Genomic DNA, 144,179 nt, shown 5'->3' with positions numbered 1-144,179 from the left:
GTCTGCAGTCCTTTTGTTTAACATTAGTATGTGGGCAAACAGCATTCAGAGCTCTGTGCAGCTTATCAGCCTGTGTTCAGTCAACCAGAACCCCCATTTTGTGTATCTAAGAAGGGCCACGTTTAATGTTTCACAGTAGGAGCTTCGGCGGTTTCCAAAAATGACTAGTTTATCTGATAAATTCTGTCCTTGCACTGACACACAGTGGCTCTTCAGCATCAAGCTTGTCTATATGTACCAGAACTGGAAAACAAGGTGTGCATGCAATGCATAAAAAGGAAAATCCATGTATACAGGGAGGTGACATTAGCACTTCATAAAACAACAGAGTCCTCCACCAAGGACATATACTCAGTAAAACCAGGGAAAGTGGAAGTAGAGGTAAGGGAACAACTAGAGCTTTTTCATTTTCACAAGGAGTTTATTTTTTCATTCTACAAGGGATTTCTAAACAATGTTTTTTAAAAACAGCCACTGCAGTACAACCACTGTATCTGCAGGACCAGTATCTACAGTTTAATTTATGCTCATTGAACAAAATATGTCTTTTCTAGGCATTTTCTAGTTTCTCTAGTGCAACTCTACAGTATTCATGGGACAGAAGCCCTTCATTACAATAGAGTTTGCTATTATTTGTGGTTTTGTGTGTCCACACAAAGTCTGGGAATGTATTCTCCATGCATTCAAGGAATGTACTGTATTTCAAAAAGCATATAGAAATATTAAAATCAGTCAGGAGAAAGTGCAGAAGAGCTACACACTCTAAATATGTTCAGAATAGGTCGTGTAAATGAAACTATGGAAGGAAATCTGCATGAATTGAGATACTAGATTTTAAGATTACAGCTCACCAACCTTTTCATATGTACAAGATCTTTGATAGATGTGCGCGAGAAACTGCTTTCATGGTCAAAGCACTGCTAGAGCATATCTTCCCTAAATGAACTGAATTGTTCTAACACTGAAGTCACTCTTCAGTTTGGCTGCTAGGGCTGAAAATAATATTTGCATTTTTCTGTCCTCAACTCATTGCTGCTAAGAGAGTTGACAGTGAAAGGATTTTTTTTTTTGATTCAGGACTTTTTATTATATATATATATATATATATATATATATATATATATATATATCAACATTATAAGATTCTGCACAAAAATCAATTTTCTTTGCAAAACATGGTGAGGATTTGTTTTGGCACAAAGAGGTTGGTTTGAACAAAACTTTCTGAAACCATTCACAAAATGTGTGTGGGGATCATCAAAAATGTAGAAAAATTGACACTAGAGTGAGAACTTTTTTTAATTGCATGTTTCTCTGTGCAAGAATGAATTGAGCAAAAATTCATCACAGTTATCCCTACCCTACTTTTGGAGAGGAGCCATTCAGTGAAATATAACATTCTATTTTGTGAAAAAGTACTCTCCCAACCTCTCTTGCTCCTGTAATTCCTTGCCTTTCTCAATTTTTGAGATTTCTTTAAGGCTGGATCTACACTGACATAAAATAGTTTTAGAATGCAGATTATCTACCTTGAACTGGATTGTATGACAGTGTAGACTCATATAATCCAGTTTATGACATTTGTTGTCCCAAAACATGACATAAGTTGTTATGGATACCAAACTTGCTTATTGGTTACAGTTGAAAATAGGGCTGTCAGACACAAATGGGCCCTGGATTGCCAATTTTTTCTGTCTGAGTGCTGAACTGAAAACATCATGGAGGAGCTTATGAATGGACTTTGGAGGGCCTGCCCAAGCCACAGATGCCCAAACCAGTAAGGGCGAAAGGCACATTCCTGTTTAATGCCACTCTGGGCTACCTGCACCAGTAAATCCTCTTTCACACTGTAGGAAGCACCCTACTGAGGGGAAATGAGACAAAAGCAGGTCCACGTAGTCCATCAAACCACCTCCAAAAGTTGTGACAGAGCATGGGAAACCGGAAAACACCAGAAGGCAACAGAGCAGCAGGGCTGCTGAGCTGGGCTTAAATAGCCAAAGGGTAGCCAAACAGATTGAACCCACCAGGAGGTTCCAACCAGGAGGTTCAACCTGATTGGCTAACTGCTTACATGCAAATCTGCAAGGGGTCCCTGGAAAAAAGACAAAAAGGAAATGGCAGGTGGAGGAATGTCTGCAGCCACAAGCTCTCTGCCTGGTAAGTCAGGCAGGGTTTGAATCTGCAATCTAAAACTGCACTATATGGCAGTGTAGATCCAGCCTAACATTTCAGAGCAGACTTTGTGTGTATATAGCAGGCACGGTCAAACCTTTTCATTGCAGGCCTAGATGGGAAGGCTGGGCTGGGAGGGTGGACAGACCTGTGAGGGGGCGGGCCCAGGTGGGGTGGGCCCCGGGGGCGGAGCATCCTCAGGCTCCTCGCCCCATCCTTGTGCCAGGAGGAGGGCAAGTTAGGTTTTAATTGGACATAATCAGATTTGTTTTAATTGGATCAGGATTCCACCTCCTCTTCCGTCTATAATTATTTTTAATGTTAAATTATAGTATTTTTTTACATTTATTTTATCTTTTTCAATTTTCAAAACATCTTGAGTCCTGGTTTGGAAGGAAACTGTGAGAAATAAATGTAACAGCAACAGCAATGACAAAAATAATTATTATTTGCTAAATGTAGCCAAATGATACTTTCAAATAATTTTAAAAGATTTGCTTTTTATTCTCCCCCAAGAAATTTTAAACTAAGTTTTTAAAAAAAAAAAAAATGGTAAAGAGTGTTAGCCTTATGCTTTGCCAAATTAAACATCTCTACTAATATGGATGGTTCATTTTTAGATATAGACTTTTATTTTTCATTCTTTAAAATAAGAATGTGTGTGTGTGTGTGTGTATTACCTTGTGTTCCAGCAATATGTCATGGGGGAAATGAATATTACATTTAGAAGTAGCATTATAATTAGAAGGCCTACGAGGCTTGACTATGTTTAATATTAACTTGCTGCCCAACTTGTGTAAATTCTTCTAAATGCTGTGATGTGGATCATTATGGCCAGAATCCTGCTGGAAATTTACAAATAGAAATATGATATCAATATTTGGAAGGTGCATTATACAATGAGGTATTCAATATCAGCATGTGCAGTGTCTTCCTCCAGCTGTCTATCAACATCTGTATGGCTACCAGGAACAGCTCCACCCGATTATTGAAAAGTGTCTGTGCATATCTATCTGCTGCTGTACAGCAAGGTAAGAAGAAACAACCTTTGCCCATGTTTAGTGAACTAAGATTCTTTTTTTTCTTTTCACAAACTCTATGGAAGGAACTGGGCACACCCCTGTGGGTGATCAGTGGTTGGGAATAGATGTGACTCTCTCTACATATCTGTCTTCCTGTCTGAGGAAAAAGGAACAACCCTTGCCTATGCAGCATGACTATGCTTTCAAAATTTCTATGGTCATTCACCTGGTGCATAGGATCTTGGCCAGTTAATGTGGTGCATTCTAAGCTTCTTGTTCCCTCGCCTCCAAATCAAAACCCTCCAGTCCCTCCTCCTACAGCAGGTGATCAGAGCTTACAGCTACAAAACCTTTAAGAATTTCTTGGGAGTAAGTCACTTCAGAATGAGTATGAGTAATTATGATTGAATTGTTAAGAGGGAGTTTATAGTTTTGGAACATATCTATTCATCATTTTAATTACTGCTAATGAATACTAGGGTTGTCCAAAAATTCGTTATGATTCTTATTTCGGAATTGTTTTGGAATGTTCTCGCTTTTTGAACCGAGTATTGAAACGTTGTCCCTGGGTGCAACTGGAAATGTAATTTGAACCATCGTTGGCCCATTCTCTAATTGTGTCTTAATGTTTCGTTAAATTTTTTCCTCCAAAATTTTTATATATATATATTTTTTAAAAATATTTTTTTAATTTTTTTTTGTTTCTGCAACCTAACTTGAATGGGAGCCTAGCGCAGCCTAAAATGGCCGCCGCTCCCTGGCCAATCAGAGACTTCCACGATGGCTGGAAAAGGTGGGGGCTAGCGTCCTTCACGTCCACGTGTAAGATCTCTATTAAAAAAACCCTCCCCAACCCAGGTAAGCCATTCGGGGCTGGGTTACCGAGCAGAGAGGGTTGTTCACGCTGCGCTGGGAATCAAGCCGCCTGCATTGAGGGGAGAGAGGGATAAGTGTTCTGGGGGTTGAGTCTGTTAAGGGCTGGCTGTTGTTGCTGACTGGATATTGTGTGTGTTTTTTTTGGGGGGGGGGGGAATTGGCTTGGGGCTTGTGGGATCTGGCAGTCCTTGCTGTGGCTTTAGGCAATTTTTATTTTTAAAAGGACGTGGGTGCCAAGGCATTGCTTTCCTGATGCTCCATTTCTAAAGACCTCTGCCTTTTAAAAATTTTTTTAGCAATCACTAGATCAGCCCTTCTTAGCAATCCTAAAAGGGGGGGGACATTGGAAGTTAGAGTTTCCAAAGGACGTGTTCATTCCTGCAAGGGCATTGCTTCCCTCACGCTCAGTTTGTAATCCCAAGCCCCCGGGCTGAGTGTTATTGCATCAATCACAAAGACACACATTGTTTTCAAACCTAAAAGGGTACATTGGAAGAAATAGTTTCCAAAGGACATTGCCAATCCTGTCAAGGCATTGCTTGGAGTGTGCTGTGTTTCTAATCCAAAGTCCTCGGCCAGAGTTTCATTTTGGCAATCACAAGGTCAGCCAGTGGCACCATTGATCAAAAAGTTCAAAGGCAATTTATAGTTTTCAAAGGACAGTGGCACTCCTGCCAAGGCATTGCTTGGCATGTGCTGCGTTTCTAATCCAAAGTCTACACAAGTAGAAGAGGGACTTTCACAGTAATAAGAACCCAATTGAACAGGAAATAAGACTTTCAAACCAGGAACAGGTTTCTTCAAATATTGAAAAATAGTGTAATATAAAAAGTTATGAAAATTCACCAAAAATCATAGGAGACAGGAAACTTTCTGCAATTTGTTGAGCAAAGAGTGTTGAATGGGATCTTCCACTGTACCAAATTTGATGAGGATAGCTCAAGAAATGAGGGCGGGAGAGCCCTGTAAAAGTCCCCCCGGTTTCCTTTTTTTTTTTTTGGCGATTGCGCATGCGCGTCCACCATTTTAGAAACATTAAGAATCATTACGAATTTTCGGAAATATCTGAAATTTTTGGGTGAAAAATTCGGAAATACTTTCTATATCGAAGTGCCGGCATCCCCTACTTTAGAAACGAGAATTGAAACATTTTTTCCATTGATCGGACAAGCCTAATGAATACCCAGTGCTATAGGCAGAGGTGGTCCAACAATGAGGCGAATTAGGCAGTCGCCTGTGGCGCAAAACATACGGGGGCGCAGTCGAGACTGCTTTTTCTGTTGATTTTTTGTAAAACACGATGTTTTGGTGCTTAGTTTGTAAAATCTTAATGTAATTTGATGTTTAATAGGCTTTCCCTTAATCCCTCCTTATTATCCAACATTTTCGCTTATCCAATGCTTTTATTTTTCAGTGATTGGTTTGGGAGGGGGCACCAAAATTCTGTTCGCCTACACTTGAAAAATACCTAGGGCCGGCTCTGGCTATAGGCTACATTTCAAAGGAAGGAATTTTCTAAACCATCTCTGAGTATTCCTTGACTCAGGGCCCATCGGCACGAGCCATATACCCCAAAGTGAGTGAGAATCTACTCCACAGCATTTGAATGATGCAAGAGGTCATCTCATTCCCAAAGTGGGGCACATCCACTTAAGACAACATCACCACATTTTATGTAAAATCAGGAAATGCTCTGAAACATCTACCTGTCACGCTACTTGAGGAGGGGCAGGATATCATTTACCTACTTTCCCCCTTCTCATCTCTGAGGAGTATAGCCATCTTTGATAACATCAGTTAAGGGACTGAGTGACAGCCATGAATTCTTTAGAGTTCTATGGCCACCATTATGGTGACAGAAAAACATCAGAGGTAAGGATAGCCATCTAGTTGGGCCAGATGAGGTTTGGCCCCATTGGATGATCTGGAGTCTGGTCTGCCACTCAATGTAAATGTCCCTCTGGCCATTTTGAAGCACTGACAATCTGAATGGCCTGCAGTAAATAGTCCATGTAGATGTACCTTAAGACAATTACAGAAAATAACAATGGATGGCTTTTGGTTTTTTGTCATATTTTTGTCATAGCTCTACTCCTCCTCTCTTTTAGAAGCAAACAACTGCAGGGCTCTACTTCATTGTAGTTGATGGGAGCCTGGATTTTTTTTTCCGGTCCCAGTAGTATTCCATAATTTAAGCCTTGATTTTTTTTTTCAGATGGGAAAAATGGAAACATCTTTCAATGTGTGATGTATGCTGAGCAGACCATAAGGCAACCCTGCACTATCACAATTTGTTGGTCCATTTGATTTAGTAGTAGTAGTAGTAGTAATTTCATTTCTTACACGCCTCTCCTCTCAGCTCGAAGCTCTGGTATTGTCTGCCAGAACTAGAGGATCCGGTTGTTACGGGTTTGTTGAAAAACAAACTGCATGCAGTCCTGTCCAGACTTATCCAGTCCTTTGTTGTATCCACAATGAGCAAAAAATAAAACAAGCCAGGAAAATGGAAGAAAATCAAAAAATTTACTCCTAAGTAGCAGAGTAATAAAAGACAATAAAACTTCCAGCAACAAAACTCACATAACGTTCCTTGCATTAAACTCATGCATCTTCATAGTAGGCTCTCAGCAAGTATTCAGTAAGTCCCCCAGTAAGTCCCCAAAAGACATTACAAACCTTTCCCAAATATACCCCATTCAGGGAGTGGTTCAAGCTTGTTAGCCTTGATTGCTCTAATTAATCAATGATGAGTTGTAATTGACCAGGTGTTTTTCCCTTAACACACACATATACAAGTAGTGATCCCACAGAAACTTAGTCAAATGCATACATATACAGTAATACCGGTGACTACCACATGTTGTTCAGCTGCAACTGCCATTAGTGTAGTAGCCTGGCTAATTTTAGGGAGAGCAGGACTAATCATTTAAATTCTGGAGGACTGGGTGGATCACCATCCATGATCTATAAAGATAGCAAAAAAAGTGTGTAGGGTTTCAGACAGGCATATTTCCCAAGTCTGAATTTTTGCATAACGCATGGGATCTGGCTCTCAGTTGTGGACCTGATCCTAAACTTCAAGCAGGATAAATCCTGACCAATTTCTGTTTAATCCAATGAAAGCACAAGAGAGCTTTTTAAAAGGAAGGAAGGAAGGAAGGAAGGAAGGAGAAAAAGGCAAATGAAGATACAGACCCAGTAGGAAGAAGCAGAAAAGCAGCAGCACCTGGAAGCAGAGAAATTCAAAAGGAAGGAAGATGCTGCTAGGAAAAAATTGTTCCTGCCCTGATAAAAAAATACAGATTGCTACAAAACCATCACTGTTCCCCATACAAAGCTCATCTTGTTCTTGAAAAATTTTCACTTGATTGAAACCTTCAGGCATCTTAGCTGATGGGAAAACCTATTTTGTGTGTGTGAAGAAATAATCCTATTTATTTTGTTTTGTTTTTTAACTCATCCTGCAATCTAAAGGGGAAAGGGGTTAGCTGTGATCTAAGACTGAGTGCTTTTTAATTTCAAAGACATTCACATTTTAATTTTCCCCTCCCCCCTTTTGTCCCCATTTTAAGATGGTGCTTTTCTTCTACTAACTTGGTATGATAGAATCCAAAGGTGCCTCCCAGAGGGAGTATATTATAATTAATCTATTCCAATCAATACATTTTTTTCAAAAAAAGGATGTATCACAGACAAGGAGGATCTAAATACCCTAAAATCACTGAATCTTTCCAATATTAGAAGCTTAACAGGGTCAGTACTGGGACTGGTGGAGCTGCTATGAATTCCTGGTGCTGTGGGCTGCATTTCAGATAAAGGAACTGGCAAATATTCCTTGCCTAAGAAAACCCTATGAAATGTATGAGGTTGCCATAAGTCAACAATCTGAAGCATGCACATTCACACACACGCAATCCCACCAGTGCTCTCCCACCCACTTGCTTTTCACAGAATGGCAAAAACAGCACATGACTGAGAAGACAATAGAGAAGATTAGCAGATGTTTGCTCCCCCCAATCTTATTTTCACCTATTCAGGGAGTATTTGTAGCCATGAATACTGAATGAAGGGTGGTCCACCAAATTCCCCACAAGATCAAGATATTTGATTTATTTCTTAAACTTTTCTGCACTCCCTTCATGACCCCTTTATTTGATTGTGTTTCCCAAACCAAATTGCCACCCCACCTTGAAAAACAAGGTGGTGGTATTGTGCCTGGGGGATGTTAGTGAAGAAATGGCCAGTGGCTATTTCTCATATTCGCATGAACATCTGCATACAAAACATTGCTCACTTATTTTCCCTGCACTAAATGCTCAGTGTCATATGGGCTGGATGTTTTGGTCTTTTCACTCCCTGCCCTGGTTGCCACTAGATGCAAAGAGAAGGACTCTAGGAGAAAAGGAGAGGAAGAAAGGGAAGGGAAGCTGGGAATCCTGTTGGGTGGGGGAGGGAAGGGGGAGGGAGAGAGAAGGCAAGTGTTTTTAGTGTTTTCATCTAGACATGTGTCCCCTCACTCTGTGACATGGCTGCTCCAATGTTGCCATGGTGAGGATTTCTAATCATCCCTACACATGACAGGCTCCTATTTGTCTGCACTCCCTTGGGTGTAAATTTCTAGGCTTTAAAAAAAAATCCATGTGAGCGTATCATCCTCCGTGCAGATGTTTCACTGCTTTAGAATACCAGGCAGCTGCTTGTGCCACCGTCGACAGCTAATTGGAGACTGCATCGCAGGAACAGAGGCGTAATTATGGCATAAATACACATCCTCTGGTGCATCATTGTATCTCTATTAACAGAAAATTTTAAACAGTGTTCAGAGTGTAATTAGTGTAGTTGATAAAGTTGTAAAACATGTAAATAAGGGAAATAGCAGGTACGTGGCCAATCCACTACCCAGCGCTAGGGGATGCAGATTATTGCCTATTTAGAAATAATTAGCAAAGCTGCATTAGCAAAGCCTGTGTCCAACAGAAGCAAATGCAAACATTTATTCTGGTAACAGCTCTTTCTGTGCTAGCCATGAAAATCTACTAATATTGGTAATTTAGCCCTCATTACCAGAGGATAAAGCATGAAAAGAGCTCAGACATGAAATATGACAAGTAATATTAATTTTTATTCCAGAGGAAAGGATGCTTTCTTGGGTTGCATGCTGATTTCTCGGCAGGGTCTCGGCAGTGAGCGTGGAAGAGGCAGCAGGCTGCCGGGTAGCTGGGAATGAAGGGAAGAGAGTTGGCTCCCTGCTGGAGATTTATACCCTGGGGTGGCTATGACGGTGGCTGATGAGGCAAGCATGCTGCGGTTAGTGCCCAGTCAAAGCGCAGGTCACAGTTCGGAGCAAGAGCTCAAGCGTGAAACTTTTGTCCTCCTGGACTTGTGTTTTAATTTTGCATTCTCACGTCACTTTCTCAATCCGCCTCTTCCCTCTCTCCTTGAAATGTTCTTCATAGGGGGTGGGGTGGTGGGGGTTTTTATTTTCTTTCTAAAGCTTTCCTCAGCGTGTCTATTCTTTTGCTAGGCGTATTTCAAAAGTGTGTGCCTGGGTGTATCTCTCCTGCTCTTTGCTTGAATTAGAAGTGGCAGGTTAAATATTTTGGCTCAGGCTATGCGGGATTCTCAAAATTATGAACCACTCTGCAGATGTCATTTTCATAAATAGACAGATATTAAAACAAAACAACGAGATGCCCACTAAATGTTTTTAGAACACACCAACATGGTTTTTCAGTTGATCAGTCACTATCCACCAATAATGTATAACTTTTCTTTCTCTGCATGGTAAAAAATACAATAAAAGAAACCTTCAGTTTATAGTGCCAGCTTAATACACACAAACTACTTTGAGAACTATACCTTAAAGTCACATATGTGTTTTAAGAGCTTTTTAAAAACAAATTCAAAAATCCATATCTTAAAAAGTTCAACTATTTCTTGCAGAAAACTTTTTAAAAGCATTTCCTATCCAAGCAAAAAAAAATCTGCACTTAACTATGATTTTCTTCCGAATTCAGTGCTAAACCTCTTACCAAATAAGGGGTGATTTTTCAGGAAATATAATATAGATTTGTGTGCATGTGCACAAAAGGAAAAGCCAATAGAAAAAAGTAACAAGCAAGTGTGCAAATTCTTAACATGTAAAAGATAAGCTTTCCTGCTACAATAAGGGAAAGCATTTTATAGCATCAAAGCAAACACTGTATTTTTATTGCCAGTGATGAAGTTGGAATGAGAAAATTGTTGATTTAACTAGTTTTTTTCCCTCTGTTTTGTACAGCTCTGTTCTCTAATCTACCTACCCTACATTTCAGACTGAAAAGAGACCATCCCTGAAGAACTCATGTAATTCAGGCCTTTGCAATTATAATCAACTGCACCCTGTACTTCTGGATATTAAAAAGAGATTCACTTGAATATCTCCTGTCACTATTATGTTATCTAAAGAGAGTATAAAGAAAAGATGTTCTACAGATCTCTATTAATGTAAAGCTTCCTTCTTCTCTTGCTCTCTCTGAATTAATGTTTTTGTACTATAAATGTAGTTAAATTGTCAATAATTGCTTAAAATGTGACTATATTTACACTTCACTTTCCACCCACAGTTCTAAAGAACTATAATGGGAGGCGAGATAGTGTAATTTTTCATTATTTCACCTTGGTATATTTTAAAAGTACATTGTAAGAAAATATTTTGCAATTATATGTAAAGAAATCATCTTCCCATCTGTTAGGTTACACTGTGAATTTTCATATGCCATGGAGGGAGTATCAATGAATTTAGAATGTAACTGTGTATTATTTTAGCAATGGAAGAAAGATATCATCAGTCTTGGTCTGAGAAGGATTAGAGACAGAAACTATCTTTGTTTGGATTAGGCTGACCAGGGACCTTTCACACTTTGAGTCACATTTTACTACCATGGCCAAATCCTATGGAATCCTAGAATCTTCAGGAAAAGAGATTCCACCTAAACAGACCTTCCTGAAGGTAGGAAATGTTTATCAGTGTGTTTATCAGGAATGTGTTGCCTTAGAGTGTGGTGAAGTCTCCTTCTCTGGAGGCTTTTAAACACAGGCTAGATCAATGTAAGGAGTGCTTCGATTCCTGCATGGTACGGGGTTGGGCTGGATAGGACAGATAGTTGTTTCCAACTCTTTGTTTGTCACGCAAGTCAGATGTTCCCACCTCAACATCTTTAAACTTACTTGCCCAACGATGCACAGTACTCACATCAACACAATCACCATAAACAGCTTGCATTCTCTGATGAATCTCCTTTGGGGTGACACCTTCTGCTGTCAAGAATTCAGTGACTGCACGTTGCTTAAGTCGCATTGACCGACTGTCTGCACAGGGTTCCATGCTTCACATTTTAACAACACAACCGTTTAATGCTAAGGCTTCCCGCCAAATGGAACTGTAGAGGAGAGTTTACTGAACAAGCCAATACCTGCCGCATACCAGTACTGCCATCTGTTGAGGAGTTACGAAGGTGGAGGCATTACTTTTATTCAATCCTCGTACTACTAGAGCTCCTCAAAAGCTTAATATCACTTCACAGATAGGACCCCCAGTGGTGCTATGGGTTAAACTCTTGTGCCAGCAGGACTGCTGACTTGAAGGTTGGGTTGCTGACCTGAAGGTTGCCAGTTCGAATCTGGGAAGAGTGCGGATGAGCTCCCTCTGTCAGCTCCAGCTTCCCATGTGGGGACATGAGAGAAGCCTCCCACAAGGGCAACGTCCTTGCAGACTCTCACACCAGAAGCGATTTGCAGTTTCTCAAATTGCTCCCGACATGAAAAAAATCTCACAGATATACTTTCTTCCCCAATTCCAGAAGTGCTTATGCATTCAGATGAACCCTTGATGCCCTCCATTTCTTGCTTTGCTTCATACTGAGCATTTTGAAACTAGAGCAAGCAAATGTTAAGGTGGATAGGGTCCCTGTCCCATTCACCGGTGTAACACAGAAGATAGACTGATCACCACAAATGAAGCAGGTGCCGTATCCTCAATTCCTCTATGGCACAAATAATGAAGTCCTTCTAGTGGTTTTATCCTCCTTTGCATCTTGCCACTCTTTGTATTTTAGAGTTAAACAGATGTTTATGTCCCTTTCTACTGAAATTAACAGGGTAGAGGTGCTTCCTTTTGAATAATGTCCTCAGTTATTCAATACGGTTCATATTTTGGCTTTTAAAGATAATTTTCTTCCCTGCCTCCACAAAAAGGAGCCCTCATAATGACCTGAACAAAGTCAATGGACATTAACTGTGATGTTAGCATCTCTATAATGATTATATATAGATGCTTGTGATGGATAGAATCCTCATCCCACAGACCACATCTGGTTTCTAATTGATCTTTTAAATGGATTAATTAAGAGGGTGTCTGCTGGATATCTTAAATGAATCAATATTTAAGAGGAATCAATTACAATTCACAAAGACTTGTAGGTCCCAGCACATTGTGATCATGATGCATGTAGAAGTCTCCCTGGCTCTAAGATTTCTACCATATTTTTTTCAAGAGTCTTTCCATCACAAACCATTATACACCCTAAATGCCATTCCAGTCTTGATAGAGAAAGGCACATGTAGCCTGGGGAGACCTTAGTTTTCAATGTGACTGAGCTACAACTCCTTGAAGCATGAATATTTTGTTATGTGTTTGTTGAAACTTTCCTGGTACTTGGAGTTTTCTGGCCTGGATGTGACTTCCTAAAATAAATAAACAGCCTATAGGGCAGGCATAAGCAAACTTTGGCTTTCCAGATGTTTTGAACTTCAACTCCCCAAAATCCCAGCCAGTTTACCGGCTGTTAGGAATTGTGGGAGTTGAAGTCCAAAACACCTGGAGAGCAAACGTTTGCCTATGGCTGCTATAGGGGTTACAAGATAAGAATGCCTAGCATTTTCCGGCAGCCTCTTGACCTCACTGTGAATCTTATTCCATCAGGAGTGGATTCTTTGAATCCCTTACTGGGGGAAAATCAAGATATAAATACAAATATAGACAAAGGAACTTTGAAAACTGTACCTTTCAGATCAGTTTGCGGCTGGCCTTGGAATAGCCAGTAAGAAAAACTGAGTCCTTAGCACCCCTTTACATGTATTCTAAGCAGTGCTTTTTAAAAAGTATGTTCCAGTTGGAATTCATCTGACCTAGTAAACAGTAAATAATGCAGGTCATATAAGGCAGTTCAGTGCAATTAAGCTTATATAAGGGAGGTCAATGCAGCCTTGTTCTGTTCACCAAAGAAAAATGGTTACATGAAGCAGAAGTCAATTCTATTCCAAACCTTTTTAGATAGCATTGTCTAAAAAACCACATTTCTGTTTTGGGGAGTACAATATGAGAGAATAATGTATCACATCTGCTTTCGATTTCTTTCACCTACTGATTAGATTCCCTCTTTAGATTATGTAGGGAAGTGTGAGAAATCAAACCAACAGCATATAGTAAGGTAGACAAATATTTTGCTAGTAACTGAAGTGGATGAAAAAAGTATGTAATATGGTTAGGACAGATTCAGGGTTTGTCTACACAAGTCCCCAAATGCATGGCATCTGGTGCCTTTGAGACACCACACCATCAAGGTTTCTTTGTGCCCAGTCACATTTGAGTATTAGGCTGCCACAGGCATCTCTTCTGGTGTCACAATGGGGCGTCTGCACAACTAGCAATGAGGTGAATAGCCCTTTCCTTCTTGTCATCAGCAGAAGCACTCATGATGGCCAGGAGCTTGGATGGAGCTTTGTGACTAGCTAGAAGTGGCAGCAGTGACACAGAGGAGCTGAGATGCGGGCTGCCTCAGCATAGTAGATGCACTCCTGGACTGTCTTGATAATGGCCCAAGAATCAGCACAAACCTGCTAAATTCAGTTGTCTTTTCCTGAAAAGAAAGACTATAAAGAAGTCTATAGTTTTATAAGAAAGTAATAAAGTTTTCTGCCAGTTTTAACTTCCCCTTCCACTCTGATGTTAAGGTTTTACTGAATATTATGTTCATATAAAACTTGGCTTTAAAGAACTAGTTATTTCCCAATATAACAGGACCTCCTCTTTCATAAAAGGGGAAGAATCTCTCTAAGGTAATTCATGTATGAGTCAAGTGACATTCTCCATTGGTAGCTGTAGGAAAATTAAAATGTTATCATTGCACCAGCAAGGGGAATGGTGATTGACAGTGAAGCTCTTAATATGACATGATGTGAAAGAGTTTTGGCAGAGATGGAAACTTTACAGGATGTTAGAAGTAATGACAGTGTCTGTTACCATAGGCTTTTTCATATCTTTATGTGCTTGCTTATGATATTTATTAAAGGTTTATAAACAACTCTCAACATTTTACCATACCAATTGTAAAGGGTAGGTTTAAATCTCATTTCCTTCTATACTGTATCCTTTTGTACCACCAAACAAACACATTTCTGGATGGTTTCTCAGACCCCATCTACACTACCATATAAAATAGACTTGTCTGCTTTGAACTGGATTATTTTAGTTTACACCACCATATTATTCAGTTCAAACCAGATAATCTGGATTTTATATGGCAGTGTAGATGGGGTCTCACCCCCCACCCTGCGGAGTCAGGCAGCATAGCTGGAAATGCTTTTAGAGATGGAAATAAAAAATAAATAAATCACACAATGGTTTGGAGACTTGTGTCTTGTATGTTGGGAAACCCTCATAAGAATTCTGAATTGTCACAGTATAGAACTTATTTGTGTAAAATCTGCACTTTTTTGCACAGGAAACAGCATTTTCTGCAACAAAGGTTGTTATTTCTGCATATGCAAAAATTAATCTTTCTTGCTAAGAAATTTTTGTAACTCAGGACTTAGTCTTTGCAAAATTCACAAATAGTGGTGTGTAAAACATCATTTTCTGCACAGATGCCTATATCGGACCCTTGACTTAGTGTGAATATGTGAAACTGCAAATCCTATCATTTTCAATGGAATGAATGATAGAGATGCCAAAAAGGGATTATGCCTTGTATAAGATCCCCTGAATAAGTGAAACCATGGATAAATGAAACTGTGTATATTGATTGAGGGGACTGTATTTTATTCAATAGTTGTTGTAGTGAACTACCACAGAAGGTTGCTGGCCACTAGGGCTGCCTCTGCTGTAAGGCTGAGTGAAGCAAATCACCTTAGGTGGTGGATTTGCAGCTTTTCTGTTTCTTCAGTCTTTCTGTTACCTGAGTTCACCTGTGATCACTCCACATCCTTCCTCCTCTTTCTATGTATGCATGTGTTTGTGTGTTTGTGGCGGGGAGAATGTGGGTGCTGCTTTTTTTTTCTCTGCGTGTGTTTTTGATACCCTCATACTCTGGAAATGTTGAGGAACATGCATTTCTGCTGCCACTTATTTTTCCTCTGTATGGCATTGCTGGAAGTGGTATGTAATGGGTGATGGGGGTGGAGGGGGCAGCACTTAGGTGGTAAGAGAACTTGATGCAATGCTTCAGACTGCAGAATCATCCTTCTCTTGCTGAGTTAGGAACAGGATCATCCACATAAAAGGTAGACATTTACCAAACCACCGAGACCCCCCAGACATGGGAGGACGTGACTCTTTCGCTAATAAGGAGTCTGCTGATTTAAAAAATGAGTGCTTACATTTTCATGTCTGATCTCAAAGGGGATTGATCTGTTGGAGCAATCTAACCTGAGAAAGTTTTGGTACAGATTTTAAAAAATTGTATTAGTGATATTAAAAAATGATTTCATTACTATGTATGAGGAGGAGTGGAAGCTCTGTTATATATTTTTTTCTGATGTGAAATCCAAACACATGTTTCTAGAATCTGGATGGTTTAAACTGAATGCACAAATTAAAATAATCCTGTCAGCTATCCATCATGTACAATTATTTTATAAAGCCACTATATCTACATGTGAGCAAATTATATATGTGTGTGTATCAGTTTGCTTTTGTCCTACTCTATATTACATCAATTTTCACCAGTACATAATGTATGCTTTCAGTTTATGTCATTATTTCTGATTGAAAAAAGCCCTTTCTGCCTTTCCAGTTCTATCCAAATAAAGTTGTTGGTTTATTGGCATGAACAAAATTTTCTTGTTCATATTGTTGGTAAATACATCTTGTGTAGCCCCTATATACTACTGGGCATGCCCACCACACACACACTTTGGTAGAATGTTTTCCACCAACTCAGCTAGTTCAGTAGTCTTTGAGACAATCAGGCCAAAGCTTTCCTGTTGTTTAGTTATTGTATTCTAATTTTATTTATCAAGACATGGTGAGTGCTACATTGAAAGCTTGCCCGATCCGTTGTCTGGATGTGCCACTAGCACCAGCACCCTTTCTTGTGCTAAGTGACTCATGGCCATATCACCACCACTCCTAGCTGGCCATGGAGCTCCATGAGAGCTTCTGGTCATTGCAGGAGCCTCTGCTGACATCAGTTTGTTAAGTTCATTTACATTCTGACTGTTCCCCCCCCCCCCCCCCCATATTTGCTACTTCACATGTTTTTCCTCAGCCAGTCACTGGCTGGTTTTCCTCTCCATTGTCATGGACTTCAAGTCCCAGAATTCCGTTTTTGTCTTGCAAGTTGTCCCGTTGTCCCCTCCTCTCAGTAGGAGAGAGATATTTTTTTAAAAAAAATTCCTAAAAATCAGTGCATGACTGGATCTTTCTGAAACGTTGCAGGAATGATGCCCTATTCATGTTCTGTCACTATGGGCAAATTAAAAAAAATACTTCTTTTGGTTTTATTAATTTTATTAAACCATTAATTTTTTTTAAAAAAATCCAGGAATTGTGGGAGTTGAAGTTCAAAACACCTGGAGGGCTGAAGTATGTGCATGCCTGCTCTAGAGAATCAGTGCTCTAACTGTTTTACTCTATTGTCGGATCTTACATGATTGAGACTTTAAAGGGAATTTCCACCATCTGCATTGCTTTTCTTGCCATTATGATTTATTTCATTTTTGAATTATTACTGAAAATTATATTGTTGTAGAGGACAGGGATGTTAAAAATGACCTACGCTGAATGTCAAATACACTAGATTTAATATAAACACATGAAGCGCATTGCATTGAAAGTATTCTGCTCATGTCAGAGTTTGAACCACTGGATTTCATGGCTAATAATAACAGAATATCTACTGGTACATTTTGAAATGGAATCATTTTCAGTTCAGTGTTGTCTTGTCAAAACTTCAATGCACTTGGCTGAATAGCTACTTTTTATAACATTTTAGCAATAAAATAAAACAGAAATAACGGCAATACTGCTATAATTCTTGCAGAATATAAATTCACAAACTTTATTCTGAAACCTAGGAATCTGTCTTCTTCTGACCTTTGTTTACTGCTCTTGAATTAAAAAAAATGCTCTGAAGCATTCCTTTAAGGAAGTGACTTATGATTCCTTTCCATGACCTCAGCTCAAGGTATATATATCATGTCATGCTAGAAGTCCATATTGTGTTATAAAATAGGTGGGAACAATACAAACAAATAATGAATGGATAATAACAGGAAGGAAGGAAGGAAGGAAGGAAGGCTCCAACTTTCATCTCTATGATATGTTATTTTATTTTATTTAAAACCGATGGCTTCTGTACTGCCAATTAATCAATGTCAACATGAAACTTGCAATTGTCCCAGATCTGCTAATCTTATACTAGCTATTACTTCTATATATCATTTCTTTTAAAAATAAATCACTATTATTAAAAAGACATATATTAAAAACTTTTTTCTATGCTGTTTCCTAAATGAACTGGAAATAGTAACCCTGTCAAACATAATACCCAAAATAGTGTTATCAGACCACAGCACCAATTTATTACAGGGAACAAAAGCTTTCATCCATTTCCTGTAGAGAGTGACATTTTTTAATTCGCTGCCCATTTCATTTCAACTGCAAAAGGATGGCATAAGTTGACAAATATCCCACTGAAATGGCTTCTGATGCTTGATAGGATAATGTGCAGCCCCTTAGGACAAGGGTAAAGGCAGCAAACTTATCATCCTTTCGTTTAGCTTAACATGGGTCAGTAACAGCGCCAGGGGTGACAGGGAATGTTAAAGTGTGGGAAGCAAAACTAAGAGCTGTAGGAGGGTAGTTTTTATAGTTTATCCTTTCTTTCACCATGAAGCTGGAGAGACAGCTTGAATCACATGGTTGATCTGGTTCATTGCTCTCCACACGAACGGCTCCTGTCGGAGAAAAAACAGAGAACACTTACAGGTCATTTTTACGGATGGTGTATGACTTTCCACCACTTCTTCTGAGGAGGAAAGACATGCATGTTTAATATTTTAGCTCAAGTTTATATTTTTGAAGGTCAGCTGTGAGAGATCTGTAGGTTGCATCTTTTCTATCAATGCACAATGTTTTAGGAGATGGTTTTCACAAGGGATAAGGTTTCCTCTGCTGGATTCTAAAAGAGAAAAATGATTATGGGCTTCAGCACATACAAAAGCAAACAAATAAATTAATGAAGTCCAGTGTAAAGCCAAGATAATGACATTTCAATGGCAGTTATCAGAGCATTTTTAAACTGGCCTAACATGTTTTTCTTCTTCTTACATGGCAATGTATTGTGTAGCAGCTTGTGATGTTTATTTTCTTTATTCTGTGGATAGATGTATGCATGGGATTTTCTTTTGATTCAGCTTTGGGGCATGGTAGGGGTGGAGTGGGGAAGGATTGCAAAAAAATAAAAAGTGGAAGAAAATGAAAAAAATGAAAGAGCTAGTCCTTAATTTCTCTCAGAAAAATCTGGGATAGTTTTCCACAGTCTAACTATTCCTGTGGTTCATTATATTGCAAATTGCATTCAGATTGATGCTTTTCCTTCTCTCAAATGCCCCTTGAGAAGTCCTAGATAGAAAATGCTTTCATCATTGTGTATCCAACTATCATAACTACTGGAATCCAGCTATCGGAATTAGACAACAGGAAGTCAGTTTCTTAAGGAGTTGTTCCATTAGTAAATTCTTCCCTCTGCAGTGAGCATAAACAGACATGTAAAGTGGGACTTACTCTTCCATCTATCACTAACAGCATACCAGCTAGGGTTTTTAACTTTTAATGTAAACATAACAACATTCCCCTCCCCCAATTACCTTTTATATATCTGATTACCTAAGTAGCCATAGGTAAAGGTAAAAGTTTTCCCTTGACATTAAGTCTAGTCATGTCCAACTCTCGGGGGTTGGTGCTCATCTCCATTTCTAAGCTGATGACCTGGCATTGTCAGTAGACACCTCCAAGGTCGTGTGGCCAGCATGACTACATGGAGTACCATTACCTTCCCACTGGAGTGGTAATTGGCTCCACTCCAGTGGAGTTATTGATCTGGCTATTGATCTATTCACATTTGCATGTTTTTGAATTGCTACGTTGGCAGAAGCTGGGGATAACAGTGGGAACTCCCCCTACTCCCAATTCGAACTGCTGACCTTTTGGTCAGCAAGTTCAGCAGCTCAGTGGTTTAACCCACTGCGCCACCATAGCTGTCATCATTTCTAACTTTCATATCAATAAATCAGCACTAAATAATTCCAATTCAATATTAGGAAGAACCTCCTAATGGTAAGAGCCAGGCCCGTAGCCAGGATTTTGGTTCGGGAGGCAGGGGCTGAGTCTGAGTGAGAGAGGATCTGCCCTAGCAAACCTTTTGTATCATTATCCCAATACCTCCATGCATATGGGATATATTGCACATGGTGATCAAATCATGATATGAATAAAAATAACAGTTTAAATAATAAATGTAAGGCCTTATCATGGATCACCCTGAGAATTTCGGGGGGGGGGCCTCAAGCCCCTCAAGCCCCCCCTGGCTACATGCCTGGTAAGAGCTGTTTGACAGTGGAATAAGCAGCCTTGGTTTGTGTCCAGAGTCTTCTCTCAAGGTTTTTGAACAGAGGATGGATAGCCATCTATTGGAAGTACTTTTATTGTATACTAGCTTGGGGACCCGGCGGTGCCCGGGTCATTAGAGAAATGCATTGTTTGCCTGTGTTCCAAGTTTAGTCAAGGTCCAGGGTCAACGGAGTTCAGTAGGTACAGGTGAACTACAACTCCCATATGGAAGTCCCATCATCCATAGTCCATCCCCCTCCAAAAAGCGCCAGGATGTAAAGTAGGTCATAGGAACTATATGTGTCAAGTTTGGTATTGATCAGACATTGGTGGGGTTTGCAGTGCTCTCAGGAAGTGAGTATAGCTACTACAAGTCCCATCATCCATGGTCCAAACTCTTCCAAACCACATCAGAATGTAGAGTGTGTAATGGGGCCTCTGTGTCCCAAGTTTGGTACTGATTCGTTGTTAGTAAGAGTCGCAGTGCTCTCAGGAAGCCAGTGAAAGTATTTCAAGTCCCATTGTCCATGGTCCATCCCCCTCCAAACAGCACCCAGATGTAGAGTAGGACATGGAGGCTCTATGTGTCACGTTTGGTCTTGATCACGCATCGGTGGGGGTCGCAATGTTCTAAGGAAGTGAGTGAAGGTGTTGCAATTCCCATCATCCATGGACCATCGTCTTCCAAACTTCACCAGGGTATAGAGTGGGTCATGGGTGCTCTGCGTGCCAAGTTTGTGGGTCACAGCAGTCTCAGGAAGTTAGTGAAGGTATTGCAAGTCCCATCATCCATGGTACATCCATCCCCACACCACACCAGAGTGTAAAGTGGGCCACATTGCATCTTTGTTCCAAGTTTGGTCCAGTTGTGTCATTTGTGGGGGGTCACAATGGTCTGTGGGAGGGGAATCGTGTGAAGGTACTGCAAATCCCATAATCCTTGGTCTGTCCTACCCCAAACTGCAGCAGCGTGTATACTGTGTCATATGGGCTATGTGTGCCAAGTTTGGTTCAATTCTGTTATTCCTGGCAGTTGTAGTGGTGTTGGGAAGTGAGTGAAGGTACTGCAAGTCCCATCATCCTTGGTGTGTCCTCCACCAAACTGCAGCAGGACGTAAAGGGGGTCATGGGAGCTCTGTCTGCCAAGTTTGGTTCAGTTCTGTCACTTGAGGGCATGGCAGTGATCTGTGGGAGCTAAAGCAATTGAAAGTACTACAAATCCCATCACCCATTGTCCATCCTCCCCCAAACGGCACCAGGCCATAACGTGTATCATGGGGAATAAGTGTGTCGGGTTTGGTCCACATCTGTCATTCGAGGCGGTCGTAGTTGTCCATGTAAGTGGCGGCCAATCAGAAAGCTGCCACGTACACAGATACATACATCCCCACAAACAAACATACATACAAACATTCACTTTTATTATATACTAGCTTGGGGACCCGGCGGTGCCCGGGTATTTTGAGAAACTTGTGTGCCAAGTTTGGTCCAGATCCGAAGTTGGCTGGGTTCAGTGCTGTCTGTAGAAGGGTGAACTACAACTCCCAGAGCCAAAGGACAATCACCCCGAAACCCTGCCTGTATGCTCAGTTGAGCATGATGAGGCAGTGTGCCAAGTTTGGTCCAGATCCAAAGTCGGGTGGGTTCAATGGTGTCTGTTTAAGGGTGAACTACAACTCCCAGAGACAAAGGACAATCACCCCGAAACCCTGCCTGTATGCTCAGTTGGGCATGATGAGGCAGTGTGCCAAGTTTGGTGCAGATCCGAAGTCGGGTGAGTTCAGTGCTGTCTGTATAAGGGTGAACTACAACTCCCAGAGCAAGAAGTGAGTGAAGCTACTTGGTTCATTCTCCCCCAATCTGCCCCAGGATGGAAAGGGGTTCATGGTGGTTCTGTGTACCAAGTTTGGTCAAGTTCTGTCACTGGCGGGCTTCGGAGTGGCTTGTGGGAATTGTAGAGATTGAAAGTGCTACAAATCCCATCACCCATGAACCATCGTCCCGCAAACAGCACCAGGACATAAAGTGTGTCATGAGGGTTAAGCGTGTCAAGTCTGAGCCAGGTCCGTTGTTCCTGGTGGTCACAGTGACCTGTGATAGTGTCGGCCAATCAGAAAGCTGTCACATATTCGCATACATACACACATACATACCCGCATACAAACATTGACTTTTATTATTTATATAGACGATATAGATATAGATTATTGACGTTTGGGAAACAAAACTGACAGAGTCAACACATTTACATTAAAGGTGCAGCCTGAGCTTGACTTCCTCTTCAGATGTTGTAAGACATCTTTCAATAATCTGGTTTCACCAGGATTTTGATATATTTCAATAGAATCTCAGTACAGTTAAATAGCATTTAGTGAATGTAAATAATCTTGTAGAAAACAATGTTACTAAGGTATGATTTAACCCTCAGCTTCATAAGGGTATGATCCAGACAACACTGCATATATTAAAATCCCATTGATGTTAATAGGGAAAGTGAATCATATATGTGTACTGTTGAACTGCATGTCTTTGAAGGGGCTTAGGCTGAAATGAATTGTTGTTGATATGTTTTTCCTTTGCAGTTAATTCTATTGTAGGACCACATTGATACAGAGGAATAAGAGTGATGACCATAAGGCAATAAAGTAGTCATAGAACTAAGATGGAGAGTAGTAGCAGTATAGAAGCTTGAGGAATTTGATCTTTGTGATTTATTTTATATACCCGTCACTGTGTGAATCTATTTCCTTTTACTGAACTTTCCCAGTGCAGTGAATTTCCAAAAAATTCAGTCTAATCCTATGCACGGTTGATTATTGAGAAATTCATCAAAATTTGTGCTAAAGTACAAATGAATGGTGGGAAAGACTAAATGGGTGGTTTGTTTTTGTTATTTCTTTTAAAGCTGCCATTCTATTGTTGATATTTTGAACAATTTCAGAATTTGCTCTTGTGCAGCATTGTGACAGGCAGTAAAAACAGCTTACCAGAATATACTTCCACAAAAATATACCCGCTGTATGTTAATTACATGTACTTGACTTCACTGCACCAGTATGTGGGATAAAATTATAACCATTTTGTAACAATATCCCTTTCTCTCTCCCCTCTCTTTCTCTCATTCTGAGTATGTGTAAGATATGATATGAATTGATGTATTTTTAACGATCAAATTATACTGATAGGAGATTCCCTAAAGGGAATGATACAGTACAGTCGGACTGAAAGTTTTGACATGGTTTAATGAGCTGTATGCTAACTCTACCTGAGTAATTAACAGCCCTGACAGTCCTTGTGAACAATGATATCTTCTGCAAGGACATTTAATGCTCTGAGGATCTGCAGTGATGGCAATAAAGGGAAGTCCATACAGGGCTGGGGCCTTTTTTTTTCCTTTTCCAAAAGGCAACAGCTGATAGATTCAAGCTCCTTGCTAGCATGAGCCTCACTCATTTAAATAAACTTCCTAATGTTTCACTTGTCTTGACACTGTGCTAATTTTCTCCACCTTTCTTTAAGTTGGCCTTTGGGATCTTTATTTCAGTAGGAAGATAAAACATAATGAAAATGAACAGAGGATATGACTTGTAGCTAGTGACATCTAGCCCCTTACTTACTTTACTTAGGCGATCCCTCGTAGGTCGAGGATGATGGTCCTCCAGTTATAGGGTCTTGGGGGTGTGTCCGCAGGTGACTGAAGAGACCTATTCTTGATCTGCATGTTCTCCCGCAATGAGGACATCGGTTTCCAGGTGGAAGGCAGTCTCGCTCCTTCCTCTTGGCATGTTTCTCCTTTAAGCCCTCCATTCGTGCCTCTTCGAACTCCGCAGCACTGCTGGTCACAGCTGACCTCCAATTAGAGCGCTCAAGGACCAGGGCTTCCCAGTTCTCAGTGTCTATGCCACAGTTTTTAAGGTTGGCTTTAAGCCCATCTTTAAATCTCTTTTCCTGCCCACCAACATTACGTTTCCCATTCTTGAGTTCGGAGTAGAGGAGCTGCTTTGGGAGACGGTGATCGGGCATTCGGACAACGTGGCCAGTCCAGCAGAGTTGATGGTGTAGGAGCATTGCTTCAATGCTGGTGGTCTTAGCTTCTTCCAACACGCTGACATTTGTCCGCCTGTCTTCCCAAGAAATTTGCAGGATTTTCCTGAGGCAACGCTGATGGAAATGCTCCAGGAGTTTGGTGTGACGTCTGTAGACAGTCCACGTTTCGCAGGCGTAGAGCAGGGTTGGAAGGACAATGGCTTTATAACCAAGCACCTTGGTATCTCTACGGATGTCCCGGTCATCGAACACTCTCTGCTTCATTCGGAAAAATGCTGCACTCGCATCTAGCCCCACACTATGGCTGGCACTACACTGAAGAATTAATACAGTTTGACACCACTTTGACTGCTGTGGCTCAATGCTATGGAATCATGGGAGTTGCAGTTTAGTGAAGCATTGCACTCTTCTGCAGAGAAGGCTGAAGACCATAAAAACTATTTTCACCTATCTGGGATTCTTTATGTTAGGTTTTTTCAACACCCAAGAGACATGTGATGATGACTACAAGCAACACTGGAACAATTCACACAGCCTTTGCTTGTTGAATCATGTAGAAACTGTGGTAACCACTGGGGAGTTTTGAAAAATCTGGAAAATGTCTGAGGCATGCAAGATGGGTGTTTAGGAAATAGGTAATAATTATTGTGAAAAGTTGGTAGTTTTCATATTTTTCTGTCAGTACTGCAGCATTGGAGACATTGTCAGACTTTTGCTGACATTTGAACAAAAACATGTTTTGGTATGAAAGTAGTGTTTTATGAGCAACTATATTTTTGCTTTTAAAAGCACCCCTTCTCCCTTCTTTCAGGTCTTTGCTGGCTTTTGCTTTTGTTTTGGCAGCCATTTTCTGGGACGACAGAGAAACCTCAGATTCTGGAAAATAGTCTTGAAAAATGGAAATAGTGATATGAATCAAACAAGGATCATATCATAATCATGTAACTAACCACAACAGTCAATTCAGTTTGAAAGTAAGTGTTTCTTGCTCTCTCTCTGGCTTCATCTACGCTGTCATATAATGCAATTTCAAATTGCATTACATGGTCAGTTTAGAAGACTCATATAATACAGTTTAACTGCATGAAGCTGCATTATATGACTCTACACTGATTGTATAATGCAGTTTCAAACTGCATTATATGACTGTGTAGATGGGGCCTCAGAATGAAACAAAAACTCTTCTTTTACTCACTTCTTCCCTATCATAAGAAAAGGTACTATTTGTGATCCATCTAAGGTTTTGTTAGGTGAGATATTTTCACACAATAGCAATCCCTTCAGGGAAGACTTCTGAACTCTCCACATCAAATGAACATCATTTGCATAATTGTGGCAGAAAGGGAAGGAAAGCATGTGCCTGCTTCAGAAAGCCCTAATTCTTAGAAGGAGATTATGAATAACAGGAAGGGCACAACACTGCAAGCTAGAAATCAGGCCTCCATGACAGTGAAGACGTTTTAATGTTGCCGGCAGATTCATCAGAGCAAATGTTAAGGCTGAGGAAAGGGTGGTTGAATAGTAATAGCAGCAGACAGCATCCTTTTGGATGCGTGAGGAATAATCATTTGTTGTTCAAGAGAAGTCCAGTCTTAGCTTTTCTCTGCCTATTTCTATATGGAGCTTTCCATTTACATATTATATAGAAAAGCACATGTATAGTTCAAGCAAAAACAATTACCTCTGCAGTCTAAAATGTCAGAGAAAAGGGTGGAAGGAATCTAAATAAGCCGATAATACAGATTTTTCTTTAAAAAACCACACAGTTGTAAAAATGGGGGGAGGGAGGGAATAAAATAAAGGGCCTTTCAGACATCCGAAAAATGCGCACCAAAGAAAATGTGCACATTTCTGTCCCCACTCCCATCTAAAAACCCTAGGCTTTCCTAGGTAGGTGGCAGAGGCTACATGCCCATTCCGATACCAGATTATGGAAAGGAATGGGAGGGAAGGAAATTCCTATTGCATGAATGCACATGTAACATTGGATTTAGTCATACTACAAATTTAATTAAACAAGAATGAAAGAAGAGATGAAAGCAGTGCTGGAAAACATGGGATGGTCAACAATTGAAGTCAACATAGATTGCATTCCTACATAAAATGCCCTGAATGAGGCCTTGTGACAGTACAAAAAATGCCTTGCATGGACGTACTCTCTCTGCCTACAGTTTTATCAGTCCAGAGGATATATCCCCCCTTTGCTTATTACGTTCAATATACCCATGGTGAGAAAACACCATGGGATATAAACATGACTAATACTAATCCTTTTTTTTTTTTTTGCATTTTAATGACATCTGCTTTGTTGGATCATCAAGGTATTTTTCCTAGCAAGTTTTTCGAGGCATATCATTAGATGAGCTTGAAAATCCTTGCTCTGTCACTGTTTTAATTCAGTGAAGTCCTTACAAATTGAAGGTTTGACCCTATACATGGCAGTAAAATGCTTTATAATTAAACATCCAGTTTAATGCATGTGCTCCCCCTTTCAAAAAGTGTAGTAAAATAGATTTTCTTTGGAGTCATTTGAGAGAGAGAGAACTTCACTTGTGCCTTTTTGTAGGATTCATAATTTTTATTATTTTTATTTTTAAATTTAAAATTTTATTAGTTAAAAAAGGGAAAAACAGAGATATATATTTACAAACAGACTACACAACATACAGAGACAGTAACAAACACAGTAGACAACACAGTCAATACAGTACAGTCCCTCCACTTATGAACCTACCACTGTGAACTTCCATCCCTGCTCACTGTGATACCTATACCTTATAATACCTACCCAAATAGATTCCTTAAATTGTTCTCCTTGCAGCATTCTTAAAGTCGACTTTTTTCTTCTTTTCAAGATATGTGAAGGCCAGCTGCCATTTATTTATAAAATCTTCATTATTTTTACCTTGAAGTCTGTTAGACAGCTTGGCCATTTGTATGTAATCTATTCATTCTTCTCTCCAATCTCTCTTGAGTAGTTCTCTTTCTCCCTTCCATTGATTTTGCTATAACCATTCTAGCTGCTTCAAAGCTGTGTTGGCAAATTTCTTTATTCTATGTCTGGTGGTGGTCATATCCGATAGTATCACATTTTTGGAAAGGGGTAGTTATCGAAATAAATAACATGCTAACCAACATAGTTAAGGAAAGCCCAGTAATGTGCCTTCTAGGTGTATTCAGAGAGGGTATTAATCAGAAATTCATTTGTGTCTTTATAAGTATTTTCGTTAAAAAGACAACTTGATTATTAGGTCTTCTCCCCCTCCCGCAAATGCAGAGTGCTCCCTTGTTTTGCTATTTGATTTAAGTAGATCCTTTTGTGAATAGCTGGTTCCCTTTTGACAAAGCAGGCTTACAGAAAATGAGCACTGGGGAGGTTTCCTTATGTTTGTTTGATTTCCCTTTTGTTAGCTCTGTGGCTCTCCATTTCTGCAGAGCACACTGAAGTGTAATACGGATTCCCTTGATAAGTCCCATTCCCCGGCACCAAATATTTCAATGCAACACAGCCCTCAAGAGCATCATATTATCAGGCCTGCCAGCCATAGCAATTTAGTTTGGATAGCCTAGAATTACTTACTCATTTTGGTGTTGCATTTTGTTTGCACTGTAATTTTTGTTCAAGCCTATGGCAGCTGCTGTTTCTGCTCTGAATATTGCCTGACATGCTAAATAAATGGAAAGCACACCCTCCCTGTATTCCAGATGCAGCCATCCTCCTCCAATATCACTTTACATCTAACTTTTTGAAGAACCTCCATAATATTTTTAATTGTTCTTCATTACTAATGTTAGCATTAAATCCAAACATGCGAGGATCACTCACTCTAGCCAGAAATGCAGGATCATGAACGCCTTGGGAGATATTGTAGTACATGGGATCGTAAAATGCTTAACTTTGCTGGATTACATCAGTTGCACTCTCTTGGGATAGAATATGTGTATTTGTAGTTGTTTTCCTGCTCATGATTTTTACTTTTCCTTGATTGTTTGGTGCCTATTCAGGTGAATGTTAAAAGAACCCTTCAACCACATTGATTCTGCTTGATTTCCCATCTGTGTTTCCTTCCACACCTTTTCCCACTCCAGATTAAGGATATATAAACTAAAGGAAGAAGTATCTCCCTATGAAGCTATTTATTACCAATGAAATCAATTATCAAACATTGTAAACACACAGTGTTGGAACATTGCAGAAGGAGAACATAGAGTATATCTCTACATTGTAACAACAACAACAACAACAACAACAACAACACGTTTTATTGATTAGCCCATTGGCTGTATCAAAACATTTAACACATGGACATACAACATACAACCATAAGTTAAAATAAACAGTTATTCAGAAATAACTTGAATAACAACAACATTTAAACCAAGTTTCTGCAACTAAGTTAAGCCTGGAGGGTTGGAAGCATTCCACTATGTGATATCTACATTGTAGAATTAATGCAGTTTGACACCACTTTAACTGTCATAGCTTAATGGCATGGCATCCTAGGCTTTTCAGTTTGGTGAGGCATGAACATTCTTCGGTGGAGAAGGCAAAAGGACTTGTAAAACTGTAAGTGCCATGATTCTATATTATTGAGCCATGGTAGTTAAACTGGTGTCAACTTGCATTAATTCTACAGTGTAGACACATCCCAATGGCTTGAATCCAACTTCTACATTGAAATAAAGGATTGGATGAACAGAAACTTGGTAAGTCAATTCTTATATCTGAGAAGTGATCATTATTTAGGCCACAGCGTCCAGATTCTTTACAAGAAGGTAATGAAGGTCTGTAAACAGCACTTCTTTACATTCAAGGCAATATGCTGCTGGTGATTTTTTTGTTTCTTTACTGATAAAACTGAGTGGTTGGCAGGTAATGTTTATTTTCTAAAGTTATGAAATATTTGCTTTCAAAACTAATAATTGGGTGGTTAGTTTATGCCACTGGTATTATTCATAGATATTCATCAACATTATTACAACCAATAGTTTGATAGTACTCATAAGAACACTTTTTGTCATCCTCTGCTTTTTAGAATATTAATGGAGGCAATTCAAAGATGACAGAGCAACAGATGATGGTATATCAGTAAATAGTAAGACAGGGTACTACTTTCCCCCTCTATGTAATGCCTAATTAGAGGGGGAAATAAGGTATTACTTGGAGGATAAATAGTTCCTGTCTTAATATTAACTATTGTATGTAAAGCACTTTGATCTAGGCTTCATCTACACCAGGGGTCCCCAAACTTTTTAAACAGCGGGCCAGTTCACAGTCCCTCAGACAACTGGAGGGCCGGATTCGTTTTTTAAAATAAAAACTATGAACAAATTCCTATGCACACTGCATATATCTTATTTTGAAGTAAAAAAACAAACAAAAAAGGAACAAATACAGCCTCAATGTTCATCATCATCATAATCATAATCATCAAAATAATAAAGAACGTTGGAAGAAATCCCTTGGGCCATCTACTCCAACCCCCTTCTATTTTTGTGCACCACACCATAATCAAAGCACCCCTGACAGATAGCCATCCAATAATAATAATAATAATAATAATAATAATAACAATAATAACAATAACAACAACAACAACACTGTAATAAACATGGTTGGAAGAGACTCCTTCGGCCATCTAGTCCAACTCCCCTTCTGCCTTTGGGCACCAAAACATAAAGCACCCCTGACTAACAACAACAACAACAACAACAATACTGTAATAATCACGGTTGGAAGAGATTGCTAGCCTTCAAGAAAAATGAATCCACAACAGGGCTGCAGAGTATTCTTTCAGTCATTCACATTGAAATGACTGAGGAGGGAGAGAGGCACATGCGGACTCCCTGCTTGTCTTGCTTTGTCTCCCTACCTGTCTCCCTGCTTGTCTCCTCAGCAGCGGGAAAGGCACGTGTGGGGCGAGGAAAAGGCGTGCACCTTTCCTCTCTTGCCCAGCACTCATCTTTCCTGCTGCCTTCCTCGGTGGCAGCAGTGGGAAAGCTGCCCATGGGGAAAGGGAGGAAAGGTGCACGCCTTTTCCTTGCCCCATGCGCACCTTCCTCAGCAGCAGCAGCGGGAAAGGTGCATGCAGGGCGAGGGAGGAGAGAAATGTCCATGTAGGGGCCGAATAAATGGCTCAGATGGGCCGCATGTGGTCCGTGGGCTGTAGTTTGGGGACCCCTGATCTACACCATCCCCTTAATCTGGTGCTAGTGCCTGTGAATATACACTGAGCAGTAATGCCATCTATTTTTTAGTAGTAAGTACAGTTGGTCCTTGGTATCTACTGGAATTTAATTCCAGGGTCCTACATTGATACCAACATCCATGGATGCTCAGACCTCATTATATACAATGGTGTGTGTGTACAGAGGTGTCCTTTATATAAATTGACAAAATCAAGGTTTGCTATCTGAATAAAAAAAATACTTACAAACCATGGACGGTTCAATTCATGGATATAGAATCCATTGAAATGATAGCTGACTATAATTGGGTTCTAGAACAAATTAAGTCAAAACTCTCCTGAAACTATTGCACTTTGGCCATATCGTGAGAAGACATGACTCACTAAAAAAATCCATAATAATCCATAAGGTAGAAGGCAGTAGAAAAGGTGGAAGACTGCATTCCAGATACAACAACAACAACAATTTATTGATTAGCCAGTTGGCCTTATCAAGCACAGACAATACAAACATAAAATACAACATACATCTGGCTCACTTAAAATAAAATACAAATATACAGGTATTATCCAGCTTGATGCCAATGTAGCTTAGCCATAGATGTATGAATCAAATATCCTCATCTCCCCTACACTGCATCCCAATCTGATCTATGTACTCCAATCTCCTTTTAGCAGCTTTAAGCAAATACAGGGCCACTTTTGTTGTCACAATGGGGTTATAACCTGCCAATAAAAATGTAGTTTTGGCCTCTATGTCCCAGCTTGTTTTATTATAAATAAAAGGCCGTAAGTATTGTTTCCTTTCTTTTTCGAATAAGTTACAAAGTGTGGTTCAAATTTTCGACTTCAGGGGCGCCACAAATACATAATCATTTTTCATATGGGATATGGTTGAATCTGCCATATCTCTCCATGGACTCCCTTTGTTCGAATCTTGCCCTGGTAAACGCGATTCTTAGGTGTCTTGGCATATCTGCTTTTAGGTATAACGCCTGCTGGAAATTACGTTTAAAACGTCCTGACCACTTCAGAGATCCTGTGTTTGACAGGGTGGCTCTGTCTTTCTGGGCTTCAATAGATCCTTTGGGTTACTGTCCTTCTTTAAGCCTCCCTATTCTGGCCTAAGGAAGTAATTTGTAATCCACAGATGTGAAGATACCTAGTTAGTTGTTCTGCCCAGGAATCTTGGTTTAGGCCATTAGGTATTCCAGATACCAAGGAAGCCACAGCCCTTAGTCTGTCAGATCTGAGCAGGACTGTTAACAATAGGATGATTTGGGGGCCTCTCCTTCATAGGGCTGTCATTAGTTGAAGATAGCTTGTTGGCAGTTAACAACACCAATACCTAAATATGTGTGGGGATAAGAGACATTAACAACCTTAGATATGCAGATGATACCACTTTGATGGCTGAAAGTGAGGAGGAGCTGATGAACTTTATAACCAAGGTGAAAGAAGAAAGTGCAAAAGCTGGGTTGCAGTTAAACATAAAAAAACCCCAAGATTATGGCAACCAGATTGATTGATAACTGGCAACTAGAAGAAGAAAACGTGGAAGCAGTGACAGACTTTACATTTCTAGGTGCAAAGATTACTGCAGACACAGACTGCAGCCAGGAAATTAGAAGACGTTTACTTCTTGGGAGGAGAGCACTGAGCAATCTCAATAAAATAGTGAAGAGTAGAGATCTCATACTGGTAACTAAGGTTCGCATAGTTAAAGCTCTGGTATTCCCTGTACTAACCTAGGGATGTGAAAGCTGGACCATAAGGAAACCTGAGCAAAGGAAAATAGACACTTTTGAACTATGGTGTTGGAGGCAAATTCTGAGAGTGCCTTGGACCATGAGAAGATCCAACCAGTCCATACTCCAGGAAATAATGCCCGACTGCTCACTGCAGGGAAGGATATTGGAGGCAAAGATGAAGTACTTTGGCTACATCATGAGAAGACAGGAAAGCTTGGAGAAGAGAATGATGCTGGGGAAAATGGAAGGAAAAAGGAAAAGGGATCGGCCAAGGGCAAGATGGATGGATGTTATCCTTGAAGTGACTGGCTTGACCTTGAAGGAGTTGAGGGTGGCGCTGGCCAACAGGGAGCTCTGGCTTGGGCTGGTCCATGAGGACATGAAGAGTTGGAAGCCACTGAAAGAATAAACAACAACAAAGAGAATAATGTAATAAAGAAAAATGTGGGATCATAGGATTTTAAAAAACAACAACTTCTGTTTAAGAGTTTAAAGATATATTTTGATATGAATATGATGATTTGAAATGGCACAGTTTACCATCTGAATTGTGAACAGCAATTACACCAAAAACATGTTTGCCATGTGTCATACTTCTCCTTTGATGGTAAGTGGATTTCATCCTGTCATAGTCGTAGGTCTGTTCTCTTGAAAAGGCAACTGGTGTTTGAACCTGCTATCTTTTTGACAAATGAATTCAGGTTTCTGCTTTTAAACTGATAATGGGATTTTATTATACCAACATGAGGACATTTTCACCAGATCTATCAAGAGTCAAATATGTAAGTACAGTGCAAACTGTTTTATTGGCACATTTCCCAGGAATCTGATTTATCCCTTACGATAATGAATAGCAACACTCCCGCTTAATCGGACAACATTTGTAAAATGTTCTCTTAATGGGAATGCATTCAGGCAGTGCCAAGTGGTTAAGTGGCTTTAAGTGTGAAATTCTGAACTGGGACAGATGAGAGAGTGTTAAGGAGGTGAGACTTTTGACTGGACATGGAACATTTTGGCCTCTGGCAAAATACAGGGTTTTTGGCTTCACTAGACTGGGTCGGGACAAATCTCAAGGGAAGAGACTTTATGGCTACCATGAAGAAGTGGAATTTTATGACGTTCTTTTACATTTGTTGTCTCTGTTATTTCATGACCTCTGTGTGGGGAGGAGGGCAGGTTTCTGCCTTCATGAAAACACTCTTGCTGTAACTTGCAAAACTAAAAACCAGCAATGAAGAATGCACGTGGCCAATGCACACTGCAATGTGCCTCAACTCCCAAGAATGTCCAAGTTGCCAAAAGTGGACTACAGTTGATCCTTGTGTATCCCAGATCCAGGTGAAATCAGCTTCGCAAAATGTGGAGCACATTGTAGACACCTGCCCCTGTTGAAGCTCAGTGAAGTATCGGGGGGGGGGAGTGTTGAAAAACACCCCAATGTCATAGCTGGGCAGTAGGGGGCTAATTGACCCCCTGGGAAGGACAATTGAGTACCTCCACTCTTGACTATCACTTTACCTCTGCAAAATGGTTTGAGGTCAGGTTCTGTGTTCAATGTAATCGCCTTCCTGGACTCAAACCAGATCTATGCCTGTCAATCTAATTACCTTGTAACAAATCCAATTTGGTTTAATCCACTTCCAAACTGGATTATAGTCTCAGTGTAGAAGCACCCTATCAGAACAGGGTTGAATCCAATCTTGGTCTTGGAAACTCACTGGGCGATTTTGAACAAGTTGCATATTTATTTATTTATTTGCTACATTTATATGCCGCCCTTCTCACTCCAAAGGGGACTCAGAGCGGCTTACAAATTACATTCACATACAATACATTATATTATTAGCATAGTACAATATTAGCATTAAATTACTATATTGTACTATTATTAGTAATATTACATTTAATATATAATATAATTAATATTAAATTGTATTATCAGTATTATATTGTAATACATTATAATATTATCAATATTATATGTATATACAATATATTATATTATTATATAATATTATAAATTAAGTTTTATATTATATACTATATATACACACACACACACACACACATACATATAAGCATAGTAACATGCTATGCCAATTATACATACACACACACATAAATATCTATATATATACACACATATATAACTAGCATAGCATGTTACTAGAGGGAGGGGCCTCCAGCTGATGCCAAAGGAGACAAGATGGAACTGTCTTCCCAACTCCCTCTGCTCTGGCCCCAAAGCATCAGTTGGTGATGGGAGAGGGGCCTCCAGCTGATGCTAAAGGAGACAAGAAGGAACTGTCTTCCCAACTCTCTCTGATCTGGCCCCAGAGCATCAGTTGGTGATGGGAGAGGGGCCTCCAGCTGATGCCATAGGAGACAAAATGGAAATGTCTTCCCGACTCTCTCTGCTCGGGCCCCAGAGCATCAGTTGGTGATGGGAGAGGGGCCTCAAGCCGATGCCAAAGGAGACAAGATGGAACTGTCTTCCCGACTCCCTCTGCTCTGGCCCCAGAGCATCAGTTGGTGATGGGAGAGGGGCCTCCAGCTGATGCCAAAGGAGACAAGATGGGAGTCTTCCTGACTCCCTCTGCTCTGGCCCCAGATCATCAGTTGGTGATGGGAGAGGGGCCTCCAGCTGATGCCAAAGTAGACAAGATGGAACTGTCTTCCCGACTCCCTCTGCTCTGGCCCCAGATCTTCAGTTGGTGATGGGAGAGGGGCCTCCAGCTGATGCCAAAGGAGACAAGCTGGAACTGTCTTCCCGACTCTCTCTGCTCTGGCCCCAGAGCATCAGTTGGTGATGGGAGAGGGGCCTCCAGCTGATGCCAAAGGAGACAAGATGGAACTGTCTTCCCGACTCTCTCTGCTCTGGCCCCAGAGCATCACTTGATGATGGGAGCTGGGCCTCCAGCTGATGCCAAAGGAGACAAGATGGAACTGTCTTCCCGACTCTGCTCTGGCCCCAGAGCATCAGTTGGTGATGGGAGAGGGGCCTCCAGCTGATGCCAAAGAAGACAAGATGGAACTGTCTTCCCGACTCCCTCTGCATACTATCAGTCTCAGAGGAAGGCAATGCCAACTCCATCTCTAAACAAATTTTGCCAAAAAGATCACATATAATAGTGTTGAAAATGCGTTGAAAGCACATAACAACTAAAATATATAGATTCAATTCCTACTGAAGACTACCAATAGTTTCACATGCCGTGACCACATGTTTAGGATTACTGTCTTGTTTTTATGAGGAATGAAAGGGGATACTTTTGTGTATGTACTGATTTCTCAAAACCTCTGAACCTAGAATCATATTAGCACATATGGGATTTTATCTATGTTCCATTTTTATGATTATCATTTAACAAACTGCCGCATGTTACTATAAAATGTGTTGTTGCACAGCAGTACCATTTTAAACTCTGTTGGACCAGACTATTTCTACCTTGTTGCACAAGAAACACATTTGTTTAAATGTATATTTACCATTGTGCATGTCTCTTCCTTGTCTTAGTCTTCCACTTACCATATGGCCTTATGCACATTATTCAACCTTTCACAAAGAGTGGTTCCAGCAAAGGGATATAACAAAAGACAGGCCCCAATGACAGCAGACAAGCAGTGCTCTCAAAGTTCTTTGACAAGCAACTAAAGAGGAGGCCTCGGGGAAGAGACAGGTCTCCTCTGACATCTGTCATTTGTAGTGGCAGGATAGGGGAGCAGCTCCCCACAAACTTGACCCTTTTCCCCATGGTGTCTTCTCAGCTTCCCACAACATTACCTGAAAAATTAATTTTGAATATGAACAAGAGCAGTACATGTAGTTATTGTCACTTTGATATAGGAAGGATGCCCTTGCCACTTCCATGAAGATTATGGCTTTGGGACTGTGGAAGCGTTGGCTTCCTTTTTGGACTATTGCTTAAACTGGGATGGTATTTATCCTTTTCTTTGGAGATGACTGTGTCCTTAGTTCCCAGTTTGTTTGTGACTGGCATTTTATTGAGAATACATTTTCCATAATTGTTGTATCAGTCAAATCAGCAAAGATGTGACTGGATTTAATTCCATACTTTCGTTCCAGATTATGAGGGAAAATACAGATATCTTCACTAATAGTCACTTATTAAAAAACAGAGCAACATCTAATATTGGGAAACTCAACCAGGCCCTCAATTATCTGGTTCCTTGAACAGAGCCTGTTAGCACCGAGACCTCCTGGGGATTGCTCCTAAATAGCAGCACACAACAGTTGCTTCCATCAAAAACAGTAGGACATACTTCTGAGAAAAATATCTTAAATACTATATTTCACATTCTGAAAAGGATCCAATGTACTTTGCCCATCATTTTTTCTTCTTTTGTGGAGCCACTGTGTGGGTGATGGTTTGGGCTGACCACACAGACTGCACAACCATATGCCTTCTTTCCGCAGTTTATAACTAAAGGCCAAAGTTAAGGCTACTTCTTTATAAATGTGTATTTATTCTGCAGATATGTCATTCAATGCCGTATGGTCATCAGAACAACTCCCTGAACAGTCTACATTCATTTCCAGTAGATTTTGCATGTTAGCAAAGCTTAACGAGTAGCACCAAGATGCATCTTTGTTCATGTTCTATCTTTATTCAGTGTTTTTATTCTCATAAGCATTATCATTCTATAATCATTGTGTTTTTCCATCAAGAATCTCTTTCATACAGTATCTTTCTTACACACTCTCTTATTATAGGAGGTGCATTTTTCTGTCTATACAAAAAGTTGATTGCTTTTGTGAAAAATTTCACCAATTTGTTTATTTCAAAAGTGGATATTAAGGGCAGGAAATTGATACAGCTTTGTGCTGTGCACAGCAAATAGCTATAAGTAATCTTTTTAAAAGTATACTGCACACAATTAAAATTTTCTACCTTTTTGTGATTCCTTTTAAAGGAGAAATTCTCCATAAAAATGTCATCAGGAAATGAAGAAATAGCATTAAATGATTTTGTAAAATAGCATAAAAAGAGTATATTATTTCACTACAACTATTTCTATTTGTATTTCTTTGGTCTTCATTGCTGTTAAAATTTGTAGGGCTATTTTAAAGTGTTTAAATGAATCCCAATTGTCACATCTTGTTTAGTAGAACTTTAATGTACAATTAATTTATAAAGAAATTAAGACTGCAATTTGTTGCAGTCTGATTACAATAAGCCAGTGCTATGATTGTACCTCCACAGTTATGGATTGAGCATTCATTATACAGTAGAGTCTCACTTATCCAACACTCACTTATCCAACATTCTGGATTATCCAACACATTTTTGTAGTCAATATTTTCAATACATCATGATATTTTGGTGCTAAATTTGTAAATACAGTAATTACTACATAGCATTACTGCGCATTGAACTACTTTTTCTGTCAAATTTGTTGTATAACATGATGTTTTGGTGCTTAATTTGTAAAATAATAACCTCATTTAATGTTTAATAGGCTTTTCCTTAATCCCTCCTTATTATCCAACATATTCGCTTATCCAACATTCTGCTGGCCCGTTTATGTTGGATAAGTGAGACTCTACTGTACTTGGAATCAGAAGTGTTTTGGATTCCAGACTTTAGCAGTGTGGCGTTGGGGGGGGGGGGGGCTTTTATTTGCATAGCGTTCATAATGCCATATCTAGAAGATGAAACCCAAGTCTAAACACAATATCATATATACCTTATGTACATAGCCTGAAAGTAATTTTATACAATAAAACAAAGTTTATGTATATTAGACCATCAGAAAACAAAAGTGTTTCTTGTTTTCTGCTGCCCTGGAGACTAGGACATGAAACAACAGCTTCAAACTACAGGAAAGGAGATTCCACTTGAACATTAGGAAGAACTTCCTCACTGTGAGGGCTGTTCGGCAGTGGAACTCTCTCCCCCGGAGTGTGGTGGAGGCTCCTTCTTTGGAGGCTTTTAAGCAGAGGCTGGCTGGCCATCTATCAGGGGTGCTTTGAATGTAGTTTTCCTGTTTCTTGGCCGGGGGGGAGGGGGTGTAGACTGGATGGCCCATGAGGTCTCTTCCAACTCTATGATTCTCTTAGCTATACAAGCAGACAATTTTGGGGTATTTCAGATTTTGGAATTCCAGAAAAAGTATGCTCAACCTGTACTAACGTGAACTTATGCTTTATTGCCATTATCCAAGGTACCGTTTGCAATGTTTGCCTAAAATTAAAAGTAGTTTAAAATGCCTTTAAAAGTATATATATTTTTGTCTTTCTATTCAAGGATTAAGCCCATCCAGTGTTATTCCAGAAATTTAAAAAATGCCTACTACCTTAATTTTTTTAATCAATGTGTGCTTTTTCTAACGTAAGCCAAATACTTGACCATAGATGTAGCTATCAGCAGCATATGCAGATGCTTTACCTCATCATAACAAATTCCAATTTATTCCCTGAGACCAGCACTATCAACTGGTCCCAACGTACCAGCCTGACACAAGTAAACCTCCAGGACAAATATTATTCAGTTTGACTCTTTCCTTTTGGGGGAATTTAAATTGTCTTAAGTCAAGACTTTAACTGTGTCCTCTATGTGTATGTTTGTCATTAAAAAGGTGGGGTCTGAAATAGTGTTTCTATGATTTGGTTATTCTTTTGGCCATAGCACGAGAAGAAAGAACTCACTAAAATAAAATAAAAGAAAGATGAATCGTTGAATCTACAAATCTTATGGTCTTTCATTCATAGAGTTATCATAAGTTGTAGTTGAATTGACAGCAATTCACAAAATTAAGTTATTCCTTATGGTGATCCAGGGGATTAATTTAGCTAGCACCATCAAATAACAATGGTATTTCATGTCCATTTGTCAATGAACATTCATGATATTTATATAAATGAAAAATTGTATGTATGTATGTACTTTTAATGCTTCTACACAGCTTGATAGAGCTGGACCAAACTTGGTACATATACCCTTCATTGTCCAAGTTTAAATGCTGGCAGGGTTTAAACTAAAAAAAAAATCCACCACTTTTGTTATGTACCCTTCATTTTTTAAATGACTTGAATTAGTGGCCCATGAGCTTCATGCGGCCGGCTAAGATGCAATCACTAGAGGGCAGTATATAGAAAGAAAGGCTACTTCAGAGGGAGAGATGATAAATGGAAGAGGGTTACAGCATCAGCAGGGAGATACTCTAGGAGTCAAAGGGCCTACCCACCAATAAGGAGCCTTTCAAAGGGACAAAGCATTCTAAGGGAAGCCTTCTCAGAGGACCAGGCAAAGATGGACATGAGCTGGAAAAGGGAGAAAGGGGGTGAGCAGCAGCCCCTCCAACTTCCATGTTTTGTGGGGGGAAAGTGGGAGAGGAGAGGTGGTGGTGGCCTCTAAGGCTGGTTTTTGATCAAGATTAGTTTTCACGTTAATCAGATTGTGGTATACTGCTCATCACCTGCCCCTAAGATAGGTATATAAGTTCTCATCTACCCTTAAAATGGATTAAGGCCAGCCTTGCCCTGACTAATGTTTCCCACCCCTTGATCGAAGGCTGTCACTGCAATTGTTTTTTTAACTGAAATTGCTGTATTTTATCTATGATGTATTTTTGTTATATTTTATTGTATGTTGTTTTGTATTTGTATTTGTACTCTTTGGAAACTGCCCTGAGTCCCTTCGGGGAGATAGAGTGGTATATAAATATATTTTATTATGACACAGCAAAAAAGATAGATATGCTGGATTTCATATCACAAAATCACGAGTCGAACACTTCCCAAGTATCTAGGACTGTGTGATGTATTTTCGGATGATGCACGCAGATCCCAGCAGGGTGGCCTTTTGCAGTTGGCAGATCGTAATTTTGTCAATGTCTATTGTTTCCAAATGCCGGCTGAAATCTTTTGGCACGGCCTTCTGGTGGAGCTTCATGGCGGCAGGACGGACTTGCTGAGAGCTCTCAGCAAGCCTCCGTTATCAGACGATCGGGTAGAGCTCTGGCTCCCCTCTTCTCATGGATTGATATGAGAAGGGACTCAAGGCCTGGAAAGCACCGTCGATCCGAACCCTGAAATTTAATTGGGGTGAACGGGTCCGGTAGCCGAGGGAGCGTGGATCAAGATAACAGCAGCAGGCATTGTGCCGGCAATAACTGCAAGCCAAGCTCACTTTTTAATCGCGTCAAGGAACAAAATGTATACAGTCGAGAAGGAAACTGTGAGTAATGAATATCTTTATTTAAGATTAATGAAAGAATATTGAGAGCTCGAAGGAGGAAAAAGGGAGGGATCCCAAGACACGCTGTTGATTCGACCTTCAGGAGAAGTTTCCGAGGGGAACGGGTCCGGCTGACGGGGGCTCCCAGACGGTGTGAATGTCATGAATTAATTTGATGACCAACGAAAGAAATAAAACAAAAGAAAAGAAAAGAAAGGACATGATTTAACTAAACTTGGATTCACTTGGAGGAAAAAGAGGCTAAGAAAAGCAAAGAATTGGTGGGGTACTATTTAAAGTTTTACGAAGTTTAACAGAAGAATAGCCCTCCAGATTACCTTGATTACAACAAATAATGTGTAAATCCTGACATTAATTAGAAAGTGGATTTGAAATGGGAAAAGAAATGGACTGACTCACTAACCTTGGATGGAGGTTTGTTGTGACTAAGGTCTCACAGTGTAGATAACCCTTTGTCTGAGAAACTACGGAACGGAATGCTAAAGGGCTCAAGAAGATCGGGGAAGGCGAAAGGAAGGGCGGAAGTAGCTCTTTGAAGTTCAATCTTGAGGTCCTGATAGCGGTTGAGTTTTTCCTGTTGTTTTTCATCAATGCAACTGTCACCTGGGATGGCGACATCAATGATCCAAACCTTTTTCTTTTCCACAACTGTGATGTCTGGTGTGTTGTGTTCCAGAACTTTGTCAGTCTGGATTCGGAAGTCCCACAGTATGTTTGCGTGCTCATTTTCCAATACTTTTGCAGGTTTGTGATCCCACCAGTTCTTTGCTGCTGGGAGGTGGTACTTGAGGCATAAGTTCCAATGAATCATTTGGGCCACATAGTTGTGCCTCTGTTTGTAGTCTGTCTGTGCAATTTTCTTACAGCAGCTGAGGAGATGATCAATGGTTTCGTCAGTTTCCTTGCACAGTCTGCATTTTGGGTCATCAGCTGATTTTTCGATCTTGGCCTTAATTGCATTTGTTCTGATGGCTTGCTCCTGGGCTGCAAGGATCAGGCCTTCTGTCTCTTTCTTCAGGGTCCCATTCGTGAGCCATAGTAAATATATTAAATAGTAAATATATTATGATGATGATGATGATGATGATGATGATGATGATGATGATGATGATGATGATGATGATGATGAAGGTGAGATGGGCTGCCAAGAACCCAAGGCCATTGTTCTGTGAGTAGGGCACCTGGAGGAGAAAAAGGAAGGCAAAGAGGACAGTCCTTCTCTGACAAAAGCTCCTTCCCCTCAATGGGATTGAGAAGGGAGCTCCAGTTTGAGCCTGTGTTTAGACTTGGGTTCATTGGACCCATTCAAAAAATCGTAAAGCTAACAATTATTATTTCTAATAAATTGCATTAGAAAATGCATACTCTGGCAATGCATAGTATATACACTAGTCACTAGTATAAAATGATATGGCCTCATCACACTTGAGCATTTTTCCACTTTAATCCACTACCTCCTGCAGAATTCTGGGGTTTGTAGTTTAGGGAGGGGCCTTTAAACTGCTCATCCAGAGAAGCCCTGGGACTCCTTAAACTACAAGCCTCAGAATTCTGCAGGAGGCAGACACAACATTTAAAGTGGATTAAAGTGGAAAAATGCTCAAGTTTGATAAGTCTCTTGTGTGTTTGTGTTAGTCAAGTTCAGGGACAAATATATGTTTGAGGTCTTTTGCCTGTTCTTGGCTCTGTATGCAATATGCCAAAAACTTCCCTCTCCCTCTTAACTGAGCCAAATTAGAGTCTGTCTTCAAAAATATTTTTAAAAAATAAACATATTTTTAAAAATTTAAGAAAGTGTCACCATCCATACACACACATCCTGAAACTGCAAGAAGCTGAGTGAGGCTTTGATGAAAAACGCAATTTGAACCCCATTGGCAGTTTTGAATGCAATAGGCCAATAACAACCAGCAAAAGCCCATTTCTTGCTTTTACTAATTACTTTCAATATCCAGATTAAGAATCTTGATATTTAATGCATTTTATATTTTAAGCAAAGCTTGGCAGAGTTTCTTTTTTGTACTAAAACAGCTACCAGAATACCCACCAGTCAGCTATTAATCACAGATCTTAAGTGCTGAAAGTATTTCACATATATTATCTGAATATAGCTCTATATGGAAAGGAAAAGGCATTGTACCAAACCATAGTCTGTTATATGGGTATATTTTGGGGGGAGAATCTAGAAATACTTGATTTTTGTGAATTCCAGTTCATATAGACCAGCATGAACATTATTGCTGTTGTGAATGAGCCTTCTGGGGTCAACGATACTACTGATAGTAGCAGGAAGAGAAGAAAGACTCCTCGGGAGCAAGACTCATTCGAGGAGTTACAGAGAAAGAGGATTAGAGAGATATTTGAGGAATCAACAGATGAGGATTCATTTGAGGGTTTTGAAGGAGAGGATGGGCTTGAAATGGACGTTGGGGATGTGGTACGGGCAGAAGAGGATGGCATGGAATGGACACACGCTCCAGAGGGTTATGATGGGGAGACTGGGCTCACTGGTAATGGGGACGCTGAGGAAACATGGGGTCCTTCAGGATCAGACCCAAGGTGGTCTAATTGGAGGAGTGGGGATAGTTCCACAGCTGCGGGTAGGTCTGGGCGTCGGCAGGACGGTTCCAGCTCGGATGAGGAATGGGAGCAACCTGTGGGACGGGCGGTGCCCGGCTCGAGTTCTGAAGACGAGTTGTAAATAAATTGAAGGCATTTGGCCATTGGGCCCTTGCGTGTGGCAAGGTGGTTGTTGGGCGCCATTGGGTTTCGTGTTCATGTTCCTGAAGACTGGATTGGGACTGTGCAACCAACGTAAGTTTATTCTGGGTTACTTCTACGACGGGGGCTGGAACTGTGTGGGTTTTCCTTAGACTGCATTGTGATTACTGTCTGCATTAGTTCGCCTCTGTCGTTTTGGCTACTTGTGTCAACCCACTGATGAGGACTTTGCTGTGACGACTTCTCATCTTGGACCTTGGACTGGACATCATTTTGGCATTACTCTTCACTCCCTATTCCCACTTGGCTTCGTTCTCAACCCTGTAACTACTCTCCGTTACCGACCGTTGGCTTCGTTCCTGACCCTGAAGTAACACTCCACTCCCAATTCCAGTTTGACTCCTGGTTCTGCAGTTACTCTCCATTACCGACCGTTGGCTTTGTTCCTGACCCTGAAGTAACGCTCTGCTCCCAATTTCAGTTTGACTCCTGGTTCTGCAGTTACGCTCCGTTACTAGCCACTGGCTTGGCTTCTGACCCTGAAGTAACTCTTTGCCCTTCGTTACTTTGTTTCTGGCACCAGTTTGTTTGCGCTGTTTCCGGTTTGGCCCGGTTTGGCCCGGTTTGGGACATTGTTTGTTTTGAACCTTAAGACTCTATTTTGTAACCCAGTTGGGATTCTGTTTATTTTGGACCCTTGGGAATTTGGTCCGCAGTTTGTTTTGCCTTTTTCAAGTCATTCTGCAATTTTGAGCTGAATCTAAGCAGTTTTGTTTTAATCCGGATTATATCTCTGGATAATCCAGGTTATACTCCAGTTTGGTTTTTTGGAGTTTTTCAGTTTAAATGTCTTTTTCACACTGAAGTTTAAGTGTTGCAAGCTCCTGTGTTTGTTTTATGAGCTTTTTTGTTTATGCAATAAACTGTATTTCCATCCATTGGCTGGCATCTGACCTTGACAATTGCTTTTTCACTCCCTAAACATTCTGTTGCATTCCTTGACTCAAATGCAATACCAAAAATCATTTGCAAAAGCAGCATCAATTTATTTAAAATGTGTAATTCTAAAATGTACTTAGAAAATGATATTTTAAGAAAAATGCATGGATTTAAAAATAAACTACAATTTAATGTAGAATTGACAGAAAGGAATTGATTAGCAAACACATATAAAACAGATACAAAGACTGATTCATGCATTGCTAGCTGCTGAGACCATGTTCTGACCAAGGCCATCCAATGAGCTAATACTCGAGGTAAGATTTATTCTCACTTTGATTCAAATGTTTTCTCTTAAAACATTCCAAAATGGTGCTAGTTTTTAATGCTTTTTATTTTTAACAATGAACATAAGTTTTCTCTTTTGCTCTCCACTGCTTATATGATTCTATTACTTATAGACTGAAATTGCTTTATTACCAATGACTGAGTGCTTGGGGAATTCCTAGCATTTTTTGTGTGCCTAGCAGGTAAGTTAAGGACTAAAGCGGGCAACCTTTCCTAGAAACTCTAACAAAATAGTTTAGGGATCTTGAGGCTAAAGAAGGATTTCTAAATGAATTTATGTGTATATATGAAATTCAGAATTTAACCCTTATGTGTTATTATTCAGCACCGGCCAGATGTGATTTCTAAAGTCATGTTTAATAAACCTGAATTACTTCATGTTCAAAGACATAGCCATGTAAGTCTGGAATATCAGTATGCAAAGTGATCTTATAGCACTTTAGGGATGTAGAGAAGAAAGCTGGTATATTTCATGTTGTAATTCTATAGGTTTGCCAAGTTGGATACAAGGTGGTGCTCCTGAACTGATTGTAGAGCAAAACAAGTTACCATAAAACTCTATCAAGCTGGATGAAGCTACTTGTACTTTCTTACCTTCCAAATTCCAACATTCAGCTATAGCAGTCACTCCAAACATGACTATTGGCTTGTTGGTGGAGAGTGGAGAAAAGACATGGAGGCACCAAATACAACAGAAGTGGGAATTCATCAATGCCCCCTCCCTCCCATTCTCCACCAGAAAGGAAAGAGCCATGCTGAGAGTGGATAACCGTGGCTGAAATGTGGAGTTCGGAAGGTAAAAGAGAATGGGTACCTTTATTCCCCTTGACAGAGTTTTATGGTACCTTGTCTGGTTCTGTTCATGATTAATGTTAAAGCTGCCACATCCCATAACAAAACAAGTAATTATATCATTGTATCATACTTGGAAATAGCTTAAATTAGTCTGTGTTTGGATAGGGAATTTCACAAGGTCAAACTTAGCTTATTATGTGCTGGGTACCCAGTTACAGTGATTCTATTCCAAAAAGTGGGACATCTATTTCTTTAGGTGTAAATGAACTACTACTCCTGTTATCACTGATCATTGATTAAGCTTGCTGGAGCTGATGGAGATTGGTATTCAGTCACTGGAGGATACAGATGTGAAGGGCCTGCCTTTTAAAGAAATAGCAAACAAAACAAACAAAAATCTTTATTACAGTCATAGACCAACATAAAGAGAGTGGGATACAGTCTCATAAAAGCATTGTACATTAAAATCTAAAAGGCTAGAAACAGAGATATGTTGAAGGCTAGTGAACAAAAACTATTCAGAGAAGGGGACTAGAAAGGGATATAGAGGGAGGGAGATTGATGGATAGGTAGGAGCACTCAGTGCACAAGTCTAGGGGATTGTGGGAGGGGGAACAGTGATTTACATTTCAGTTAGCTGATAGTTCAATCGCTAACTTTTGGATCCAGTCATCACCCAGTGGATTTTAAGTGCTGCTGCACAAAACTTGGCAATATTATAGGGTATAACTGAGTTGGTATCTGAGAGCAGCAGGGTGGTGTAAAATTGTCTTAAATGGCTCGGGTAATTATATAGGAAAGGCAAAATGAGTCTTGTCCGAATGTCCTTGTAGAACAACCACTGGAGGAGCACATGCTCAGTTGTTTCTATTTGACCTGAGTCGCAGGGGCAGAGTCTCTCTGGGAAAGGGTCTTCCGGTTCCAGTCCTTGAGTACACCTGATGGAAAGGCATGACATCGAGGCATTGTGAAGGCTCTCCGATGATTGGGAACCTATAAATTTGTTAAGTATGCCATCACAGAGGAGATATCTGCTGGCTTCGTTGACAGTAAAGGTTGGGGAGCAGGTTAAATCCAACTGGTGTGCTGTGTCTGAGATACATTGTTAGATTAGTGCTTTGGCTTGATCGTATTCCATACTGAGTAGCAACCCTGGAGAGAAGCCCAAAGATGAGGTTTTTATTGCTACTGCCTGTTTCCATGTGGACTGGAATTCATCCTTCATAGTTAGTGGGTCAAGACCAGGAGGAGCATGGAATATTCTGAGCCACTAGTTGAGTATGACCACCCACACCCTGACCTCCACTTTCATAAACCTGCCTCCAGTCGCAGAATGACATTGGGGACACATTTTGGTACTTGCAGGGCTGATCTCAAAAATTTTGATTGTACAAGCTCTGGGGGACAACATTGGAAAAGGGGCCTAGCTGGGCTCCATACAGGAGTTGTGTCACTGGTTTAGCTTCAAAAAGTTTGAGTGATGCAGGTATGAAGTGTCCCCCTCTTGACGAGGTATTTTAGAATAGCAAATGAGCTCCTTTGCACAGACGCGGCCACATGGTCTCCATGGACTCTTCTGCTACTGTTGGATGGGAGGACTACTCCAAGATATTTGAAACATGAGACCTGCTCAATTTTATGTCCATCTATGCTCCAGGTGTGACTCTTGGGTCTTTTGGCAAATGCCATGATTTTGGTTTTTTAATAATTAAGTTGGAGCTTATCTGCTTTACAGTACTGTGTTAGCGCTGTCAGTGCTCTTTTAAGGCCAACAGATGTTCTTGAGCATACAGCTGCATCATCTGCATAAAGTAAGGTGGAAATATGTCTTCCTGCAAATTTTTTTTTGGGGGGGGGGGAGTGGAAAGCCATGTTGTGAAGATGGTCCACCATGGAGTTGATGTAGAAGTTAAATAGTAGAGGGGCCATGATGCAGTCTTGCTTGATACCTTTAGAAATAGTAGTGTTTGTGTTTCTGTTCTGATAAACTTGGCAATGGATTGGAACTGATTAGTTTTTGAAAGCTTACCATAGAAGAGCACTATTATCTTCCTATTGTTGCTTTCCCAAACCCAACAGAAACAGCAACAAAATTATGGTCAATGCTGTTCCATAACATGTAGAAGCTTCTGTACACACATAGCATGTAGGACCATTTTTCATGAATTCTGCTGAATCCATGAACATCAGGGTTCTGAGTGCACTGATGCTAGAGACATATCTATTTAATGAAGCTTTGGTTCCAAGTTCACTGATCACTGCTTTGGAAATTTAGCTAAAGGAATGTACATCATGGGGTTTTAGAAGATAACATGAGAGAAAAATGTGAACTTACTATAGACATTTTAAGCTGGAAATAATACAATACTAATATCATGAAAGCCAGCATGAGTGGTTCGAGTGTTGGAGGCCATGGAGACCTGTTGGGTGACTTTACCCAAGTCTCAGTTTTTTCAGCATCAGAAGAGGACAATGACAACTCCCCCTCTGAATAAATCTTGTCAATAAAACCCTGTGATAAGTTTGCCTTAGGATTTCTACAAGTCAGAAATGACTTGAAGGCACACAGCCAAATAATGACATAGAGCTTTGTTTTGTTCTGGGCATGTGTATATCTTTATAGTTAGTAACATAAATAGTTACTTACTGGTTAGTATTACGTATGTGTATCTCTCTATATGACACATTTCAATCATGTACTGCTGACATCTAATACAAATTTATGTAGTCTTTCTTTAGAAGAGTTCTGTATGGAATTGTTTTCTTCACATAAACAGAGAAAGGGTAAAATGGATAGTCAAAATTTGTACTTTTAAAAATTGTGTTATTATTTTCTCCCCTTTTTTCTGTAGAAGGTAGCAAAGCATTTTACTATTTTTCCAGAACGCTGAGGAGTCCCAACGTTTGCTGCTAGGCATGAGGAGACAGTGAAACAGCTCATTTCCTCTGCTGAGCAGTGGTTGCTGCCTTGTACAACACTTATTTCAAAGCACGCCACAGTTTAGAACTATAGTGATCCCCATTAATATAAAATCATTGACCTCTGCACCTACTGGTGCAGCTAAATTACATTCTGCTACTCAACAGCTGCCACATATGGGCCCAGCTCTTTCAGTCATGGCCAAGTGGCCTTGATGTCAGTGCAGCCCCTCCCACGCACAAGGTTTGGTTTAAATGAGAATAATGCACTTTCAAAGAGCCAGGATGAACACGTTTCCTGGACAGGAGTCTTTTGAGTGGCATATGGCCTTCTTGCAGGCAGTTATTCAGTGCGCTTGGAGACACTAAGGCTTTTCCACCCCTGAGCTCATTGGTACTTAATTGTTGTTTTTTTTTAAAAAATGCATAGTTTATTTATTTTTTTATTTTTTTCCAACATTTATATCCCGCCCTTCTCACCCAAAGGGACTCAGGGCGGCGTACAAAATTGGCAACAATTCGATGCCTATACATAATTAAAACAGCTATAAAAATCCAATAAAACAATTAAAACAATATTAAAAATATAAAAACATATGATTAAAATCCATTCCTCCAAAATCCTCGTGCTGTAGCCGTAAATCAGTCCGGGTCGTCATTATCGTTTAATCTTCAAAAGCCTGGGCACATAGCCATGTTTTCAGGGCTTTTCTAAAACTCAAAAGGGTTGGGGCTTGCCGTATTTCTCTGGGGAGGGTGTTCCACAGCCGGGGAGCCACCACCGAGAAGGCCCTGTCCCTCGTCCCCACCAGCCGTGCCTGTGAGGCAGGCGGGACCGAGAGCAGGGCCTCTCCAGATGACCTTAGGGATCTTCCTGGCTCATAGGAGGAGATACGTTCGGACAAGTAGATTGGGCCAGAACCGTTTAGGGCTTTATAGGTCAAAACCAGCACTTTGAATTGGGCTCGGTAGCATATCGGCAGCCAGTGGAGCTGGCTAAGTAGGGAGGTGGTACGCTCCCTATAAGCCGCCCCAGTTATTAATCTGGCTGCCGCCCGTTGTACTAATTGGAGCTTCCGGGCCGTCTTCAAAGGCAACCCCACGTAGAGAGCGTTGCAGTAGTCCAAACGGGATGTAACCAGAGCGTGGACCACCGTGGCCAAGTCAGACCTCCCAAGGAACGGGCGCAGCTGGCGCACAAGTCTTAGTTGTGCAAAGGCTCCCCTGGCCACCGCCGAGACCTGGGGCTCCAGGCTCAGCGATGAGTCCAGGAGAACCCCCCAGACTGCGAACCTGTGTCTTCAGGGGGAGTGCGACCCCGTCCAACACAGGCTGTAACCCTATTCCCTGTTCAGCCTTGCGACTGACCAGGAGGACCTCTGTCTTGTCTGGATTCAGTTTCAATTTGTTCGCCCTCATCCAGTCCGACACAGAGGCCAGACACCGGTTCAGGACCTGAACAGCCTCCTTAGTGACAGGTGGGAAGGAGTGACAGAGCTGGACATCATCTGCGTACAGATGACACAGAACCCCGAAACTCCTGATGATCTCTCCCAGCGGCTTCATGTATATGTTGAACAACATGGGGGACAGTACTGAACCCTGCGGGACCCCACAAGTCAATGGTTGTGGGGCCGAGCAGGTGTCCCCCAGGACCGGAGCCACTGCACATAGTTTTGTTTGTGAATTTCCTTTCCTTCCCTCCTTCTTCTTTCCTTTCAACTTTCAATATTACAAAGCCAAGAACCATATCTCAAGAATACTATGCTCTAAAGAAACCTTATATTGATACAGTTTGAGCATCCCTTACCAAAATTCCAAAATTTAAATTACTCCAAATTCAAAATTATTCATACGGATGACTGACCCAGTGACACTTTTGTTCTGTAAGGGTTCAATGTGCGTAAACTTTATTTCATGTCCAAAATTATAAAAATATTCTGTATAAATTACTTTCACAATACATATATAATGTCTATCAGAAACATACATGTTTTGTGATTAGATTTGGATCCCATCTACAATATATCTCATTATGTATATGCAAATACTGTACCAATATTCCAACATGGGGGGGGGGGTCCAAAAGGCAAAATACTTCTGGCCCCAAGCATTTTGGATAGGGGGTATTCTACCTGTATTACAGCACAACACTATGATATCTTCTGTCATGACAGCCATCAGGTATGAGTAAACTTGAGTCTCTTTCACACTACACAATTATAGCATTTTGAAACCACTTTAACCACTATGGCTTCATCCTATCAAATCCTGGGATGTGTATTTCCTGTGGGATTTAGAACTCTCTGTCCTGTACTCTTTAGTATACAATCTTGGCACTTAAAGTGGTTTCAAAGTGCTATAACTGTGTGCAGTGTAAAAACTGTTGTGTGATACTAATGGGAATTACTTGTATGTAAGGTGTTTTGAAGGGGCAGCTATAATGGTAGCATCCCAACACTCATTAAAGGAGTGGTGCTACTACACCTTTCTTCTCCTTAGTAGGCTGGCTCACCCATCGCCACATAACCAACATGGCAGAAACACATAAGAATGACATTCCCAACATGTATGGCCAAGCAGTCTGACAGGGGGCACAGGTCTACTAGAAGGAGATGTACTGAGGGCTTGTGTAGATATAGAGCTGACTCTGATTTATGGTGTAGATTCCTTCAAACACAAAATAAATAATACACAAAGGGTTATGCCTGTTCTGCCTAGCCTCCTCCCAGATTTATGTTCCCCTTTAAAATCCGTTAAGGTAATGAAGAACAGAACAGAAGGCGCGCCTGGGCACCACATTATCGAGGAGGGAAAGAATAAACTAACTAAGTGAATGCATTGATTCCATGGAGAAGGGTTGAAAATACAGTTACAAATCAAGCCTTGCAAATTGTATCAAGCTACTGGTGTGCAAAGTGAGGTGGAGATTTCCACACAGGCTTTTCTATTGTCTGGAGCAGAGCCCACTGAAAATGAATAATTTGTACTCTTGTTTCCCACCTGGAGATGACCCATGAAAACTAGACCCAGGGCAGCCCTGAGAACTGGCAACCCTACTAAAAAAAGAGGTGCACACCTAGAAACATGCTGTTTTAGGGTGCATTTACATTGTGGAGTGAATGCAGTTTGACACCATTTTAGCTTTCTGGCTCAATTCTATTTGAATCCTGTGATGTGTAGTTTAGTGAAGCAACAACATCTTTTGGCAAAGAAGGCTAAAAACATTATAAAACTACAACTCCAATTGAGTGGTGTCAAACTGCATACATTCTACAGTGTAGATGCAACAGTGTACTATATGGGTTTGAGTGATATGAAGTGATTCACCTTTTATTGAATTCTTTATATAATACATGAAAGATTATGCACAAAAAACTGCATTTTACTTGAAAGTGCAAGCGATGCACTTTGAACAGTGATGCCATCTATGTTCTTAGTGATAAGTACAGTGGGTTCTTAATATCCTCTGGAGTTTAATTTCAGGATCCTACATGGATACCAAAATCCATGCCCTGCCTCATGCACAGAGGAGGAGTTGTTCAAAGCTACGGACAATGTGATTGCTGTTGCCCACTTTTGGCCTAAAACTGTTTAGCTGTTTGCGATTCCTTTATTTTATCGCTTTTAACCTTATTTATTATGCAATGCTTTTGACACAAAATTAAAAAAACCCAAAATCCATGGATTATTAAGTCCCATTAAATACAATGATATAGTAATATGGCAAAATTAAAATTTGATTCTGGGATTCATCAAATACAGTAGTCTCACTTATCCAACATAAACGGGCCGGCAGAACGTTGGATAAGCGAATATGTTGGATAATAAGGAGGGATTAAGGAAAAGCCTATTACACATCAAATTAGGTTATGATTTTACAAATTAAGCACCAAAACATCATGTTTAACAACAAATTTGACAGAAAAAGTAGTTCAATACGCAGTAATGCTATGTAGTAATTACTGTATTTACGAATTTAGCACCAAAATATCATGATGTATTGAAAACATTGACTACAAAAATACATTGGATAATCCAGAACATTGGATAAGTGAGTGTTAAGTGAGACTCTACTGTCTATATATTTTAAAGCCATGGATGGTGGAATCCATTGATACAGAATCTATGGACTGTATACATTTACTTATCTCTTACTCTCACTGATGTTTCTTGAATGTTTTTCCCTCCCTTTCCATTTCATAATCAGTTATTTGCTCTTCCCTCCTTCCCACAACTTTTGCCTGAAAAGTGGAGTTTATTTGCTCACTTTAGGTTATGGAGGTAGATGGGAGAAAAGAGCAGCTATAATAATGGAGAACCTTTCTGGGTAACCAAAAAGAGATAACAAAATAGGCACATGTTGCAACCTCTTCTGTTTTGCCCATAAAAGGCAAGGAAAAGGAAGAAAAATTTGGAATAGATACATTTTACTGCAGCCATTCAAATGAAACAAAAATATTTTGTATGTTTTTCTTTCCATTCTGATGTGTCAACAAGCATAAAGGGAGAGGGGGGGGGGAAGAGGACAGCTTTAATTGTGGCCTGTGGAACCTGACTACAGGATGAGCAACTCACTTCTGAAAGCTGGCACCAAGCAGAGGGCTCTCTTTCCACAAAGATGCCCTCACCCAGTCACACGACTGCTAATTTGGCTTTTCTCTTAATCTCTGCAGAATGCGTTGAACAGAAGCGAAACTATGCGCATGCTAATGGCTCACTTTCTTCATGCTTCCTCTCCCTCCCTGAGCGTGTGCGGTGTGTGCAGAGCTGAGCTGGAACAAAGATACACTAATTATTCTCCATTAATTTGTCTGCTTGAATGGTCCTAAATACCAGAGTGATTAATTAGCGCAAGGCAGCTAGGGCAGGATGTCACACCCTTCCCTGCGTTTAAGTGTCAGCAAGGTTATGCTCAAGTGTTGACAACAGCATATCTTTAATTTTCTCCAAGAAGAAAAGTTTAGTCAGTACAATTAATTTGAGCTTGGCTAGCTTGCAAGAATGAATATAACATATGGAATAATATTACTGCTGTGCATACATATTTCTTCCTTTCTCCCCACATCTCCTTGGGGTATAGTAAAACTTTTTGGGGGGCAATTCAGTTATGTTTTTCAATAATTATTTCAAATTGGTTTAATTACCTTAGTGAATTTTGCAGTTAAAAGACAACGGATCATAAAACAGTTAGAAATTATTATCCGTAATGGCTCAAGATGTGGTATTCATGAGTAGCTAGATATGCAAGATGAATTGAAAGGCAGAGAGAAGCAATGTCAATGCAGTTTGTATCTTTCTATTTTTAAGCTGTCTCACTAGGATTTGCAGATAATTGTGTTCCAATACCATCTTAAAAATGTGGACTCCTTAAATTGCTCTCCCTCCTACAATAACAAGAAAATTATATCAAAGTAATGTGAAATTAACATTAAACTATTCATGTCATATTTCACCTGTGATCATGATTCATTCATCTTCATTGTTCCAGCACTTGCTTTACACATATGCCATGCTTAACAGACAGTTATTAAAGGAATAGATAGCAGCAATGTAGTACATTTCCCTGCAATTACTTTAATAATAATAATGGGAAAGCTTTTGTATAAATTTGCAGATCGGATATGGTCTCTCTCCTGCATCATCAGTACAAAAGAACGATTGTCATTCCAGCACTGCTACAAAAATGAAGTGTATGTACTTGAAAAAGAAATAATAATACTTCTGGGCCTGGAGGTGTTACATTATTCCAACAATTCTCCAGTCATACCAGAATGGAACTTTTCCAGACTCTGATTTTAATCCTTTTTTTATTCCATGGAATTTTGTCCTACTTTTTTCTAGATCTTGCTCTTTTGGGAATATGGTTTTCAATGCAAATGAAGAAAAGTCTAATTGAAAACCAAAGCCCAATCCTAACCAGAGTAGACAAATGGAATCAATGGGAACAAAACCGTATGTAGTTCCATTGATTTAATAAGTTTACTGCAGTTGGCACTAATAATTAGATTTAGACCTAAAAGACTAGTGAGCAGCAGGGCTACTGAGAGTGGGTTCTGGCCCAAGTGAGTATTTTCATGGGTGAATGCAGGCCAGCCAGCTGGATAAGCAGCTTCAGACCAGGGTGGTGGCTCTAGGTCAGTGGTTCTCAACCTGTGGGTCCCAAGATGTTTTGGCCTTCAACTCCCAGAAATTCTAACAGCTGGTAAACTGGCTGGGATTTCCGGGAGTTGTAGGCCAAAACACCTGGGGCCCACAGGTTGAGAACCACTGCTCTAGGCCAAACAATAAAAGGCCTCCCAGCAGGGATCAGCTAAACTCTCAGATTATAAGCAATAGATTGGTGGAATTCTTGGGAGAAAGTCAGGAGAGACTGCAAATGGAGGTGCATAGAGTGTTTAAAATCAATTTGAAAGCAGCAAGTCAATGAAAATGGCCAACATATATGATAGTTTAGTTTGTTCAAAAGTATGTTCGAGATCAGATATTACAAGACCAACACATATCAAAAATGAAAATTAGTGATCAAATATTCCTAGCTGTACATGAAAGGAATTGGATCTTCTCCTGCTCCCTGCAACTTCCAGTGGGCCAGCTCTCCAGGATCAGTCTTCCAGGTGGGAATGCTTATAATGCTCTCATTGACAAGAAAGGCTATGTGGACAGATGGCAATACAGAAGAGAAAGGTGGCTGTTTGATGCAGCAGATGGAGAAGCACCAATGCATCTGGAGTGGTCTGGCTTAGCCAGAGGAAGGAGGACTTCCTGTGCACCCTTTCTCAGCAGTGGGAACAACTCCCAAAGGAGTCCAACTTTGTTTTCTGACCTGCTTAATGGCAGTTTTAAGATTCTAGAGGACAGCTAAAAATGTTTATGCAAGCTTTCAAATTATGTATATTATGATTTTGTTTCAAATTTGCTGATCTTACAATGGATATCGAAAACAATAGACAATATTACCAAGGAAGGGACCCTGAATCCCAGATGGCTGTCTCCTAAGGTGCATCTACACTGTAGAATTAATGCAGTTTGAAAGCTGTTTAACTGCCATAATTTGGCAAAGAAGGCTAAAGACCTTGTAGTTCTACAAAATCTGCCAAATATTGCTGGTGCCTCACCAAACTACAACTCCCATGATTTCATATAATTGAGCCATGACAGTTAAAGTGGTATAAAACTACATTAATTCTTCAGTGTTGATGCACCCCTAATATTTCAGAGCATTGCTCACTTCCATTCTAAAAAATGCAGTGTTGTTTATTTTCCCCACCATTGGCAAGTTAGGGTATATTTCCTTTAGATGCTAAACTTATTTCAGAGGATTCCCCCTGAGTAGAAAATCTTGAGTGTTTTTCATTCCATTCTTGAAGAGTACTTTTGAAGCCTAAGTGAAGCAATTACTTTTCTGTTCCCTTCTCCTTCTGTGCAATTCACATTTTTTCATTTTAAGCCTACATTAATTGCCCAACGTCTTATAGAATTTAAACAGATATTTTCCCTACTGCCAGTTACCTATTACCTGCTGTTTACTAATATTTGTCTTCTGATAACACCTGAAAGATAGAAATTGCTTAAAAATCCTATTTGTGGAAAAGAGCCTGGAGTGTTCTAAGCTTTATCAGAGAAACATGTGAATTTCTCATTATCTCAGAGGCCTAATCCTGAGCAATTAGACTAAGCACAACCCAAATGCTATGGCAGGAGGAAATGTGGATACAAAGAAAGAAACACTTCTAGATTTCTAGGGCTTTCATTCCTATGACACATATTCAAGATCAAAGCTATGGGAAAATATTACAGTGAACATTTAGTCATGTAGAGCTGGGGAATGTGTGGTGTTATAACTCCCATCTGTCCTAGCCAGGATAGCCTATAGTGCAAAATGCTGGGAGTTGTAGGCAGAGCCGGTCCAACAATGAGGTGAATTAAGCAGTCGCTTGGGGCGCAAAACATGCGGGGGCGCAATCGAGACTTCTTTTTCTGTTGATTTCTTGTAAAACATGATGTTTTGGTGCTTAATTTGCAAAATCTTAATGTAATTTGATGTTTAATAGGCTTTTCCTTAATCCCTCTTTATTATCCAACATTTTAGTTTATCCAACATTTTTATTTTTCAGTGATTGGTTTGGGGGGGGGGCAAAATTCTGTTTGCCTACACTTGAAAAATACCTAGGTTGTACACCATCAGCCTCTGGAAAGCACATTATAGTATATATGCTCACTTCGGTTAAATAATCTGGGCAGGATGTTATATAGTATTACTAAAGATATGCCAAGGAAATGCTATCTGATTTATCTGATACCCAGTGACTGCACCCAGATATTTGGCACCTGAACCAGAAGATCTCACTTTTCCTTCTTCCTCATAGAAAAAAATGTAATAACAATAATATATAACCAGCAACTGGGCACATTTCAAGTCATCTCAAATCTACTGCCTGAAACAGTCCCTCTCATTCTGTGGCCCTGCTCTACAAAGAGTGTGCTTTCCAAGAAAAATAATTGAGGTTCCCAAAAATTAGATTTGATGATCAAGATGCACGAAAACTGTGAAAAGGAAAACACTTGACAAAGGAGTCAGTAACAATATTCATCTATCATTTTATGTTTGCCCTCCTCCTACTCCTATCTCCTTCTCCCCCTCTTCCTACTTCTCCTTTTCATTTTCTTCTCCCTCTGATACACTTCTGGAACATTTTTTATAGAATTCCAATAAACCTTTCCTTACTCAGGTGTTCTTCCAAGAACCACTTTGTATGCTAAAATTTTAAGATTTGCATCGATGATTGTTTTAAGTATACTCCCAAAATAAAAAGTCCGAATAAAATGTTTGTTTGCAAACATCTGCAAGATATTGGAGTGGCTGCTTCTGCACATTTAATCTTGAGTTTGTCTCTGCATAATCACTAAAATGGTCTACATACTATTTCTGCTACATTAATCATTAATAGGCTTGATGTTTTAATTTATGCTGTAGTTCACTAAAGTGCGATTTGTTAACTTATTATTTTATAGGTCTGTTTTAAGGCCCCTTCCACAAAGCTGAATTAAATGCTTTGAACTGGAATACAGCATACAGCAGTGTGGACTCAGATAACCCAGTTCAAAGCGGATATTGTGGGATTTTCTGCTTTGATATTCTGGGTTATATGGCTGTGTGGAAGGGCCCTAATATGGGTAATGAGAGCTTTCCACTGGTAGCCAAGGCAAAACTACTTCTTTAAAAGAAGTAAACTTTTCTCAATCAACAGTTTCTTTTTGTCAAAAGTATAAACCACAAGAAATGTGGCAGAAACCTGATATTGGCTTTAGGGTATGAACCTTGCAAAGCAAAGTTACATTTTGACAACCAGACATCACCAAAGGGAGGGTGAGAAGAAACATGTGCACACACTAGAAGAAATGTCCAATAAAATAGGTGTAAGGTCTACACAATGGAGTCATCCATGTATTTTGCACCACTACATCAGGGTCACAGAAGGTGTTTTATTAGTGCAGTCAACAATAATATCGGGATTTTTATTAGTAGGAAAAGAGTGAGAGACTACTAATTATTTTTCAGCCTGAGGGGCATTTTCCCCCTGAAATGACTGTTAATTTGATCACTGTCGTTCAGTTCACAGATTTACATGAACTTACTTCAGTGTGACACATGCTTAAGAACCTGGCTATGACTGTTGCTTTATTAATGGCTTTCAGCGAATGCATTAAAAAGTGCTAACTGGGTGGGTGTAAGGGTTGATATTGATAGTATTCCGAAGGTCGAATCCTTTTGGAAGGAGCTAGCCTGGAGCCCTTTCTGTCTGATATTTTCTTTGTTCATACAATAGGATGTTAAGCCTGCAAGAATGAAATAAAAATCCCAGGGAAATAAGAAAGGCTGCTGTTGTCCCAGATCTGACCTAAGAAGTTGTGTTAGAAAATATATTTATTCAGTCGTCTGCTCCTGACCCGGGCCACAACAAACTTTGAAGAGCTAATACTTCTTAGGTAAGATCTTTAAGCAGTAACTTACAAAATGTTTGTATGTATTTACAAAATAAATAATGTTGTAAGGGATTATGTCTAAATGAGACTAAAAATTCTGTCTATGGGTCCCAGCTCTCTTTTTAAATGTGTTCTTGTCTCTGCATTATCCTCACTGTGATCTGAGTTTTTACTCCTTCTTTCTACACTTACTTTTATCTGTACAAAATCTTTATCCCTTTATGTGGGAGCAAAGAGGGAATAAGACAGGAGAGCACAACTTTGTCTCTTTCTTGCTTAAGCTGTGTCACCTTCTAGACATTTATGTACTCTTTCTTTTGTCCTTCCCGTTTATTTTTTGAGAGAAATCCTTTCTTCTAAACATCAGCATCTTATGGTTCAGTGCCTGATTAACAGAGGTAATAGTCCTCAGAAAGAAAGAGGTGAGGTGAAAATCTAAGGGGGGAAAAGACAAGCAGAAATAACTTTTGAAAGTGTGAGAGCTGCTTTACTAGGATATAGAAAGGACAGTGATAAAATTTTACAAGATGAACTCATTCTGATGGGTTTCGAACTGAGAAAGCTAGAGCTGCTTGCATCAACCAATAGCACACATTATTAAGATTATGCAGGGCTTGTGATATGAACTATGCTGGATTACTCTAGTCTGAAAATCCTTGTAAGGATACTCTAGCAGTTCTACATGTGCAACTTGAAGGTGGCTCAAGGACGAGTTGTCTACAAAACAACTCCCACCCCCATGCATGTTGGTATCAAGCCAAAAACAATGCATTAAAAAACTCACCAGAAAGTTCAGAATAAGTCAGATAATGCACTATTGGTTGCTCAGAATATATCCCATTAAGGGATAAAAACCAGGACCAGAAAATGCAGCATTTGTCATGACACCCTAAGTGTTGAAGGACTTTTAAAAACACGGAGACACAATTGGTTGAAAGATAAACAATTACTCCCCAGGAGAGGAAACCACATTATTTCCATGGGAACTCTTGCCTTCAATTCCTTTGGTCTCCTTTCCTGTCCCCTGCAACAGTCCAGTGCTGATCCTGAACGGACATGGATATGCACATTTGTGCATTTCAGCAGACTGGGTAAGGGAAAAAAACACAATTTCTGGTAGATGTCTAGTTGTAGATGGGCAATCTTGGTTCCAATCTATAATCAGCTGATACTGTGGCTACATCCCAGACTTTAACCAGTTCCTGGGTAGATGCCACACAGTGAAACCAGTTTTTTAAAATCATTTTCAAGACTGGATTATAGTGTATGTGTAGACCTGCACGCTCTCTGTGTGTGTGTGTGTGTGTGTGTGTGTGTGTGTGTGTTTGTTTTTTGTTTTTTTTACAAATGGTGCAATGCTTTTGACATCATGGTGTTCATTACAAAGTAGAACACAAGTACTAAAAATAGTGGGTGTAATTGCCATTCTGAATTGATGCATGAAGTCATATCAGTTACCAGTTAGACAGTCAACCCTTCCTCTTTTCCCCTTTGAACAGTATTATTACAAAGTATGCAGGGACAATGTTTTCGGGAATAAAAAAATGTCCAAGGCCGATGGCTGTTGGAGTGGAGCCACTAACCAGTGTCAGAGAATACTCTTAGACTGAAGTTTCCTAGCATCTCCATGTCAGAAGAATACAAGTCGCAAGATCTGGAAAGAGCTCTTCTTGGTAGATGCCACATAGAGTTGTCCCACTCTCCCCAGGTTGCTTCCTGCATCTGTTATGGTGCAATGATATGGGATCAGTGGTTTATAATTTGGTGAGCATCAGCACTCCTTGGCATAAAAGGCTAAAAACTTTGTGAAAATACAGTGCCCATGATTCCACGATATTGAGTCAATTTGATCTGGGATCAAATTGCATTAGTGTAGGTCCTACACTCCACTAACACTTTCTGCAAATATGCTGACATTTTGGGAGACATTTGCTTTTTAGTTAAGCATAAATACACGTGGCAGCATATCCAATACATTTGTCCACTATCTTAAAGATAAAGCTTGGTGGGGAAAATAATTGGGTTCTTAACTGGTTGAACTGGCCTTAAGATGTGCCTCACTGGTTGAGGCCAGGCTTGATGCAGCTCATAGCCTGATGGGGGATTCTAATTGCTAGGGCTGAAATATTTTTCTCCTGTTCCTAACCATAGAAAAATGCATATTTCATGGTAAATTTTTACATATTTCACATCACAATGTCCAAAATGTAGATATTTTATGACTAAACATAAAATATTTATTAACGTAGAGAAATAGCTGTGTCACATTCAAAGATAAATCACAAACCTTGTGATGACTGTGGGAAAAATATGGCTCTCATTGTCACTGTTTCTCAGCGATTCAGCAGCACCATTTTGGCCATGATCCATTTTTTGCTTTACTCAACAATCAACTATCTGTCCTCAGTTCTTTCTGCTGCATCATTTTGGTGAATCCAGCAGAAAATGGATAATAAGACAGAGGCATTAATGATGGGGTGCACTGATAATGCTATTTTGGTCTAATACTGAAGGATAGCAATTTTCGAAGGGTATGAGTATGCTTTTATAATCCTGTTACAAGTGGTTTAGCATCTTTTTTATTGAACCATTATTCCATGTTGGCCACGACTCACTATAGGACAGGTATTGTTCTGGGATGTCTTCTAGAGGAAACAGAACAACCACCTTTTTCCTACTCAATTCATCCCTTCCAAGGTTAAATGGCCAGGCTATTTCCTAGAGACCATGAAGGCCTGAAAGGATGGTCTTTAAGTGATGTGTCTGGAAGAGAGAGAAAAATGCAATGAAACAGAATGGATGGGGGTTTACCTCTCCTCTGAAAGGCTGCGGTTGAACTAATTCCTTAAAAGATAGCTGTCCCTCAGTCAAAGGTCTTGTTGGAGTATTATTTCTTGCTATATTGCTATATTCTGCAAAGATCATTAAAATCAGTCAGTATTCAAATTAATCTGATTTTCTTATAGGTATTTCCTGCTTTTATCTATCTCACCTAGCATATTATGTTTTGTAATACATATCTATCTTTAATGGTACAGTTACAAACACATCCCTTTTCCAGACAAATATAGCTATTTCATGTAATCATAATACACTTTTGCAATTGCTCCTGAAAAATCATACACAATATTGTTGCCCCGGTTTTTTCTGTTCTACACATTACATTACAATTGCAAAGAGATCACAATTTCAAACTGATGTTTTCTTCTCTGTGACCATAACAAATCAATTTGTTCTTATAGTTTTATTTCCAAAATAGTGAGAAGCATTTCCACATTTTAAGCTCATAGCTCACCTGGCCTTCTGATTTTTATCTTGAACTTTTTAGATGGGTATCAGAAATAAAGTTGATCAGTGCTTCAGCAGTCCACAAATAATGGTCAGTTCACCATTTTGAGAAATATAAATACTAACTTCAACTTCCAACCTATAATGAAACACAGACATTTCTTCTTAAGTAGATATTCCCCCAAACTTGAAAGAAATGGGCATTAAAATGGCAAATGGGTTTCAATATGAGCAAGGGTAAAATTATGCATAGTGGGACAAAAGATCTCAATTTCTCATCATAATAGAGCAAGAAAGGCATTGTGGAGTTGGTAGACAGTTTTATGGGGTGGGTGGAGGGTAGCCCTGTGAATGGCTGCTGTGAAGGAAAAAAAGGAAATCCCTTGAAGAGAATATTTAGGGAAAAAACCCTAAAAATTAATCTGGCAATACTGTTTTTAAACTGCCCTTAAACATACCTATGGTATAATTACATCTGGAAAATGCTACACAGTTCTAGAAATCACAAAAAATGTAGAGTTTGAAAAAGTGCAGTAATGATCAAGGGACTAGAACAATTCTCCTGTGAGGAAAGGTTGCAGTATCTAGAGAAAAAATAGTAATAAGACACATGATAGAAGTGTATAAAATTATCTATAGTGCAAAGAAAATAGGTCGTGAGAAGTTTTTCTCCCTGTATTTGAATCCAAGAATCCAGAGTCATCCACTGAAGCTGATGGTGGGAAATTCAGGATAGGCAAATAGAAAAATGTCTTGATGCAGCAGGAAATTAAGCACTACCACAAAATGTAGGATGTTTCTACACAGACGCTATAATGCAGTACAAAGGAGGCTCAAGGACGGTGTGTCCACAAAATGTACACCCTCAATGTGTGCTGTACCACAGATCAAGCCAGTAACAATGCATTAAAAAAACACAAAAGATCCGGAATAAGACACTGCTGCCAATTGGAGAATATCCAATGCAGGGTTTGAAATAGATGATCCCAAATGGACATAGTTATGTGCATCAGCAAATCTCAATAGACTGGTTAAGATAAAAAGCCTGTAGTTTTTGGTCTAGCCACAGATACTTTAGTTCCTGAGTTCAGTTCTGTTCTGTTCCATAATCACCAGATACTATAGCCACTGTCCAAGCCTCAAACCAGTTCCAGCTGTGCTTGTGTAGGATCTGCACAGCAAAATTGGTTTGTTTTAATCCATCTCCAACTTGGATTGTGGTCTGTGTAGAACTTCCTGTAGTGATGATTGCTAACATGGAATGATTTTAAGAGGGATTTGATAAATTCATGGAGATTAGGACCTAATAGAATAAGCAACTGACTGGCACTGCGTGAACAGAATGTGACACTACTAGATAGGATTTTGACCTCATTTAGCATGGCTCTTCTCATATTTTGAGTAACTGTTAGTATTTATATTCTCAATAATGAAATACTGGGTTTGTTCCTGTGTTATGGCATCTCCAGGTATAATCTGAAACTTGGGTAACATGTCTGAGTTCCCTTCTACACTGTCTGATAAAATCTGGATTATCTGCTTTGAACTAACAATTCTGGTGACAGGCATCTTATGAATAGTATCAAAAAGATGCAGGATAATTTGTAAATTATCAAATTTTCTATGAAAAATGGAAATTAGATACTTTGTATTTTTATTTCCTGTATATAACATTGAAAACCTGTTTGGTGAAGGATAGTATCTACCTAATGGCTTGTCACTCTCTTGATTTTACTGTTGCAGTCTTCTGTTGATAGGAAATATTGTAAAAATGTGGCTTGTCTAGACTTTACAGTATCTTTTGTGGTATGTTATATTTTGATATTTTCTGCTTTGATAATCTGGATTATATGGCAGCGTAGAAAGGGCCTGATGTCATGTTTCAGGGCTCTGTCTGGCAATGTGAGCAGAGTTTAACCAAAACAACACCTAGTTTGTGTCAAAAACTGTTTTACTAAAAGCAGTAACTTTAACACTTAGTCTCCTCAATGTCCAACTACAAAACATAAAGATATCCCTCTGCTGAAGTTAAAAAACCAAGTCCCAAGTTCCATAACACACATGAAGTTCCCAAAATAATATTAAATAATTCAGGTAAAACAATGTCCATTTTCCAGAAGCTCAACTATGTTCCAATCCAAGAGTCATGCCAAGAAGTTAGTCCACATTCTAACACAGGGTTTCAGGTTAACAAGCACACAGCCACATCCAGGGTTCATCATGGCACAAAACAAGATCTCAGAAATCAGGTCTGGGCATCAGGATCCACACGACCTGGGGAAGAACAGTCAAAATCCACATCCTAATACAATAGATACTTTTCTCCCAAAGAGCAGTCTCTTGCAAAGCTTTTTTATGCAGCTGATTACAGCTGCATCCCATTTCAGCAGGCCTCCCAAATGATCACTGCAACCTGCAAATCTTTACAGGGAAGGTCAATCTGACCTCTTCCAAACAGGAGAAAGTTTAACCCCTTCCAAACATTTCACATCAGCTATACTACAAACACCAAATTGCTGGTCATGACACATGAAAGACAGAAAATGCATCTACAAAGGCAACAAAATCTGGGGCTGGTCTGAAGCATTGCTCTAGAGCATTCTTCAACTTTGCCTAATGCAGGGTGTTGAGAGCGAGATGGCTCATGTAAATACCATGAAGCCGATTCTCACCTACTTTGACGTAAAATGTCCGTGTAGATATGCCCTCAGTTCATTTTCTGCCATCTTTTCCTATATAATCTCAAGACCATGACCAATGGAGACTTTCCACTTCATCAGATGGGCAAAATTATCTGTCCTATGCTGATTTCACCCCTCTTCAGGCATGGAGCCCGCCGGCTCCCATCACACAACGGTCTACTTCTGGCAGGGCTCTGTGCAGCAGTGGCGGCCAGATAGGAGGCTTCCTGTGTTGCACTGAAAACAATGGGTGGAAGCCGGGCACTAACTCCCCCCCCCCCTCCGGGTGGGATGAGGTAAGGGGGAAATCATACAATGTGAGGCGGCTGGTTCCCCACACCTGAAGCCAGGCCTCACCAGAGTCACTATGATCTGTGGTGAATCCGGGCTTGATGTGATAAAATCCTTTATGTCTTTGACTCCAAGTCAACACTCACGCCTCACTTTGGCTCAACATCTTGATTGATTCAGGAAAATCTGAACACTTGCTTAGTGCTTACTATGAGAGGGCAGGTAGCCACTTTGACTATATTCCCATATCTGGATACAGAGTGATGTGCTCAGAGACAGGATATCAGCCCTTATGTAAAAGACAGAGATGGCTGTTTCTATATATTTTACTTCTCTCCCTCCTCTCCAACTTTTAGATCTGGAAATGCCTCAGCTTGCAGCTTTGTGTGTATGTATTTCTCCAAATGAATGGATTTTAAAAGCACATCTCTGCCTGAGATATTAATTGCTAATTTTGGCATATATTTTAGAAAACTAAAAAAAAATTGCAAACAGTTTTCCCATAGGATTTCTTGCCCAACAAAAAATCAACCCTCTAGTTTTCAAGAAAGCCATATCTGGGCAACATTTGTTGCAAACTTCCACCATTCTTTGGGTGCTTTAACACAGACAATCCTAGCACAGACAATCAACATGCATTGTTTAGTTACACCTTGAACCAACCCGATATAGTGGTTCAGTGGTGGAGTAGGAGTCTGAACGACCAAGACTTAAACCCACTGAGCCATGGAAAGCCACATCTTGGCTACCTTGGCAAATCACATTATCTCAGCGTAGGTAGAAGGCAATGGCAAGCTTGTTCTGAACAAATTATGCCCAGAAAATTCCATGAATAACCTGGATTCCGTAAGGATTAATCAACCTTGGATCACTGCTTACTACTTTCACATTTGGTAAACATTTACTCCAAACATAAAGCTTTCAACTATTTGCTGCTTTCATTAATCCAAAAGGAGCCTTTGACTCCATAACAAGAAACCTGTTGTGGGACAGGTTGAGGTATTTGAATATTGATCCCAGACTTTTGTTTCTAATTAGACAACTGTACTCCAATACTATTTGCCAAATTAGATGCTCTGAGGAAGGCCAGCTAACTTGTAGAATTAATGCTACTCATGACAAGCAGGGCTGCATACTGGCTCCTACTTTGTTCAACATATTCCTGTATCATTTACCCCAAGCTTTAGCATTGGTGAATGGTCATAGTCCCAAGTTCCATTCTACATATATTCCCTTACTCTTATATGCAGATGTTGCCGTGTTATTGTACTTATCTAGTATCAGCCTTAAACATTTGATTCATTGCTTTGCCAGTTTACTGCAAAATAAATATACTGGAAATTAGCTATGTTAAATCCAAAATTCTCATTCTTGCCCAAAAGTGGAAGCCTATGTCTTGGCAGATCAGGGGCCAGAAAATTGAATGGGTCAAATTCGTTTGATACCTTGGTATTTGTTATAGATATAACCTGTTGTGGCTCTCACAGCAACAAGCAGTAATGGCTTCTGCAATACCAACATCCCAGCAATATATCGTTTCTTCTACAGTAAGGGTAACCAATATATCCCTGCTGCCCTCAAGGTTTTTGAGGCTAGGAATGGTTCTCTGTTACTGTATGGCTCCTCTATTTGGATTTCTGCAATCAATAAATTATTTAATACACCACATTTCAAGTTTCTCCGGAAACTAATGGGGCTCCCTAGATGTGTGTCTTATGCCGTTCTATGCATTGAGACAAGCCAAACTACTCTTGAAACCTTGGCATGGATGAGAGCAATAAAATTCTGGCTGCATATGCATTTTCGGGAGCCCCCGGTGGTGCAGTGGGTTAAACTGCTTAGCTGTTGAACTTGCTGTCTGAAAGGTTGGCTGTTCAAATCCAGGGAGCTGGGTGAGCACCTGCTGTTAGCCTCAGCTTCTGCCAAACTAGCAGTTCGAAAACATGCAAATGTGAGTAGATCAATAGGTACCAGTCCGGCAGGAAGGTAATGGTGCACCATGCAGTCATGCTGGCCACATGACTTTGGAGGTGTCTATGGACAGTGCTGGCTTTTCGGCTTAGAAATGGAGATGAGCACCAAGCCCTAGAGTCAGACACAACTATACTTAACATCAGGGGAAACCTTTGCCTTTATCTATACATTTTCAAGCAGACCCTGAGAGTTATATTCCCTCTCTGTTATCAAATCATTTTATTTCAGAATGGTATTCTTTGATTTTCAGAAAAATTGAAGCAATTGATCTGTTATTGGGAGCACTCTTACTGCCAGGGCAGTAGCCAGAAAAAAATGGGGGGGGGGGTTTGAACCTCTAGCACCCCCCATCCCCGCTACAAACCTGTCAATATCTGCTTGAGATAGTGCCTGGAGGGACTCTTAATGTTTTGCGTCTCATAGATTTAGCATGGGGATTTGGTTAACCAGTTAAAATTCATGAGTAAACCAGGGTTTTTTTATAACCTGAAAAATTTTGGGGGGGGGGGGGGTTGAACCCCTACCCCCCCCCCACTACAGGCCTGCTTACTGCTCACAAATGTGGAAGCCTGCAAGTCAGTCAAGTACAGACTTTTTGATCTTGACTTCCATAATCTGACTCTTTCAGCAAAGACAACTTGTTCCCCTACCACATCATTAATTCCATGCGAGCATGGACTCATTGCAGCATATCTTTGCATTTTGATTAATCCCAGAGGAGAGCTTTGGCAACTGCAAGCTGTAATGTGTTGCCATCAGCTCTTTTGGATGGGAGATATAAAAAAATTGGAACGTCCCAAAAGAGTTTATTTTTGTGACTTCGTCTCTGTTGAAACACTTCATTATTCTTTGTTTGTTTGCCCCAAATACAATATATGAATGAAATAAAGGAATTCCATTTCTTCAGTGTTTTCAATGGCAAGGGTGTAATAAAATCCCATATCTTCTGAAGAACTCTGATGCATTCTTTTGTGAGACTGTTGCAAATTTTATCCTTGAGATTATTAACTTTTAAGTATGTTTTCTTTTTATCTGTGACTTTCTCTTGTTGTATAAACCTGAGTTGTATGCCAATTTTGTTGTATGTCAGTAAAGGCTTCGTGTGAGGTCACCATAAGTCTGCATTGGCTCAACCATACTTAAGAACAACAGTTAGTCCGTCTTTTTATTCTTTATTAGAGTTGCACTGAACAATGATGGGGAAGGTGGTGCATTACAAACCAGGGACAGAGGGTGGTTTAGTAACCCAGTAAAATTTGTTGGTAAGGCAATATCACTCATCAGGAAGCACTCATTGACTTCAATTTCTTATTTAATCATTTAACTTATTTTAATGCCTTTGTAATAATTGTGCAACAGTGACACTGCATATACACTCACAAAATAGTACTCCAAAATAGCTTCCTGATTATTAGAAAGGGAGCTAGCTGTTACATTTCAAGCAGGGAAAGAAATCCCCAGCCATAATATTGAATAGATCCACTGGATGTGCCTCCTGTTCCCCTTTAGAGGGTGCACTCCAACCTTAATGGTTTCAGTAACAAGCAGGCTTGAAGAAAACCCCTGATGTAATTTAAAAGAATCTGCATAGAAATCAGTGGAACAAACCAGGAACAATTATTTTGAAAATTGTGGATAATACATTTTTGGTCTAGTAACACTTTCAACATTCTCTCTCTGTGTATATATATGAATATACATCTGATATTCTTCCAGCCACAGCATATATTTTCTGAGAATTCCAGTAACTTAAGTTGATTCTCCCTCTGTTTTTGTGGGTTTTGAAGGGGGAAGAGGAGCTTTGTTGGCATGCTAGCAACTCAGCTTCTTTCCCAGTATTTGCCATTAATAGGTCTAACCATATTTGCACTTACACATCACTTTAGGAATATGATTTCATTATGCTACAAAACAATTCAGTGTACAAATATTAATTAGTCCCATTACATCTTCCCATAGAATGAATAGCATAGCTCTTTCAGAAAAGTGAAAAGATATATTTGAAATTCCAGAGTTAGAACATGGATGATAAACTCTGTGTTCTGTATCTTTCCTTGAATCATAATCCTGAATTTTCCAAATGAATGACCTCATCACATTGCCGAAAATAAGTGTCCCAGGATGCTTAGAGCCTTCTTCGGGGACAAAGCCCCATGGCAGCTATCACAGGTCATGTGACTTTTATCTATGACTTTGCCCCTAATCGGGGTGAAAGTGATGCTGGATGCTTTTCCTGCAACATGAGACGCTTCTCATGTTGTGCTGGTGCCAATGGAGCCTGTATTATGGGGAAAGCATCGCCATGCTGGTAAAATGGGATCTATGTGAAAAGATCGCAAGTCCCTTATCAGGCAATTTTTCAACACAGCTTCTTGGACTTCCCCAGTTTTTGATAAACCCCTCCTTAGGATCCCTGTCTTGAGTGGTATCTTGTCTGGCTAATTAGCACACCTTGTCTTCATGTTTGCATCATATTCACATGCTTAGTGATATAGCCTTAAGGTACTTTGATGTAACCACAAAATAGTGATGTGGTCTTAAGATATTAAAATATGAAAACTAAATTATGTTTGTATTCTATATACTAGACTGATTTTGAAAATCAGGATCACAGCACATCCACATAAATATCACTTAACACAATTTCTTATCAATTAAAAATTTATGACACTACATTGCTTCTCAACCAGCTTTTTAAATCTTGCTTTTCTCCCATCTATTATCTTATTTATTGTAAAACTTTAACGTATTCCAGAAATGGCCTGTTCCATTGAGGTGTTTTTTTATTTATTTAGGGAAACTAGCCTAATACTGCAGAACCAATGTTATGAAGTTGTAGTTTTAGAAAAAAGACAACATATAAATAATTCAAATTGCTGAACCAGTACTAATGTAAAATTACAGTTACAACTGAGTATCACTTCCAAATTGGTTCTCAGTTCTTATTGTTCCTGGAAGACACTCACGTACACTCATAGAACAAAAACAACCTGAAAAATGGGGTCCTCAAACTCAATATTATCAATTCACATGAGAGGAATATTTCTGTTTCAGCTAGAAATCCAAATATTTCTAGGATAGGAATAAGGAGATCAGTTTTAGCGCTGCCACCATGGAAAGAAATCTTTGCACTATGCTTTTGACAATTTGGTTAAATAAAGAAATATTGGCAAAAACTATTTGTAATCATTATTAGTTTGATACATGTTACCCTCTAGAAGAGGAAGGGAATTATTTTTGTTTAGGCAACATTAAATCAATCCACCTGGAGCTAAGTACTGGATGTTACTATAGAAACTTTACGGCCTGTTTTACTATGACAAAGGATCTTCATCTCGTCCATTTCATGCTCCTGTCTCGACCTACTCCCTCCCAGGGTTTTATTATCTCACCCTTTAAGAGTATCTGCAGGAGCCACAGCTGTTGTGCTATTGTAATCGGAAACAGCTTTCGCTGAGTGAAAAGCTCTGCTCTAAGAGGTCTCATGGGCTATCAACATTATTTTGTGTCAAAATGAGAATAAAAGCATTAAAATTTAACAAATGAACAAAAAACACAGTACAAATAAATCAGAAATGTCCAAAAGCCAAACCAAATACAGCAAATTTAATTTCAAGTACTAATTTGTTTTTGTTTTTTGGTTTGTTTGTTTTTTAAAAAAATGTTATGATAACACAGGAGGGAACATACAGACCTAATAATAACTTTTCTGCAAAATCAGAATTTGGGATTTTACTATCTTAGTGTTTGCCCATAATAATGGCATCTTTGAATATGATTGAAAACTCTTTTTGGGAAAGTTGGGTATACTCTGTTTTTGACAAATACATGGAAGGTTAAATATTTTGGAACATTCTTGTCACATTCTAAAATTTAATTCAGAAGATATACAGTGAAAAAGAAGAAGTCAACCAGCCAGTAACAAATTGTACCCTGATTTTATTTATTTTAAGGATGAAAAATCTAAATCTAAGTTTACCATTGGAAGATACACATGATATGCAAAATCTGCCTATATTTGAAACAGGTTATTGATTATTTTCTGTTGGTTACATGAAATTACAATATGGCTGTTAGTAATAAGTAGAAGCATTAATGGTTTAGTGGATCATCTAATGATTTCATTTCATAGAGTCTACCATGGGATTTCTGCTGACAGCAGTTTCTTTTGTTCCATCAGTCACCAATGCTGATGTATGAAAACTTTTTTCTATTTCTTTTATTTCTGTCCATTGCAGCTGGCCTATGCTTTTAAGAATAAATTTAGCTTTTGGTTTTAGCCAATAAAGCTCTTGCAATTGAATCATCTGTTCTATCTATCTAACTGGTAAAATATCTATGCATCCGTAACAACAGGGAGATTAGCCAGAGTTATTCATAAGGATTTGAGGCGAGCCATTCTCCAGTTGTGTTAATTGTTGCATTGGGAGGCCAGTGAATGGTGAATGGTAGCTTGTTAACTTGCTAAGCAGCTGGTCAGCAGGGTAGTTTGATTCCAGCAAGGCTCTTGACACCTCTGCCAAGGGTTATTGATACCTCACACCCCAGCTGAGACAGATTGTTTTAGTCCTGCTTCATATCCATAGCACAGTCTGTAGTTAGAGAAATAGTGATTGACAGCTCACACCTCCTGGGCCCTTCTTACTACCAGACACAACATCTGCTATGCCCTGTGGAGCAGTGAACCAACACACACTGAAGAACTGTTTCCACTGTTGTCAGGGTTGATTTTCCTTAACCCTTTCCACATACTCTCTGGAGATCCATAAAGAGATTTTTATTAGCATTATTATTTCTTATTAAAATCCTTCCCAGTATTCTTCCCCAAATCTAATATTTCACTAAGCACAGAACTGGATGATTATGTAAGCTAACAAACTCCATTCATTATAGCCATCAGCTCAACGACTGCTAATTCCAAAACAAACCTTTATTTAAAACCTGTTTTGTGCTGTTCCCTAACAGAATTGGAAAGTACAACCTGATTCCTAGTGGCACAACAGTTGAGAAGCCATTTAGTGTGGATTAATCACAGGAAATTTAATTGAATTTGAGATGATCAATATTATACACTTGGGGGAAGCAATCAAGTGGTTATGAAAAAGATTGTTTCTGAACTCAAGATATGGGTCAGGTTTTGTTAACTGTTATTAAGAGGTGACAAAGAAGTATCATTATGAGATAACACAAAACAGAAATGAGCTTGGGATATGCTTTCCACTATGCTGATTCATCTATGAACATGTAAAGTGATCTTATGTCTGATTATAAAAGAAAGTTCATTAAATATACATGTGAAAAGATTTTGTAAACTGCATTGAGTGCATGAAAAATATGGTATAAAGTGTTGAAGTGTTGCCAAAATCAACTTCTGGCTTAAACACAATTGACATTTTGGAATACCAATTTGTCTCACTCATGTTTATAACATGACTGACAAATGATGTTGGAACCCACTTTCTAACAAATGTAGTAGGGCACAGATTTGTTTATGGTATGTTAAAAAAAGTGAAAGTAACTGCACTAGCTACAATTTTAAAAGGAAATAAAAGAAGATGCTAAAAGGCACATTAGCCTAATATCTCTATTTGGCCAGCTCTAGTCCCAAAATTATGTAAGCATTTGAGTAACTTCTAAACTCTTTTCAGTACCAGGAAGAGCTGGTATCCCTCCTGCTTTCCAGTTTAAAATAATCACTCCATGCAAGCTCCATGGCCAGTTTATTAACCACTGCCTCCTCAAATATTTCTCTATTTTCCATCTATACTGAGGAAAAAGTTTGAAGATACTCAAAAGCTTGCACAGTGTGTGTGTGTGTGTGTGTGTGTGTGTGTGTGTGTGTGAGAGAGAGAGAGAGAGAGAGAGAAACTCCTGAGATGATCTAATGATGTCATTACTTTAATATTAATTCTAGCTTTTCTTCATTTTTTTAGATTTCAGAATGTATCTAATCAGTGTCTAATTCACTTTCTAAATATTTAGGAAAGTATAATGTATGAATGTGTACCAGTGACTGAGAATGTGCTTTTGGCATTACATCTTCACCATGTCCAAGACTTGCATTCACCGCATAGTCATTATGTCAGAAGAGAAACTTTCTTGGCTGTGTTATCTGTGTTTACAGTGCCATAAGGATATGTTATGCTAGAGAGGAAGTAATAGTGTTATTTATTATAGCAATGTAATTAGCAATACTGTTATTACTAAGCATCACTATAACCTCTTGTCAGCAGCATGTAGCTCAACCATAAGTCACTGCATATTTTATATCCCAAAAGGAGTTATTGGCTAGGTTTACATGATGCTATCAAACCGGTACTTCAGTTGATTATATTGCTATACAAACACAGTCGTGTGGAATGCTGGATATTTCTCTCTATCTCTCTGTAAAGCTATGTTTCTAATATCTAATCAGAAATAGTTGATTGTAGGTCTCAGTAAACAGGAGAAAGGTGCCATGGAAGTGTTTTCTCAGGGACTAAAAACGGTTCATTGTTGTAACCATCTATGTAGCACCCTAAAGCAGAAAGCTGTCTAAAATGTTTTATACACATGGGAAGGGAAAGCCTCATTACTTGATTAATAAATTTAACATGGATAGGTACAGCCTGCCTTTATCAAATGATAGCAAGGCAGTGAAGGATACATATATATATAATGCAATATAAACCACAATACAGAATTATAAAAGTGTTAGAAGGTAGTAAAAATATATTAGGACAGTTAAATCAAGTTAAAAATTATCTGTTAAAACAAATGAATGAACAAAAACATTGCTTAGATCTCTTACCAAAGTGATTCTAAGGGAAGCACCCGAGGAAAGGATGCTCCACAAACAGGGTGCCATAACAGAGAAAGAATATAATAATAATAATATTAATAACTTTATTTTTATACCCCGCCCCATCTCCCCGAAGGGACTCGGGGCGGCTTACATGGGGCCAGGCCCGATAAAACAAACATAACAGTAACAAAGCAATAAAACAATTATCCCAGTAAAAAACATCAACATCAATAAAAACAATCATTAAAATCAACAAGCAGGATACAGTGTTAAAAACAGGAGACTAATTAGTAGATCCCAGGCGAAATGCAGAGTGATACGAAATGGGAAAAGGAAATTTCACAGTTGGACAATAAAGTGCGGTATAAAATGGCAAGACAACAACAATGGGACTATTATGGAATGGACAGATAGATCAATCCAGCAACAACTAAACATCAAAGGCCTTTTGAAACAGCCAGGTTTTTAAGCTCTTCCGGAAGGAGAGGAGGGTAGAGGCCTGCCTGATCTCTCTAGGTAGAGAGTTCCAAAGCCGGGGGGCCACGACGGAGAAGGCCCTCTCTCTCGTCCCCACCAACCGTGACTGTGTTGGTGGTGGGAGCGAGAGAAGGGCCTCCCCCGACGAGCGAAGAGAACTAGTTCTTGCAAAACTTTAGGCTAAGTATCCTTTATCTGAAATGCTTGGATCCAGCAGTATTTTGGATTTTTTAATACCTGTTTTAATATACAGTATGTATGTGATTATATATTTCAAGATGGGACTCAAGTCCAAATAGAAAATTTATTTATATTTCATATGCATAGCAGTTCAATGCATAGCAGCTTCTATGCATAGCAGTTCAATAGGGAAATTAATGGGGAGATTAATCAGACCAGATCAAATTTTCAAACTTTTAATTAAAACCCTATTTTCTGGAAATGCATACATGCTAATTGGATACTACAATTAAAATACATATAGATAAATGGCTGGAAACAAAGGGCCATCTACATAGACCAAATAAGATGGGGTAGGGGTGAATACACTTTGTAATGTCTACATGACACACAAAGCCAATTTGCCCTAAATGCCAAGCAAGGCTGCCTAACATGACTTTGCCCCACATTACCCAAAGTCTAGAACAGGGCTTCTTAAACTTTTCTACTTGGGACCCCTTTTGGCCCAAATGTTTTTCACGTGATCCCTGATATAGATATGTAAAACAGGTGTAAAACCAAACATTTCCTGATAACAAATCAGCATTTGCAAGTTTTGCTAAACAGGCTGGTTTTATTTTTTAAGTACCACTGAAGAATCTTTTGCAAAGTCCACTGTAAACACTGCACAACAGATTTGTGTAAATGTCTAAAACAGCCACTTGGTGATGTCCAGAAAACCTTTACTCTTACCAAATTTTTCAGATCCCCAAAATTGAGCTATGGAAACCCCATTTGGGTCAGGACCCACAGTTTAAAAAGCAGTATTTGAGAGCAGAGCAGAAAGTGAGTGGTGGGAGTCATGAAAATATTTTGGACAAAGAGGAGGAATAGGGCTGCTAGCTGAGAAAGGGGAAAAGTGGTGTGTATTGATGAATAAAGAGAAGAAATTGGCCTTCTGATTAGAAAGGGGAAAGTGCATACTGATAAAGAAAAAGGAGGAACTGGGCTGCCGACTGAGAAAGGGATAAAGTGATGTATACTGATGAAGAAAGACGATGAAGTGGGGTGCTGGTTGAGAAGAGAAAATGTGTTTGGACTTACAAAGAGGAGGAATTGGGGTGCTAGTTGAGAAAAGGAAAAGTGGTGGAACTAGGATCTTAGGTGAGAAGGAAAAAGTATGTTTGGACTTAGAAAGAGCTGGATGTGGGATGCTGGTCGAGAAAAGAAAAAAATGGTGTGTACCGATGAAGATAGAGGAGGAACTGGGATCCTGGTTAAGAAGAGAAAGGTGTGTTTGGACTTAGAAAGATAAGGGATTGGGCTGTTGCTTGTGAAAAAGTGGCAAGTTTATATATCTATTTTATATACCTATATATCTGGAGTTGCATGGAAAATTTTCAGAGGAAAAGGGTTTGTGAGTTGAAAAGGTTTAAGAAGCCCTGCTCTAGAGCTTCCACAAAGCTTCAGAGTTGAACTTTGGCCATTCAGAACTGATTCAGAACTGGCAATCACTGTTTACATAGCCACCCCACTTTTTCCTGTTGAGGAAGAGGGAACAGCACCATCACCATTGATATCACCATCCTGTCCCCGTCATAGTGCCTGTGGTCATTGTAGTACTAACCACAGGATCACATTTTCTCATGGTTATCACTCAATAATAATGCTGAAATTGACCAAAGCATCAGCATAACCTAGAGATGGGAAAGGAGAAATCACCCTCTCCTTTCAACCCCCCCCCCCCAAGTCATGCGGGTGCACTATTAACAGGTGACAGCCACAAGCAATTTTGTGCACCATGGTTGCCGCTATGGTACAGACAGGATTGCTGATGGTAAGGGTGGCCAATCAACAACACCAGACTGGATTCAGCACCACTGGGTGGTGTAGATTCTGTTCCATTACTGAGCTGCCACAGTGCCGGGCTATACAGACACTCCTGCTTTTGGGATGGCATGGAGGCTAGCCATATAGACTTCCCTGAGTATTCTGAATCAGCCTTTGCATAAGTAAGTGGTTCTCAGCCTGGGGTCCCCAGATGTTTTTGGTCTACAATTCCCAAAAATCCCAGCCAGTTTACCAGCTGTTAGGATTTCTGGAAGTTGAAGGCCAAAAACATCTGGGGACCCCAGGTTGAGAACCACCGGCATAAGTGACCCATGTAGATGAGCTCCAGGATAACTATTGTGTGCCCCACCACCCTAACAATTTAAACTGGCTGAATCCACAAGGAAGATTTTATCTATAGCAGAGATTCATTTTTTGAACTCTCTTCAAGGGAGGCCAGGTTGGTTGAAGCATTTCTAGTGACCATATTATAAAGTTGTTGTTTTCAAAATAAATAAATAAATAACTGATTTAGCACACTTTCTCTCTACATATATTTCAGTTCATGCTCATAATTTCACACAGAAATCATGCTTCAGTCCAACAGTTGGATAACAGGTCAAACATTCATAGAATCATAGAATCTTAGAGTTGGAAAAGACCACATGGGCCATCTAATCCAACCCCCTGTCATGCAGGAAAAGCCAACCAAAATACTCCTGACAGATGGCCATCCAGCCTCTGTTTAAAAGCCTCCAATGAAGGAGCCTCCACCACACTCTGAGGCAGAGAGTTTCGCTGTTGAACAGCTTTCACAGTCAATAAGTTCTTCCTCATTTTCAGGTGGAATCTTCTTTCCTGAATTTGAACCCAATGCTCTGAGTCCTAGTCTCCAGGGCAGGAGAAAATCAAATATTTATATATAGCTATCATGTCTCCTCTCTTTTCTAGTTTGAAAAATCAGAACTGTAGATTTTAAAATGTTTGCATTATTTTCAGATATAACTTTAAATCTGATACACTGCCTTAGATTCTGACCTTGCTATGAGCAATGGGGCTACTAGAAGCAGACATCCACTAAGAACATACCTTAGATTTGTTTTTATGAGCATTTCCAGGGACTCCAAAGCCAGAAATACCTGCTTGTGGATAATGACTTCTTGTCAATTTCTCTTCCTATGTTACATCCCAGGTAGTTTATGCATGTAATCAGTTCTGTGAGAATCAGTAAAGATTAGGATTGCACCAATATATTAGACAGCTACAATCTACCGCAGTGACTATGTGCTGAATTGAAGTTTTTCAAACTCTGAGAAGCTACATGCAGTTGTCCTCTTTCATTGTTTCCAAATTAATAGATGGCACTCGGCACTGACTTTTAAAGGAAACTCATCATGTCTAAATTTACAGATAAAACTGTGATTCTCAAATCACTCAATTGGCAGAAGGCCCATTTACATTCAGGGTGCATGGAGGCCCAGTGGGGATCTTGTTCAGCCAGGGCTACCACAGATAATTTACATCTAATACATATTCTGAGATTAACATAGTTTGTTAATTACTTCCATGAATATATGGGATAGAGGAAATAAGTTTAGGAGCAATAAAATTGGAAGTTAAGTTGAACAGTCCTTTTACCAATAAAACCTGATGGGATCTTGTGTGGCATAAAAAAAAGAAAATGGGGAAATCACATGGCTTATCAATGGCCATATTTCTTATTTCTGTATTAGCAGACGTAGACAATATTTCAACAATTTTCCGTAAGTAAAATGAGGTAATTCAACATGGTGTCGTGGTTTGATTTTTAGACCAGTAAACTTATCACATTGGCCACTGGAATCACCAGGGAGCATGGAGAATCCAGCAGTGCCTGGCATGAGGAATCCATTGTCCCATGCCCCGCATCACCCAACTTAATAATAGTAATAATAATAATTTTATTTTCTTACCCACCTCTCCTTGTGGCTTACACTTAACCCCATCCCACAGGCGAAAGCTTCCACTACTTGGCTTCTCCCCATTGTGGCTAACACGTCATGAGGGCTGAATGCAGTGGCATATTCCAGTTCCATTTTAGTTTAGCCACATAGCCCCGCCAGAAGTAGATGTATGGTGTGGGATGAGAGCTAGCAGGCTCCAAAGCTAAACTGGAGAGAAACCAGTGTATGCCACCAAATTCAGCCCCATCTGATGAGGTCGTATGTCTCTAGAGACAAGAGTTCAAATCCCCACTTGGCCATGGAAATCCACTGAGTGACGTTAGGCACTTCACACATACTTAGCCCCAGAAAACCTTGTGATAATTGCATTTTAGAATTGTCATAAGTCAGAAATTACTTAAAAGCCATCAACAACAGCAGCAACAACAACAACAACAAGTAATAAAATTTGTTCTCCATCTTGAGGACGTTTTAAAGAAGTCTCATGACAGTTCCTTGACTTTCTCTGCCTATTCAGTCATTAAACTATAGCTTGCATACCTGGCTTGTTTTGTGCTGAATTCAATTTTTAAATAATACTTTAAAAACATGATTCAGCATGCCTATAAGATCAAGATTTTAAAAATTGTCGTCATAAAACATTCTCTCCCTCCCCCCCCCCCCCTAGGTAAAATGCTGGATCTACCTTGCCAGTATTTCATCTCCAAAAGGGTCAGTTTTTTTAAAAAGGAAACACTGTATATAATAGCACGATGTGTGACTACAATAGCTAACTCCATATTCATGTCTTCCAACTTTAATCAGTGTAATGTTTCAGCTGCTTCCAGAAGTCTAGTGATGGTCAAGTTAAAGACTGTATAAAAGTCTGTTAAGAAAATGAGATTCTGAATGGTTTTGACAATGGGCTGCATTACAATAGCTCTTAAATCAACCATGGACTATTCTAAACTAGACTTTAAGACTTTGATAGATCCATTAGTTAACATTTTCTACTGCATCTTAAAACAGAGACAGCCTTAGTGCAATCTTCCATAACACATTCTGACTAGCATTAAGCAAGATGAGCATCAGCATGTGACACATAGTTCAGCAAACAGGACACTCCATGCCTGAAAAGTAAGAGCACTTTCCCCCCCAGTGCGCCAGTTCACTCTTATCTGGAGCTTCTTCTCTATTTCTTGCAAAATGCCCAGCATGATTTCAGTGTGGATGAAACACTAGCCATATTCATATGGATGCAGCAGTAGCCCTGTTCAAAATATGAACAAAATTATGTGTGGCTGAATCCCAGGAGATTGTGATGATCTTAAATTATACCCTGTCTTTTCCCCAAGACTTTTTGAGGGGGCTCATAAGTTTAAAATATTGCAATTTAAAAACACAAACATCTACTTTAAAAAAATTACATAATGCAATTTTAAAACAATGCAACATTAACAGCACCAGTTCTAAAAGCCCATTTGAATAAAAAGGTATTTTTCCAGTAAATGAAAAGATAGCAAGGAGATTGTATTCTAGTCTTCCTAGGGAGAGAGTGCCAATTTGTAGGGGCATCCCCTGAGAATGTCTTTTCCTGTATTCCCACCATCCATACCTATGAAGGTAGCAGGACCAAGAGAAGGGTTTCTCTTATGCATGTAAGGGTCCAGGTAGGCTTATATTGGTAGATATGGTCTGCCAGATAGCCCATGCCTTACAGTAAACAACCAAATTCTAAGATGTATAGAGCTGTATAGATTATAACCAGCATATTGTTACCAGCACATTGTGAAGTTGTTGGAGCAAGGGAGTTGTAGGATTCCTGTAACCAGTTCCAGTTACCTGCAGATTTTTGTACCATGGAAGTAACTCCATGTTCAGTATATTACAGTAATCGAAATGTGATGTGACACCATGATCAGATCAGGCGTCTCCAAGAAATTTTAAGTGTGCAAAAGCATTTTCATTGGCCACACCTAGAGTGTGGAAAGTGTTGTTGGAAGAAACTTGACAGCTAAATGAGCTGTCAAAATGTAAAACTTTATTAAAGATCTATCTCTTCAGGCAGGCCTCCGCAACAACTTATGAATTTACATTTACATTTTATTGGTCCAAATGATTTTAAAGTGTTTTAATCTTATATCTGTCTTTTAATATGTATGTTTTAATGGTCTTGTTTTTAGCTATGTATTTTAACTGTGCCTTGAGAGGAAAGGTGTAATAATTAAGTACAGTATTAGTAATAATAAAACTGTATTATTGTTATTGTTATTACAGTATTACTACTACTACCACTATCACTACTATTACTGATGCTAGGCTCTGGTTTGCAATGGAAACAGCTTTTTTGGAGTTAGGAGAAAAAGAGAAAGAGTAAGGTGTCATCAATATTCTGCTTGCGCTGAACCCCAGACATATAGATGGCCTCTTCCAGTAGTTTCATGTAGATCAGTAGTTCCTAACCTTTGGTCCTCATGTGTTTTGGATTTCAGCTTCCACAATTCCTAACAGCTGATAAGATGGCTGGGATTTCTGGGGGTTGAAGTCCAAAACAACAGGAGGACTAAAGGTTGGGAACCACTGGTGTAGATGATGAATAGCATGGAGGGAGGGAGGATAGAACAGAGCAATGAAAAATCCCACATACCAATGTACACATACAGATTTGTAAATTAGTCAACCAGTACAAACTTATGGGTTCATCTCTCCAGGGTGCTCACCAATAGATCTTCTTTATCCTAGAGGGAAGCAACTAGTAGGGTGCCATATAGTTCTGCCCAATGATATTCAACATCTTTACCAATGGATGGAGCAGAATGATAGAATAAAGGGCATGCTTATCAAATTTGCAGATGATGCCAAATTAGGAGAAGTAGCTAATATTCCAGCGAACAGAATCAGAATTCAAAATGAATGTAACAGATTAGAGAGTTTGGCCAGAATTAACAAAATGGATTACAGCAGGATGAAATGTAAACCACTACTCTTAGGTAAAAGAAATGAAATGCACAGATATTTAATAGGTGACATCTAACAGATATGTATAGGCCTGCCACTGACAATTTGACAGGAAACAGCTCACCATGTGTAGTTACAAAGGACATGACTATATGTTTTGTGAGGTTTTCTATGTCATCAGTTGAAGAAAGGTCTGGAACCAGAACCAGAGGAAAGATGTGGGAAGACCAGGGGATCCTCTCATAGGTGGAAAGCAGGTAAAAAAAAATGATTTACTTCCACTACCACATGTAACTAATCCTAGACGAGGCCCCAAGAACAGGAAGAATACCTTTTCCTAGAGGAGCTGCTAGTAGCAGATATCTCCTGACTTTGGAATCCCAATAAAGGAACTGCAAAACCTGGAAGTGTTTTGCTGCTGGCAGGAAGCCAGGAAAAGAAAGGATCCCTATATACCAAGACAAATTGCAAAATTTGCTTTATTTCTCCTTTGTTAAAGTAAAACCAGTTGCCTTCAACATGACTGTTATGAATACAAAACTATTTTTAAACAAATTTATCCTTGTGATGTTTAAACATGACTTCTGAAAATATTTTTCCTTCATGTTTCTGGAGAATGGGTGGAGAACAGCATTGCCCTGTAAGATCCCCTGCTTTGTTATTTTTCTTCCACAATGGCAATTTCAAAAATATAAACTGAACCTTTCAGGATTTACACCTTACATATTTTGATGAATAAAATGCTGTTTAAGCATGGTATAGAAATTAGACAGGGATGAAACTCAAGTTTGATGTCTGTTGTATACCTCTGACTGTGTATCAAATATTTAATATGTGATTTTCTTTGGGATTTGTTAGCATCTCCTTTAAAACTTGCCTGCGGCTGTTACAAGAGGGAATGCAAAAAGTGGTTTTGATTATCGTTTTGGATTGTCACCTTGACAGTTTGGGTTGGAGATTTTAGGCAGAAAGAAAGAAAACACATACGCATGCACTTGTTCCCTTTCACTACCCACTCATTTTGCCTTCTTGCTCTACAGATAGTACTCTACAGCAATGGCTCAGGAACCGAATAGACATTAAAGAGTTAGAAGTGGAGTTATTTGAGGGGAATCTGATTCATTATTACCGAGAGGCAGGAAGATAAAATGACTGAGTATATGCTCTTTTAAATTGCATTTGTTATTGAAAAGCATGTACAATCTAGTCGTCATATTACACATAATACTACTAGTGAGGGAGGCAAAATGTCAAGTTTTTACACTATTCATATTAAGCAGGAAATGATTAATATACTGAATTAAAAGCTCATTCTTCTTTCCTTGCTTGCTGGTGAGAAAAATAGCATGTACATGATATGCACACATATCTGTGTACTTTCCTATGGTAAGTTTTTTGGGTTTTTTTCCCTTAGGGCCTTAGTAGTTCTTAATAGTAACCTGAGGTATAGATGCCTAAGTTTTCACCCCTTGGACAATAATTCAGCTTACCATTTAAAAAGATCATGGTAAATCCAGTATATTTTTATGGTACTAGGACAACAAAGGAGATTGTGAGGGAAGTGCTGAAGGAGGTGGCAGCAAGGAGCCCAGCAAAAGGAGAATGCTCCAGCTTTGCCCTTCCCCATTGCACTCTCTCACATCCAGAGGTCCTGGCCTGGGCACCTTGTATGCAGTCTGGAGTCTAGCACTGAGGCCTTACATGGTCAGTCCTGGGCCTGGCACTGCCCGCCTCCCATCTACCTGCCTCCTTCGAGTGGGGGGGGGGGGGGAGAGAGAGAAGGAGCTCCATCCCACCTTGTTTCACTTTCTCCACCTCTCTGCCTCTTTTGCTGGCTTCTACTTTTGAGTGCACCTTCCCAATCCTCAAAGTGTGAAGACAGGAGGCAACTTAATCTGCAGCCTCCCCCCCCCCCCAAATGATGGAGTGTGGAGGTAAAGGTTTAGGAATGGGAGGAGAGGAGGGGTGCACATCTCTCAAATCTGAATGACAAAACAACCATTTCAAGAGCAGTACAATGGGTGGACACACAGTAATACTAAATATTCTTGGACCAATAATGGTATCAGTGTTTGGTGGATTTTGCATTAAAGACTAGGGTACCTTAGAATGGCAAGTACAAAATGCATCCAATTATTCTATGAAGGGTGTGAGGGGAAAGAGAGAAGGGATGAGGGAAACTGGTGGTTGCTGAAAAGCCCTTCTCTTGCATTCCCACCTTCTTACATTACATAAGGAGAGGAATTATTACCCCTCTTTATTTAATGCAATGCTTATTTGATATTTCAGATTTCTATTTGTCTACTGGAAGTGTAAACCAAATTCCAGGAATATATTTTTAACCTACATTTTCTGTCCTAATATAACTCACCCCCGGCCCAAAATTTGCTGATTAACTGGAAACATTTTCAATTAATTAAAAGAGTTTTAACTGATTGATTTAGCGTTGTAGCCCAAATATTACATTTCTCCTAGAGAAGGAAGGTGGCTTTACATTCCTGGATTTTGCCTTATGTACGTTCCCTTTAAATTCTTTTCAGTTTATCTGAAATATCTTAGTTTCCAGATTCTTTGTAACTGAGTCCAATGCATCATAATAACTCAGACACATTATCATGCATCTTTACATTGATTCTGCATATAGCTTTACACTGAACTCTACATGCTTTTGTAAAGCATACTTTCCCCTTCACAGAAGTCTTTTTATTACCGCACTGCCAGCTAGTTCTGCTATCATTAAATGTCTGTCGGTATTTTCATTCTAAACCTTATTTCCAGGGGATTTATTTCCTAGACTTTTTAAAGTCATGTTCCTTTGCATTTTCTATAGAAATCCATAGCGTAAAAGTAGTTGTAAATTTATTTTTCTTTTATTTTCCCCTCAAAACTTTCAGGCTGAACTGGTATTGCCACACAAATTGATAGTATGACATTCACAAAGACTGATTGGGTGGTTTGATACTGTTAACAGGCATGTTGGAAGCTATCTTACATGGAGACAAACCAGTGATACATGTAGCTTAGTGTGGTCTACATCAGAAGTGACCATAGTGTGATATGAGGGCTTCATGCGTGAGCCCCTTATAAGTCTTTCTAGGGAAGACGTACAACCCATGCTAACTCTCCTGCCCTCTTTAACCCTCTGAAAAAATAGCTTCTTAAGAAGAAAATTGGACACCCCTTATTTAAAAACCTACAGGATGTGATTTCACTTTGGTTTCAATACATTTTGCCACAATTAAAATTTTAAAATGTAATATTTTAAGGTGATCGAATTCACATAACTGGTACCAAGCTATGAGACTACTCTTAACATTTAACTTTGTCTTGGGACATGTGTAAGTCATAATGTTTCCTTCTGAACTTTCAGTTTAAGGGTTATTGTGAAAGAAGTTAAATAATATGTGGATGTTGAATATTAAAAATAATACTGGTGGAGGCAGGTATAGCTCCATGGGCACAGGCCCGTAGCCAGGATTTTGTTGCGGGAGTGGGGACTGAGTCTGAGTGGGAGAGGGTCTACCCTAGCAAACCTTTTGTATTGTTATCCCAATACCCCCATGCATATGGGATATATTGAGCATGGTGATCAGATCATGATATGAATAAATATAACAGTTCAAATAATAAATGTAAGACCTTCTCGCGGACCACCCTGTGAATTTTTTTTTGGGGGGGGGGCTGAAGCCCCTCAACCCCCACCCCAGCTACATGCCTGCATGGGCATGTAAGAAACTCAAATAAGATGTATCAGGAAGAATATCAAAAGGAAGGAGATAGTTCTGACAATATTGTTCTCTGAATGGTTTGAATGGTCTCCCTCCAAGAACCAACTATTGGATATGTGAGGGGTGATGGCTTCATCCTGCCTTGATGGAATTCATTCAAATTTGCTGCTTTGTGTGAATAATATTTTCCTTTTTATGATTTTGGCATGGGGTCATGTACTAATTTTAGAGTGGAACCAGTGTGTGTGTATGTGTGTGTTCTGTCAACTTGGCTGTTGGCTTTTGGAGACTATGAATGTAAGATGGTTTTCTTCAGCATGATATATTCAGAGGTGGTTTCTCATTGCTTTCTTCTGAAATATAACTCTTGTATTCCAGCCTGCATCTGAGCTGTCAGGTGAGCCTGGGGTTGGGCCTATTCAGCCTGTGATTGTACCTGCACCTGACCGGTCAGATGAATCTGGGTTGGTGTCAGACCCGAGGCAGGAGGGCACCAAGAACCATACACGGAGGCCAATCTCTATCTAATATCTTTATTAAGTAAATATATAAAAGCAATAAAAACAAGTGAAGAATATAGTTCAGAGGCAGACCTTTCAAATAAGGTCAAATATAGTCCAAAAATGTATTGTCCAATAAATGATATTAGAGTTCAAAGTTTTAATCCAAAACCGAAACACACACTATTGCCAAGCAATAGTGTGGGGAAATGCCAGAGTCTTAGGAGTCCAAGGTAGCTTGACAATAAGGCTGGATACAATCTTGATTCTTTAACAAGGTCCGTGACTAGGAACAAGGCAAACAGTGATTCTTGGAACGAGATCCGTGGTTAAAAACAAGGCAAGGCAAATCTTGAATACTTGATCCGGGAAGCAAGGAACTGGGGTTGTGAAGTCCACACACGATCTCATTCCTGAAGCTGCTCTGTTGACTCCGCAAAGATTCTCCCGTGTCAGGCACCTATATGGGGGTCTCATTTTCCCTCCAACAACCTCTTTCCCTAGAGAACGAGAAGCGAAACCCAACTTTGTCCAGATGCAAGACTCCTTAGAATTTCCCAAGGGAAGCAGGTCTAATCAGCCTGTTGTTTGGCTGCAATCCGTAAACTCCTGCGATTCTGTTCCCTCACTCCTCTGTCTGCAGAATAGGACTCTCTCCTAGGGAACGGAGGAGAGGAATGCCCAAGGTCTGTTTTACTGAGTTCTTGGGTACAAACATCAACATCCGGCAGGTGAAAAGATTCCGGCTCTTGTTGAACCGGCGAAAACCCCATGTTTTCGTCTTCATCTGCCACGATGGCACTAGGAACAGGACTACAAGGCCCATGAGGCATCACAGTTGGGGCCTAGGATTCCCATGCAGCCAGAAGTAGATGATTCTGTGCAGCCAGAGTTAGATGAGTCTGCTGTTCCTGAGGATTCTGGGAGCAGGCAGCTTGAACCACATTCCTTGGGAGAGTCACGGTTGAGTCATCCCTTGACAGATGGGCATTCCAGTCTTGATAAGAGTAATGAGGTTGACAGAAAGAAAACAATATGTCAACAGAGAAAAGAAAGGGAGGTTTTGAGAAGGAGCATACGGTTACTAATGAGAAGGGCCTTTCTCGCCCCAGCGAAGCTGGGGTGAGTGAGGAATTTTCCGCCTCCACCGTGGAAGAGGGTGTTTCAAAAATAGTCCCTCTGGGACTACTTTCGGAGGGGAGGGTGGAGCCAGATGAGGCCCACCGCCCTCCTCAGTCTTGATTCAAGCAGCATCCTGACCCTCCCGCCCATTAACAGTAAAACTGAGGTGCTTGCCCCTGGGGAGCCGGGTAGGAATTTTTTCCCTTCATCTGGGGGGTTTTTTCGCCTACCCTGTACTGTTCCAGCAGGGCAGATTGGGAGGAGAGGGGACACTAAATAGGCTTTCCCTTAAACATAAATGACATTGAATTCGGAGAACAGGCTAGGTGCCCACTTGGAGAGGCCAGGAAATATAAACTGGCCACATGATGTAAATAAATAAGGGGTCGGGTGAAACAGGGGGCCCAGGTATTGGGAAACAGAAATTGATAATCAGAAATTATCCTCACCAAGTTTATTACCAAGTTCACTGTCAAGGTCACGGAGCTGTATTTGTTATGATCACATTTTTGCACAGTGATTGGGTTAGTAGAGATCTAGTGACTTAATTAGGTAACACTAATAAAAGTTGCCCTTAGTTAATCCAATCATGTGTGTGGCCTCTTCATTCTGCGGGGGTGGCGCAGCAAAGGGTTTTGAAGAAACTTCCCACTGAAAGGGGCCTTGATTCTAGCTTTAAGAGGAACCGCTTCTGAGAGTGAGCTTAGAGGTGATAAATTTGCTCATCGAGAGGTTTGATCCTGCTTCATGGACTCTTGTTTCATGTTTCAATCTGGTTTCTGGCTTGGCTGTGGAACAGAGATAGCTTTGTCACCTTGGTGGATGACCTACAAAGAGAGCTAGACAGGGGGGATGTGTCCTTGTTCATTCTCCTGGAATTCTCCTCGGTTTTTGATACCATTGGCCATGGTATCCTTCTGGGTCATCTTGCCGGGATGGGATTGGAAGGCACTGTCTTGCAGTGGCTCTGATCCTTCCTGGAGGGCCATGCCCAGATGATGATGCTGGGGGACATTTATTTGAACCCCCAGCCTGATCTGTGGGGTTCCTCAGGGTTCCATTTTGTCCCCTGTGTCATTTAACGTATACATGAAACCGCTGGAAAAGGTCATCCAGAGTTTTGGAGTGTGGTGCCACCTCTATGCGGATGACTACTCTAATACTTCTTTTCACCTAATGCCAAGGAAGCTGTCCTGACCATAAACCAGTGTCTGTCATCAGTAATGGATTGGATGAGGGCAAACAAATTGAAACTTAATCCAGATAAGACAGAGGTACTCCGGGTCAGTAGGAAGGCAGACCAGGGAATAGGGATTCAGCCTGTGCTGGATGGGGTAACTCCCCCCCCCCTCTGGAGACACAGGTCCACAGTTTGGGAGTCCTCCTGGACTCAGCATTGAACCTGGAGGCCCAGGTATCTGCAGTGGACAGGAGGGACTTTGCACAATTAAAACTTGTGTGCCAACTGCACCTATTCCTTGAGAAGCCAGATCTGGCCATGGTGGTACATGCCACTGTCTGGATTACTGTAATGTACTCTAAGGGAGGCTGCCTCTGAAGAATGCTCTGAAACTTCAGCTGGTCAAAAGAGCTGCAGCCAGGTTACTCACTGGGGCTGGGTACAGGGTGCAGAAAGCCTGACTGTTGAAGCAGCTCCACTGGCTGTCAGTTTGTTACTGATCACAATTCAAAGTGATGGTTATAACCTTTAAAGCTCTAGACCAGTCGTTCTCGGTATGTGGGCCCCCAGATGGTTTGGCTTTCAACTCCCAGAAATCCTAACAGCTGGTAAACTGGCTGGGATTTCTGGGAGCTGTAGGCCAAAACACCTGGGTACCCACAGGTTGAGAACCACTGCTCTAGATGGTTCAAGACCAGAGACTATTTGGATGATTGTATCCCCTTGTACAAACCTGCCCAAGCCCTGAGACCTTTAGGAGAGGTCCCTTTCTCTCGGTCCCACCACCATCTCAAGCTCAATTAATGGGAATGAGAAAGAGGGCCTCTCGGTGGCTGCCCCTCAACTCTGGAACTCCTTGCCCAGGGAAGCCAGAATGGCCCTCTCCCTGTTGTCTTTCAGGTGGCAGGTTAAAACCTTTTCATTCAAACAGGCTTTTAAAGAAGGTGGTTTTTAAAATCGTTAGGAGCTGCTATGAGTTTATATCCTTTTAATGATGATTAACACTGTTTAAATACTTGTATATTGTATTTTAAGTTATATTACAATGCTTTTACTTGTGAGCTGCTTTGAGTCTCCATATGGAGAGAAAAAGTGGGATATAAATAAACACAATAAATAAATAAATAATACACCTGCATTCTGGATTTATCAATGCAGCCATTGAACTATGGAGAACTTTGTGCCACAATAATTAGGCACAACCTTTTCCCTCAAATGTCACTAACCTTAACTAAAGTAAACCTAATCTTCTCTACTATGTTTGCTTGCATCCACCCAAAGCAATGAAAGTCTCCTGCTACTCCCATTTGCTGGTCCTGCATAATGGGGTGATGTGTTTTAAAACATTTTTAGTTTTGAGTCCCTGTCTTTGTCCCATTATTCTTATTTTTGAATGAAAGCATTGGCAAACATGCAATTGAAATGATAAGATATCCCTGACTACATGAGCTTACATTTCAAATGCATTTTTTTTTCACTGACATCAAATTGACTGAGAATGGAGTATGTCAAGATGAAGATGAGATAGATATACAGAGACAAGAACTGGAATCCTACCTATCATCCTAAGCTCTTTTTTTTTTTTTGGTCTAGGTGCCTTGAGAGTCGGATTCATATGGATATCAAGCCCAATAGGCAAGTCATGGTTCTACTTAACTGTATTCAAAGCATTGCATTCACACACACACACACATATATATTCAGCAACTTGAATTACAATTATATTAAGGCAATATTGATTATTTAAATATATTTTCTTCTGTTTAGAGATTTAGAATCAGTCACACCATCTTATTAAAACAAATTCTTGGTTTTTAATTATACTGAAGCTAGTAAATTATATAATTTCCTATGGGGATACAATTGAGAATCTGAGTGTTGGCAGCTCAGTTTCTTATTCTTCAGCTGAACCTTTCTAATGCCCTGGTCCTAAATAAAAATGCAGAGAAGTTAATTTCACTGAAATAAATAGGTTGTGCCTCCATATAATGGATCAAGGCATACATTTATACTTTACATATATTTATGAGCTGCCTTCTTTCTGTTCCTTCATACTAGATTTGCTCAAGAACTGCTATGCTACAATGTTGTGTGTGTGTGTGTGTGTGTGTGAGCGCTAGCCATTGTGGTCACAATTGCATCCAAATCACAAAGTAATCAGAAGCTCAAACAACACAGTGATCACGTACAAGAATGGGCAACCTTTCCTAGTTCTCATTCAAAACTAAAATAAGATCCCATTATTTTTTTCAGGAATTCTTTCCCAGTTCCTTCACAGACATATTCTTTACAATTCTGATATTTGAAATAAGGGCAAAGATAGACAGGTATGTTCACCCAGCAAGCAACTTGAAGAACATATATTCACTAAGTTCAAAACAAATGCCTCAGAATGGAAGGGATAGTGTCCAAAATTTAAGTTACCAACACTACCATGGTATAGAATGTATTATTTTTATTAACTAATGTTATTGTTCTTACTGCATGTTTTCCAGTTATTTCCAATTTATGGCAATCCTATCATCAGATTTGTAATAACAAATTGTTCCAAGGAGGTTTATCTTCCCCTGGAGCTAAATAAATGTGATTTGCCCCAGGTTAATAGAGAATGTCCATGGTTGAATGGGGATTTGGACCCTGGTCTTTTGTAATCCTAATCATAGACTCACATTGGGTCTACGAAGTGGCAAATTTCACCCAAATGAGTTCAAGAAAAGTTAAGGGGAAAAGATGTAACAGAACAGCAGCCAAATAGTAATAACTCACTAATTTAGCAGTAAAACAAATTATGAAAAGTTGTAGTTTGATGCCTTCATTGTGAATCAACCGTAGTTTCTTTGAACTTTTTAATTATCACCCTATGCAGACTCCATTATAATGTTCTAATCTGCATGTTGTTAAGAGATTAATAACCATGGCTAGGATTGCAAAAAGGTACTCGTGACCATGGCATCACAGCATTCATTGCACCTCTTGTCTTGATTTGTCTGAAGCATTCAGGGTTCCGTGAGTTATTTGTCCCCTCAAACATCTCTTTAAAATGTGGCCCACCCCCCTGCCCTTAGTACAGTGTGAGTTTATCTGGTTGTTTCAGAGCCAGGTAGGAATAGTCTCCGCTTTACTGCAACTTCATATATTCCACATTGTATTTGAAGGACCTTGACAATTGGCCTTGCATGACATCTATAAACAGGATGTCATTTGGCAGATAATGAAGAAAGAACATAAGGCATTGGTGTTTATTTTGGCAACCTTTTGGTGTCATGTGCTACTCTAGAAAGGCTTGGGGCTTCGATGGTTTGGGAAGGAGTCTTCCCTTGAGACAGGCCTGGGGATTTCACTTTCACTTATAAGGACCTGGAACTTGGTGAAAATGGAAAGCATGGAAAGATGTACACAAAACATATTTTTTTTCCTTCAAAGTCAAAATAAAATTTGTTTTTCTTTGCAACCTGAGTTGACCTAAATGGTAAATGTTGAGCAAACTACTCCCATGCTTGCTTGTTTCCTGAGCTTACCAACCTTCTGTTGCTCAGCTATTTTGATTTAAGCCGCATGAAATTGCACCTCTATCTAAGAGATAATTCAAGATATCTCTGTGAGAAGAATCTTTCTGATCTTTGGATGAAGACAGTGTGCTGGCATGATGAACAACAGTGCTCTCAGCAGTATAGACATTACTCCTCATTGTTCTCATGGCGAGTTCAGTTGTGGATCAATCTGAAATTTAACAGGCTTCATGTTGCTACTTTTGCAATCAGTTTTTGGCAGTAACTTACATCATTTTCAGGTCATATTTGCTTCTCAGTGCACCTGAGTATGCATCCAATATCTCTTTGGTTAATCATTTGATGATGAAGGCAACTTGATGTTTTTTAAAAATCACTCTTTTCACATTTTTTCAGACTTCACTGCTCTCTAAACATTCTGTATCATAACATAATGTAGAAGAGCTTTCAGCTTGTGTAAGGTTAAAAGCACTCAAATATAAATTTGTTATTTTAGGATTATAGTGTACTTAGGATTGTAGTGTATTAATCATGTTGTAAAACATCAACAATAGCACTTAGATGTGTGAGGATCTTTTCCTAAAAAGATTTGTGAACATTATTTCTATACCTCTCTTCTAAGCTTACCTGCATACTGAGAACCACACAGTTCACCTATGAATTCTGCATTTTTTTCCTTCTGGTATAGAGCACATTAGAAACACATAGACACACACAGAGGAGTGGGGGAGTACTATGTGAGAAAGATTGCTTATCTCTATTATTACATTTATCTTCACTTGTGCGAAGAGATACCATAATTCACTTGTGGCTACGACACTTGTGAGTTATCCCTCTTCACAAGAGGAGATATATGTCATAAGAGATCAGTTTCTATGTGTTCTTTTCCAGCATGCAGGGAATTTATTATAGGGTTATTGGTATTTATCTTGATGAGATACAGATTACTTCCTCACAGGTAATGAGCGGATCCTGTTTTGTGCAGATAAATTTCATGTTATTAGTACAACCTGGAAATTTTCTGTGTTATATGTTTCTCCATAAAATAATTTCAGGATTTTAAATCCATACAGAGGAAATGCTCTTGGGAGGCAACAATTCCAAAAGATGAGCAAAGTGTAGGCCTCACTACTGCACAATGCTATGCTAACAGTGTGTGTGTGTGTGTGTGTGCATATATATGTTTCTATTTAAGAGGCACAACTAATCTGCACAATGCGTATTACTGTTTCAGTTGCATTCTGAATGCCTATGTGATACTGGCTATAGCAACATAGATTTCTGCAATATCCTCTAGCCTTGATATTAGTTGCAATTTACCAGGAAAATTCTGCAAAAGAAACAAAGAAAGAGATGGGTGTTCATGTGGATGAAGCATGTACAGATGGGCAAATGCAGAGGGTTGTGGCCCTTGATTGTTTGTTTCTGAGATTCTCTTGGTTAACTAGGCACTGATGTTATTGTTGTTATGTTGCTTTTTGTTTTGTTCTGCTTTGCATAAATTGTTTTCTTCAGCCAGCCAGACTATCTGATCGCAATAGTCTGTTGATGCTTTTGATTTTATCAATTTGCTTTCTCATTATTACTATTGCGTTGAACCAGGAGATCCCAACAGTCTAATGTAATAACACAGACAAGAGCCAGGAAGCTAATTAATTTGCATACAAAAATATTCAGCTGTTCCGAGCCTGCTGTAAAAGGGCATAAATGAAATGGGATAAAGCAGAATACTGTGCTTCTGGAGTCAGTAAGGGTATTCATGTGGATTTTTCATTTAGCAGTATAAAAAAATCTGGCTCAAGTACAACCCAAAACAAGAAAGCGGGGGGGGGGGGGGGGGAATCCTATTATAGATTCTTTAGGTATCAGCATTGCATAATGCTGTAATGTATCATGTTTCATTGTGGCACTTTCTCCCATTTGTCACTTTGCGTCACATTGCTATATCTCAAAAATCACTGTGTTTCCTCCTTTTTTTCTCTCCCTCTTTAGGAAGGCAAATGGATGCCGAAGATCTGGCATTGAAGACAAGGATATTTCAAGGATCAGGGTCTCAGAATAAGAAGAAATTTAAATTGTTATTTCAAGGATCTGTTATCAGGGAGAGGAGATGTTTATTTATAATGATCATACCCAAAGCTTGGATATTCACAAGGATAATGTATTGCTTTCGCATTCAAGCTTTTTTTCTTAGTAAAAAGTTAAATTAAACTTTACGTAACAGAAAAAAAGATTTTTCTTCAATTGTTATAAGGAATCCAATGTTGTTTTAATGAACAATGGTATCAACTCATTTAAAGGGATTAATTTTAGCACATTTTCGTTCTAATGTTAAAGCACATTAATATCCCGATCTGTATTTAAAAACCTATTTATTTCAGTGGGAAATTGTCTTGTTAAAATACTTCAATTGACTTAATGTCAACTAAATTTTCTCAAGCTCTTACTTTATTAATCAGCATCCCACATACTTCTTCTGCATCCAGTCTCCCATATGTCAGTGTGCATGTTTACAGAAGAAGTGTGGTTTTTACAGCCTTCCCTTCCTGAACTGTTTTTTAAACCCTTTGGCGCTCCCTCTAGCACAAACCTCCCCCCTTCACCCCTCTCTTTCAGACATGTTCAAGGAGGATATTTACTTGGATTGGAAGTCTGCATTTTGTGAAAAGCCCATGGTGGAACAGCTGGTCACGTGTTCATTTACAAAATGCTTTGTGTTCACTTCATCCATGGACACCAGAGCATCTGTTTAGCAGCAACTACACATCTTGGCTCCAGGGCACTTTGGAGCAGAATCTTTTTTTACATCCCAAGTAGCATGATATTCCTATCAGGGTCACAATTCGCAAACCATCATTTTCTGCCAGCACCCCCCAGAGTAAATCTGCACAGTGACATGGGCTCTTTCACACTACAATTCTAGTACACTGATCCCATTTTAAGTGTTTTGTCCACATCCTATGGGAATCTGGGATTTCCTACTGAGGAAGGGACGTTTAAATCTCTGAGACAAAGAGCTCCTTTAGATTCTCCCCAAGCTAGAAATATTAGGATTTCTTAGGATTTTCCCATGACCGTGAAGGTGGAAACATAGTGCTATTAATTATGTAGTGAGAAAGAGCAAATGGTTGCTTTCATACAGTTTCCCCATCTTCAGGTGGGACTATCACATAGGATCATTCAATCTAAAGGCTTTAAGAAACAACTGCTACAAACCAGAACCTTCCAGGATCATCATCATGGGTTACTGAAACTCAGTCCTATCTCCTTTAGATCCCAACCTCTCAAAATGTCCCCGTGTTTTTGTAGGTTATAGTCAATTTGTACTCTGCTGCTGGGTTTATAATTTGGTCAGTACTATTTCAGAGGCCAAGTGATTTTTCCTAATGGCATCTATTTAGTGTCTGTTCAGGTTTGGTTGAAGTGGTTCTCTATACAACGTGTTTGTGGAATAATAATTAAAGGGATATATGTATTAGGTAGACATGTTAAACCTATAAAAGCTTATGTTTAAAATGTCTTTTATGAAATATTTTAAGAAGTTGACATGTTTACATATTTTAACATGTAACATAGTATTAAATGAGAAGTTGAGGGTGGTCTCTCTACGTGAAATTTTCAATCTAGTTGCAGATTTGTCCCTCTAACCAAAATCCTTCCTCCAATTTCTGTAGATCCTACTGGAAATGGTAATGGATACTATTCTCAACAAAATAAGTATAAATTAAAGTAATGGGGAACTTACTTCCCCAATACTAAAGTATTTCTTAAACTTCTAAACCTTCTTTGATGACCTTCTTCAGCCCCAACTCTATTCTCGCCTTCTCCATTTTGACATGTATATAATAATATACCTGCAAATATTATTAAATCCAGCATTATTTTTAAAAGGAGGGCAATCTTAATGGCCCATTAATTTAATTCAGAATTTCTGTTCTAGGGAGATCTGATCTCAAGGTTATATTGCTTTAACTTGGACTCCATCAGTTATTCTACATCTATGTCATGTGCATCCATTATTATATCAGAAGAGGTTTCATTATGTTTTGAACAGCCATGTGCATAAGTGCATCTACATGCATTATCAAAACAAATACTTTTATCCTACTTTCAAGGTCACATTTGTGTTCAAACTAATATATTGTAACCTTGATCACAGTGGGAGTTACTAGAATCTTGGGAGCTATCAACCATGCTGATTAGACTGCCCACTGAGTATGAGTGATATCAAAATAAGCTGGCTTTGGCCAGCACTAAAAACATCACATAGTCAGGGGAAATACAGCTATGTGATAACAAATAAGGGGCTTGGTGGCATTTACTAAATAATGAGCTGCTGCAGAAATGGACAAATCTTGCTAGAATACAGTGTTGAATTATCATTATGTCTCTTGAGAATTATGAAACACAAGAAGGTTTGTATGGCCTATAGAATTGAAAGCTTAGATCAAAGACTGCAATCCTTACATCAAACACTCAATTCATAGATATATTTATCTGCATTTAATCTTTCCATTGTAAACCTTGATGTTTTCTTAAGATTTTTAAAAAAACTCCATCCAACTATAGTCTTAATGCAATATTAACTTTCAGATTTGAAACAATAAAGTTAACATTTTCAGTGATCAACTCTTTTGTGTTAGAGAAACAATAGGAAGGGAAAGATATAGCTGTTTGTAATACTATGTTATCTGTGGAATGAGATTCTCCACAGCTAGTTATGACTTCTTTATCTGCAAAAAAGTGAAGACTTTGATGAAGCCTTTGGAAATCTAGTGCAATAATTAGATACGAAAGATGTGTAATTGAATAATGGAACGGCCCCAGACTATGCCTATGGATCACGTGATTTACCCTGCTGTAAAATGCTTTTAATTGTTTTTAATTCTATTTTAGTATTTTATTTTATTCCAAATGGTTGTTTTATTGTATTCTGTTTTTAAGGGCATTGAAATGTTGTGAAGCTGCCTTGAGCCCCCCCCCCTCCCAGTTGAGAAAGGCAGGGTAAAAGTGCTGCCAATAAATAAATAAATAAAGATGTTATGTGCATGCCATTCCACTCTGGAATTCGGGTAACAAAAATCAAGACACAGGGTGCATCTGCAGTCCAGATTTAATGCAGTTTGACACCACTTTAACTGCCATGGCTAAATACAAGAGAATAATGGGAGTTTTATAAGGTTTCCACTCTTTTCTACCAAATAGTGCTAATGCTACACCAAAGTACAATTCCCATGATTCTATAACATTCAGCCAGTTAAAGTAATGTCAAACTGCACTAATTCTACAATGTAATGATATATCACAATGTTGTGTATTTTGGTATCTGATCTCAGTATCAGTTCCTGGAACTTGTATACTCTCTCTGCATTATCATGATTGCCGTGTTTTGGAATTTTCTTCTTCTTACATAACTATACAAATGGAAAGGACAAACATCTTGACTTTTCTGTTGAGTCTGAAGAGAAGTTTTTATCATGCCCCACTTCTTACAACCTAACAGAAGCTGAGCTTAGTGGGACCACAAGGTCACAAGCTTCACAAATACTACTGTCCCAAGTATACCTCTTTGCAGTGGTTGCATGCCATGGACACATTTCTTTAGTTGGGTAGCCCATAGCACTAATTTCATGGTAAAATCTATCCGATATAAAGAAAATGTGCTGATAAGACATTTCATCTATCATCAGAGAGATTTACTGTTACTCCTACCCTTGTCCAGCAGAACTATTTCAAAGCTTGCTTTGAAAAGTAGTTCACAGTTGTTCAGTAGTGTTGTTTAATATTTCCTTAATATCTATAAACTGGACAGCTCTACAGCTTTTCCTATACTGTAATTCTGTGCCTGAGCATGATGACTTCATTGACTTGTGGAGTTATTCATTAATTTTTAGGCAAATGAGCTTTAAAACATGTATCAGTACCTTCAACTTGAAATGATCTGGAACTATCTGAAAATGTTGTTTTTAATCATTGGCATTTTTTCTTAAAGCTAACAAATGATTTATCATGGTAGGATAATCTATCCAACCCATCTCTCCCCAGCTTCTATTCTACAACAATTATCTAATTTTTCCTGTAGCTTTTGAAATGATTTAATGCAAGTTCAATAAAGTTTGCATTTTGATACTCTGAAAATAAAAATATTGAGATGTATTTTGTATTGCATCAAAATGTTAAGTATCCTTAAAGTTCAAGTAATAAAATAAGTTTTTATGTAGAAAAAAGTGTTGAAGTTTTAAACTTAAACCATCATAAGTCACTCAGCACGTCATCTTCAGCTACAACAGTGCTTCTCAACCTGTGAGTCCCCAGATGTTTTGGCCTTTAACTCCCAGAAATCCTAACAGCTGGTAAACTGGCTGGGATTTCTGGGAGTTGTAGGCCAACACACCTGTGGACCCACAGGTTGAGAACCACTGAGCTACAAGATCTTTCAGCCCTTTTATGCAGTCACCTTCAATCAAACTTTATAGGCTTACAAATGGCTTGGCCAGTTCTTAATACTTATGTTTCAGTAGTGTCTTTACAGATAAAGTATATGTGAGACTTATGATACAGTAAATACATATCCCTCAATTGAACAGAAGCAACTTATGTATAAAAAGAAATCTAATCAAGTAATAAGAATGAACAAACAAAAGAACATTACAAATAGATGGGAGGGCTACTTCAACTGGGAGAAAAATGGAGGAGACAATGTTTACATTAAAGAAAAAATACAAACACTTTACCTGTGGCTGGGCTTGTGTGATGTCTCATGGGCCTTGTAGTCCCATTCCTAGTGCTATTGTGGCAGACGAGGAGGAAAACATGGGATTTCCACCGGTTCAGCTTGAATCGGAGCCTCTCCACCTGGAGGATGTTTGTCCTCAGGAAGTTAACCAAACAAGCCTTGGGCAGAATTCTCCCCCGTTTTCCCGAAAGGACAATTATAATAGAGATAGAGGAGTCAGGGAGGCAAATCGCCGGAGTCTCAGAATCGCTGCCAAACAACTAGCTGATTAGGTCTGCTTCCCTTGGGAAATTCTAAGGAGTCATGCATCTGGACAGAGTTGGGTTTCGCTTCTTGTTCTCCAGGGAAAGTGTTCTGTTGGCGGGAAAACAAGACCCTATATAGGGGTTTTGCTGCAAGGGGAACCTTGCGGAGTCAATTGTTCAGTTTGAGGAGAGAGATCGTGTGTGGACTTCGTAACCCCAGTTCCTTGTTTCCCGGATCAAGTTTCCAGCCTTGCCTTGTTTCACGGACTTCCTTGGACTTTGTTCATGCTTCATGTTTGCCTCGTTCCAAGTCTTTGATCTAGCCAAGAATCAAGTTTATTTTCCAGCCTTGTTGTCAAGCTACATTGGACTTTAAAGACTCTGTCATTTCCCCACACTTTGCTTGGCAAAGTGTGTGTTTCGGTCAAGTGGATTATAACTTTGAACTCTAATATCTTATATTGGACATTATTTTCCTGGACTATATTTGGCCTTTCCTGAAAGGTCTGCTTCTGAACTATATTCTTCACTTGTTTTTATTGACTTTATATAATTCTTTAATAAAGATATTAGATAGAATCTGGTCTCTGTGCATGGTTATTGGTGCTCTGCAGCCTGGGTCCTGACAGTTTGACTCCGCCACCCTAAGCACCAATTAACCTAAGGCCAGAATGTCTACAGGAACCGGAGCGGAGGCTCAACCGGCCAGTTACACCATTTCCCAAGAAGAATTCAATAGAATCCGTGATACTCTCCGAACGCAGGAGGGTGAAATAATGGGCTTGAAGGAACGCGGAGTGCATCTTCCTGCCCTAGCGCTACCAACCAAGTTTTCCGGAGAAGCTTCCAAGGATCATGTTTTCCGTTGCCAGTGTCAGGCGTACTTAGAAGCCCGCCAAGCCGAATTTGCCCAAGAAGATGTCAAAGTGGCGTGGATCTACAGTCTCCTAGATGGGCCTGCGGCCAATTGGGCGACGGCGCTGTTTGATACGGGTTCCACGCACCTAAGCTCTGCGCAAAGTTTCCTGAACCACCTTAGAAAGACCTGGGGGATCGAAGACGACGAGGAGGCGGCTGGCCATAAACTCCGGCGTCTCTTCCAAGGGGACAGGCCGTTGTCCCAGTACATAGCCGAGTTCCGGGTGCTGGCTGGAACGATATAGCCCTTAGAGGACAGTTTCGCGAGGGCCTCAACTTCGAGATGCAGGAAGAGATCTCTAAGGTGGATCCTCCAGGGACTCTTGAGAGACTCATCAGCCAGTGTCTACGTGCCGAAGCCCTGATAGCCAACAAAAAACAGTGGCTCCGAGGCCAGAGTGTGAGAGCCGGAGTGAAACCCCCCGCTTCTGCCAGTGTTCAGCCACGTCCAGCATGGAGAGTTCCACCGCCAGCCCCAAACCCCATGGGTAGCGAGGAGGAGCCGATGCAGTTGGGCAATGTCCGCCCCAGACTGGATGTTGCCAAAAAGGCCCGCCGCCAACGTTTGAATTTGTATTGGTACTGCGGGAATGGGGGCCACTTCGCCAGAGAATGTCCAGCCAAAAGGAAGCCCGCCGCCCGCCTGGCGGCGGCGTCCTCCGTTGTGATGTCTCATGGGCCATGTAGTCCCGTTCCTAGTACTGTTGTGGCAGACGAAGAGGAGAACTTGGGTTTCCCACCAATTCAGCCAGAATTGGAGCCCTTGCACCTGCAGGATGTTTGCCCTCAAGAAGTCAGCCAAACAAGCCTTGGGCAGAATTCTCCCCCGTTCTCTCGTAAGGATAATTATAATAGAGATAGAGGCGCTAGGGAGGCGGATCGCCGAAGCGCCAGAATCGCTGCCAGACAATTAGCTGATTAAGCCTGTTTCCCTTGGGAAATCTTAAGGAGTCATGCATCTGGACACAGTCTGGGTTTCACTTCTTGTTCCCCAGGGAAAGTGTTCCTTGGTGGGAAAACAAGATCCTATATAGGTGTTTACCCGCAAGGAGATCCTTGCGGAGTCAATTCGTCAGCTTCGGGAGTGAGATCGTGTGTGGACTACGCTACTCCAGTCCCTTGTTTCCAGGACCTTGTTCTAGTTCCAAGCCTGCCTTGTTCCCCGGACCTCGCCACGGACCCTGTTCTTGCTTCTTGCTTCTTGTTGCCTCGAATCAAGTCTTGTTTGCCAAGAATCTAGTTTGTTTTCCAGCCTTGTTGTCAAGCTCCATTGGACTAAAGGACCCTGTCATTTCCCCACACTTTGCTCGGCAAAGTGTGTGTTTCGGTTATTGGATTATAACTTTGGACTCTAATATCTCATATTGGACATTGATTTCCTGGACTATATTTGACCTTTCCTGAAAGGTCTACTTCTGAATTATATTCTTCACTTGTTTTTATTGACTTTATATATTCCTTTAATAAAGATATTAGATAGATTCTGGTCTCTGTGCATGGTTATTGGTGCTCTGCAGCCTGGGTCCTGACATCCGTGGAGCCGGAAACGGCCGAGGCGGCTGGAGCCAAGCCGGCAGGGGAAGCCAGCAACCGGGCGTAGAGAGGCTCGCCAACCCGGTCAAAAACCCCACTCAAGAGCCGCAAACCGGGGTCCTATTTCTCCTGGTGGTCACGCTGTGGTCAGTGAAAAAAGGACCTGTCGTGATCCATGCCATGATAGATTCGGGGGCAACAAACAACTTCATCGATAGAGAGTATGCCGACTCTCTGGGATTACAATATCATGATTTCAAGAATGCCCGAGTGGTGCAGGCCATAGATGGCCGTCCCCTAAAGACAGGTCCAGTAAGCCAATGGACTGAACCCACCAGGATGTGGATAAGGGAACACATGGAAGAAATTTCCTTCTTCGTTACCGAGGTTCCCCACTTCCCTGTGATTTTGGGGATTCCATGGCTGACACTCCACGACCCAAACATCTCCTGGTCCAACAGAGAACTGCAGTTTGCCTCAAGATATTGCCAAAACCATTGTCTAGTAGCCAAGGTCTGTCATGCCACAGACGCTGAGCCCATCATCACCTTGCCCAAGAAATATTCGGACTTTTGGGATGTTTTCAATGAAAAGGAAGCCGAGAAACTACCCCCACATAGACCCTACGACTGTGCCATTGACTTGATGGAGGGGCCCCCGATTCCGCGAGGACACCTCTACTCCCTGACTGAACCAGAGCAAGAAGCTCTCAGGGAGTTTATAGAGTCAAACCTTCGCAAGGGGTTCATCAGACCCTCTCAATCCCCAGCTGCTTCCCCAGTGATGTTTGTGAAAAAGAAGTCAGGGGACCTACGCTTGGTAGTGGACTATAGAGCATTGAACAATATCACGAAGCGGAATCGCTACCCCCTGCCTCTGATCTCGGACCTATTAGACCGGCTCTGAGGGGCCAAGGTTTACACCAAGTTGGATCTCCGGGGGGCTTACAATTTAGTTCGCATCAGAGAAGGGGACGAATGGAAAACCGCCTTCCAGACCAAATTCGGATTATTTGAGTCCCTAGTCATGAATTACGGATTATCCGGAGCTCCTGCAACATTCCAGCATTTTGTCAACGATATCTTCCAGGATTATCTAGATCGGTTCTTGATCATATATTTGGACGATTTTTTGGTGTTTTCTAGATCACAATCGGAACACGAGCAACACGTCAGAATGGTGCTACAACGATTGCGGGATCATGGACTATATGCCAAGTTAGAAAAATGCGCCTTTGATCTACAAGAGGTAGACTTCCTGGGATACCGCGTCTCACCACTAGGGCTCTCCATGGACCTGGCAAAGGTTTCAGCAGTATTGGAATGGCGGGCGCCAACCAACAAGAAGGAAGTGCAACGCTTCTTGGGGTTCGCAAACTACTACCGCAAATTCATCCCAGACTTCGCCCGCTGGTCTGACCCAATCACCAGCTGCATCCGTGGAAAACAGCCTTTCCGCTGGACGGAGCAAGCAGAGAAAGGGTTCCAGCAACTAAAGAAGTTATTCACGACCCAGCCAATCTACAGCACCCTGATCCTAAAACCCCTTTTGTTGTGCAGGCTGACGCCTCTGATGTGGCAATTGGGGCTGTACTCATGCAACCAGTGGGAGAACATCTTCATCCTTGTGCCTATTACTCCCGTCAACTAACAGCCCCAGAGAGAAATTACACTATTTGGGAGAAAGAACTTTTGGCCATAAAGGCAGCCTTTGAAAATTGGAGACATTGGTTAGAAGGAGCCAAATTTCCCATTGAGGTTCATACTGATCATCGAAATTTGGAATACCTAAGGACCGCACGAAAGCTAAATCAAAGGCAGCAGCGCTGGGCTTTATTTTTGAACATTTTGACTTCCAGATCCATTATGTAACCCCGGCTCAGACCAAGCAGGCAGATGCTCTATCACGGAAACCAGAGTATGCTGCAGGACGCAGAGAGACCTCCGAATCTCGATTGCTGCAGCCCGAAAACTTTGCCACACTCACAGTGGGAAACACCAAATCCACTTCAATTGAACCAACTCCCTCTAACCCAGAACCCCTTTGCGCTCAAGAAATTAGAGCCAGTCAGCAGGCAGATGCCTGGCCTCAAGAACAGATTCGCCAAGGACTACGTTTCCCTTTCTCACTTAAGGATGGGCTACTATGCTACAGGAATCATGTTTACATCCCTCCAGGTCCAGGCAGAGAAAAGGCACTTCATCTGTGTCATGACTGCAAGCCAGCAGGGCATTTTGGACTTTTTAAAACCATGCACTTGATCCTACGAGATTTCTGGTGGCCCAAGATCCACAAGGATGTGGAGAAATATGTCAATACCTGCCCAGTATGTCAGCGTTCCAAGACAAGAAGGGAGAAGCCGTAAGGGCTACTACATCCCCTTCCTACTCCATCTCGCCCATGGGAGATAATTTCCGCGGATTTTATCACTGACCTACCACCCTCCCTTGGATTTACCACGATACTAGTGGTGGTGGACCTTTTTACCAAGTTGGCCCATTTCATTCCCTGCGATGGTCTCCCCACAGCCAAAGAGACTGCAGATTTATTCCTCCAACATGTTTTCCGACTACACGGATTGCACACGGAAGCTGATCTAGCTTCACTAGAAAGGGAGTTTGAGAGTCTTAGAGAAATCATTTCCAGAAGACATGCCTTTTAAGAAGTATGGATAGCAAGGATAATTTCTCCTCAAAATCCTAAAACTTGGTCAGGATCTTATGATGGAAAATGGTAAGCGTATTATACACAATTTACTATGCCCATCTAATTGCAGATTTAGATATGGGTGAGCTTGTGAAAGTACCAGTTTTTGCATAAGCCCAAACCTCCCCAATACTCAAGCTATGAAATAGCAACATAAAATGATCAATGTACTTTGTCCACAAACCAAAGAATCATACATAAGGACAGATGCATTCATATCTGCAGATGTGATATTGGACTGTGACTGAAGAGATGAAAGTTCAAATCACTACTTACTTCACTGATTGGGGTGATCTTGGAGTATCACTCTCTCCTACCACTTTATCACATGGAGTTTGGGAAGCAGCTTGGCACACTTTCAAGATGCTTCCTCGATGGAACCCGTTGGACACCATCACTCAACGTAAGGCTACTTCTGGCAGGGCTCAGTAGAGGAAGCATCCTGGCAGCATGGGAGTATGCCAGGTGGTGATGCTTCCCCCTGTGGGATAATAATAATAATAATAATAATAATAATAATAATAATAATAATAATAATAATAATAATAATAATAATAATAATAACTTTATTTTTATACCCCGCCCCATCTCCCCGAAGGGACTCGGGGTGGCTTACATGGGGCCAGGCCCGATAAAACAAACAAAACAGTAACAAAGCAATAAAACAATTATCCCAGTAAAAAACATCAACATCAATAAAAACAATCATTAAAATCAACAAGCAGGATACAGTGTTATGGATAAGGTCAGAAGCGCAGTGGGCGATTTGGGGTGTGGGAAAACCGTTTCTCTCTACTGCCATCTGGGTTTGCCACTCTGCGTGGTAAATCCCTCTGCTGCCACCTGACTTTGGACTTCAGTGTGATGAGGACCCTAGTCATGGTTTGTTATGTGTATAAAATACTCGGGTGGGCATAATTACACAAGCAGTCAAGAAGAATGATGGTTAGATAAATATAATACACCATAAATAAAATGCATTTTCACATATTTAAAAAATAAACTATTTTAGTTTAGAGAGGGGGGGGGGAGAGAGAGAGATGTCAGCCAAAATATTGGCAGGACAACCTCCACCTATCTGCCTTTGGATGTGATTTTTAGCCATTATCAGAGGACCTAGCAGACATCCCACTATCCTAAGGCATGGGGAATGGACTCAGAACAGGATTTTTATTATCCCAAATGTGAAATGTCCTTGTTTGGGAAGTTAAGATACATTCTCCTCATTCTACTTTAGACAGGTGGTGAAGACCATTCTTCTCTTTTAAGCTTCTAATTATGTTTAATCTTGTTTCCTAATTTTTACACAAGTTTGATGACACTGAAGAATTTTTGCTTCTGCAATGTTTTTATCTTTTGGATCTGTGTACATCTCAGGGACACATATACGATGAAGGAGACAATTTATATAATATTATGAAGTGTATTAATACATTCTAGAAATCTATAGGAATCTTGTATCTTCTTTGAGACTTACTGAGGAAATGAAGGTGGTTGCATGACGTTAGAATCAAAGAGTTGGCAGAGACCACAGGGGTCATTCAGTCCAATCCCCTGCCATGCAGGAAAAGCACAATCTAAGCACCTTTGACATATGGCCATCTAGCTTTCATTTAGAAGCCTCCAAAGAAGGAGCCTCCACCACACTCCAAGGCAGAGAGTTCCACTGCTGAATAGTTCTTTAAAATTATTATTAGTCAGGAAGTTCTTCCTAATGATCAGGTGGAATCACCTTTCCTGTAATTTGAATCCATTGCTCTGAATCCTAGTTTCCAGGGTAGCAGAAAACAAGCCTGCTCGCTGTTCCTTATGATAGCCTTTCAATTGTTTAAACATGGCTACCATGTCTCTTTTCAACCTTCTCTTCTGCAGGCTAGACATACCAAGCTCTTTAAGATTATCCTTATAGGGCATGGTGTCCAGACCTTTGATAATTTCAGTCAGCCTCTTCTGGGCACCTTGCAGCTTGTCAATACAGTAGAGTCTCACTTATCCAAGCCTCGTTTATCCAAGTTTCTGTCAAATGTGTTGTATAACATGATGTTTTGGTGCTTTACTTGTAAAATCATAACCTAATTTGAAGTTTAATAGGCTTTTACTTAATCCCTCCTTATTATCCAAGATATTCGCTTATCCAAGCTTCTACTGGCCCATTTAGCTTGGATAAGTGAGACTCTACTGTATCTCTTTGTAATTGTAATGCCTAGAACTGAACATAGTATTCCAGGTGAGGTCTAACCAAAACAGAACAGAGGGGCACTTCGTCAGATGCATGGAATAGTCATATATATATATCTGTTTGTCCCAGTGAAAAGCTTTACACATAGTACAGATCTCTCCAGCACTGACCCCTCTTAAGAACACCTCCCCTTAAGATCACAGGTGCCAAGACAAAGTCCAGCATCTAAGCTACTAAACTAAACCAAGTCTGTACACTGATGTCTGTTTAGCTGAATTGCTAATGCTAGTAATTACTGCTATTCTTTTCTAATGCTCATTACCATGCCAGAAATAACACTTTAGGGATTATCATCTTTTATTGTCACAGTGAATTTGTATTTTACTTTGCCTTGAAGTTAGCACTTTTTTACCACCATCCTCCTCCTCATAAAGATGTTCAAATTTCAAAGTTATCTAAAAAGAATCTTCTAAACTTCTGGTCTATCAACAGCCTCCACAGTATCTGTATAAAAGCCTAGGCTCAATTCAGAGGGACAGTTAAGTCACTAAAGTAACACTAGGAATTTAACTTTCTCAGGCAAAGCTTACAGGGGGATTTTCATTCCTCAGGAGTCAATACATCTTAAATGCAGCAGCTCCTCCAAGTTAAGAAGTAAAATTGCTGCCTTAAGGCTGTGGGTTAATTCTGAACCCCCTCCCCCCACATTAGAAATAAATATCATTTATTAGTTAATTTTTATTATCTTACAGTTGCTTTGAACGTGCACAGACTTCATGCTATTTCTTTAAAAACATACCAGTCCTTAGTATGAGAATGGGCTGTTGCTCTTTTTTTTTGTTACATAGTAATGGTTGGGAAATTTTACGTTTCACTGCAGATGTGCGAATATTTCCTAATAGGCCCTGGTTTCTAATATGGTGGTAATAAGATCTGGAAACATGCAGTTTCTTAACAATCTTTAATAGTTAGAGAAACAGATGATGGTATAGAATGTATTCATTCTTGCTACAAAGACTTTCAAAGAAAGAAAAATGGAAGCACAATGAATTTCTTCTCTCATTTGAAAGCTCTCAATTATTCCAAAGGAGGCTTACCTAATAGTATCACTGTCTGCATTGTTGTCTTTATAGCAAAAGGCACTCATTGGGAACACTTACTGGAATAAAGACGAGTATGAATTAAATATTGTATTTCAAACCTAAACTTATGAAAAGCAAAGTGACCCTCTGATCATTCTGCCATTCTCATCTGCAGGGTGGATGGATTTAAATAGTTCCTAAATTTAAGAGTTGGAATACTGCTTTGTCTAGCACAAATTACCAAAACATTGCCACAAATTAGATCAGTTAATTCTTTCTTAGGTTGAAGATAAATGGTAGTGATACTAACCTGAGCCAATGCACTCAACATTCCCCTTGCATTCAGCACATTGTTCCTCAAACCACATATTTCGTCAACGTCCTTTCCAATGCAATATTTAAATATTGTAAGATCTTTGCAGGTACATATCTCTCTATTGCCCTTTGCTCAGGTACGGATTTGGCACAGTTCATGTATGATGACCCGTGTGCTCCTCAGACTTCAAAGATGCCATGAAACAGATGTGTATCAGTGTCCATGGGTGGCGCGCAAAGGTTTGTACATAAACGTTGTCTGGTGCTAAGCATCCCAAAATGATAAATGTGAAGATTACTCTCTAGGTTTACTCTGCTAGTATTTCATTACTTTATAGTTAAATAAAACATTAAGCCAGTGTTAAGTCTTATTTACAGAAACAATTTGACAGCCCTAAAATTTGAGTGATCTGCCTTTAAAACATAAAATTCATGGTCGATTGAGTAATTGGGCATAATCCTATTTCCAATAAGGCATGCTTAGATTTCTAGCCTTAGTAGTCAACACTGGGTAAAGAACTAGTAATAGACACTTTCTCCCCTCCCTGTATATAATCTTTAAAACTTTTCAAAAGTAGGCCTTGCTCTTGTTTTGGACATGTGAAAATAAATTATAGAGTGTTAGCAATATTCAAAATACAATGTTGAATCTACGTTGTATGTTTTGTATGCAGAGCCGGTCCAACAATGAGGCGAATTAAGCGGTCGCTTTGGGCGCAAAACATACGGGGGCGCAGTCGAGACTGCTTTTTCTGTTGATTTGTTGTAAAACATGATATTTTGGTGCTTAATTTGTAAAATCTTAATGTAATTTGATGTTTAATAGGCTTTTCCTTAATCCCTCCTTATTATCTAACATTTTCGCTTATCCACCGCTTTTATTTTTCAGTGATTGGTTTGGGGAGGGGCGCCAAAATTCTGTTCACCTACACTTGAAAAATACCTAGGGCCGGCTCTGTTTGTATGTTATAATGGAGATTGCAGAACAGAAATTGGATTCATTATGCTATTTCCCTTCCATTTTGAACAGGTGTTAATAGTTAAATACTGTACATTACAGACATTTTTACAGCCCATGCATTAAAATAATACTTTGTCAGCTTAATTTTGTGTATGCATAACTTCTACATTAAATGGGTTGGAATAAAATGAAAAATCCTGGTTACTTATTTCCCTTAAACTACAGGACTGGAGGGAAATAGTACCTTTAGTAGCAGTAGTATAGATAATAGATAATCTGGATTTTTAAAAAACAAGCATTTCAGGTTACTTGAAAACTGGCTTCATTTTCTTTAACAAAAACATACCACTTTTGTAGATAATGTACTAGCCAATCCTTGGGCAAGTGTTCCAAGCATTGGTTTGCATAGGTTTCAGATTTTAAAAAATCTTAAAGGAAGAGTAGGTTTTTGAAGTTGATTATACAGTAGAGTCTCACTTATCCAACACTCGCTTATCCAACGTTCTGGATTATCCAACGCATTTTTGTAGTCAATGTTTTCAATACATCGTGATATTTTGGTGCTAAATTCATAAATACAGTAATTACTACATAGCATACTGTGTATTGAACTACTTTTTCTGTAAAATTTGTTGTATAACATGATGCTTTGGTGCTTAATTTGTAAAATCATAACCTAATTTGGTGTTTAATAGGCTTTTCCTTAATCTCTCCTTATTATCCAACATATTCGCTTATCCAACGTTCTGCCGGCCCGTCTATGTTGGATAAGCGAGACTCTACTGTATTTTAAATAAAATCATTTTAGCTGATCCAGAAAGGGACCAAATGGGAAATCAAGATTCCTAGTGCTTATCTCCTGTTGAAATGAAGTGTCACAAGAAAAGTCATTGGCATAATATTTTAAACTAAATTGTGGCAACCAACACTTGAGGCTATGTATGTTGTTTCCAGCACTATCAGAAACTTCAAAAAAGCAAATAGATTGTTGGAATGCCTGCATCGACAGTGCTGTTAATCTTCTCTTGCAACACAGAATCTACACTTTATAACACTAATATCATAGAGAAGATAAAAGGATATAGATTTTAAATCCCCATCAGTCTTAACCAGTTGTTGGTGCTTTCAGTGTTGAATCCACCAGTTGTCTGTTCCGTATATTTTTAATGAATCCTTCTTATCGTCTTAGTGAGATTCTGTTCAGTCTTTGGATCGTACTACATTTTCTAGTTACTAAAACAATATTCAAATATATTTTAAGAGGGTTTGATGTTTGCCTGTCAGACTAACTTCTCAGATCATATGCAGACTGGCTTCTTGGACTCAAAGAGAATGGAGTCTGCGACGTTTCAGGAAAGCAGACAATTGCTGAGATGTGAGTAGTGTGCTAGCTGAGAGAAACAGTAGGGGGCTCTGTGATTGACGATCTCTACGCTCTCCAGGAACTATCACAGCATTAATGGAAATGATTCTATAGGATTTGAGAAATGAAAGGATAATCTCTGTAGTGCAAATAAAAATAAGGTAGAAAAGAGTCATGAATAACTTTACAATATTCTTTTAGTCACTCTAAAAGAAAACTCTTGGTTTTATTTCCAAGTAGAACTAGTTTCCATCTAGATTGGCCTCTGGATAAAGAAGCTACTGTGGAGGAAGTAATAATAGCATATGGCCAGGACTGACCTGCCTTGAGTTGGCTGAAATTGGCTGATTTGATATGTTTGTTATTCGTTACATTAGGCTTCTGTCTCCAAGGACCTCTTCACGCTTACCTCCCTGTTGCTCCATTTTGCTGGCAATTGCAGACAAAATGCAGACATGCGGGGTGTCTTGTAGCTCCCCAGGCACACACCCTCCTTTCCCTGTCACAAGGAGGGAACGGGACAAGGCTCGTTGGTGCCCTGTCCCTGTCTCCATCATATGGGAAAAGGGCAGAAAAATATGAGAGCTATGCAAAACACAACTTACCTTGTGTTGGTAGGGAGGAAGAGTCTTGCAATGCTTTCTCATCATTTTGGCCAAGCCAGTGTCTTCTGATGGCGCTCAGCAGGCTTTGTCCCAGAAGAGGAGAAAGGGGCCAAAAGCCCCAAGTGTGATAAGGTCCTAACTGTTGCATGACTTCTGTATGAGCAAAGACAACTAATGTGTTCAGAAAGACCATTTACTTCTTGAACTCCAACATAAGGAGGCATATTTAATTGATATATATGGTTCTCAAAGCTAACAGAGATCAACTGTGGCCCAGCTAAAGGTTTATTTCGGTTTTGGACTGGAGTAAAACAAAGAATCTAGCCTTCCCCATTCCACTGGTTGAATCTAATTTCTGTGAGGAGCTGTTAACTGGATGTCACAGTATAGCTTTCCTCACATTTCATATTACCTCTCTATATACCATTTGAAAAATTGTCTATGCATTTCTTACTCCATATCTCCCTCCACCTTCTAGGGGTCCTTCCACACAGCCGTTTAACCCAGAATATCAAGGCAGATAATCCACAATATCTACTTTGAACTGGAATATCTGAGTTCACACTGCCATATAATCCAGTTCAGTGTGGATTTTATACAGCTGTGTGGAAGGGGCATAGAACAGCAGAAAAAATCTTGGCCCCTCCTCAATGTGGCATCCTTTCAAATATTTAAACATGACTATCATGTCTCCTTTCAATGTTCTCTTCTCAAAGCTAAACTTACCTGAGCTCCCTAGGCCACTCCTCGTAAGGCTTGACTTCAACACTTTTGCTCATTTTGGTTGCTTTTCTCTGGACACTTCACAATATCCTATCTTCTAGATCTTAGAACATTATCTAGAAAGAAAATGAAGAGAAGGGATAACTGCAGACAATTCTAGCCTCAAACGGTTCATAATTCACAAAATTTGTAAATTACAAACCAGAACTGGACTTCAGTTGGACAAAGGATCACTAATGATGTGAAAGGATCTAATATTACACTGGACAGGAGCTGCGGTGGTGCAATGGGTTAAATCCTTGTGCCAGCTAGACTGCTGACCTGAAGGTTGGGTTGCTGACTTGAAGGTTGCTGGTTTGAATCCGTGAGACAGGGTGAGCTCCCATCTGTCAGCTCTAGCTTGTGGGGACATGAGGGAAGCCTCCCAGCAGGATGGTAACATGTCCGGGCATCCCCTGGGCAACGTATCTCTAAGCAGCCAATTTTCTCACACCAGAAGCAACTTGCAGTATGTTCTCAAGTCGCTTCTGACACAATAAAAAAATTACAGGATCTCGGGCAAAGTGGAATAGCAAATGGAATTATAGATAGCTGATAAGATCAAGGAAAAAAGTGGAGATGGGAGAACCCATCCTTGCAGTTTTTTTTCCATTAAGTTTGATCCTGAGTTCACCTTTGATTTCCCTTCTGCAAATAAAAGCTCCTTAATAAAAGGGACTGCAATTTCACAGGTTCAACAGAGGCTGGTTTGTGTGTTGTCTCTGTCTGTAGAATCATATCCACCTCCTGCACTCTTCAAGAAGATCTCTCAGTGTTACAAATCGCCAACTTTCTACCCATATTAGCATTCTAAGAATGATTATTTTTGTTGTTGTTGTTGTTGCTGTTGTTGTTGTTGTTGTTATTTCTATCCTACCTTTCCCCGGATTGAGACTCAAAGCATCTTGCAACAAATAAAATAAATTGTTAGAAATCTGTAATATAAAAGAATTAAAACAAAACTAAATTAAAATAATTAAAATCAAGTTAAAACATTTATCATTCAAGAAACATGTACACATACACTACCATAACAGTTGGCAATATCCACAGAATTGTGCAAGACAGGGTTTATCAAATTCATGTCAGAATAAAAAAGTATTTATACTACCCGTTTCTATATCCAGAGTTTCATTTATCCACACTCTAAAAAGTATCCCCCTTCCCCTGAAGAGTTTGTGGGCCTTTCCAGATCCTCCAATGCAATTCTATAGTATGCTTCCAGCCCAAATATAGTAAAAAAATATAGGATGGGCTATTGTCTATGGTTTCAGGTATCTACATGAGGGACTTGGAAGACATATCTACCATGAATACGGGGTTATTCTGTACTTGCCTGTGAAAAGAAAGTAGGGAGAACAGTGGAGGTGGAGCCAGTCTAACCTGCCTGGGGCGGGAGTTCCAGATCCTGGGGGCAGCCACTGAGAAGGTCCTCTCTCATGTTCCCACTAGAAGATGTATCTCTGAGAGACATGGGCAAAAAGAAGGACCAAGTCATTGATGTTCAAGTGATGGGATCTCAAGATACAAATCAGTGTCTCCATGCCATTCATGGATTAAAATTACAACGGTAACAACCATTTTGCAAGTTTGAGGAGATTGTGATGATATAGTGGTTATAAGGAGATTGCTGTATCGTTCGTTTGTGTATGTGGCATGGCACAGGCTGAAATGGAAGCCAGAAGGAGGAAAGTTTTTCTGAGAGAGAGGAAGGAAAGTGAGACAGAATAGAAAGAATGGCTTTAGGAAAGAATAGAAAAATGTAACCAGGACACACTTAAACTATCTGTTGACAATTTGTATCTAATTTTTAAAATGTGCATTAAGTATATTGTGACATGCCCAGAGAGTTTGGGGCTAAGCAACCAGGCTATCAAAACAAATAAACAGATACAGTATATAGGCAGAAAGTGCTACATTTTCAAAGGTGCCTGGCATAATGTGATGAAGAAACTTATTATGAAATGTAAAATAATATCAAACAGAGGGAAATGCAGCAGCTTCATGACTGCATAAATCAGAGAGAATACACAAGGCAATAAATTCCGTTCAGCTTCCTGGCTGTGTGGGCAAAGGGGGATTAAACAAGGCAGGGAGTTAAATTTATAGCGCGTCTTATTTATGAGTGAGGCCTCAATCACGTATCAGAGACACTGGGCCTGCAATAATGGCACAGGCAAAACAGAGTCGATTCTCAGAGGGCAGGTGCCTTTAGGACATGATGGTATTCTACAATGCAGTGAAGAATATGAAATGTTGGATGGCAGAAATCAGAACAGCTCCCTAGCTGTACCACATATTATGCATCTCTACTACAACAAACCAATAGGAAAAATAGACTTAGATTTTTCTCTCAGTCGACCCAGTTCTACATCTCTGTGTTTGTCTTTTTTTCCTACTCCTCTGCCCTATTTCATATTTTAAGCAAAAATTTCTGATAAAATATTGTTTACTTTTAAAGTCATTCTATGCTCACACATTGTAGGACAACAGTCTCTTCATGCTCTGTCCAGTTTGCAACTTCATGTTACTTTTCACTGCATTGGTCCTCAAGATTGTCCCATTCTGAAAGATCTGTGACATTCAATACATTCCATAATAGTCTATACACAAACAAGCAGTTTTAAATGTAGGCAATGATTGGAATGGAGCCCCCGATGGCACAGCAGGTTAAACCACTGAGCTGCTGAACTTGCTGACCGAAAGATCGGCGGTTTCAATCCGGGGAGCGGAGTGAGTTCTCACTGTTAGCGCCAGCTTCTGCCAACCTCGCAGTTTGAAAAAATGGAAATGTGGATAGATCAATAGGTACTGCTCTGGCAGGAAGATAACAGTGCTCCATGCAGTCATGCCAGCCACATGACCTTGGAGGCGTCTATGGACAACTCTGGCTCTTTGGCTTAGAAATGGAGATGAGCACCAACCCACAGAGTTGGGCATGACTAGACTTAATGTCAGGAGAAAACCTTTACCTTTAATGATTGGAAGGCAAATTGGCAGTCTTTCTGTGTCAGTTGATTGTGGAAATGTTCCTGAATAGAGTGAGCACAGAATTTGAGTACGTTCATTGTAATATTCATTTTTGTTTTGCCTACTCCATCTTCTATCTCCACAAATCTATCTGGTGACATCTTAAGTGACCACCTCTAAGACACCCAAAGGACCTGCCATCTGATACCGACTCATGTCCCTGAAATGTCAGCTGATGTCCTAGCACCACTCCACAGGTTGCTAAACTACAACTACCATCAGTCCTTAGCACTGACAATGCAATTGCAAAATGATGGAAATTGCAATCCAACAACATCTGGTGGTTAATTCATTCACTGCCTCTGATCCACTTATTTCAAGTCATTTGGATCATGCAGTTAATTCAGAGCCTGGAAAAGCTTTCAAAGGCACTGTGACAGTATGCTGGCTTGAGATTCAAGAATATATTACAAACTAACAGACAGTAACAATTCCAAGCTTTTATAAACAGAAGTGAACTAACTTTCTGCCCCTTTAAAAAGCCTTTTCTTAACTGTTAGGTGACCATACAGTAGCAGGGTCTAATGTTGTCTGCTCTGGGGTTCATAAATGGCTATTATTCGTCTTTGCCTCACTGCCTATAATAGTCTTGCCAGCATATGGGTTCATGGAGCATATACATACTCATGCTATTAAACCTCCAGAAGATACTTCCAGTTAACAGAGCCAAGAGTCAAGTAAATGCACCAAGCCTCATTTCAATCTCTATTCTGACATCTCAACCATAGCAGACTAAGAGTATCTAAAAGTGAAGGGGGGGACAGGAAACCAAGCTTCTGAAATATACACTTACATGTATAACACAGAGGTCATTCATGGGCAGTGAACCTCCCAATTTATACCAACAGGATATTTCTTCTTATATTTTTATTCACGTTGATATCTGGACTAAACTAGAGCTACATCCAAATATTTATTTGAGCAGATTTTCAAGGCTGATTTACTACAACAAGACTGCCAAACACACATGCTTATTTTTAACACAAAAAGAATAAGATACTGGAGGTGAAAACAGGATGTTATGTCTTACTTGTAATGAGTTACTTTGGTAACTGGTTGTTTCTCACACTAAAAAGCTCAAATAGTGATCTTTAAAAAAAACTCCAATGACCCAGGCTGGAATTTATTACTTTTTCCAGTATAATGTAATGAAGTTTCTACCTGTTTTTTGTTACTGTGTGTATTTTGACTCAGTATAAGCAAAGTACTGGAAGGAGGAAGGTTCAAATGGGAATAAAATCATATAACTTTCTTTGAAAGTTTTGTGTAGCTAATGAGAATCCATAAACAGGGAAGGAGGGAAGAACAGAAACAGAGGAGGATAGATGAAAAATAATGATGAAACATGGGAGTTTATCACATAAGGCAAGCAAATCACAATTACAACAGTAAAACAGCATATTTGCATGATGTGCCTCCCTTCCTGCCACTCCCATCAGGAGAAAATGGCCTGAAAGGTGTTCCCTTTGCTAGCAGAAATAACCAGTTATGTACCTCTGTGAAAGAAATACCTCCCATTGTCTTCTATCAGGATTGTAGCAGTAAAAAAGCAATGTCATATGATAAATCGAAGGCGAAGATATTGTTGTCTTGCTATAATTGTGATTTCCCTGTTTTGTGTGAAATATTCCACAATGATAACATGAAGTGCACTAAAAATATACATTAGATTTTTTAAAAATCATATTAAAAGGTTACTTTGTCTTCTCTACCCTTCTCCATTGTATTTAAATGCAAAAGACTGCTGCCACTGCCAGAAATAGACTTACTACCTCATCAGATGGGCAAAATTGTCTGCCGTACGATGCTCCCTCTTCACTTGCAGCACAGAGCCCATCGGCTCCATCTCACGATGTACATCTGCTTCCAGTTGGGCTCTGGGGCACAAGTAAAGAGGGAATATCGTAAGCTGCCATGGTGGCAACACAGGAGGCTTCCCGTGTAGCATAGGCAGCAATGGGGGGAAGCTGGGTGGCAGACACTTCCCCACATGGGATGGGGCGAGGGGGAAGCTGGGCAATGCGGGACATGGGGTGAAGGGTTCCCCATGAAGAAGCTTGTTTCTTTATGGACTTCATAAGCAAAGGAAACATGATGAGAAATGTGGAATTCAGTTATTAGTTCAGACTAAATTTCCCACTGTCTTCAGATAATTCTGCATTCTTAGGTCCCACATCCTTCTACATTATATGTTGAGATGCTGGTTTTAATATACCTTAAATCCTTACTTCTTTCTTATGAGTTCACAGAAATCACTGTTAGGCAGGAAGTTCTTGTGCTCATAAGTTTCAATGTTACTTTTATTGCTTCAGCAAACAGCGCAGTGCTTAGAGGAAAGCAAATAAATGCATTTCCCCTTCTCTTTAGCAACAGTTATTTTACATTTTTTGCTCTTTCTGCCTGCAGCAGAGCTCCCAATGCTCATGAACGTATTTACTTTCTGTCCACTACTTACCCCCACAAGGTGTTGTTCCTGTCTATCTCAATGGGAAGAATGCTCAAGGCCATTCTGGATTCTTCTATCATGGTTGTGGCAGGCAAGGAATCTAAACAGGTTCTGGCACTCTGGAGACCGCATGCAGAAGATCTGGTACTAAAAGTGGAAAATATCCAGCACTAGTTCACTTATTCTTTGACATGAGATCAGTTTTTGGAAGAAAACATATGCAGACATATTGTTTATTTTATAAATATAAGATGTGTTAGAAATACAGCTTTCCACCCCAGCTGCTTTTGCTACATCAGTTTCTGATAAAAATGGGAAGACTCTTGTTGAACCAGATAAAAATTTACCTGGGAACCTTAATCACTAAATAGTAATGGCAATAGGACTCTACTTTAACTCAGAAACTTCAATTTGTCCAAAGAGCTGAAGTCAGATTGCTAACAGGTGGCTGTTAGAAGAAGCACACAACATCCATTTTCCACAGCTTCTCTGGCTGCAAGTCTGTTTCTGGGTTATGGCATTTAAAGTCCTATGTGATACAGGTTCAGGCTATTTGAATTAATTATCTCACCAGCTTCACAGGCATGTTTAGAAGGAACATAGGAGAGGGCCTTCTTCGTGGCTACTCCGAAATTTAGGGACTCCCTCTCTAGATTGTCTCCTTCCTTGTTCTCCTTTCAGTGGCAGGTTAAGATCTCTCTGTTTCAGCAATCTTTTGGGAACTAATCTCTATGGCCTTTCAATGTTCCATTTTTCTTGACATAGGCTTATGAGAAGATTCATAGTGCAAGTTGTCTTTGTGTAGTGTGTTATCTTATGTGTGCCAGTGGCATAGAGGCTGCCCTTTCTCCTTCTGCCACTTGTCCTCATAAGACATTTTGTGAAAGACAGTTAAGAAGTGTGGTGCCTTTCACCTGTCTTGCATCTGATACAACACTTGCAAGAAGGTTCTTCTTGAGGAGAGTTTCCTGGTAATTGGGGAAATGCCAATATCTCTGCCTTGTCAGCTAAGCATTGAATCCTGCTTTAGCTGAGACAGCTGTACCCCTTCATCTGAAATGAATGAATAGGTCCAGTCTGTCCAACAGCTTTATTACAGGTGCCAGAGCTTCTCCTTCTGTTTTGTTGAAGTTGCACATTTCAGTTAGGAGGGAGGCATGAGTTAGCTTTCGAAAGCTATTTCTAGGCTGCTTTTTCCTCATTCCAAACAAGTGTGGCAGTTCCTGTGATTCAGTGTCTGACAGGAGCACATCACGCTGATGTTCAGATGGATGTAGTGACTGCCCATCAAATATCAGATCAAGTTTAAAGTCCCAAGGGCAAGAGCTGCTGTCAATTTACACAGGTGAACATGTAACTGAGACAAGAATTTGGCCCCTAGGCTTGATCTTCAAATCTCTCCATGAAATGGGGGGCAGGGGACCCTGAAATGTTGATATAGGACATGGAGCAAGGACATTTTTTGAAATATTTGATACACAGAAAGTTATTTCTTCAGGCTGCAATCTTGCACACAATTATCTGCAAAAGTGTTTGGTCGCTGTCACAAGCTACTTAGTAAGGCTTCCCAATCTGAACATAAACCCTTGTGTAGGACAAGCTACAGGAATGTTCTTATGAGGCACAGTCCCTAAGATGGCCTTAGAGGGAGGTACATCTATGGGGACCTGACCTGCAGAGTTCACAATGCTGCAGAAAACACACACTCAGGGAGCTCTAATGAACATTTTTCATATGTTAAATGTCTATTCTGAATGGCCAGTGTGGAGGAAGCATACTCAAAAGATTCATATATTTGCAATGAAGAGAAAGGAAAGAGAAGGAAACTGAGATTGGTTTCCTAAACTGCTCCTTATATCTCTGACCCTTGCACCCATGCTGACCATCTTAGGGCCTGTCTACTAGGGGTATGTGATTCATAAAAAAGCATCCTGTTTTTGGTCCCATTTTGGCTTAATCCCCATTCCCCACCCGTTCGTGATCAGTTAGCTGGAAGCTCTGTTTTTGCTCCAAGAAGATCCAGTCCATTGGTGTCAATGGGGGAACTGGCTATTGGGATGAAAATAGCCACACTTGGAAGACACATTTGACTGCAAGCCTTCCAAGTTTCAGAACGTTTGGGTCATCCACTGATTTTTAGGAAATTCTATAGTTTCTACAAATAAAGAAGGAAGGCTGCTGAACTGGTGCAGGAGTACACACACACACACACACACGTCAGAAGGTAGGGCTGGGGAGGGAATAACAGAGACAAAGTGTCAAATAGGTAAACTAGTAGAAGAAAGGGCTTTTATTTTTTGGGGGGAGGAACTTAGGCTGCTGGTGCAGAACAGAGTATAGAATTCATAAATTGGGGCTGGGGAAGTTCTTCCTGTGGAAAAATGTAAAACTAAAAAAAAATTTAAACAAACACATACAAAAAAGCCTGTCTTAAACCCACCCACCCCAAACACATGCCCACCCACTCCTCCCTAGCAAAATTAATAAAATAACAGAACTACTAATAGAAAGATATTAACTAAGTAAATTTAATGCAAAAGGAAAAGGTTTGAATTCTCAAAAAGTGATTCTTAAGCACTAGAAGCAATAATGGCAATGAGATAGAGAGAGATTGTATGTTAGCTAGCTCTGAGTTCTAACGCCAGGACACAACAGAAAATGGCGGAACTCGCCCTGGTATATATAGACCAGCTTTGCAAAAAGACACATGATCCAATTTCTTCTTTTGATTCACTCTGACAAGGATGACGGAGAAAAACCTGTGTGCACGCAGCCACGCTATGTGCCCCATTATTGCCAAGCCTTCGGCTGCCCCCTCTCTCCCCCCCCCTGCCCGTCCTGTTTTCAAGGGTCTGGCTGCCAGGTCACCCGCATCCCCTGAAAATGGCATTGCAAAATGGTATCATGCACACCCCTACTATCTACATTGACAGTTTAATGCCACTCCAAGATGACCCAAAATTGTGGTGCCACAAAAAGCAAAGGATCAATATACAATGCAGCATGCATTAAAGGGTACACAGTGTCATTAAAATTGCAGGGAAGTCCAAAACAGACATTATAATGCACTGCAGCAGATCCCCGTATACGCAATCCAGGGCAAAATTGGCTCTGCAAAATGTAGACACCTGGCACTGCTGAAGAATATTACAGAATCCAGAACGAGGCTAATGACAAACTCCCAAAATGCATAGCTGAGCAGTAGGGAGTTAATTGACCCCTTGGGAGTGGTACCTGTCACTTTCCCCCCTTTTTTGCCCCATATGCCTCTAGAACACTGGTGTGCATCCTTGTAGGAAATGGAAAATAAATTCACAAAGTGGTTTGAGGCCAGGTTCTATGGTTAATGTAATCACCTTCCCTATTTCAAACAAATTCCAGGTATGGCAATCTAAACACCTGTGCAGTATAAGTGGATCTTTCCAAACTCCTTCCAAGCTGCATTATAATGTCAATGTAGAGTGGACCTCAGAGTTCCAGATTGTAATCCCCATTCTCCACACACCCTCCTGCTTGCTCTTATGAAACGGGGGACCAGCTTGACTTCTTACATTAATGTGGAGAACTTGATTAGCAGTAGGACACCTGCCATGTTCCTTTCACAAATGATTTACTATAAGAAACATTTGTTTTGTTTTTCCTAACAAAAGACTGAAGATTTCATGACTTTCCAAGGGTAGAGGGTGCCCCTTCAATGAATCCTAGCATTTCAAAGTGTAGACTACTTAAAAGTATTTCATTTTATTAAGATAAAGAAGGTTTAAAAATCCATAAAGAGTGGAGGCTATGGTTTCGCCATGCCCCAAAATTTAACTGGGCCTGAACTATCCCAAAAACAAAATTATAAAAAGTAATAAGTAATAAGACAAATGGTTTTTGTATGTCTTTCGGGCTGTGTGGCCATGTTCCAGAAGCATTCTCTCCTGACGTTTCGCCCACATCTATGGCAGGCATCCTCAGAGGTTGTGAGGTATGGATAAACTAAGTCAGGAAAGGAAAGAATATATATCTGTGTAGAGTCCAAGGTGTGGCAAGAGTTCTTTGTCACTGGGAGCCAGCATTAATGTTTCAGTTAATCACCCTAATTGGCACTGGAAATGTTTTGTCCCTTGCCTGGGGGCATCCTTTGTTCAGTCAAGTCCTCATTGTGTTGGTTCCCATCTACTGTTTTGATTTTGGAGTTTTGTAATACTGGTAGCCAGATTTTGTTCATTTTCATGGTTTCTTCCTTTCTGTTGAAGTTGTCCACATGCTTGTGGATTTCAATGGCTTCTCTGTGTAGTCTGACATGATAGTTGTTAGAATGGTCCAGCATTTTTGTGTTCTCAAATAGTATTCTGTGTCCAGGCTGGTTCATCAAATGCTCTGCTATGGCTGATTTCTCTGGTTGAATTAGTCTGCAGTGCCTTTCATGTTCTTTGACTCTTGTTTGGGCGCTGCGTTTGGTGGTCCCTATGTAGACTTGTCCACAGCTGCATGGTATCCGGTAGACTCCTGCAGAAGAGAGAGGATCCCTCTTGTCCTTCGCTGACCGTAGCATTTGTTGGATTTTCTTCGTGGGTCTGTAGATAGTTTGTAGGTTGTGCTTCTTCATCAGCTTCCCTATGCGGTCAGTAGTTCCCTTGATGTATGGTAAGAACACCTTTCCTCTGGGTGGATCTTTGTCTTGACAAATGAATCACTCCTTTTGGAGGATTGAATCATGAGATATATCATTGAAAGGAGATCAACTAATAGAAATGATTCGTAGTGACAAAGCCCAGTCACACTGCAGAAACTGTTGTCAGAGATCCAACTAAAATGTCAGTCTCCACACACCAGTTGCTTGATCTGCAGAAGTTCATGAAGAGGAAGAGGCAGGTAGTAGCATGGCCTTTTAATACCTCCAACTTCATCTTACAGCACTCTGTACCATAACTCAGAGTGCCACAATGCATGCTAACATGGCCTCTCTTTCTGTGAGGCCATTGAATGCACCTACCCTCATAATGCTGCAATATGGAATGAGGGATCAATTTCATCATTCTTATCCTTCTAAATTCTGTTTACTTATTTCTGAATTCTGCTATCTTATTTAATGACAGTTATTAATATCCAGTGTGTCTTTGTCTCAAACCTCCCTTTAGCTTTTACTGCAGCAAGATTTATTTATGCCCAGAAATTAAAGAAACCAGCTATTCAAACAAAAGAAGAATGGCTGTGATCTAGCTAGGATGATCAAATTGACTATACTGATTACGGAGAAATATTTGCCTGACTTCAAGAAAGATTGGGATTTGTTTATTACTTTTTCATAACAACAATGGCAGCAATTGTCAATTATCAGATGTATGAATTAGTAGAGTGCTATCAAAAGTGTGATTATATTTACTCTGTTAAAATAATAGGGGTAGGATAAGGAAAGTAAGTGGGGTTGGATGGGGGATGGGGAAGGGGAAAAAAGAGGAAAAATGGGGAAGGGAAGGTTTGTTGACCTCCAATCTTCTTTATCATGGTTTAATTATTTGTTCTTAGTTTCTTTTTTCTTTTTGCTGTATGCTTCTGCTTTTAGTTGCTCTTCCTTCTGGGACACTTTTTCTTTATCTATTTGGATTGGGCTATTTGTAAAGTAAATTTCAATTATGTGTGTGTGTTTGTATAATGTGATTATATAATATCATTTCAAAGGAGTAGACTAATAAGGTGTTGTATAATAAGGTATTTGGCCCAAGTAGCTTAAGATGTTGTGTACAGTTGATTTTTCAAATCTTTCCCTTTTTTACTTCAGAATAATTCTAATGGGAACTGAATGTTGAGGGTCGGCCACCACAATTTAAGTTTGATCCACAGTTAAGCTTAAAGGTGCTTTTTCATGAAGAAAGTGAAGGGTGTTTCTCTATATCCTAGTGGTGGAAAGCTATTGCAAATGGCCTTAGCACATTATTAAACAATGCTTTTGAAAGATTCAATTTTTTCCAATTACAAAATGAAATGAAGGAAACACAAACACATTGAAGCTTTGTGTGTGTGTGGCGGGGGGGGGGGGGGGGGAGAGAGAGAAATGTTGCGAAAGCAAAAATTATAGAAGAAAATAGTTTCCTGGTATCTCTCAGAGAAAAAAAACAAAGATGCTTTTTCTTTAAGTGCTATATAAAAATGTTATGAGAATTGACAGCATAATTGTGAAAACCGTTAACAAATAGATTTCTTTATAGCATGATTGAATGATAGGTATGAGAAACTATGAACATGCTCATTTTTATTGTAAACATTGATTCATAGTTGCATAACTAATAATGACAACTTTATTAATTGCTTATTACTGAGGGTTTTCTCTTTTATTAGAGAACAAGTGACTTCCTTCCCTTATAGTGGTGTATATTTCTCCATGTGATAGAGATTAATGCATAAAGCTTTGCAGGAAACTGCCTCATTGATTTTGTTGCCTTTATATTTGTCTTCCTTAGGTGACTTCCAGTAACATAGATGGAGAGTGCATAATGCATGTCCCTAGGACAGCCAATGCTGTATCTGTGGAAACACAAATTGTAGTTGTTCTTTAAAGCAAGTAAGTAATGGGTTAAAGCTTGACAGCTATGTATGTAGGTAAAACTTAACACAGTTCCAAATAAGCTTTAAAAATAGTAATGCATATTTGTTAGCATATACTCAAAAAATCTTTTTTAAGATGCATTTTAAGATTAACAATGTGGTAAATTACAAGTATTTTGGACTATAACCCCCATAACCAGTGCTAGCTGGGACCATCTAAAACACAAGGAGCACAAAGTTGTCTTACATATCATTTAAGCACATTTTAGTGGGCCACGGTCATTGGTGGAGTTATGGCATGGATCCAAAACGGGATGTAAACTGGCCACAAGATTGTGGGACTTCAGACACACTGCCCTGATTGGCCAAAATCCAATGGCACACTAATGGGCATCCAGTAATATGATGGCACTTCCTTCTACACTCTCGTACAGCTCTCTTTGGTGCCTGAATAAATTCCAAGGAGGGTTTGTTAGCTCTCTGGTGCTGCTTTTGGGGATGAATTGTGGTAGGAGAAGAATAGCATTAAATAGATGCTCAAATCTGAGGCATGTGGTGGGGAAGGCAAATGTTAGTGAGTGCCATCTTTGCTAGATTAGTGAGGTTTATTCAACCCAAATGCTGTAGTACTCTTCATGCTCTTTGGACTTGGGTTAAACACCTCTTTATACCCATATTCCCTTGTCCCCTCTAATTCTCCATTGTTGCTGTTCATAGAACTAAAAATGAACTGAATCATGTGGTTCATGTCAATCTAGTTTGGCTCTGGGTGGCTATGAGAATAATATGATTTTTATTAAAGGCAGACAGAATGGGGAAATCAGATTATTTGTGGCAATCTGTCCCTAGTTGTTTGCAATTCATTTGACTCACAGCTTGATCTATTCTACCATAGATGAAGGTGATAACACTATTCGTCTTATATGGGTACCTCCATTTCAAAACCATATGCCAGAATGCAAGGCAAAAGTTAGGCATAAGTGGGGGATTGTTACTTTCAGTATCTCCTGCTTTCATTTTTTTTAATTCTTATGTTCTTTCCATACTGAAATCTAATTTCTGCATTTTACAAAAATAATAAATGTTGCAATAAAATAAAATAAAAACTTTTCCAAGTTCAGTAGATACAGCTATTTTCAGTATGGAGAAGAAGGTATTGAAGGTGAAAAATCTCTCAGAGAGAAAAAAGAGGGGAACTCTTCTTCCTTTTTTCCCCAATGTTTTTATTGGTTCAGCTTTACAATATGTTGCTTACACTCAGTTTCCATTGGTACTCAAATTTATACACACTTTGTTTCCATGTAACATTGCTGCTATCTGCACCCTCTCTTTTTATACATCCTTTTCTTAAAAGGGGGAGAGGGAAAAAGAAAAATAGGGGGAAAGAGAAAAGGGGAGGGGAGAGAGATAGGTGATCTCCGGTCTATCCGAATCTGGTCCCAGATAAAGCTGCTTTAACATTAACATGATGCTGATAAAGAGGTGGAAATGATGATGATATTTATATATACCCCACTTTCCCTTCAGGATTGGGACCTATAATTTATATTACAAAGGGATTCAAATACAAATTCCTTAGAGCTGAGTATTCGGAAATGGAATTCAGTCCAAAAATCTGAATTTTTTTTTCCTTACTGAAAACCAAAAAAAAAATGAATTACATTTTAATTAATGTTTTAAAAATGAATTTAATCAATTTTTCCATCTTTAGATGTAGGAGTAATCTGAATATTTCTAGGATTAAATTATGATGTGAAAGTCAAGCAAACATAGTTACTCTGCTTTAGTATGTTCCAGGACATTGTTATAATTCACATTGCTTTTATATATACTGTACTTTCTCCAATGTCATGAGACATTGTGAATGATACAGAATATAACAACTGTCAGTATCTGGTCACATATAATTTCCAATTATTCATGTTTTGTCACAGTTTATGTATTAGGTTTAATTGCATAACCCACCAAACGCCTATTAAAAACTTGGAGCCTTTTATAAACCAAAAGCTGTTTATCTCTGAAGAAGTTTCAAAGTTTTATGTTTCTTTAATTTCTGATTATATTACAGCATCATAGTTTTAAAAATACAGTAAAGCAATATTTCATATTAAATTCTCCCTTTTGTTTGTGATATTCACACATTCATACCCACAAGAAAAATATCCCATTGGGATTGTCGGGCTGCTTCTGCTTTGTATATTATTTGTTTGAGAGAAACTCGAATAAATGTTTCATCATCATAATGGGAAGTTTTATTATGCGTCGGACTGGCTGGAATCACTTTGTGAAGAGGAGAAACTTTGACTTCAGAGGTTAAAAAAAGTCCTCTGTTTTAAGGGAAAGTCACTGATCAGTCCCCAAGGAAGCATTTAGCTTGGGGATAGTGTACAAGTAAGAATGCAAGAGAGCTGATGGGGTAGTTTTAAAAAATGTCCTGACACAGTCAAGGTGATGGCCATTTTTAGCTGCCCTGCTATCCATCACCTCTTTCAGCCAGGCATACTCCATCATATGCAACAGCCTCATGAATTTATGCATCAAGCTGTGCAGCCAGTCGTGCCGAGGGCTCTGGTGACAAGTGAAATTGCTGTGCGCCTCATTTAGCTGTTTATTGCGCCTGAGTACGTGTTGCAGCTGTCATCCGACGAAGGGATGATAGTGCTCGTTAATAGACAAGACAGGCAAATAATGATGGAGACTACAGCAAGGGAGGCTCATCTGCCAATAGGCTCTCAGCAGTAGCACAAACAGCCACAAAGTTTTCGATCAAAAACAAAGCTGTAAGAAAAATACTAAGGCCAGCAGATGAGAGGTGTGTGTGCATGTAATCTGTTTTATGTGTGTGTAGATAGATATGTATAATCTGTGAGCCACAAACTCCCAAGGCAGCAGAGCCCAGCATACCACATATTCAGCCGCCTTGTCCATTAGAACACTCTCACTTTGTTAATCACAGTTAAAAGGACATAATCTTAACAGAAGGAAACTGACACCCCAAATACAGGGTATGGCAAGGCAGAAATATCTTTGACTTTGATAGCACTTGCCTGTAACCCTGTGCACTGCTTACCTTGGGAACTGAACTGTGTGCCTCTGTGCAGTAGACTGTAACTCTGAGCTTAAGGCCAAAGCATGAGAGGGTTATTTGCACTGACTTTATCATGAACTCTAGCTTATGTGGGTGGCAAATGCCTCCTATTATTTCACTACTGTGGCTTACTGTACTTGTAAGGCAGTATGTGTGTGGACATTCACTTACAATTGTTTGCTTTGTTGTTTAACTTAAATTCTGTATTTAGTTTCTATTTTTTCTTTTTATTTAACTGTAATTTATCAACAGTGAAACAAAATTAAAATTGCAGAGCTATAATATATATTAACATGATTGAGCAAATAAATATTTTTATATGAAGAGAAAATTCTGTTCCATGCCATGTACTTCCTATGATGAATTTTGTGAATGTGTGCACAGCATTTTCTTGTTTGCCAAGTGAGCCCTTCCATGCCATTTTTCATTCTGAGTGCATTCTCCATTTTTAAATGCCTTTCACCAACATTTACCTTGGTCTCATTTGCAAAAGTGTAACAGCTTTATAGACTGCAGTGTGAATTTTCTAATTTACTTATGGGGAAATCAATTTGGTTTAGTAATTAAATCCACTAATTAAAATGGAAGATAAAGGGTTAATGTGTTTGATGTAATTAGAAAATGCACACGAGTTTGACAAGTGGAAAAACTTTATGTAAATACTGTTTGAATTTTGTGTAGATAAGAAATTCGATCCAGAGATAGTTAGTTGAATGTAAGGCTCATTATAATCAATTGGACTTAAGATAATCATGACTTAGTTTAGGAACTATTTCTTCTTTCATCAGCTGCAGTTACAGGATATGTTGTAAAATACCTGCAAGTTTGAAGATTGGTCTAGCTTTCTCTATTAATACAACCTGTGACTGTCCAACACAGATAGCCTCACCTGGTGCCAAATGGCATTCTGTGCCAGTTGAACATATTTTTCTTTATTCAGTGGTGTCTCAACACCATGAAGATTAAAGGCTTTTATCAGCTCTGATGAATTTTACATGCTAAAATGTATGCTGCTGTTTATGTTTAGTTTTAACTATGTGATCTTATATAGATTTTAAACATATATCTTTCTTCTTATCCACTCAAGCAGTGCACCTGGAATGCTTTTTACTCAAAACAAAGCAAAAAACACAAAAAACAAATAAAAGGGGAGCAGTTTTAACTCCAGTGAAAGTCCCCCCTGCTTTGCCTCTTATGTGCACATAATCCAGCCTTCAAAAAAGATGAAAGAAAATGGGGAAACAGCTGACAGCTGTCCCCTTTGCAAAAAGCCTTCCTTCCTTCATCCATTACATGTGGACTACATCCCACACTTTTGTCTTTCGACTGGAACTTATGGAACTACATGACAAAGGCTAATGGGTGATAGGCAAAATCTAAATAATGCTAGATGCTTTTTCTGCAACCAAGATCACCTCCTCAAACTGACATATGTTTTGCTTAAGCTGTGTCATGGAGATACATTTAATTTCCTTGCTAGCTGAAAAAGGATGTGGTTATATTGTCATGGCAAGATTAAGGGAAGTTTTTGAAACAATCCCTTTTAACATTGGTGCTGCATGACAAGTGTACAGCACTTCACAGAATTTGTTTTCTGCCTTTGCAATATAACTATGCCATGATTTCTAAGATTTGAAAATTAGAAAAACTGAATGAGAAAATGTGGCAGAAGGATTTATTGAGAGGGCAGGAAGAAGGACAACTGGCAATGAATATAACAAAATACAAAGATAATAAATCTGGTGTGTCGATTTACAGGTAGAAAGAAGTTTGGTAATAATACCATGCTGTCCACTGTTACTTATGTTTATGCCCTGTCGGACACAGTGAGACCTGCTTCGGCGTAAAACAGTGTGGCATATATTCCTTCTTCATTATGTGCCTACACTGAGGTGAACACACCATATATAAATATATGTTATTGTGTGATTCCTCTCCCTCAAAAAGGAATATATTGGAATCCTCATGAACTCAAAACATATAACTGCCTAACCCAACACTTCACATGGTGGTGTCATTGTAATTGTTTCTCTGCATTTTAACAAAAGACAACTGCACTGATAAGTGAATGAGGTCTTACATCCCACTCTTTGGGTCTGTGGAGGGGATATTTAGGCTTGTTTACTATCAATCCTTGATCTCCCACAAGTTAGCTTCTGCTTGAGTCACAAGACCTGATCTAGATTGCTGGAACTGGGGTCTAACTAGGGATAGAACCATTTCTACAATATGATTTTGCCCACATTTCAGAACATTAGATTGAATGCATGAAGAATTTTCAAGCATTGAGGTGTTCTTTCCAAAAACAAACTCAATAAAAAACCATCTGCACTGGTCAAAATTCATCTGCAGAGCTGATTCTAGCGTGGGAAGAATTGGGCTGCTCATGTAGAGGGTTTTGAACCATAAGGACAAAAATGTAGGTAGCAACCTCAATTGGTCACCACAAACCTGGTTCTGGTGATCCATAGGCATATAAGAACCAAGCATCCAAAGTTCACCCTTGAATGTATCTGGTCCACTTTTGAATCTTTTCAGTCTCAGATTCATTCCATCAAATATATGAAAAAATCCACGGTTCTGGTCCAACTTACCTGTTCAAATGTATCTCCTCTTATGAGCCTATTAGAACTCTAAGATGGTCTAGGTAGGCCCTGCTCTTGGTCCCATATGCTTTGCAAGCATGATTGGTGGGGACAAGAAACAGGGCCTTCTCAGTGGAAGGCTCCTCAGCTGTGGAACTCCTCGGCTGTGGAACTCGCTCCCCAGTGACATCCGGCATGCTCCATCCCTTCTGGGTTTTAGAAAAAAGCTAAAGACCTGGCTATGCGCACAAGCATTTAAAGAATAAGTTTCTAAGGCTTTGACATGGTCTGGATTAAGGATTATACCCAAGGTTTTTGGATGAATGGAACTATGCACTTTATATGTTTTAAGTTTTGTATACCATGTGTATGAATGCTTAATGTAAATTATTTTAACTGTTTTATGTTGTTACGGTATTGTTTTTATCAACATTGATTTTTTGCCAGATCTGTAAACTGCCTTGAGTCCCTTCAGGTGAGAAAGGCAGGATAGAAATGATGTAAATAAATAAATAAAATAATAAATAAATACATAATTATATTAATTTTTTATCAAAAAAGCAAACTAAGTGATACACAGACATTTTTTGTATGGTGATGACATTCTTGTATGAATAATCTACAATTTGCCATTTTTTATATAAAACCTTTTCCTAAATCAGACAAACCCTACCCACACTGCTGGTATTACTTCTTCCTCTTTTTTTAAAAGTGTGTGTGCAGTGTGTGCATGCATAGTTTAAACAAAAATGCTTAGTAAATCTGTAAATGTTTTTTTTAATGAAATGGAAAAGCAATGTATACTACATAAAAATATTAATGTTTCATAAAATGGCTGTTACACAATCAAAGGCATCACTATGAAAATTAAATTACTGGGCTGACTTTGGAAATCAACATAATATGGTCTGTTTAATTCAGTCATGCTAAAATATTAGATTCTCCTTCATTCTCTCCCAGCTTTCTCTCTCCTTCACCTGAGGGCATCTACTGATGAGTCTCTTCTAGAGGTTGTTTAATGACTATTTTACAGCAACTGTCAGCTTTCTAAAGCCCAGTATCATTGGACGTCACTGTATTACCAGCGTTTTCACACAATTGGCCTGACTGTAAATCTGAGCTTTAAAAGTACAGACAATGCTCTCATTTGATTTAATGACTAGCTTGTGGGTGCTGTTTAATCTTCTTAGGCTTACATGTTGTACTCATAAGGGTCATCTTATTTTTGTTTGTTTGCTCATTCTCCTGTCCTGGTCAATTGAACAGTAGCAATCATCATAACAGCAGCAACAGAAAAAAACACCAACAAAGTGTAAGAGAGGGCTCATTGTGCTCTTTACATGGGGAGTAGATGAAGAAAGCAACCAGACCTCTCCCTCCATGTGTGACAGGCAAAATATTAAAATTATTATGCCATTTGGATATCATGTACTCCAGAGTTTTCTTTCAGACCCGCACAGCTACTTTGGACAGTTTCTGGAGGAGGAACTTTAAGCCAGACCTGCGAGGGACACTTTATTCTCTGGTTTCTATCTAGGTTATAAATATAGAGAGCTTATTGAGAGATTAACAGTGTAAGTGACAGATATTGCCTACCCTGTAATACTGCCTTTCTTTTCCTGACAGTTCTGGATTCATTTCTGTGGGTTAGAAATACCACTAAAGGGGGGGGGGACACCCCATATTCAAACAATTCCTATGCAGTGAGGTCCAGTTGTGATTATGAGACTAAAGAATGATTATGTCCTGATGTATGGCACCAACTGCAGAAACAAAAAGAGAAGGCCAAAAGCTTTCAAACCTTCTCCACCACAGAATCTCCCCATTACTTAAAACAGGAATCTGCTGGTTGCTGTTTCAGACTGGGAAGGAATGCTGGCAGCGGAGGTGTAGTCTTCAAAAGCAACTTTTCCAAGCTCTGTTTCCCTCATTCCTATGTCTCAGTCAGCAGAATGTATAGTTCATGAGGTATGGCTTAGAATGGAAACAAATTAAGGGCCTTGTTCTCCCAAAGATGAATTGTGCCTCCCATGAAATTTTTCTTCAGTCCCCAAAACTTCATTAAAGTGTTCAGAAATACAGTTTAGGCAGCCAAAGAAAGAACAGGCACAATGACCAAGTTAATATGAACAGTACACAAAGACTATATGATTTCTAAGTGAAAAAAATTCAGTGTGCTTTTCCTCTATGGTTCTAGAAATTTAGTAATTGAAAGAAAATTTCATTGTGGGGCAGAATTTTTATTTTGAGAGGGCAATGCCCATTCTCTAGCTCTAACATAGTTGAATGAAAATGAGTGTTTTTGCTCTATAGGGCTTTGTTCCCTCCCTCTCTGAGTAAAGATAGCAGTATGTGTACTGTTAGACTTTATGGGAAAGAAGCTAAGTAAATGCCGAGTGCTTTCAGTTCAAAAGGGTTACAAGTGGCATCCAGTATGGCTTCCTTATTGTGTGTTCTATGGGATGGTAAGCAATGAACCCTTTCCACAATTGGGAATGCTCTCCCTTAAGCAGTCCACATGGTACCTAATCTATAATCTTGTAATATCAGGGTTGAGATCTCTCTCTCTTCTCAGGCCTTTCAATTAAAAAAAATCAAGTTTATTCTGACTTTTAAATTAAAATTAAAGTTGTAATCTTAATTTTTTTTTGTTTGGGGCTGTGCATGCAATGAAGGTCTGCATAATTAAAGCAATGGGATTCCCCATAATAACCTATGAATGCGAGAGCTGGACCATAAGGAAGGCTGAGCGAATGAAGATAGATGCTTTTGAACTGTGGTGTTGGAGGAATGTTCTGAGAATGCCTTGGACCACAAGAAGATCCAACCAGTCCATACTCCAGGAAATAAAGCCCAGCTGCTCACTGGAGGAAAGGATATTAGAGGCGAAGATGAAGTACTTTGGACACATCATGAGAAGACAGGAAAGCTTAGAGAAGAGAATGATGCTGTGGAAAATGGAAGGAAAAATGAAGAGGGGTTGACCAAGGGCAAGATGGATGGATGGTATCCTTGAAGTGACTGGCTTGACCTTGAAGGAGCTGGGGGCGGCGATGGCCAACAGGGAGCTCTGGTGTGGGCTGGCCCATGAGGTCATGAAAAGTTGGAAGCAACTGAACAAATAACCAACAAAAATGTTAAATTGCACTGCATTATTGGGAACTTGAAATATGCTATCTTATTTATCTTACTGGAAGTTTTATTTCCAGTAGGATACACAAAGATACCCAGCAAAGGATTGTTACCTTGACGCGGTGCTGGGGCTTGCACACCTCAATGATGCCATGAGCTATACCGTGCAGGGCCACCCAAGACGGGAAGTTCATAGCAGAGAGGTCAGAATAAATACGATCCCTGGGGAAGGCAATGGCAAACCACCTCAGTATTCCTGCCATGAAAACTAAGTGGATCAGTACAACCAGAGAAATGTCGGTATACCATCGGAAGACAGGACTCCCAGGTCGGAAGATGGTCAAAATGCTACTGGGGAAGTTGAAGTATTTTGGCCACATCATGAGGAGACAGGAAAGCTTGGAAAAGATCACGATGCTGGGGAAAATGGAAGGAAAAAGGAAGAGAGGTCGACCAAGGGCGAGATGGATGGACAGTATCCTAGAAGTGACTGGCTCATCCTTGAAGGAACTGGGGGCAGTGACAGCCGACAGAGAGCTCTGGCGTGGACTGGTCCATGAGGTCACGAAGAGTCGAAAATGACTGAATGAGTGAGACGACAATGACACAAAGATACATTTATGCTCTAACTTTAGAATTTCAGCTTGGGTTATTGATCTGAATTCGTTCTAAGATGAAAGTGGTCATTATCCCAACTGACTGTTGTGGTCAGTGTACATCCCTATCATTTTCTGAGCAAAAAAAAGTGAATATGCTCACAAATAAACTCTCTAGTGCCAAAGCCAAACATTTTGAATTCTCTGGTAGAAATATTTTCTTTTGAATTGTATTTCTCCAGTGCATCCATTGTCTTTTGAAATATGCTTAAATTATATTTCAGTGTTTTTCCTCTTGCACTTTCTCATGTTGTTCTTTCAATTTCATATTCCGGTTTCCCATTATTTGCTGATAAGGATTCTGAGGGAAAGGAGACAGCTCCAGATTCCTGTCTTTCATGTAACAGTTCCAACCAACTTTGGCAGGTGTATGTCAGTTTGATCAATAATGATGTCTGGATTAGACAGTCCAAATGGCAAAAAGGGTCTCTTCTTAGGCTTTTTGCCAGATTTTGAAACCACAATAATGACATTCTGCTAAGGAAGCAAGGTTGGAATGCAGATTGATTTTTCCCTCCCCTCCCCTTTTTTAAAAAGTGCACAATAATGGATGCTAATGCATGAATAATAATTAGCACAACTAAGTGGCTGGTGCTGGTAAAACGTTAACATATAGTCATATATAAATATAGCCATGGATGGAAAGGAAAAAGGATTCTAGTTATAGGTTATGTCTGAATCAACATCAACAATTAACAACAAAAATGTTACAACTACTATTTTATATTGTATGGTTTCCTGGAGATTCACACAAGCATTAAAACAGATAGAAGATTAACTCTCTAAAATGTACAAAATATAATTATCCCATGCACAAGCGGAATTTATTTTGGCAATCTATTTTCATACACAGTTCAGTCAAATATGATGCTTACAACGTTCTGGGGAACTCAGCCTGTCAAAGAGAACAACCAACTTACACAGAAGGATCCCCAGTATAAACCTTCCACTCCTTTTTTTTTGCTTTTCCATGGCACTGGTTAAACAGATCACCGCATAAATCCATTAGCCATTTCAGATTTAGCAAACTCAAGGAAAATAACGCTATATTCTATATGCAGTCTGCCCCCCACATTCACTGGGTTTAAAGACACAGAACCCCCCACAAATTAAAAAAAAAATTTAAAACCTGAAACAACATTTCAGTAGGAATTCATTTAGGTGATGTGAAACCAGCAGAGGAGAAAGTGATTTCACTTTTGAGTTGATTGTATGGGAAGCACTGTAACTGAGTTGAAGCCTGGGTGGTGCTTATATGCACTACAGAGATAGGCTCTGATCTGGTTTGAGGATTTACAGTGTCTGCTTCATGGTCATCAAGGTATCTACTTTCTTTATCACCTTCCATCACCACCACAATGTCCATGTATGGAACAATGGAGTGCTCATCCCTTAATTGTTTTCATTGTGTAATGTGGTTTACACCCAAACATGCTGATGTGCATTACTGCATTACATCCTCTATTTTGGAATATCTCTCAATTTTGCTTATTCTAGTTTGAAGCCTTTAATGCGTGCTGCTGTGTGTGTTCACAGCGTGCATCATTTCAACACCACATTCTCAAGCTGCCTTCAAACTGCAATAGGAGGTCAGTTCAGATGTGCCCTGGGTTCTCCAGTACAAGTCTATGGTCAACTTACAGTGGACGTTGACCATAAGGTTATACTGAAGACCTAAAGATTCCCAAAGAGAACACATTAATCAAGTCTTGGAATAATTAAATTTGCAAAAGTGAAACCCATAAATGTGGAGGGTGGATCGCATTATAGTTCAGCAAAACCAAAGGGACTATTTTATTTGAACCTATGAAAAAGGCAAGAAAATTCACACTAGATTATTTATTTTTTGGAGGTAGGAGTCAGACTGGGCATATCATTAAGAAGTGATAGATGCTATGCCAGATGCTTGTCTTAGGACAATAAATATAATATTTCAGTTGAAGAGCTAAGGACCTACTAGAGGAATGGTTTCAACCTGTGGGTCCCTAGATGTTTTGGCTTTCAACTCCCAGAAATCCTAACAGCTGGTAAACTGGCTGAGATTTCTGGGAGTTGTAGGCCAAAACACCTGGGGACCCACAGGTTGAGAACCACTGTACTAGAGGGTTAAAGTTATGGGCTGAAAAGTCTTGCAGAAGCTTGCATACTTTGTGGGTTTATCTGCTCCCATTATGTTAAGGAAACCATTGTGGTAAAGTACGATCATGTACAGCAGTGTGATTGGAGTTAAAGTGTGTGGGTTCAAATTGTTATTCCAGTTAATATTGGAGAACTGGGCCAGCAGGATTGTGCAAGAAGGTACTAGACACTTCCTGTACAATCCTCCCAAAAGCAATTACAGTTGGCTCTCCATATTTGCGGGTTTGACTTTTGTGGATTTTATTATTCACAAAGTTGATTAAAATGTATTCTCTAGGAATCTCTAGGTCTTCCAGTCTGACTCCATAGTCAACTTCTGTGTGGAGTCACACATAGAGTCATCCTGGAAGACCCAGAGATTCCTAAAGAGAACACCTCTCCAGGAATTTCTAGGTTCCCCAGTACAAACTGATGGAAATTGGCTCCAGAGTAATGCTAGAGAAACTAGATATAGTCTGTCCTTGGGGAAACCTCCTGAATGGGCATTGCTCACCCAATAATAATAATAATAATAATAATAATAATAATAATAATAATAATAATACTTAATTTATACCCCGCCACCATCTCCCCGTAGGGACTCAGGGTGGCTCACAATGTTACAAAAGTAACAGCGCAACTACATTAACAATATACACAGTTTAAAACACAAGAAGATAATAAAACAGAAGTTAAAACAAAGGTTTATACAACAGTAATAATATCAAACAACCACCAAAGCAATTCAGTCAACTTCAAAGGTGGGGGGGGGGGGGGGGGACTATAGCAGCAATATAAGATAAAATCTTTAGATTAAAATACCCTGATGAAAGGAACCTAAAAACATTCAGAATAGAATTATAATGAGGCTGGTCATCCAATAGCTGTCTCTCCAAAGCCCAGCCTAAACATTCAGGTTTTCAATTGTTTCTTAAAGGATGGTAGGGAAGGCACCAACCTAATCTCCCTAGGGGGGCCACAGCCAAGAAGGCCCTCTCTCTCGTCCCCACCAAACGTAACTGTGAGGAAGGCGGAAGCGAGAGGAGGGCCTCCCCGGAAGATCTCAGAGAGCGCGTAGGTTCATAGGGGATGACACAGTCACGAAGATAGGCAGGTCCCGAACTGTTTAGAGCTTTATAGGTAATAACCTGCACCTTGAATTGGGCCCAGAATATTATCAGCAGCCAGTAAAGCTGCTTGAACAGGGGGGTTGACCGCTCCCTATAAGCAGCTCCAGTTAGTAACCTAGCTGCCGAGCGTTGTACCAACTGTAATTTCCAGAGCGTCTTCAAGGGCAGCCCTACGTAGAGCATGTTACAGTAATCCATCCTTGAGGTAACTAGAGCATGGACCACCATGGTCAAGCCAGACTTCTCGAGGTCCGGTCGCAGTTTTTGCACAAGTTTTAATTGTGGAAAGGCCTTCCCAGCCACCACCGACACCTGGGCATCAAGTGACAGCGATGAATCCAGAAGGACCCCCAAACTGCGGACCTGTGCTTTCAGGGGGAGTGTGACCCCATCAAGCACAGGTAGCCACCCTATTGGTCGAACGGCTGACCTGGAGGACCTCTGTCTTATCAGGATTAAGCTTCAGCTTGTTGGCCCTCATCCAACCCATCACAGCAGCCAGACACTGGTCTGGGATCTGAGGGGGTCCTTGGAAGTAGGTGGAAAGGAGTAGTGGAGTTGAGTGTCATCTGCGTAGAGATGGCACTGAACTCCAAAACCCCGGATGACCTCGCCCAGCGGTTTCATGTAGATATTAAAAAGCATGGGGGACAGAATGGAACCTTGCGGAACCCTACAGGTCAAAGGCCAGGGGTCCAAGCAGGTGTCCCCCAGCTTCACCATCTGGGATCAGCCCTCCAGTAAGGACTGGAGCCACTGCAAAGCAGTACCCCCAAGGCCCATCCTAGAGAGCCTTCCCAGAAGAATACCATGGTCGATGGTATCGAAAGCTGCTGAGATGTCTAAGAGAACCAACAGGGACACACTCCCCCTGTCAAGCTCTCTACGGAAGTCATCCACCAAGGCGACCAAAGCCGTCTCAGTGCCATGACCAGGCCTGAAGCCGGACTGGAATGGGTCAAGATAATTGGTGTCATCCAAGAATCCCTGGAGTTGAGAGGCCACCACCCGCTCCAGAACCTTACCTAAGAATGGGAGGTTTGAAATTGGTTGATAGTTCAATAGAATAGAGGACTCAAGGGATGTCTTTTTTAGAATTGGTCTAATAATTGCCTGTTTCAGGCTGGATGGAAAAAGTCCTTGTTCCAGTGAGGCATTGATAATCCTCAAAAACCAATCGACCAACCCACCCCTTGCAAGCTTTATAAGCCAGGTAGGGCAAGGATCTAGAGCACATGTGGTTGGTCTCATCACTCCAAGGATCTTGTCCACGTCATCAGGCCAAACAGGTTGAAACGAATCCATCAAGATGGAATAGACAGATGCTCTAGGTACCTCATCAGGCACTGTATCAAAGCTGGTGTCCAAGTCAGAGCGTAATCGAGCGACTTTATCTGCAAAATGATGCGCGAACTCTCTGCATAGAGTGACCGAGTTGTCAAGGGGCTCCTCCACCTCATGAGGATGAAGGAGCTCCCGGACAACCCGGAACAGCTCTGCTGGTCTATTAGTTGCAGATGCGATGCGGGCAGTTGAGAAATCTTTTCTGGCTGCCTGCAATGCCACAGAATAGGCCTTAATGGAGGCTCTAGCCCGTGTTCAGTCAGTGATGCTCTGAGTCTTTCGCCACTTGCACTCTAGTTCCCGCCTCGCCCGCTTCATCAAAGCCAGCTCCCTAGTGAAACAAGGAGCCGACCTGGCTCTGCGGAGCGAGAGGGGACATTCAGGGGCGATCGTGTCAAGAGATCTGGCCATCTCGGTGTTATAGAGATCGACCAGGGTCTCCACAGGATCGTCAACCGACATGACATCAGGAATTCATCCGGATCCATAAGTCTCCTGGGGCGGACCATCTTAATCGGTCCACCACCCCTGCGGAGGCTTGGCGCAACAGTAAGTCTAACACTGATCAGATGATGGTCGGTCCATGACAATGGAATAATATTTGGCTCTTCCACACTGACTTGTCCACCATCCGTCACAAATACTAGGTCTAGGGTGTGTCCAGCCTGATGAGTGGGGCCAGATATCACTTGGGACAGTCCCATGGTCGTCATTGCAACCATGAAATCCTGAGCTGCACCAGATAAGGGGGCCTCCGTGTGGATGTTGAAGTCCTCCAGGACAACCAGTTGCTGGGAGACCAACACCAAGCTCTGCGAGCTCAGGCAGGGAGACTGCTGTGTCGTGGGGTGGATGGTACACAAGCAGAATCCCCAAACTGTCCCGGGTACCCACCCTCAAGTGGACACACTCAAACCCAGACGATTGAGGAATGGGGCATCTGGTCAGGGGCATCTGGTCACCACCTCCCCGCCCCCCGGGCCTGGCCTGTTGATGCACTCCATAGCCTGGAGGACACAGCTGGGTAAGATTGACACCCCCAGCTCATCCAACCAAGTTTCAGTAATGCAGGCCAGATCTGCCTTTTCATCCAAGATCAAGTCCTGGATTACTGCTGACTTACCATTGACAGATCTGGTCTGTCATGAAGGCTACCTAACCTATCTTTCCTCAGGGTTGCAAGAGTTTTGTTGTGCTTCTCCCTGGGATGATGAAAATGACCGCAACGTCCTCTCCCCCACACAACCTCGATGGCCATCTCCCAAAGCTGGCACTCCCCCCCATCAGATATCCCTGGAACAGGGAGAGAATCTAAGGGAGCTAGTCAGCTCGCTGATGTCAAAGGGTCAAATCGGGGGGAATCCTAAGGGGAGGGTTTCCTGCAGGAGGGAAAGAGGGGAATCACTTGATATATTTGAGGGGGAGCTAAATAGGAGTGGCGAGTAAGGATAGATATAATAATTACCTTGAGTAGAGCCATGGGCTGAGGATGGATTAATTAAATTTGGATCTGACAGTTCAATGGGAATTTGGGTAGAAGTTGGACCCACTATATTTGGGGTGGGTGGGTTGGGGCCAGGGGTAGAAGAACTTGGGGTAATATGTGGTTCAACTCCTATCTGAGGGTCTAGTCTAGGACTACTAAAAAGAGGTCGGGTCACTGGATCACAGAGGACTCTCCTAGGGTAAATCCCCCAATGATTTAACCACCATTTATAGGACCACACCTCTTCGGGTATAGATTGGTCTTCAAAAGTAATTAGTAAATGAAGGGTGTGGTCTTTACATTGATATTCCCTATGAAGCCAGTCCATAGAAATGATCTTAATTTCCGTTGGATGTTTATCAAGGATCTGGACCAAAGATGCCTTTGCTACTCTCCAAGAGCACCACTTCCCTCTATTTAGTTGAGAATCCCAGACTTCAAAAACTATTTTGTTAGGCTGCAAGAGCTGGGATTGTTGATGTAAAAAGGTTGCTCTAGGCCTAGAAGTACTGAAGTCATATTTTTGGATTCTTTATCTTGGGAGTTCAGAATATTTTTTCTCAGTCTATGGTGCTTCCTGTGTGAGTTCTGATTATAAGGTAAAGCCCCCTCCCTCTCTCCATCCCCAGATGGTTCGAAAACTCCCTCATTGTTTTCGTCCTGAGATTGTAGCTCCTCCCTTTCTCCCTCCCCCTCTGATAGATTCATTCCTTTATTAAAACTTGAAATCAGGTTGTCCTCTTCATCCCGTATACAATAAGATTGGATCGGGTTCTTTATCATTAAAGACAAGCCATTAAAAAGAAGGTCCAGTTTCTCATTCACTGTCTCTAGATGTTTCAATATGAGACAGAATGATTTACCTAAAAGGTCACATAGGCGAGCCAAGTTTCTTGTATGCTGGCAAGCAGCAAATGGTAACAACAAGAAGCGTCCAGCAGATGTTTTAAGGCCTCCTCTTCCACCCTCTTCCTTTCCTCCTTAAAGCAGCAGGAGCAGGGTTGGGGATGGGGCTGCAAAACTCACTTCTTGTATGCTAGCAAGCAGCAAATGGTAACAACAAGAAGCATCCAGCAGATGTTTTAAGGCCTCCTCTTCCACCCTCTTCCTTTCCTCCTTAAAGCAGCAGGAGCAGAGCTGGGGATGGGGCTTCAAAACTCACTGGCAAGCAGTGAATGGTCCAAAAACCCAAATTTTTGATAAAATGTTTACAAACTAACCAGTCATATATGAAACTACTAAGCTTGATCATTTGCTATAGCTTACACTGATAAACAGTTCACTTAGGAGGTCATTTCCCCCTATTCTCTCTGGCTCACTCAGCTTTGTCAAGGAGAAGAATGCACAAAGCTACCCTCACCTCGGTTTTTAAATGATACCCCAGGGCATTATTTGCTTTGGAACAGGAACTGTTTGATAAGGCAGCATTTTTCAATTCTTTCCTTTATTTCTCTGGGAGTTAACATACAGTTATAACTTGGCTGGAATGTAACTGGGTAAAATAATGCTTGCATACATTATCCCATCACAGGAAAGGAGAATAATTTGCTCGTGTGTCATGAGAATGTAAATTAAATAAAAAAAGACTCTGCCGTGAGTTCTCTAGTTCTCAATAATTTTAGATAAATTGTAGCTTGGTTTGTTGTGATGTTCACCCTCTAGCGATCCTCCTGTCCTTTTTAAAAATGTGTGAGTTAAGGGATTTTTTTTTTAAAAAAAGAAAAACAAGAAAGAAAACAGCAACAAGAGTAAAATAAAAGATGATGAGAAATATTAAATGAAAGCCACTTTTTAAAGATACCATACTGTGGTATGATTAGAAGATGATGCAGATTTTATTGAGATTTTATTTTGTTCATGTAAGCTAACAGCCTCAGATGGTGAAGATGTTTATTCCATTAGCTGTCCTAACTCTGGGAAAATCATGAGATTATCCAGGAGAGAGAGAAAAAAAAACATCTCCCGGAGAGCTGAAAAGAATGGAGGAGGGGCGAGCCGATTAAGTCAGAAGAGGTGTTATAAACCCCAGGGAAAACAACATGTTTTACTTTTGAAGTATTCCCAGCAGAAGTCTGAGAAATCTTCCATGTCCTCTCCACACGATCCATCATTATAACTTACCAGTTTGCAAATCCTCAGCAGGTCATCATATTTTACACTTGCTAACCATGTAAACACAACCAGGGACTTCTAATTACTGGAGATAATCTCCCAGAAACCTTCTAGTTTTGTAAAGCACACACACAAAAAGCTCGGAGGAATAATATTTTCCATGCCACTGTATTTTATAACTGTATAGTTTGTCATTTTTCAGGATGTTTTGACTCTGGCATAATGATTTCTATGCCATGCATAAACAAGTCTTGTAACAACAACCATAGAGGCTGTTAAATCAGTATTTATCATAGAGCTGTATGATTTCATAAACCATTCCTGGTTAATTTTGTTTAGTTAATCTTCCAGAGGTCTCTTTAAAGGTTGGTAATTAAATTAGCGATGAGATGTCGAATGGGAAAATGTGTTGTACATATTAACATATGGAAGCAAATGAGAGAATTGCCATTGTTTCCAGCCCTAGTGCCATAGGGGGCATCACTTGTTGAGTGGTACAATTGCATCTACACTGTAGAATTAATGCAGTTTGAAACCACTTTAACTGACATTGCTCAATGCTATAGAATCGTGGGAGCTGTAGTTTGATGAGGCACCAGCACTATTTGGTAGAGAAAGCTAAAGATTTTGTAAAACTATACCTCCCATGATACTATAGCTTTGAGCAGTGTTCTTACCAATACACTTTAATTCTTGGATTTCAGAATGATTTCTGTTCAGTCACAGATAACCTTTCAGTAATAAAAGTAAGGTAACAGTTTCACAGAGTGTAACACGAATAGTACTCACAGATGCCTTTCTCCTGTGTTTTCCTTTCTTCCAAAACATTTATTAAATATTTTACAGGACTGCAAATCTAAGTTTCAAAAGTTCCCTGCTGTTTCCATTTATGGCATGCTTTTTGATATTAGAAGAAGGCCGACTTTATTTTCTTTTAAAAGATCAATCAGATTAAGGTATACCACAGACCCAAGGCATGTTTTCAGTAATGGCAGGTTTAGCCTACACAGCTTGATCTTTTATTTGAGATATTTCTTTGTAATAGTATTCAAATAGGCATGCATTTTCAGGGGGATAAGTGCTATTTGACAGTTTTGTTCTACAGTCCTGCTGCTTGACTCTGCATCTTCAAATTGCATTGATATAGCAAGGAACAAAACTTTGATTTCCTAGTTTATTTTCTACCCTTTCAATAATAGCAGACAACAAGCAAACTGTTTGATTGCAGTGGCAAATGATACCCATTTGGGGAAGCCGAAGGTATCCATTGATGAAGTGATGTTTCAATTTTATTTTTATCATGTTTGAAATGGGATAGTATAGTGGTTAAAGCATCAGATCCAGGATCTGAAATGCCCATATTATAAATTCCTCTCTTAGTCATGAAAGGCACTGGGTAACTGTGGCCTTTCTGTTCAGCATGGGCCCCTCTACCTATCCTGCTTAACAAGATTTTTGTAAGAATAAAAATGATCAAAGAGTTTCCCTGTGGTTGTTATGTGCATTGAAGTTAAGTCCAATGTATGTTCACTGCATGGTTTTCTTGGCGAGATTTATTCAGAAAAGGTTTGCTACTCTTCTTTCGAGGTAGAAAGAGTATGACTTGCCTAAAGTCACCCAGTGGGTTTCCCCAGCTGAGAAGGCTTTGGCCCCTGGTTTCCCTGCCTTTTAGGATGCATTTACCAACTCATCACATTGAGAGGGGAAAGCATGGGTGACCATCCCTTTAAGAGTAGAGAATCTTATATAGTCAGCAGTCCCATTTTGCGTTCTGCCTCCCCATCACACTCACACAAGGAAATTTAAGAGCTGGCAATACATTCATCTTCCATTCATCACAAGGTCAGTATTGCTTTTTTGTTTTTAATCAGGAAAAACAACAATATCCAAAAATCAAGAAATCCCTTTCCCTGCCCAAAGTCCCTTACATTAAAGGAGTCTGACACCAATTTAAAACCACTTCTTTCCATGGGATCCTATGGTTCTGCATCACAGTCCATAGAATACAAGACACAGTGATCCAGTTTAAAATCATTGCTTTCCATGGGATCAGATGGTTCTACAGCAAAGCCCCTAGGGCACAAGAGACTGTGATCCTGGTTAAAACCATTGCTTTCCATGGGATCCTATGGTTCTGCATCAAAGCTGATAGGATACAAGAGACAGTGATCCAGGTTACAACCATTTCTTTCCATGGGATCCTATGTTTTGCATCATAATCCATAGCATACAAGAGACTGCTGATGATTGGACAATGAAACAGGATGGAAAATATTTGATGGTTCCCGCCACATCTGTTTTTCAGTTGTAAACATGGGAATAAAGTGCGATAAGAAGTAACCACGATTGCTGGCCCGTGTTCAGAGTTCCCTCCTTTCCGAACATTTCTACCTCTTTTCAGCACTGGAATGTGTGATGAGTTCCATGCCTCCCCAGGCTTGAAAAGAGGCTGAAGTGTCCTACGAGGGGGAAATTTCTCAATGTGATGAGATCTATTGTTGGAGTTCCCACCTTTCAGGACACTTCTGCCTCTTTTTAACCATGGAAGGCTATGCATGATAACCGGAAGTAATTTCTCATGTGGTGAGCTCAGTGCCTCTCCATGCTTGAAAAGAGGCGGAAGTGTCCTTTGACTGGGAAATTTCTCAGTGTGGTAAGGTGGTTACACTATAGAATGAATGCAGTATAGCACTTAACAGCCATGGCTCAGAACTATGGAATCCTGGGATTTGTATTTTGGTGAGACAACTGTGTTATTGGCAGAAAAGGCTTAAGACCTTGTAAAATTACAGCTCCAATGATTCTTAAGCATTAAACCTTGGCATTTAAAGTGGTGTCAAACTTCATTAATTCTACAGTGTAGATTTACCTTTGGTCTTATGCTCAATATACCACATCATGTTGCCCTTTTGGAAAATCCCCCAAGTCTTTGGCAGAGAAATCAGGAGTGGGGGAATAATTTCACTGTATTCCTCCAATAGAAGGAGCCATTCTTAAGATTGTTAAGATACCCCAGTTAGTAAAGTATTTCCCCAGTGAAAATGACAGCTTACTATCTATTCAGTTCATATCTTGATGGGTATGGGAGATTTTATTGAAATATTCAGTGGGTTAGCATATGTTTTGTATTCCTTTATTTAAATATCTAAGGTAGCAGAGAGGTTTCCTCCCAATATAAAATCAGTTTTATACAGTAGGCCCTTGGTATCCACTGGGGGTTGGTTTGAGGAGACCTGAATATCAAAATCCATGATTGCTCAAATTCTATTATATACAATAGTGTAGTAAAATGGTGCTCCATCTATACAATGACAAAATCAAAGATTACTATTTGGAAATTTATTTTTGATTTTTGGGGCATATTTTCAAGGCATAAATTATTGAATCCATGGATGGAGAAATTGTGGATATGAAGGGCCGACTGTATCAAATCTGCCTCCCATAAAATGTCTGTCTAATTCTGCAGTTTCCCACCAGCCTCACTACTACAGTATCATAGGAATGAAGTAGCACATGATGTAGGGGTGGTGGCTCTTGGGAAATTGAGAAGAAAGCTTTATGTGCATATACTAGAATGCTCTAGAGTTATATTTTCCAATGGAAGTGGTATACCAAGGTATCATTACCAAGGCCTTAAGGGCATGTGACTAGTAGAATATTGCTAGAGATAGAAAAAAAAATTAGTGGAGGGGGAATTCCATTACACCAAAATAGACAAAGAAATTTTCCATTTTGAATTTCGGACAGTAAAAAATACTACAGAAGTAAACATATTTTGAAGCTCGTAGTACAAACTGTAGAAATAAAATGCATTTGGAATGGGGTGTGTGTGTATGTGTGTGTGTATGTGTGTGTGTGTGTGTGTGTGTGTGTGTGTGTGTGTGTGTATATATATATGGAAAATATATAAATATGCTTGATTGTGAAGATATTTTTAGCGGTGCGTATATTGATATGATCCAGATAGACTTGACAATTTCATGTCCTTTTCATGTCCTGCAAAGTCTGACACAGTGTCACATTCCATCACAGCATGTAACAAGGACAATTCCCAAACCCTTTATGTTTCTTGAAAAACTATTTAATAAAAATAGTGTATGTGTATATATATATATATAATGTCGTTCAATGAATTAGTATTTATTGGCCATTTGGTAAAGGATAGCTCTAGTCTTTAGAGGGGAAATAATCTTTGGCCTAATGTACAGATCTATGAATACACTAAAAGATCTTTGTTTTTCTTTTATCATAAAGTACACAATAGATCAGCTAAATGCCTCTCCAGATACATCTACAGTGTAGAATGAGTTCAGTTTAACTGCCATGGCTCAACACTGTGGACTTATAGGAATTGCAGTTTGGTGAAGCACCAGAAGAATAAATACCTTGTAAAATTACAATTCCTATGATTCCATAGCATTGGGTTATGGCAGTTAAAGTGGTGTCAAACTGCATTAATTCCACAGTGTACATGCACCTCAGTGCACTCATGTGAATCAGGCCTTCTAGCAGCATTCCAATTAATCTCGTTCAACTATTAGAAAACATAAACGGGCAGGCCAAATGTCGAATAACCGGAACTCTACTGTATTAGTCAGGAAAATGTGTGCCAAAATTTGTATGACTTTCCAAGCAGTAAAGTGAGGAACAGCGAGTTTTTTTCACAACTTGATATGAAATTGAATGACATTTCTGCTGGTTCAAAGAGTTTTCCATCTACAGTGAGGACACAGTTCATTAAAATCTTGTGATCTATTTGAGGGGAAGGGAGATAAAAATTAAGTATGTAGGATCAGGATCTATTTTTTGAAGGAAACACATCTCTTTAATCATATCCAAAAATGAGTCT

General features: G+C 39.9%; 1 protein-coding gene across 1 annotated transcript; it reads right to left on the bottom strand.

Annotated features, from left to right (window-relative positions):
* Window positions 1–48,402: 48,402 nt before the first annotated feature.
* LOC134299902 (uncharacterized) lies at window positions 48,403–136,194 on the bottom strand. Its single transcript, XM_062984054.1, has 2 exons — window positions 136,085–136,194; window positions 48,403–49,152 (listed from the first exon to the last, which is right to left on the bottom strand). The coding sequence occupies exons 1-2, from the start codon at window positions 136,192–136,194 to the stop codon at window positions 48,543–48,545; spliced, it is 720 nt and encodes a 239-aa protein (XP_062840124.1). The 3' UTR covers window positions 48,403–48,542.
* Between the last annotated feature and the right edge of the window lie 7,985 nt (window positions 136,195–144,179).

This window comes from Anolis carolinensis, chromosome 1 (genome assembly GCF_035594765.1).
Source record: "Anolis carolinensis isolate JA03-04 chromosome 1, rAnoCar3.1.pri, whole genome shotgun sequence".
In the NCBI taxonomy this organism is placed as follows: Eukaryota; Metazoa; Chordata; class Lepidosauria; order Squamata; family Dactyloidae; genus Anolis; species Anolis carolinensis.
Note: the sequence above shows the minus strand (reverse complement) of the source record. Positions and strands in the feature narration are given on the sequence as shown.

Bases quoted from the DNA above. Each gene is read 5' to 3' on its own strand.
- LOC134299902 (XM_062984054.1), bottom strand. From the start codon at position 136,194: ATGTCGGTTGACGATCCTGTGGAGACCCTGGTCGATCTCTATAACACC. The intron at 49,153-136,084 runs GTCGGCTCCTTG...AGTCTGGGGGGT, and splicing joins CTCTCGCTCCGCAGAGCCAG to TCTCCTGGACTCATCGCTGA.